Genomic DNA, 129,711 nt, shown 5'->3' with positions numbered 1-129,711 from the left:
GCTTAAAAAAAAAAAAAAAGAAGAATTTATTTTGGCATATTAAATTCTTAAACCAGCAGACGAAGCCACCAAATCCATGTAAAATCCACTTTAATATGTAGAATATTTACTTTTCTGAAAAAGAGATCGAAATCTCCTCCCCTAGGAAAGGGCCGGCCGGGTCAAAAGAAGTTGGGTTAGTTGGTAGGGTCAAAAGAAGGTAGGATTAATAAGTGGATCGGAATTGATCCACAGAAGCATATATTAATGCTCCCTCTTCCTTATATATATATTTACTCTCCGCCCAAGTTCTTCCTTCCTTCCTGAGCTTTTCTAGAAACTGCTTTTGGATTTTGGTAGACTTGTTGTTAGAGCATATCATTTAATTTTCTTCTCACTAATGATGTGGTTAATTAACAAGTTAATTATGATGACTATATATATGGCACATATGAGGAAGGGCCCCTAAAGCTCGATCATGCTGGGCTAGCTATGCTATATGGCAGCCTTTTGGACCTACTAATTACAGTAGTGTAGTCCATGTGTCAATTTTCAGTTTGTTTCCGCATGCAGCGATGTTTGCGGGTGGGAGACAACCGATCTCTATTGCCAAACTCATTTTAATTAATTAGGGAGAAGAAAATTAAGGACCTACAAGATCGAAGTTAAGTGCCACTTCTGATGAAAACTGTACGTGGATCAGATGAAGAGATTAGGGGCTAGCTAGAGGCCGGCCGGCCATTTATTTTTTCATATTCAATTTTACTTGTAGGAGGTCCACTTATATATACATATATATTCCCTTACCTAGGGTAAAAAGAATCAGAAAGATTTGAACTAGTTCATAGATATCCAACCCAACTCAATCATTACTCTAATCTCAATTAACCTGAAGGTTTTTTTTTTTTTTTTTTTTTTTTTTTTTTTTTTTTTGAATAAAGGAAAGAGGAGAGGGGGAATACATCAAAAGGAAACTTAATTATTTGGAGTCTTATGCGATTACCTAATTCGCCTAGGCATTTAGTTAGGGTTGACAGTTCATGTTTGCGTGCCAAGTTCAAATTGTGTCGAAGCATGAGTATAAGACTATATAGGTCAACCATAGTCCAATCAATTTAATTAAATGGGTCAAACCCCTCAACCCTAACACTTTAATTTTGTATTAGGATCGTATCGGGTTCGCAGGTTATGTCAAAAATTGTCTAGTATTATGTCGCATATCGGGTTTAAGTTATATCGAAACATAAGTATAAGAATGTATAAGTGAATCCTAAATCAACCCATTTAATTAAACGAGTCTGACTCTTCAACTCTAACCCTTTAATTTCGTGTTGGAATCGTATCAGCCTATCAGGTTTGCGAGTTAATTGTCAATTCTACATTCAGCCCTGCAAACAATTATCAATCATGGTATATGATGGGTTATTAGACAAAAAAGAAAAAAAAAAAGAAAAAAAAAAGAGCTACACTCTTGTGGAAGTTCCATTAATTAACTAAATTTCCAAAGGAAAAAAATATACATTAAGAGAAATGCTACGCTATACACCAATATCCCATTGCGGTCCAACCAGTCCTACGTGGACAATAGTTAATAAAAACAAACAAATAAAAATATTCTCTCAATCTCTTCTCGGTGGAAACGCTCTCTCTCGCCGAAAACTCTCTCAACAAAATGGTGCAAAAGATTACAATGTGTATATATTGGTATGACAAATAAATTATGATAGCCTAAACATCTATTTGAGTCCCTTCACAACCAGAAGAGTCAGTTACTCATTACCAATGTTTGCTAAAACATTTTGGCATCATTAATTGATGCCAAATTCAAGATAAAAGAGAAACTCTGTACCATTTTGAATCATTCTATATATGGATGTTTCATCTTAAGAAAAGACATCTAGAACACTATAGCAATTGCAAGTTAATCTGTATCTCTTCCTTCTCAAACATAAAGTTTAACCCAAGACCCAGCAGATCGACAGCTTGATCCTTCAACATTATGTGGGAATGGAAATGCTAGGGATATCAAATGTTTTACCAAGGTGATGTGAAACTTTTTCATTGGAAATGATCAAAACAATTAATAAAAAGAAGTGCTACAGGTACCAATGAATATGCTTCACATCATTTTGATACTCATCTTTTAGTAAAAGATTTAGTACTTCTAGCATTTCTCATATGGGAAACATGCTAGATCGATGTCAATGGGCCACAAAGTAGGGGCGCTTGGTATCTCATATTATATCATTTTGAATATTACAAGAACCATTCGCATAAGCTCTTTTTTTTATCATAGATGAGATTAATAGTGCTTTCATTTTCCGGTGAGATAGATCCCACGAGAGAGAGAGAGAGAGAGAGAGAATATTTGTTTCAGAGGATTTTCTACACTTTTTGTTTCAAAGGACCCATCTTCTACCCATTTTCGTTTCTTTGTTTTTTTAACAAATAAAAAATTAATCCCACATGGACCTGTTGGACAGCAGTAGGATCGTGGTGTATAGGGTAGCATTTCTCATACATTAAAATTTGTCATTTGCCAAAAAAAGTGATGTTGATTTTCTTGGTTTTTTAAATGCTACACGTTTAATTTGCATGAACAACTAGCCTCCCCTCAAAAGAAATCGATAATGGCTGAGAGGAAACGGGCCGGGGATTCGTCACCAAGACGGAAACTAGTGGGATGATGAATCTTGAAAGAGAAGATTATGAACATAATTATTACAAAAGTATGCTATGCATTTTGACTATCATTCAAACAAAAAAGACTAGTATTCTGATTCTCTGAAGCTGATATATATATATATATATATGAGTGTCAACCAGACAATATCATTCTCATGCCCTTTTCTTCTTTGGGTCTGAGATTCCACCATATTTCTATATATATTAGCCGACTTATTCAAGAGGACAGTTGTGACCTAATCCAGATCGAGTATACAGTATAGAGATATATATACGTACATTATGAAGAAAGGGCAGACAACGAGTGCCATATTTCTTTTATGACCTCCTAAATAAATGTTTATGATCATATCAAATTAACAACTTTTGACTTTAATGGAGCCTTTGTGCGTGGGGAATGGGGATCGATACATATCTAGCAGTACGCGTCATTAATTCTGAGGTGATTTTACACATATTTGAAACAGGAAAAGTAATTTAGGTTTTCTAATTATCATGTATATATATTTTATAACATCAAAAAATATGGTTGGTAGGGATAAAGTGGAGTGCACTTTCCGCTGTCAACGTGCTTTAATAATTTTATTTTTTTATTTTTAAAAAAAGTAAAGAGCTTTAATTTGAAGTATATATACACTATATATCGATCTTGTATGCCTTCATAAGACAGTGTATATATATACTGACAAATTAAACTACTACTCAGCAACCATGCCATTTATGTAAATTGTGCACCATATATAAGTGATTAATTATGATGATCCCAAATGTAGCCTAGCTTGTTTGCGAGTGCGTAGTGTGTGAGTGCGTCTGTCATTCTCTGTGAGACAGAGATCTAGCTCTCTTGATTATATATGCAAATTAATGCAAATAGTATTATAATGATCAAAACTTTGAGCAAAGACTAAAGAGTGTCACTTTTCCATTCTTAACCGCTCGTTTTAAATGGTAAAAATTAAATATATTTTCTTTCAAGTCTCCACATACTAAAGTCGGGTGCCTAGATAAGGGTGAAAAAAACATATAATAAAGTTGGGCGATAGACAAAAAGGCTTGATCATCATCTTGGCCATTCCTTCGAGATTTTGAATCGGTTAATTTATATATAATATATCCGGCCATTGTAATTTTTATTGATCGAGTGTAAGCAGTTGAAAGTATATCTGCAAAAATTATGTATTTTTAAGTATTTACTCTCTGATATAATAATAAAAATTATCTTTAAATTTTAGACAGATTAAGCTAGCACTTAGAAATACATATATCATTTTTCTTTCTGGTAATGGCCTCTTTTGTTTTGTTTTGTTTTTTTTTGTTTTTTTTTCTTTTTCTCAGGGCACCCGACTTTACGTTGGACTTAATTTATGGATAAGGAATGGCTATGAGAAAGTGGCATTCGCATACCTAGATAAGGACACTCAAACTGCCTCTAAAAAAGAAAGCTCTCTTTTCTATGCCATATATGATTTTTCTCATCTTGCTGTCTTCTGTGAGAGAGAGTTATGCAGATATTTGTGGCCTTGTGGGAGGTTGGGAGCTTGGGTTGGGTTGCGCTTAGCCGCTTAGGATTAGCATTACTCGAACCACAGAAAAAAAAAAAAAAAAAAAAAAAAAAAAAAAAAAAAAAAAAAAAAAAAAAAAAAAGCACAAAAAAGACAAGAAAAAAAAATTCAACTTGAGCGTCATAATCTTGATGACTACATGAATTATGAACTGAAGTGATGATAACAATCATGGGAAAATTTGAAGAACGTACAAAGAAGATGATAAGGTTGATGAAAGTCACAACTGATGTTGACTAGATAGGCTGCGCTAATCAATGGTAGTGCTTAGGAGATTTAAGGATCGATCTGCTTACTTCATGCTTTAACATGCAAGACATCGCATGCCTCGGTGGTGGTGATGTGTAGCAAACTACACATAGCCTTCTAGTACGTACGCCAAGTGATCATGCCATGCCAGACAAGAAAAAGGATTCACCATGATCGATGTATTTGAGCATTTGAGGCATATATATATATATATATATATATATATATATATATATATATGTTCAAATACCTTGTGAAATGCCAATTACTATTAATTATACGTGCTCGATTTCTCAAGCGCATGCATAATGAGATAATTTAAATAGGTAATTTAGGCCCCCCTTTCAAACAAAATGTTTGGAAATCGAAATAACTTCTCCTTAAGCTCTATCTTTGGCAGTTCCTTTGTAGCAACGATCGATCCAAAGTGGCTTTCAACTGAGAAGGGGGGTTGTCGTCCCATGCGGTGGGTAACGTAAGAAGACGCTTGCAAAATGACGTCAGATGCAGTTAACATATATATAGCTCAATTGTATTTTCGAAAAGTCTCGTCAAGGTAAGGTGCCACATTGGATGGGTAGATTGTGAATATTATATTGCATGAGTATTAAGTCTACATTAATTCTTTATTAAGTAAGAGTGAGGTTTATAAACGATTCTAAAAAGCTCAAATTGTGATTTTAAATAATTATTTTGGAGTAATAACGCAGATGTCACTAACTCTTCCTTGAATCGTGACAGAATTTTTCTTTGATCGTCACATCCGTGGACGTAGCCTTTTATACTAAACCACGCGTGTACGTATTATTTATCCTCGGTGTGACTGTTTGGTTTTCCTTTTTTACTATTCTCTACTAATTTGCTATTCAAAATCCTATTGTCACTACAAAGAATGTCATTAATTATATTTTTCCAAAGAATGTCATTATATTTTTCAAATAAAACATGTTTAACCAAAAGCAAAATCAAATTACTAAATCAAGCACAAGAGCCCACAGTAACCAAATTAGTTAAGGTGAGTCCCAACCCACTAAAAGCCAGGATTCATAATCTTTTGCCTGCAAACTGTGCTTCTAATTAATAGCTAACCTTGTCCCTAAGAGGTAGTTCAATCGGCTAGAGACCATGCCTCATGAAGTGGAGGTTACTAGTTCGAATCCTTCCTCCCCTCTTGTGTGGACACGTTAAATAAATAAATAAATTACTAGCTAACCTTTAGTCAACAGCCAAACATAAGTAATGTTACTCAACTTCCATTTCACTTCTATTTAGCTGGCCCTAAAAAGAAAAGGGCACTTAATTGTCGTTTGAATAGGTTTTTTTGGGTGAAAGAGCAGCACTATTCATTTAGCGCCGTTTGAATAGTGTCGCTTTTAAAAACGGCACTCATTTTGCGTCATTTACTGTTCAAACACCACTAATTAATACTCAGCAGTGTCGCAATGTCATTTTACTAGTCAAATAACACTACCCAAGTAGTGTTGTTTAAACAGTAAAACGGAGCTAGTATGAATAAAAAAAAATTAGGACCATCCTCTTCTTCTTTTTCTTCTTTTACTTCTTCTTTCTTGAACCAGCTGGAAGGGAAGCGCTCCTCCGCAAGCGCAGGAGCGCATGCAGGAAGGGATCCCTTCCTGTGCAGGAACTCTCTCCTGCGCAAGAGGCCAGGAGAGCTCTTCTCTTTCTTTCTCTCCCTAAAAAATGTTAAACTAAAATATATAAATCAATTTTTCATTACAAAAATTAGTGTTGTTTAAACAGTAAACGACGCAAAAAAAATAAATAAATTTAGTGTCGTTTATTGTTCAAACAGTGCCAACGCTAAGTTTAGCGTCGTTTGAATAGTAAACTGCGCTAAATTAAATGACACTAACATCCGTTTTTTTTTTTAGTGTGGGCTGATGTGGTAGTCCATCAGCCCTTGGATTAGGCTTTATTAATAATTGGGAAAAAAAAAATCTAAGAATTGATAGGCACTTGCATAGGGATGTAAATAAACTAGTCCATTCGACAACCCACTCGATTTAGCCCGATTTGAACTCAAGCTCGATACTGTAGAAACTCTCTCGCTTAGTACGTGATACATACCCGACTCGCTCGACAAAACTTGATAGGGACTCACGAGCTTAGCTTGTTTAAAGCTAGTCCGGTTCGTTATTCCAACTCGTTTGCTCGTTCATATCTCTTATATATTACTAAAAATGAGTTATATAAATTTAAACATGTATATTAGTAATTAAGTAATATATGTTACTTAATATTTATATGTGTATTAGTTAACATACTAACTAGTTAGTTCATAAACTAACATATTATCTAGTTTGTTAACATATACTAAGTAAATGTAATTAACTATATGTTACTCGATATTTTTTTTGTATATTATATTTATATATATAGTAATTAACTATAGTCTATAGGTCATTTTTTGATAAAATATATATACACACACTAAATAAGCATATACTATTCTAACTAAGTAAATATTGTATTACATATTAATTATAATATTTTGATAATAGTATTTAATATGTTAAACTAACATGTTAAGTTATTAATAATTAGTTTGGAGGTTGTTCACGAACTCGGGCTTGAAACTCCACTTTGATCACATATTGAAAAATTTAATAGCTTACCTCAAGTTTTAGTTGAGACGAGCTTATCGAGTAACTCAGATTGGCTTAGCTTGAATGTCATTCCCAACGAGCTCGAGTTCGAGCTCGTCTGAGTTTTAAACGAGTCAAGCTTGAACACCCATTTTATAGCTCAACTCGAATTCGAGCTCGACTCATAAATGAGCCAGTAACTTACACATCAACCAAAGAAAATAAAGGTGGAATGTGATGAATTGAGTATTTAGAATTACTCTTACTTTCTGCCATTAGTATTGATCCCTTCACCGGCTTAATCTTTACAGATTAACATACATACATGTTTTTAGTATAGTTTTCGGTATGGCGTGAAGACGGCTTTTCTTTCTAGATTCTTCAAACTTTTTCCAAGAATCCTGCAAAATTAGCAAACCTAAGAGACCATTCCGGGGGTCTGCTCTAATGCTTAAGTTAGCGTTTCCTAGGGAAAGAGTCTGCTTAATTCTCAAAAATTCAATCTAAGTTTATACTTGGGGTTGGGGCCTATTTATAGGCTGAGATCTATACCCTTGCTGCTAAGGTTTTAGGGTTTTCGGGGACTGGGCACGATCTCAAGAGATCATGCCCGTAACGTCCATCTTAGTTTGTAGAATTCTCCAAATTCTTTGGGATGTGGTTGATACTTGAGTTTTCGGGACAGACTTGTCTCAGCCCTTGGCAGGCTAGGGTGAATCTTGGTCCCAAGATGTCTGAATTTTCGAGACCCAATTTGACTATCCCTTATGCCTTGTATTCTCGAGAATAGCTGTCTAGTATCTATCTCTCGGGATAAGACTATTCATAGACTCCTGCTATCTTAGCTATTTAGTATTTGCCTCTCGGGGTAGGACTTTCGCAAGAGTTCTGCTGTTTCTCCTTCTTAGGCTGGTACTGATCCGAAACATGGTCTAGCTGGAATTATTCCCAATACATCCTCCATAACGCATCGATCGTCGGCATGTATATATCGAGTTTGGTGTGCCTGCTGATCGACTGGTGTCAGCTAGTAATGTTCCAGAGAGCTCAAACGATTGAGACTGCTGACTTGTAGAAACCTTTACATGTGCCTTTCTTAGCCCGATCGGTTTTGCCCACTAGACCCGAGATTCGCTCATACACATCAGTTGCCTAAACCTTTACGTGTTTCTTTGTTTAGAAGCATGCAAAGAAGCAAGAAACAGACATGCATCCAAAACCTAGAAAAAGGCAAAACGAACGTTATAAAAAGCTTCTGAAAGGCAGGAGAAAAGGCGCACACCAACGCCGCAACATAGCGTGGCTTTTGCTTGGCCGTTTCAAAATGGACAATATTTGCCTCTCTCCTCACTACCCTTATATTGCCCACCACCACCGGCGTTCATTTGCGTCTCCAAGGCATGTATGATCGTCATCCTTCTTTTCAATTGTTTTCCTTAATTTCTCCACTATCTGAAAAATAACAATGAAGGGGGATGTACAGAAAATGGTTACGATTTCCAATCAGAAGCTCTGGTTCACCACCACTATGGTGATGCTTATATTCCTGCAATGCTCCGATGGGGTAGCTGTCGGGTCACAGCGCGTTCCAGCTATGTTTGTGTTTGGAGATTCCTTGGTTGATGTTGGTAACAACAACTTCCTCAGCTCCTTAGCAAAATCGAATTACTTTCCTTATGGCTGCGACTTCAAAACTGGCACCCCTTCTGGGAGATTCTCCAATGGCGAAACCTTTTCTGATATGCTTGGTAACTTTACACAGCCTTTTATGCATATATATATGTCACTTGCATATCAACTTTAATCCACTTCTGAGACGTTCTGCATTGTTTTTAATTTATTTATAGGATTTTTTCCCCTTTTTCCTGTGTTTTTAAAATTCCACCTTTGGTGGATGAAATATGAACTCTTTTCTTGCATTTAGATTTTCACAAGACAAAGTCGGTTACTGACCTTATAATAGAACGATGGTTCTCGCAAGACTTTCAGATGCTTTTTTGGTACGTAGTTAATTTATTATAGATGAATTGGAGTTGCCACAGATTCCTTCACGGAGAACCAAATCACAAATAAGGTGGCCGGTACAACCTCTACGTGCTTGCGCAACCATGAGTTATATATATATTATATATCTCAGGCTGCCACCTTTCTTCTCTCCCACCTGAGTACATGATACATATATAACGCGAATCCCAAAGTGAGAGCAAGATTAAAAGATAGGGTTAAAAATAATAATAATAAGTAACAGAATAAATAAATAATTTAATAAAATTCAATTAGAGTTTAAAATATATAAATGTAACTTATAATTTATTTTTCAAGTTAATTTATTCAATTGTTTTCAACGAATTTCATATTTTAAAATTGTTGCATGATTTCTTCAATATTGACTGTCTTGAATATATCATTCTCAATATACATAACCAAACAATTATTTATTCACTAATCTCTCATTTGATTGCTCAATTGATTTTAACAATATTCATTGCTAAAAAAATTATTTCAACGGTACTTGTTACAACTAGCTGAATGAATGCCAATGTTAATAATGAATGAACTAATTAATGAATATAGTGGTAGATTCGCTAAGTCTTCCTTGGCACAAGATGGGGTTCAATAAAATCATTATTTTTCATAATCTATCTATATATATATTTGAAAACAATAATTTAAAAGTGCAATATAAATATAAAAATTACATAGATAATTTTATTACTTGATTTTAGGCGGACCAGGGAAAAAAATCTCCATTGTAATATTAGTCGGGCCAAGAATCATAAACGTTTAGGCCTTGCCGACCCTAGAAAAAATAAATAAATTTTCTTCATAATATATAATTAATATGTGGAAAATTTGCTAAGGTTTAGGGTTATTGATTTTAGTGAATATTGGCAAACTATTCATCAAATTTAAAGAAAATCTAGCTGACGCGATTGAGCAAGAGCAAGTAGCAAGCAAGCTCATTTCTGAATTTTTGGTTTGCAGGGAGGCTGTTGGGTATCCCATATCTTCCACCCTTTGCAGATCCCAACACAGTTGGAACCAGAATACTTCATGGAGTGAATTATGCTTCCGCAGCTGCTGGCATCCTCGATGAGACCGGCCAACACTACGTATGTACTAATTAATTTACTCAATTCAGGAAAAAAAGAAGAAGAAGAAATTAAGAAATTCATGCAAATGCATTAATATTGTGATGTACGTGGATGCAGGGTGAGCGGTACAGCCTGAGCCAGCAAGTGCTGAATTTTGAGGCCACTTTGAATCAACTAAGAACGATAATGAATGGGACGACCCTGAGCCAATACCTGGCGAAGTCGATAGCCATTTTGGTGTTTGGAAGCAATGATTACATCAACAACTACCTCTTGCCTTCCATCTATCCTTCTAGCTACAATTATACCCCTCCAGATTTTGCCAACCTTCTCCTCAACCGCTACGCCCGCCAAATTTTGGTATTTTAATTAATTTCGATCAGTGCCTTACCATTCTTAATTATTATGATTTAATTAATTTCTCCATATGCAATGGATTCATTTTTTTCTCCAGGCGCTGCATAGTGTAGGATTAAGAAAGATGGTGGTGGCCGGAGTTGGACCGCTCGGTTGCATCCCTAACCAGAGAGCCACTGGTCAAGCCCCACCGGGAAGGTGTGTGGACTATGTCAATCAGATTCTTGGTACCTTCAATGAGGGGCTCAAATCGCTCGTCGACCAGCTCAACAGCAACCACCCTGATGCAATTTTTGTGTATGGCAATACTTATGGGTGTTTTGGTGACATCCTCAACAACCCTGCCAGCTATGGTAACAAATGTTATTACGATTCCCATAATGATTGGTTTTATATATGAAGCTAACTAGCTTAACCCAAAAATAGTTTTCCAACAATGAAATTTCCAAATGATGGTCCATTGTGTTAAGTTTTTAGCGTCGGCAAATTCAGTATCAAAACATGTTAGGTTGTAAGTTTTAAGTATAAGATTAAGTCGGTCTAAATTAAATGTTGATCCAAAACTGTTTTAAATATTGGAAGTTGATAACTTTATTCATCTTTATTGTTATTGAGTTTGAGATATTCATTGTTTAGCAACTTGGGGTCTAAACTAGCGTTTTTCACATATATTAATGCAGGTTTCAGCGCTGTTGATAGGGCTTGCTGTGGAATTGGGCAGAACCATGGACAAATAACGTGCATGCCATTTCAAGTTCCCTGCCAAAACCGGAGCCAGTATGTCTTTTGGGATGCCTTTCATCCCACAGAAGTTGCTAATGCCATCATTGCCTGGCGAGCTTTCTCGGGTCCACCCTCAGATAGTTACCCAATCAACGTGCAACAAATGTCTCTCATCTAAGATATGATGTTTTCTTTTCTTTTTCCTTTTTTTTTTCTTTTTTTTTTTTTGTTCCTTGCGTGCAAAAAGTGTCAACTGATACCTTTGTGTGTGTATGTAAAATTATCGTGTTTGCCGACTCTTTTTTAAGTAACTCCATGCATGTCTAGAGGAATAAGAGATGTTTGTTATCTGATCATATATATATGTATCGATCACTTCCAATTCTCAAAAAGAGAGTTAATCAAAAATCATTCTTCTTGTTTTAAAAAATGTAAATTACTATAATTAAATATTTACAGATCACAAATAAGTGATCAAACCCCTAAAAAATGACCAATTATAATCAACGGTGTCTGCAATTTTTTTTTTTTTTTTGAAAGAAGTGATATCATAAATCAATGAGAAAAATCTTGTCCAACAAGGACAATACTTTGAATGGAGAAAGGATATTCCTCCAATCAAACATGGTCTAACAATTGCAATAATGCTAACTTGGCCATTCGATGGGCTACTTTATTAGCATCCCGTCGAGTGTGCCTAACATCATAAAGTTAGTAAACTGTGGATCTGTATCTTGGTGTCTTCAATCAACTGGCCGAAATTACTCCAACAAGGAGCTTCCTTGGGGTCTGCCCATTGTTATAGTTTATATGACACGAAATATGTAAAGTCATTGTAACAAAGAAAGGATTGAAAATTTTAATGGCAGTTCTATGTTTCAAGTGATTTATCAAGTGAGGGGAAAAAAGTTATATTTTAATGGGCCCATGGACCAGACCTGGGCTTGAAAATTTCCATGAGGGCCGGGTCCAGCGAGGCCCATGGACAGCCCATTTAGTGAATTTAGTGACACAATTGCCCTTAGGGAGCGCCGCAAAAGAGGGATTTCGAAATCTCTGTCCTTGACAGAAAAGGAAAAAAGAGAAAAAAGAAAATGGCATTTTCATCGACGAAATCCCTGGGAAAACCAGTCCTTTCCTTTGCTTCATCTTCTTCTGGCCCTTTGAAGTCAGCGCTGCTTCTCCTACAAACTCAAAGCCCGTACAAATACCGCTCCTTGTCGTCGTCTTCTATTTCTAATCAAGTGGCGGAAACAGAGGACGACGTCGCAGCAGCGAGCTCGGGAATCAGTCGGCCGCTCTCCGAAATCCTCAAAGAACTGAACAAGAAAGTCCCCGATTCCCTCATCAAAGTGCGCCTGGAAGATGGCTTCTCCATGAAATATATTCCCTGGTACCACTACCACTAGTCCGCCACTTTTCTTTTCCTTCTTTTTCCTCTTCTTCGCCTTTTCGATTTCGGGTGTTTGTTTTCGATTAATGCAGGCATCTTGTGAATCGGATTTTGAATTTACATGCTCCGGGTATGTTAATAAACTTACTTGATAGTTGATACCAACTTTATGTTTTTTTCTTGGTGAAAAATTAGTACCAAGTCTACAACGTCATTGTTTATAGTACTGGATTCAAAGTTCTTATTTTGTCGCCGCTGGTTGTAGAATGGTCGGGTGAGGTTCGAACCATTACCTATTCTGCTGACGGCAAGTCTGTGTCTGTCGTTTATCGGGTGACTCTCTATGGGACCGATGCTGAGGTATATATCATCCTCTCACACTCCATGGATGGCGTCGCATTCATGGCATTTATATCTGAAATAAATACTTCTATTTGGGTTCGGTTTATTTTTTGGATGACATTTTTGTTGGAGTATACCGGAGGGGTTAACTCTGGCAATTTTTTACAAATCCGTAAACTTGACACAAATCCTACACAAAATTAACGGGTTAAGGTTGTCTGAACGTTACATTAAATTGGTCAGGTTAGGATTAACCTATATAATCTTATACTCAAGCCTCACACGATCTCAACCCGACACAAATTTTGTACTAGCAAGTTTTAACACGATCCGCTAACCCGATACAAGCCTATTGGACTTGAATTATATTTAAACTTTTGGGTTAAAATGGTTGCTTAACATTTTATATCAAGACCTCATAGACTCCTGTAGGTGGTGTTCTCCCAATAAGTTTGGAATAGTAATGACAATCACAAACTGAAGATGCACATCTCATTCAAAGTAATTAGCTAGTTCGGTACTTGGATAATGACTGTAGTTGGAGAGACTATATAGGTCTAAGATGTTTAAAAAGTAGAGGAACTAGTAGAATATACTGTAAATGAGAGAGAACTTTAACTGCTGGGAAGTCCATGTTCTCACCCTACTTATATGTTTCTCTTGAAATTTCAAAGGTTTCATGAATTCAAGTAAGATTTCGATTTGAACCCAATTCGACTTATGAAAAGACTTGTGAGAGGCTGAAATCTACGATGCATTGTTAATGATGTTTATGGTACTTAATTGATTAAGATGTTGAGAAGAACGCTTGAAAGCTTTAATTGATTACTTCACCAATCACTGTTCCAAACTTCTCTATACTGAGGTTTTAGAAGCAATTTTGGGCACAAAGGCTCACCTTTCATTCACAAATCCACAATATTATCTGTGTAGCTATTTTTTACTGTTGTGAGATACTTTGGAAGAGTGTAGTGCAAAGCAACTTGGACATGGACTGAGAGAATGTTCATTGTGGTAAACGTATGAGACATTTGCTTCTAGGATTGAGGGGAGTCAATCACCAACGATTTAGAGTGTGAGCCAGTTTCTTGGTCAATGCAACTTTTTTTTTGTTTTTCCTAATTATGTTTTCCTTCATCTCACTGTATCTGTATTTTTTCTATATTGGCATCCTATGTTAATGTTTTGTTGTGTCCGGGAGGATTTTGTTGATAACATAGTTCTTGCTGGTAATCGTTATTTGGTATGACTGTATTTGCATTCAACATAAAGAGAATAGTGAGTTGGTTTACTTGTCTTAATTTTGGTGATGGGTTTGTGCTTTACGCAGATGTTCTCATAGCTTGAGGAAGTACTATGATGATTTTATTGAAAATATTGATAATATTTTAGCTGGTGCAACAGAGAAGCTGACTTTCTTTCTCTTTTTTTTCGCTTTCTTCCACAAGATATTTAGGGAATCAACGGGAACTGCTTCAGTAGATGACACAAGTTATGGGGATCCTGTCCAAAAGGCAGAATCAATGGCATTTCGTCGAGCTTGCGCGCGCTTTGGGCTTGGACTTCATCTTTACCATGAAGATATGTCATAGTAAGACACTTAGTTTGTGCTGTGCAAGTTTGCGTTTTGTCTTTCATCGTGTTGGGGAAAATCAAGCTTAATGCGGCTTCGTTCTTTTGGTTGTCGTGTAGTTTTGTATCAAGATAAACAGTTTCATGAAAACCTGAAGAAAAGCCCCCTTTTTTGTTCATTTTAATGTAGCAGACAATTGCTATTGAAGCATCAACCCCTGTATTTAAGCCAGTATTTTTTAGTAGTTCTTCGTGGGAATATTATCTTTTGGATATACCAGTTTGCTAAAACAGAGACGATCAAAATAAATTGAGAAGTAAAGATCAAGAAACAAAACTACCAAAATAGACACAAAGATTTAAGTGGGTCAGTCCCGACTTGGCCTACGTCCACTAGAAAAGATTGATCAAGATCTTTTACCATGAAAACAAGCGAGATACAAATAATGGTTCACACTTAAAGACCTAAGTACATCCAAAACAACACTTTCTACAAAGAGAATTCTCACCCTCTCGAATCGCTCACTTGAGCTTTGAATTTTATTTCTCTCGATTCTCTAGCTCACTTAGAATGGAATAATACACAAATGAGTTCTCATTCCTTTATATTGGCAAGCTTTACCAACTCTTCTTAAATGCTCATGAGTCTTTACAAGGCCGGCTCAATATATTTTGAGGCCTAAGGCGAGAATTTTAAACGAGTCATTTTTCTTTGCGCCGCACTCTCAATGATGGTTGTTTTTGTAGAATTATGACTTGTATTTCGACGAGTCTTTTTTTGTGGGCCCCACTTTCTTTATTTGCTTCCTTGTAATCTGCATAATTTTAGTTGAATTTCCTAATAAGAGAGAAAATGTACTCTTTTTTTTTTTTGTTGGTATTAATTGTTGTCTTCTTGGACATTTAACTATTTATTTCTCTATTGAAGTTAAAGAGTCTCTAAATAAGAGATCACGCTTCTTTTAATTTTTTCCAAACCATTTCAGATTATAATTGAGTTTTTTTAAAAAAAAAAAAAAAGAAAAGAAAAAAAAAAACATATTTTTGGGGGCCTTATTCCATTTGGAAGAAACCGTTTCAACTTATGATTAGGCTTTTTCTTTTTCTTTTTTTTTTTTAAAACAAACTTGTCTTTGGGGCCTTATTCCACTGGAAAAAACCGTTTCAGATTATGATTAGGCTTTTTTTCTTTCTTTCTTTCTTTCTTTTTTTTTTTTTTTTTCAAAAAACCTGTATTTGGGGTCCTTATTCCACTTGATGGCCTTAAACGACTGCCTAACTCGCCTTATGGTTGAGCCGGCCCTGAGTCTCTCAACTAACTATGTGCAATTAAGATGTCCAACTCTTCAACTATGAGATAACAAGACTAATTGATGGGTAATTCGGCATTATCATCCCCAAGATCCAATAATCTTGGCCCGCTTAAAGAGTGGAGTGTCAACAAGGTTTCAATTGGAAGCCCATGTAAAAGTTGAGATTGCATAGAATAAAAGCCTGTATTCGAAATTGAGAGGAATGCAAAGTTTTTTGTTTTTTGTTTTTTTTTTTTATTATTTTATTTTCTATTTTATAAAAGCCTAAAATCTCTCCATTTCCAACCTGCATCGACTTCAGAAGCTTCACCTTTTAACGGATATGAAGGCCACTGATATGTAAAGTCGTTTTCGACATGAACCAAAATCTGCAACTGTTCTGCACAGCTTATTTCGATTGTCCCACATAATAATGTATGAAGGTAAAACATGCATGTCGATGACGCGAATGGTCCCAAGATACTTCATGAATAACGAAATAACTTTCATGCCTAATCTATGTAAAAATGAGTAATGCTATTTAGTAGATTATTGTACGACGACTATCATTCAACTGCGATGATGCGGCAATGAAAATGAGTATTTGGATCAATAAGAGCTTGTAAAAAGAAAAATCTAAGGGCTCCTTTTTACTGTCAAGTTATTTCAATTGTATGACAGTCGTATAACGGTCTATTAAATATCACTTTTTTTATAAATATAACTATACCACAATGTAGTTTTATTTGAGAAATGGGGAGCACTAAGCCGCACTATGGCACTTAGACCACTAAATTTAAAATGAGACACTTATCTATAAAATAAATAAATAAATAAAATGAGACACTTAACTTTTTTCAATTACCACTTTGTTACAAGTTATACCTCCCTTAGCTTTTGACATTAAAGTGAATGAAAAATGTTGCGCTTATGTAACACATGAACTATTTTTACTCCTTTCTAAAATGTCCTTTAAATAAAAAAAATCAAAAAATCAAAAAAAAAAAAAACTGAATAGGTGGCCCCAGCACCTTTAAACCATGAGAGGGAGATTTGGCCACTCCTTTGACCAATTTGGGAGTGGGTAAACCACTTCTGCAATATCTCTAGATGATTCAGCTACTGCTATTTTATTTTTAAGGGTAAAAGAACTCTTACCCCCCTCTTCAACTAAGGAGGGTAGCCGAACAAACCCCATAATCTATGAAGGTTGTTTGGCAAACTCCTATTATATATTCAAGAGTGATAGACCATCTCCACAGCTTGTAGGGGCGGTTCGACCACCCTCGAATATGGAACAAGGGTAGCCAAACCTCTCCTGCAACCTGCGGGTGTGATTCTGCCACCTCGAAATAAATTATAAGGGTGGCTGAACCACCACCATAATATGTGGGGTGACCAAACTATCCTACAAGCTGTGGGAGTGGTGCACTCCCAACCAACCAGACAATGGATGGTCGAATCACTCCTCCCTTAACCATGAGTTGAAAGATGTATGTAACTTGTAACAAGATGATAGTTAGAAGATGTCAAATGTACATTTCAAAGTTTGGTGATTTAAGTAATAAGCGCCTTTAAGGCGGTAGTTTGGAGATTGTAAGTGTATTCTTCCCAAGTTAAATACCTAAAGTTTCATTCAAATGTCAATAAGTACTAGATGATTGCAGTAAAGTCTAGTAGGGGAAGGGTTCTAGAACCAAAAGCTTGAAGATGATGTAGGGTGTAGGGTGTCTGTGTCTAATAGTTGGCGCTAGGGAGACAAAAGGTTAGTGGTGATAAACAACTGGGTAGGTGAGCATTCATTTTAGAGGACATGTGTCAATCATGTGAAAGAGAATTGCCAAGCATGTGAAAAAAAAGAAGGAAAACGTACGGCAGAAGATCATGAGCAAGATGGATAACTAGCAAGATAAAAGAAGATCTGGAGGGCGTGTAATAAATAAGGTGTGGCCAAGAGCATGAAGGCATGCGTCAACTGTGTGGATAGTGTGTGGGAAGTAGAGGTATTCTGTTGAGTTGGAGATCCAATCAGCTTAATGAGATGAACCCAAATGTTAGGTTTTGAGTGTGAAAACATATTTGGCTCTAAGTTTTTAAGTTTGGGATCAATAGGAAGATTATGCTAAAAGAAGACATGCATATCAAATTTAAGTGTCCAATTGAAACAGTTAGAAAACGTGTTCGGACAGGACTTTCAAAAAGTATCAAAGCATTTGCATGTTCGGACTGCTTGTGAAGTTGTCCAAACAGGTTCTCTAGAGAGTTCCTAAGATACCTTGTGTGCGGATGGCTGGTAACCATGTCCAGACAAGTTTTTCAGAGAAGCTCCCAAAATCCCTCGTGTCCAGACAGCTAATAACTATGTCCAGGAAGGTTTTACAAAGAGTTCCCTTTTGTTGTTAGGTCCGGACAGTGCGGCTTCATGTCTGGACACGGTGCAAACAGAATCTCGCAACTCTAGTTGCGTCTGGACGCCACCGCCTAGCAATCATATTTTACAAAAACTAAGTTTTCTTAAAACCTATTTAAGGAGAGTTTTAGACAGGAATTACATTATAGTTTATATTGTTAGAAATTTAGAACTAAATGTGACCTTAATGATCACATGAAAAGTTTTATGAGTTATATGTGTACATCTCTCAAAGTTGTAGACAGATGGTGATGGTGGAGGTGAGTATAACACAAAACTCACTTCCACTCATTTCTTACCAAACATGGCATTCTTCATCGCAAATCATGCCCACATATTTCACGGCAAAATTAATGGATTGGTTGAGTGCAAATTCAGACATATCATTGAAACAGGTCTAAGTATTCTAGTCAAATCCTATCTGTCCAATTCATAAATATTGGGTTAATGCCTTTTACTACACTGTATTTATCATTAATAGATTACCAACACATGTGCTTCGTTACTCCACCCCTTACACAAAGCTATATAACAAATATCCTGACTATTCCATGTTAAGAATCTTTGACTGCAGGTGCTACCCTTTACCATTTTTTTAATTTTATTTTATTTTTATTTTTTATTTTTTATTTTTTATTTTTTATTTTTTATTTTTTATTTTTTATTTTTTATGAAAACTTGTTCCTTGCAATGGATTCTACTACTTCTCAATTGCATTCTAAGTTGTATACAGGTGTTGACACTCCTTTACTTCTACCTCATGATGTGAATTTTCTGTTGGCATCAGTTGCTTCCTCTAGGTCTGAGCCCCTGCCTCAAATAACCTTCATCCATAGAGCCTATCCTTTGAGTCCGAACCTGCACAGTGCACATTATTCTATTCAAGGCACCACTACTCCCTCTACACTTCTGAAAATATTAATGGACCTTCTTCTTATTCAAAAGTTGGCACTGATATTTTGCTGGAAGGAAGCTATGAAACAAGAAATTTGATGTTTTAATCTCTAATGGAACTTGGTATCTCTGTCCCAAACCTCCAAACCACAATGTGATTTCCAACAAGTGGGTTTATTGGATCAAGCAAAAATCAGATGGCATTATCGATTGATTTAAAGCTCAATTAGTAGCAACGGTTATTTAGCAACAATTTGGAATTGATGCTTTATGGATTAAAGCAAACCCCTTGTGCTTGGTTCAATTGTTTTTCATCTTTCTTGATATTGGTTTCAAGGCCTCATCGGTCGATTCCTCGTTATTTCTATTTCACAATAGTGTTGTTCATCTCTTTATGCTCATCTAGGCTGCTGGCATAGTTACAGGCACTCATGAAGATGTGATTCAATCCATGATAATGAAGCTGCAGCAAAAATACCCTCAAGGATCTCAGGCCCCCAACTTTTTTCTAGGGCATTCAAGTCTAACGAACTAATCAAAGGCTTCATCTATGTCAAGCCAAATACATCTCAGATTTACTTCATCGAGCTCGAATGTTGGGTGCAAAACCTTCAAAATCTTTATGTTCCTCTGGTTCTAAATTGTCAAAGTTTAATGGTGAATTACTTGTCGATCCCATTAAATACATTCAATAAACTGACTTTTTCAACATATGCAAGCACCAACTTCACCTCATTGGATTCCAGCCAAACGAGTATTGAGATATTTGAGGGGCTCCATTGATCATGGTTTAGTTTATGCCAAAGGCAATCTGCATCTTGTGGCTTACTGTGACTCAAATTGGGCTGGTAGCACTAATTAACGACAAGTTTTTCTTAAAATGCAAAGAAACAAGTAGTACTCGTTGCTAGGTCCAGCACTGAAGTTGTTTATAGCTCCATGGCTATAGCAACTGCTAAGCTATGAGCTTGCAGGGAGTGTCACTGTTAGTGAAGCTGCAGCAGTCCAAGAACCACATTCAGACAATTTAGTTAACAAGGATCATTAGCATTGACAGTAATGAAAACTCATTTTAATCGGGACATGTTAAACATTTATCTATTACCTATTTTCATACGACCGGCCGACAAAGTTTCAAATTTACCATTAAATTTAAGGCAGCCAACGTGGGCCATTCTAATCCGGACTATTTGAAAATGAGATGGCAAATATTAAGTTGAAGAAAACAATTTCTCCACGAGTTCTCTCAGTATCTTGTAAGATTCTTAGGCAAGTGGGTGTAAGCGAAACTGAGCTGGCAGTGGGGCACACAGAAGTGTGAAGGGAAAAAGCTGATGGACAGGCATGTGTATATGAGTCGGTCACACGCACAAAGACAGACACTGTTTCTCTCTGTTTACACACTCATCACAAAGAATGAATAGATTATAGAATAGAGAGAGAGAGAGAGTGAATGTATGGACGATTGTCGCTTTCTTTGGTCAAAGAAGTTGGAGACAGCTGCCCAACTGCCAGATAATACCCCACCTCTTCTTTTCTCTGCTCTTATTCCCTACTCCTCACGTGTACCTTCTTCCCTCATCACACCCCCTTGATCCTCCATTAATGTCCACCATCCAATGGCTTCAAGTGTTGGTATGAGCTTTGATTAATATCGTAATGTTCAAGGGATTTCTGGTTGGGCTGTCTCCAGGCGAAGGGGCCCTGAAGATTCAATATACTTTTTCTGGTTAATAAAATGCACTTGTTTTTTTCTCTTTATTTCCTTAATGCCATCCCGTTCCTTTACCAGCTTTTTTGTCGGAGGCACGTGGCTCGTATGCATTGGATCATTGGGGTCAGAATCACATCCCCCAAAACCTTAACGTCCTCGATGACCCGACCGCTTAATTAACATGAGTAAACATTGTTTCCTTTTATTTTTTCAATTTATTTATTTCTTTTTGGATAATAAGGAACCAACCTTAAATCTCCTAATCCTTGCAATATTCTATGTCTTACTATTCGGGTTATTCATGGGTATTCTCGTAACTTTACAGTAATATTTTTAATATATAATTATTTTTTTTTATTGATTTTTTTTTTTTTTTCCCATGCATATAGCATACTCTTATCCTAATGCATTATCTATTATTATTTTCATTGAAAACCAGCTCCTACCTGCAAAACTTTTTGTTTATTTTTCTGCCGCCAACATGCAAAAGTTGAAATTAATGGGCATTGAACAATTCATCTATTTCGGCTTACTTCATTCATTTTGACCTCTTGAGTCTTGACAGCTATGCATGCCTACCAACTTTTTTCTCAAGCAAAAGACATTAGTTATGGAGGGTAAAAAAAATAAAAATAAAAATAAAAATATCCTTTATTCTTCCTTTTCTTTTCTTAATTTGAAGAAATGGCCTAGCACTTGCCGGGCATTGAGTTTAATTACTCTATGCGACATTTATAGCATGTTTGGGTGAGAAATTTTTTTTAAATAATTTTTAAATATTATTTCTCAAATATCAAATTCTTCTAAGATTTATCTAACTTTTTTCTAATTTTCTTTTCAGGGTTTTTAAACCATCTAAACATAATTTCAAAAAACAATTTTTTCTAATATTTGTAATTTTTCAAAAAATCGAATACTCAAACAAGCCATAATATAGTTTCTAGTAATATTCCATACACCAATTTTATTTTATTTTTATCTCAAGTAGCTAGCATATATAAAGTAACAATATGTATTAAGAATTTAAAAAGGAAAATTGGTGATTTTTTCAAAAACTTCAACACTTCTATTTGCATGCTGCTAGATGCACTGCGGAGAAAAAAATATTTCTGCCATATAAGTAATCATAGTTTATAATTTGTTACATTTTTCGGCATATTTTCTGTAATTTTTTTTGCCCGGATTTTTAGTAATTCGGACCGGAGATAACACTTATAAAATTCACCCGTCAAAAACCTTCTCGAGCAGCCGGCCCTATAAAAAGTTTCTCACATTAATTTGCTACCCGGCCGGCATGTTAATTAAAGTTATATGGATATATATATACCTGTACGAGAAACAGTGTAAAACAGTTTTTACGAGGAGTAACAACCGGCAACATCATTGAGATGTAATCATCCAATCCCCATTGGGACAATACGGATAAATATTGTAGCAGGCCAGTGACCACATGCATGATCATGCTGTAAACTTACTGAAACGAAGGGGACAAAAGGAGGGGGATAGATGAATGAATACCCTACATGGGGAGGGAGGCTAGGGCCGGCCGGGATATCCCTGCATGCCTAGCTATTTCAATTACAAAATATATATAGTAACCGATCATTTTTTATCCTTGAGAGTTGAATCTTAACACCACCGGCCATTTTGCTGCTTAAGATCGAAGACAAGGTTCCTGTGACTTAATCATATTTACTGAAACTATTACAAATGGAGTACTGGATCAGGTTGTGTATATATTGCCAGAAATATTTCAATTCACAAGGTGATTAAAGAATCGATAAAGGGAAAACAGCATTTGAAAATAAAGGGAAAAATCATATTTGGCCCATAGGTTTTTATTTTATTTTAATTTAGTCCTTAGGTTTCTAATTTCAAGAAGATAGTCCTTAGATTTTGTCAATATTTGAAATAAGCCCCTCTATCACTTTTTCGTAAGAAATTAATGGTTTGTCATATGTTATGTGTGTCTCAATTAACATGTTAGCGTTCATATCAACATCTAATATCAATGTTATATTATTAGGCGCCAAATCATCCATAACAAAAACAAAAGACCCCAACTATTAAGATAGAACAAAAACTATCTTCTTTCTCACCTTAATTTTATATATTTATAGCGTTAGAGGAAAAATCATTAACCTTAACACTAAAATAGACCATGACGTGTCAAATGAGACACACATGACAAATAAAAAATAGTTAACTTTGACGGTAAAGTGATAAAGGGACTAATTTAAAACTTGAGTAAAACTTAAGGACCTTATTTTTAAAATTGAAAACCTAATGATTAAATTCAAATTAGATGAAAACTTATGGATTAAATATGATTTTTCCCGAAAATAAAATGCATATTGGATTTGAAATTAAATGCCAAAACTTATACATGTATTACATTTACAATTTGCTACAACTGTATTTCTAAAAGACTTATTTTTTATGAAAAATTTTACTTAACCCTATTGAACTTTCATTTTTTTTTTTTTTTTTTTTTTTGTGTGAGTCAGCCATTGGGACAGCCCGACAACAACTATTTTTCTTTTTTTTTTTTTTAAAAAAAAAAAAAAAAACACAGAGCAGAAAATCTTAATAGAGCGGTGACATTGCAAATTTTTTAAAGTTGAATACACAAAATTGTGAGTTTTTGAACTTTAAGGGATGATCGCAAAATCGATAAAAGTTTATAAGGATTAAGTAAAATACTTTTCCCTAAATTTTATATAGATTTATTTTAGTACACGTAAAAAGATTGTTGTACCATTGACATAGCAAGTGTTAAAGTATTAATTGAATGATTAAATTTATTGTTTTTTATCGGCTTTTTGGAATAATTGGTGTTAATATGATATTAGAACAAAATTCTGAATTCAAACTTTATTTCCGTCATTCATCCCATTTCAATTAAAATAGTTCAAAACTTTTATGCCTAAATCAGTTGAATTGATCTCCTATTCTTCGAAGAATATTAATTTATAAATCTCATGAAAGAGTGAGACACTTTCACTAGTGACTATTGTTATTGATCATCGTGCATGAACCGAAGAAGCCGCACATGCATACTCGTATAGATTGGCCTACATGCATGCTTCGATCAGTAGATTAGGGACCAGTTGTGACTACTAACAAAGGGGAATCACTAAAAGTTAGAACAACTTAAAGTACTTTTTTTAAACCTTTGCATGTGTATATAAATATATGTCAAGATGGAATTAAGATCTTCTATTTTCACATAATTAATATTGTTAATGTTACTACTATTTTCTCATAATACTGTTAATGCATTTTACAGCAAAATTCTACTATTGTTAATAATATATAGTAGTAGATCTCTTTGCCGTCATTTATATCTGTGTGTGTGGGGTCTTTAATTTGGAGGAACTTAGTCACCCTTCCCTACTTATTACAAATGTTTAAGACTCCCTTGACTCTTGAGGCTTTTCGTAATGCAAACTCTCTTCTGAAGACAAGGGCAGCAATGGATCATACTATATATATATATATATCTCTCATATAAGTGAAAATCCGGTTACTGTTAATAATTATTGGCTAAAATTAGTAACCGCATCCGGGATAGTCGGTTGGTCAAAATTTTCAACCAGCTTCGATAACCGGATAATCGGTTATTTAATAACCAGCAATTACTAGTTGGAAAAGGAAAAGAAAAAAGGGTCTTTTGGGCCTATTTTGGGTATTGGACTTTTTTTTTTCTTGCTTAATATAGATTTTTTTGCCATTTTTTTATAAAATAATAATAATAATAATAAAAATAAAAATAAAAAAATCAGCAATTTTTTGCCCAATATGCTGGTCTTTGTTATGGTTGTTCACCTTGCTCTGCTCTTTATGGTGAGGCTACTGCTACTCTTCTGGTTGCTCGTTTGGCAGTATCATTAAGGTTATCCTCATTTATCTTAGAAGGTGATTCTCTCAATGTCACAATGGCGCTTCAACAACCAGCAATTACTATTGATTGGCGTATTGCTTCCACGATCTCCATCATTCACTCCACCATCCCACTAACAGCTAGCTGAAAAGCTAGTCATGTAAACCGAAGTGCAAACTTCTATGTCCATCATGTGGCAAATTGGGCCGCAACCAGAATTCATTCTGGCTGCATTACCATCATTTAATTTCTCCTCTATCCACATCTTTTCCTCCATGTTTTGAAAAAGACTCCCCTCCACCTTCTGTATTCCATAAGTTTATTTTTATCTTTTGGTTTCTTTACACTGTACTCACAAAAAAAAAAAAAACAAAAAAACAAAAAAAAACGCAGAAAGACCAAACTCACCAAAGTCCATACTCCAAAGATCCAGAAAGTAAAGAAGTAAAGAGTAAATCTCTAAAGAGTAAAGAGAAAGAGAAAGAGATGGAAAACGGAAAGTAGAAACCTTATAATTTTATAATTTTATTTGTTTAAATAAATAAATACATTTAAATATATAAATTATATATATACTCAGTTATTGGTTTAAATATCTTGGGAAAAGTACACATATCCTCCTCAAACTACCACTTAATTGTTAATGTCCCCTCCTAATTAAACTACTAATTGTGTCAATGTTCCCCTTCAAATTACCAAAAAATGTCAATATCCCCTATAAGATTAACAAAAAGACAAAAATGACTCTAAATTTTTTTGAATAAGAAAAAAATATTCTTATAAATTTGAAAAAAAAAAAAAAAAAAACTAATACAAAATTATTTTTTTAAAAAGAAAAAAAAAAAAAAACGAAAAATTTAAAAAAAAAAAAAAAAAAAAAGAAAAAAAAAAAATAACTGAAAATTATAAAAACAATTTTTTTAAAAATAAAAAAAAACAAAAAAAAAAAAAAAGAAAAAGAAAAAGCAGAAAACAAAAAAGATTTTTTTTTTGAAAAAAGAAAAGGAAAAAATAACTGAAAATTAGAATATATATATATATATATATATATATATATATATATATATATATATATATATATATATATATATATATATATTTATATTTATAAAAAAAAACAAACGAAAAAAAAACCATGTTTTATATTTTTTGTTTTTTAATTTTTTGAATAAATTTTTGTTATTTTATATTTTTTGTATAAATTTTTTTAGTTTTTATTTTATTTTAATAATTTTATGAAGGGTATTTTTGTTATTAGGGAGACATCAACATTTTTTGGTAGTTTATGGGGGACATTGACACAAGTAGTAGTTTTGCGGAACATTGACAATAAAGTAGTAGTTTGAAAGGGTTATGTGTATTTTTCTCAAATATTTTCTAACAACAATAACTGCTCCGATCGAGCTGGTTACCGGTTATTTATAATCGATAACAGAAGTGAATCACTGAATTGAATTAGGGTCGGAGACAAACGACAAACAAGCTTTTGCTAAATATCAAAGAACGCTTGAATTTTTTCCCACTGCCCGGGTCGTACGTTGGTTGATATGTGGGATTTTTGGATCCAGACATTATATTGGCTGGTTTGAGGTTTGATTAATTGATTCTATGTGGAGATGGGGGGTTTCGGTGGGGTGGCTGAAAGGCTTTGATATATACCAAGTTGATCGATCGATGGATACCCAAGGTTGGGATGAGATTTGATTAACTCATTTCAATTAGGAGACAGATCACAAGTTAATCCAATAATTAGAGTTGGAAACAAACCAAAAACAAGCTTTTGCTTAATAATTCGATCTCTTCTGTTTCATTAACCACAATATGGATGACCTTTAAATAGGAGTAATTTTATACGTTATACTCATGTCCCTCTAAAAATGATATAACTTTTCAAATCACTATTTAATTTAAAGTAAAACAATACACATCAGTTTTTGAGGGACTTAAGAGGAATATATATGGATATGACGTCTATAATTACTCTTTAAATATATATAATAAAAATATAATGAAACTTAAATCGATAAGAACTCCTAAATAATCCTAATACTAAATATTTTATTCCTAAGTCAAGTAATATAATTAATTCTAACGAGTTGAAATTCTATTCCAACTCAATTACTAGTTTTAATCTTATCTCTATCATATATATATATATATATACACACCTGCTCTATTTTGATTCTAATATAATTATATGATGGCCGGCTAGGGTTGTTTATATACACCGGCCACTACAGGTCATCATGACATATTAGTTCAAAAGCTATATGTTCTAAATTGCTTAGATCTGCATGCATGTTTAATAATTTTTATTGATTAATTTAGGTGTGATAGTTAATCTTGAAATAACAAAGCTAACAAACTAATTAGAATAACGTTTACAAATAACAAAGTGAAGGGTGGAATGTCGTTTTACGCTTTTTGAATCCTTATCAAAACCATGACCAATTTTGTCAAGCTAAAATAATCAATGAATTATTATTAATTCCTCCCCTGAGATAGAACAAGCTGACCCTAATTATATAAAGACGAATAATTAGCACTAACTAGCTAGCTAGCTAGCTAGAAGATTATATATCCTTCGAATGAACTTGGTCTAAAATGTATGTCACAGATAGAACTTGGTCTAAATCTCCTTCCTATGTTATAAAGTTGCTATCAATGTGCATGTCACTATCCATTGATGGATAAGATGGCCGGTTAGGGCCATACATCATTTTTTATTTTTTTTTGTGATTCAGCCATACATCATAATAATTGGCTGCTTAATGGCAATAAATGTAGATTAATTCAACTAACTAATTAATGCCAAAAAAAAAAAAAAATCAACTAACTAAAAGCAAAAGTTTTTGTTTTATAGCATGGATGACAACTAGGGCGCGCAATGGATATATATATACATATATATACCAATCCTTCCTTTCATTTAAAATTGAATTCATCTATTTTATGATCAAAATTTTATTTTGTTATATATTAAATGGGGTATATAGTGTTATGCTAGCTATTTAAATTTTTTTTTTTGAAGTGATTTAAAATTTTAAAATGACTTGGCACTATGTACATCATGTAGTAACATGTACATTATGAATATAACCCTCGTTTCAATGAACTGATGTGGTAGTGCTATTAGCCTTTAGATTAGTCATTGTTAAAATTAAAAAATCTAAAAACAGATGGACATTACATGCACATCAGCCCAGTAGAATAAAGTATAGTACATAACATTTTTCATACACTATTAAATATATAAAATCTAATATGAACTATGAAATGGATGACTCATGACTCCACAATCCCCTTAATTAATTAGTCTAATAAAAATCGCTATAGATGATTGTTTAGGACTGTAATTTCCCATGATTGTGGTAATTAATTGCTCAGCTCATTTACAAGATTGAACCCAAAAAAAAAAAATTAAAAAAAATGTACTGTTTATATATGCATCTTCAAAATAAACACAATAAAGTTTTACCGTTTCATGAATTTCTCCATCTAGGGAGAGTATTGGTGTATAAGAACTTGTAGAGACCAAAAAGGATCCAACTGATGCATAAATTAAAGAGATACACTGAATCATTCACCCCCTTTCAATTTTGGGATAATTGCACCGTTGGTCCCTGTGGTATACCATAATTATTTTTTACTCCCTATGGTTTAAAAAGTTCATGGGAGGTCCTCGTGATATGCAATAATTACAAATCGATCCCTGGCGTCAAATTCTGTTAAAATTTTTAACAGATTCCGTCAAATGTCACGTCAGCGCCACGTGTCACCAATAAGATGGCGACACGTGTCTACCGTCATAAAAAAATATAAATTTATTAAAAAATAAATAAAAATACTTATTTTTTTATAAAAAAAATTCAAAAAAAAAAAACCAAAAAAAAAAAAGCTGAAGGGGTGGCCTGGCCGCCCCCAGCCACTGGGGGTGGCCGCGCACCACCCCCGGCCACTGGGGGTGGCGCGCGGCCACCCCATGGGCTGGGGGTGGCCTGGCCACCCCCTTTCCCCATTTTTGTTTTTTTCTTTTTTTTCTTTTTTTTTTTTTAAAAAAATAAGTATTTTTTATTTATTTTTTAATAAATTTATATTATTTTATTAAGATTAGACATGTCAGTGCCACGTGTCACCAATAAGATGACGACACGTGGCTCTGACGTGGCATTTGACAGAATCTGTTAAAAATTTTAACAGAATTTGACCCCAGAGATTGATTTGTAATTATTGCATATCAGAAGGACCTCCCATGAACTTTTTAAACCATAGGGAGTGAAAAATAATTATAGTATACCACAAAGACCAACGGTGCAATTATCCCTTCAATTTTCATACACAGTTGCAACTGGGCGGTTGACCGTTGACTTCCCCGTTAATTTTTCATTCCCTCCGTTTCCAAATTTCCCCGTCCCGTTTCTGCCACTACGCGCGCTACAGGTTCAGACTCTCTCAGAGCATGCAATTTCTCATGGGTGAGCTACGTAATTATCGTAAAAGTGGTGGGCTAATTAGTCACCCCGGTATTTCACTTAAAATAACATAAAGTACAGCGATGAAGGGACATAATAATACTAACAAAAACTACTCCCACGCTCATGATTGCGCGTGGATGTTTGCACTTTAGTGAATAATATAAGGTAATCATAATAGCGTGGTAAACAGACGTTATAATGGCGCGTGAGAGAGTGGATTTGGGCAAAATAATGTAAGGAGGTGGGGGCTGGTATGTATATAATTCATGTCCGTATTATGAGAGGGCCTTTCCTCTTTTTCCAACTTTTGCTTTCTCTTCCCTCCCATTTCTCTCTCTCTTTTTGATCTCTGACCTAATTTGTGTTTCTGATCAATATCAACACCACTACCGCCATCACCATCGCCACCAAATTCATCTCTAAATCTTGAAAAGATCCTTCTAGGTCTAGTGGGTCTTCCTCATCATCTAGATCGATCCATATCTTTGTGCCACGGTGCGCCATAGCTAGGACTCATTAACACAAGCACACACATACACAAGAAGTTTTGCAGACTTAGATTTGGAAGCAGGTAGAAGATCAGAAGGAAGAGGTTGGGAGAATTTTGAGAAGCTAGCTAGCTGTGAATTGAACGAGCAACAATGACTCCAGCTAATTTGGCAGGGCAGTTTGGCGATACCACTTACACCAAGGTGTTTGTTGGAGGATTGGCTTGGGAGACGCAGAAGGAGACCATGAAGAAATATTTTGAGCAGTTTGGTGAGATCTTGGAGGCTGTTGTCATCACTGACAAGGCCACTGGAAGATCCAAAGGCTATGGATTTGTATGCTTCTTATCCTCATCTCTTTTACTTTGCTCACATTTCCTTGCATAAGGATTGTGGGATCTCTCTTTGTCGGTAGATCTTGAAGCAAATGAAAGATCTAGTTCTGGGTTTCTCAGACAAATGGAATTACAGAGAAACAAGGAAAAGTATTATTTGATAAATTACTGTAATTCCCATTTCAGGTAACTTTTCGAGAAGCCGAAGCCGCCATGAGAGCTTGTGTTGATGCTGCTCCTGTGATAGATGGCAGGAGGGCTAATTGCAATCTTGCTTCTTTGGGTGTTCAGAGATCCAAACCTTCCACACCAAAGAACGGTATACTACTTTTTTCCTTAATTTTTCCTTCTTTTTGTTTTGTACAATTATATCGAACTATATGGGATTTATCTGAGTTTAGGTTTTTGGCTGATACCATATATCAGATCTGGAAAAAAGTTTCATGAAATCTTCAATTTTACATGTCAAAGATGTTCGTATCTCTTACCATGCACAATTATTCGAAGACGCTGCAAACAAGTTTAGTTGTTATATAACTCTTTACTAATTATTGGTATTAAATTAAAGGCTGTCATGTAATGTAAGATTTTGATCGGCCATTCGAAAATATTCTGTTTGAGCACACTTATATACATATAAACTGTAAAAGGCAGCATGAATATTCTTCCAACTGGAAAGTTCAACTCTCTGCCTTCCATGTGAGAATTCCTTTACATTCCACAAAAGTATATGGAAGAAGCTGTCTTTCACTACATGCAAACCACCCACCCAGTCCGGCCACTTTTTCAAAATGTCCTGTCACTTCTCAAATTTTATTCATCGAAATGATATTTGTCATGAACCATTTCTCATACAGTACTGTATACAAAACAACAATATTCATGCTAACACACACACACACACACATATATATATATATATACTACTTCACCATTATGCATTTTCTTTCTCTCTTTTTTCTTCTTCTTCTCCATCATGCATTTTCTTTTCTTTAATTTTTTCTTCTTCTTCTTCTTTAAGATCGAAATTAATTTTTATCATCAGGTGTGTATTAAGTATATTATAATGAATTGGACAGGAGGAGCAGGCAGGAACTTTAGGGTAATGGGCTCCTTTCAGACGGGGTTCGGAGGGGGAGTGGGAACAGCTTTTCCTTCAGCAGCATCCTTCCCTCATTATGCCATCCAACAAGGAGTACCTTACAATCTTTACGGGTATGAATGTGCCTTTTATTTATAACTCTTTATACATACATACATATGTACGTCTGTATGTATTATAACTCTTCTCTCTTGCATGTGCATATATATACATGGGAAAGGGCATGTGCGCGCATTGCCACCCAACCTCATTAAACTAGGCTTATGATCAAGCATGCTAGCTCATCCATCACGCTAGCTAGTACTCCTTCATAGACTCTCTCTCTCTCTCTCTCTCTCTCATAAACACACAAGAACGCACGCCTTCTGCTTGAACCAACTTTAACACGCTTTTACATATATATATATATATATATATATATAATGTTGTAGCTAGCAACGATAGCATGCATGCACATAAGCGACATGACATCCATTTGCTCGTTCATGCCAGCATCACACGTACGTACATATGCACATTAATGTAACAAAGAAACACGTAGAGAACAACATGCATGTGCGGCTGTACCTAGAACCCTAGACAGTCACATTATGAAATCTGTTTAAGCATGCGTACCTGCAAACATGCATGCGTGTTACTGATGATGATCATGCCCCGGCCATCTCGTTTGTAATTTTGCGTTACTTTTATTTCACGATCTTCAAATTCTAACGTTTTTCTTTTCTCATTTCTCTGATCTCTATTTCAGGTACTCTCCGTACTCGCCAGATTACAGTTACCCTACGGTTTGTACAAATTCACCTTTTTCTTTATTTATATACACAATACCTATTTCTTACTGCTTAGGATCCGTCTGGCAGGAAGCCTACTTTTCAGGAGACAAATAATTAATTACCTTTTGACTTCAAAGTGACACACACACACACAAATAACAAGGAATCTCCGTAATTTTCTTTATCAGAATAAAATATGGCATGCATACTAATATATATCTAAATTAAAAGAACCCTTTAACTATTTTTATGTCTCAAATCCTACTGGTGAAGTATAGCCAGACCATGTCTGATTTAAAAAGAAGGTTTTTTTAAAAAAATAATAATAATAATAATAATAATAATAATTTCATCTATAAAATCTATAACTAAATGAGTTGCTTAAAATTATAATTTATGATATCTGATTTAAAAAGAAGAAAGATGAACATTTTATTGGCTCAAACTGCTAATATATTAAAGGATTTTTTTTTTCCTTTTCTACAAGATCGTAGGATCATGTTATAAGATATATCTTCCTAGTGAGTAAATTAAAGTCTTCTGATCAAGTGGGGACATTTTGCCTGTCGACCAAGCAGGCCAAAATTGGTCAGACAGTTTTGGACCAAAAGGAAATAATTTCGGATGAATATTCTTTTCTTTTTCTTTTTCTGTTAATTTGTCATTTTATGGATTCATGCAGTTTATACATATAGTTAATGAGTCTTTTCGACGACATAAATTTCACAGAGCTATTTTTTATCTTTCAAGTTAATTGGTGACACTTAGGTTCAACATCAATTAATTCCAATCAATCCATCATTGCCCCAAGGTTTTAATTATTTTCCAACCACCATGTCCAGCCACAATGTTGAAGTTAATTTAAAACCATTACTATAACAACCGAGATGTAGCAACCAAAAGGGCCAAGGGACAAGCATACATACATACATACATATATATATATATTTAACATTTTTTTTTAACCTGATTTCTTATTTTTAGATATCTAAATTCATAATGTTCGATATATATATATATAGACTGTACACGATTAAGTTTTTTCTCCTTGGTTAAAATGCAACGAAGAATTAAAAAAAAAAATTAAAAATTAAAAAAATTAAAAAAAAAAAAAAAAAGAAAAAAAAAAAGAAAGAAAGTGAGAAAAATGTATAATTCCTACTTTTGCGTCCGTAAAGATTCTACCCAAGAGAGAAAGCTAGTGGGCATCGACTGAATGAATACTGAATAGTGTAATTTACGAAGTCGAAGAATGAAGGAGATGGTCAAAGCTAGCTAGCTAGCATTCTTGGCCAATTGTCTCTTCTGTCTTCTTTATACATTTTGAACAGCACATTTGGGGTCCACTCTCTCAGTAACACTTTCACGGTCTTCCAAAAATCCACTGACCACTGTACACCCAAAAATTTTTGTCCGTCAATGCTATGATTTGACTGGCATATAACGAAACACAACACCAGTGTTTTTTACTTCGTACGTTGCTACCAATCCGACATATATATATATATATATATATATATATATATATATATATATATATATATATATATATATATATATATATATATATATATATAATCTCTCAGGTGGTACAGTGTAAAGGAAAATAAATAAAGAAATAAATTCACGTACGTTTTTATACTTCGTACGTGCCATATACGTAACTCGATTTCGAACGTACACATGATTTTGTGCATGCAATTAATGACCCCTATTTGTTATGGCACAGAGCTACTATAGCGTGTATGGAGGTACATCAGCCCAATTTCCCATGTATGGAACGGGGCCAGGGGGGATGATGACCGGTGCGGCGGCGGCGGCGTCGTTCTACCCATATCTCCAGTTTGGGGAAGGGAGTGGTACCGGAACAGCCACCGGATATAGTTCTGGGCAGGGTTACGGTGTCAATTACCCACACCAGCTGTTTCAGTATCCGGCCATCAACTCAACCGGAGGGTACCCGCAGCACTATGGTGCACCCATGTCTCTTGCACCCACGCCTGCCTTGCAATCAGGTTTGTACATCATAAAACAGCTTCTGCTTCTTGGATTAGTATTAATTATTATTTTTCTCAAAATATATATATGATCTAGCATTATACATATTACGAAAAAGAAGTAGCAGAAATTAATTATGTCCATGATCGGGTTTAGCCTTTAGAGTTTCTGAATAGATCGAATTAATTTCAGTGTTCAAATGGCTTCTAAAAACTATTAACTTTTTGGTAAATGTGTGACTCACTAAGAACTAACACAAAGCTAGATTTCACAGTCTTGACGGCATGTAGTCAATTGTGATAACCTTTAATTTATGTTTACTAGAAAATGATTTTAAAAACATTTTTCCCCATTGCTAGAGCTTCCCGGAAGCAATGGCTAAATCTGAACCATTGAAAAAATTACAACTAATTTTAAATCCAAATCCCTGTCTAGCCAGCTCGGCAAAGATCCTATGGGTGACAATTAATTGCGACACCTTATCGATCGTGTATCATATGCCATGCTAGATGTTTAATTCCCCGATATTGACATTGTTAAATCATTACATATTTAAAAAGTTTAAGTGAAACTCTCGTTGATAATACTGATGTCTAACACGTAAAATATTTAGTTGAAATAAAGAGGTAAATGACCATGGTTCATTTAGTTTATATTCTAAAAAAGTTATAAAAGTTAAGTTAATTATTTCAAATTGATTTCGTTTTAATTGATTCAAAAGAGTTACTAATATCTTTGACAGTGTGTTTTGCTGTGCCTCAGGCGTGACCGTGGCTCTTCATGCACCAATTCCCCATCGCTAGAGATTCATCTCTCTCAATCTAGCTAGCTACATCAAGCTTCTCAGCTGCTTCTTGAAGTCTCTATTCAAAGTACCTTTGGCCCTAACCATGGTTCTCTCTGTCTCTCTCTCTCTCTCACTCTCTGTGTCTAACACGAGCCCATTCTTGTCATTTTGGATGGGCTTTTGCACACATCTCTATGGCCCCCAATAGGGGCCAAGAAATCACCTCCAGAAATATTGGAGGGTCATGCATTTTTCCCCCTTTGCATCTTTTTGAAAGAAGGGTTCCTTGAAAGAGAACCAAAGCATGTGTGTAACACACCAACTCAAAGCTATTGGGATTAGCTAAAAGTTGGGAAATAGTTTTTCGATTCTTGGCCATGCATGGAAAGGCCAAGCAAAAAAGAAACTACCTTTGTAACTTCAGCCCAGGAAAGGCTAAGCAACAAAAAAAAAAAAAAAACACATGGTTTGCAAAAAAATTGTACATTGAACAGCTCATGATCATGATACAGCGAGCCCCTCACTCTTGGAAATTAAGTTTTGGAATGGTTAATCCCTCCAACAATTCAGCTAATCACCTCTAGATGAATTAGAGGGAGTTTTAGCAAAATCAGGGGCATGGAAAATGCCCCCAACTTTTTTGTCTGTTAACATGTAGTCTTAGGATTTTAGGGCTAGGACCAGTCATGTCTTTAAAAATGTTTTTAATTACCAACTGCACTTCAACTTTCACATGGTGCATTTAATTAACCAACCATCTTCCCTTAGGGTAAGGGGAGGCAATCACTAATTACTCTTGTTTTTTTTTTTTAAATTTTGTAAATTCATTTTGTGGCTAAACATGGCAGTTTTGGCCCACATTTGACTAAACTTTAGGAGGGATAGTGTTTGTTTTTGAAAAAAAAACATGCATTTTTAGATTTTAATATAGTTCATCATCCTTTTGAGACTCCATCATGGATGTGGAGCTCAAAGCATCTGCATGTGACCCAAAGGGAGATATTTTGGTTCCCTTGGGTTCTTCTCCACTAACCCTGCACCAACCATGGTTAGGACTTAGGTCAACCTCGTCACTCTCTCCCTCCCTCTTTCATCATCATCATCACCACCATCCTCTCTCTCTCTCTCTCTCTCTCCCTCTCTCTCTCTCTCTCTCTCTCTCTCTCTCTCTCTCTCTCTCTCTCTCTACGACTTTTACTTGGAGATGGAACTTGATACTCTTTAATTAATTATATGTATAAGCTCCTATGGATTGGATTGTAATTAGAGATGCTACTTAGGACAACTAAGACTCATTCTCCATCCACGCATGCAGCTGGTTGAGAATGGGTGTGATGCTTAATTCTACTATGCTTTTAATTTGAGACTGTTATGCTTACTTCTACCACTCCTTAATTTCTCTAATGATAAACAAAATTTGATGTTCCTGAAGTTGAAATTTTTTTGACTAGTTGATGAGTTGGTATGCAAATATGTATGATCGAGAATTATTTTGAGCTCCTATTGATGCTTGCTGAACACAATTTAGCGTGTAAGTTTTTGGTCTTTTAGCCCCAACTCATTAAGCAGAACCGTTTATGCAAAATTAGCATCTTAGCATTTCCTACAAGCAGGAAAATTAGTATCTTTTTGCTAACGTGCCAATATATATATGCTTAAATAAGAGTGGATTTTTGCTACTACTATAACCCAACGTGACACCACTGGAGTGTTGGGAAAGGAGGTAGAAGAAATACACAAGAACAAATACAAAACAAACACACAAGAACCGCAAGTTTACATGCTTCGCCCAAACTAGGGTTACATCCACAGACTTGCTGCAGTTTTCACTATAAAATACAGATACCGAGAGGTTTACAACAAATATGTATGTGCCGTCCTGTTCATCTCTAACTAGCTAGGGTCACTAGGGCTATAGATCCAAAGGTCAAATATTGAAACTACAATTTTCTATAAAATTGCCGCAAACTCGCTCGAGCTAGTGTTGAGCAAGGATCATGCAAAGTTTTTTGCATGCTGCTCGCTCAACGGTTGAGCGAGATTTGAGCGAAGTTCCTATATTTTGCTTACTAGAGCGATGGTTGATCGAGCAAGTGTCGAGCAAAGTTTCTGTCTTCGCCCGTAGACCTCTCGCGAGCTCCACATAACCCAACATTAATCTCCCACTTGGAAACTGATCTCACCGCAGTACCAAACTCCACATATCCCCATAATATAACGAGCTAGCAATGCAGCAACTCTCTCCTTTGTCTTCAGACTCGAAGACCAACTGTAGCTGAACTAAGATTCAGCTTTTCAATGGTAAATGCATTGGTCAACATATCTGTAGGATTTGTCTCTTGGGTCAATCTTCTCCAAAGGGAAGTATCAATCTCGCAAGAGTGAGCGAGTGAAGTAGTACTTGATGTCAATGTGTTTGGTCCTCAAATGAAAGGCTAAGTTCTTGGCAAGATGGATTGCACTCTAGCTGTCACTGAATAGCCTGCAATGGTTTTGCTCTTACATGTTAAATCACCACTTATCCTAAAAGCTTAAGCTGATAGGAAGAGGTAAATTTAATCACTTAATCAATACTTTAACACTCTCCCTCACGTGTGGGCTCAGACTTTCTTTTGATAGATGAAGCCCAACACGTGGAATATTTAATTGAAACAAGAGGTAAATGATGGAGTCAATGTTCAAACTCAAGACCTTTGGCTTTGAACATTGACTCCGATACCATGTTAAATCACCACTTATCCTAAAAGCTTAAGCTGATAGAAAGAGGTAAATTTAATCACTTAATCAATACTTTAACATTACCCAACTCTTTCAAAGACCCTTTAACCATACTATATATTTCCTTGAACGCTTTTGTAGCCACAACATACTCTCTGCCTCTGTCATGGAGATGGTCACATTTTTTATTGAGACCCAACTTACCGCTACACTACCCAACGACAACATAAACACATATCTTGTAGTGCTCTTCCTACTTTCAATGTCTCCTGTCAAATCATAGGGTTTGTTTGGCAAATAATAGAACAAAACAGAGTAGTGAGTTGTTAGTTTTGGAATTAGCTAGTAAAAAGTGATGATGTGATATAAAATAAAAAGAATTTGTATAAAAAAGTGAAAAAGTTTTGTATTGTAGTAAATTTTTTTATTTGAATAATAATAAAAAATTATTGATGTGATATAAAAAATGAAAAAAGTGAGAATGTTTTGATATTGATTGTTATTGAAAAATGTAAAAATAAAATAAAATAAATATGAATAGTAACTTGCATTATTCTGTAATGTTTTGTAACTTAACAAACAAACCCATAGCTTCCCAATACTCCTTGCCTGAATTGCTCGTAAATTTGCTGACAACTCCCACTACATGAGCAATGTCAGACCTCGTACATATCATGGCATAAATTAAGTTGCCTACAGCTAACGCATATAGCACTCTAGTCATGTAGACACTCTTCCTCTGTTGATCCTTTGAACGTTTGAAGTGACTTGCTAGCTAGGGATGTGCTCTGGTTTAGCACCTTGCATTTGAACCTCCTTTGAACTTTGTCAACATACTAGGCCTATAATAACTTCAGCTTTCTGTTCACATTGTTCCGGTTGATCCGCATACTTAGGATTTGTTTTGTAGCCCCCTGTTGAGGGCTACTTCTTAGGACTCAAGAAGACCCACATTCAGTTTAAGATCAAGAGAGGGCCCAACGCAAAGGGGGTGCCTCAAGCACAAGTCAACGGGCCAACAAATAGGAGGCCTATCTCAAAAAAATAGACCATTAAGAAATTGTTTTCACATAGCCGCACAACAATAGAGCCCTTGGATGAATGCAATCCCATAGAAGAACAACATTGACGAAAGCCTAAGATCAATGTTGCACGGTCAAAAGACCATTGAACGACCACGATCCCGCCAAACGATGCAAGCAAAAGCCTATGGCCTGTAGGTGATCAAAGTGCAATTGCTGAGAACCCGTGATGCAGGTAACCTATTACGACTGAAAATCTGCGAATTTGGCTCCCAAAATACTATTCCCGATAATTTATGGCTTTCATTACATTGAGCAATTGGATAGTATATGGTTATAATCTACCCTACATCAGATTATATCAGGCAATCAGCCAATATATTGTCATGTATTATCAGAATCTAGAGATTCAGAAGTGAAATAAGGAAGAAAAGAAGAACTAGAGTAAAGAAGCTTTGAGATTGTAGAAATGAATATCTGGATTGATTAACTTGTGTTCGAATACAAAAGTCTTCTATATTTATACAAGAATGGAACTAATAATAAGATTACACGTGTATAACAAACAAGCTAACTAAACAAACTGCTTAACAATTTGCTTAACAGTTTAAACAGAAACTGTTTATTATCTAATAGGCCCCCTCAAGATGAATGGAATAAATCAAGAACATTCATCTTGGAAAGCAGCCCTTGAAAAACTGGTCGGTGAAGAGCTTTTGTCATGAGGTCTGCAAGTTGATGAGCAGATTTCACATGAAGGGTCCGAATGATGCCTTGGTCAATCTTTTCCCGAACAATATGACAGTCTAATTCAATGTGTTTCGTACACTCGTGATAGACGGGGTTGGCTGCAATGTGTATAGCAACCTGACTATCACAGAAAACTAAAGCTGCATCAGGATGAGGAAGCTGTAAATCCCGAAGAAGAGCAAGAAGCCAAGTGATCTCACATGTGACAGCAGCCATTGACCTATACTCAGCTTCAGCAGGTGAAACGGTGTGCTGCTTCTTAGACTTCCATGACACCAAAGAGTCTCCAAGAAACACACAAAATCCAGTAACCGAACGACGAGTGTCAGGACAACCCGCCCAGTCCGAATCACAAAAAGCTTTCAGCTTGAGATCAGAAGCAGATGGAAAGAAAATACCCTGTCCAGGAGAAGACTTTAAATATCTAAGTACCCGAGAAGCATCGTCCATATGTGGCTTACGGGGAGAGTCCATAAATTGACTCAACATCTGAACAGAAAAAGACAAATCAGGTCTAGTGATGGTTAAGTAAACTAGGCGACCAACCAATCGTCTATAGCTGGAAGGATCAGATAATAATTCACCATCAGACCTAGACAGTTTAATGTTAGGATCCATGGGAAAGAGAACTGGTTTAGCACCCAAAACACCAGAATCTTCCAGGATGTCCAGTGCATACTTGCGTTGTGAAACAACAATACCTTTATCACTGCGAGCAACCTCCAATCCAAGGAAATATTTGAGAGGACCAAGATCCTTAAGACTGAAAACACTATGAAGAAACACAGTAAAAGCTGAAACTGCAGAAATATCATTGCTTGCGATGACAATGTCATCAACATACACAAGCAAAGCTATGAAAGAAGAACCCTGTGATCTAGTAAATAAAGAGTAATCAGCCTTGGATTGAATAAATCCATGAGAAATCAAAGTAGAAGAAAACTTGGCAAACCATTTCCTAGATGCTTGCTTAAGCCCATACAAAGATTTCTGCAACTTACACACTTTGGTAGCACCCTTGCTGTCAAATCCGGGAGGAAGAGTCATATAAATATCTTCTTCCAAATCACCATGGAGAAAGGCATTATTGACGTCCAGCTGGTGTAAATGTCATTTCTTAGCTGCAGCAAGTGCTAAAAGACACCGAACAGTGGTAAGTTTTGCAACAGGAGAAAAAGTATCACTATAATCTAACCCTTCACATTGGGTGTATCCTTTTGCTACCAACCTAGCCTTATATCGTTCTACCTCACCATTAGCCTTAAGTTTTACCTTGTATACCCATTTACATCCAATAGGACGTTTGTTGGGAGGAAGATCAGTAAGGAGCCAAGTATGTTTGGCCTCAAGTTCAAGAATTTCAGCTGCCATTGCTTCACGCCAGTGAGAAAATTTCACAGCTTGATGAAAAAACTTAGGTTCAAAGTGGGTTGAAACAGAGAGACAAAAATGTTTATATGAATGAGAAAGAGAGTTATAATCAAGAACAGAGGAGAGATCATATTGTTTACCTGAAAATGATCTTGTAGAACGAGTTGGAATTTGAGTTTGAGCAGCAAGGTTACAATGATAATTCTGTAAGTATCCGGGTGGATGGCGAAGTCTAGTGGATTTTCTGATAGGAGGGAATGAACTTGAATGTGGAATAATGGATGTAGGAACAGAGTTAGAATTAGAAGAAATAAAAGACTCAGATGAATATCTAGCAGAATCAGAATTAGAAGAATCAGAAATTGGTTTTGGAAGAACAAGATAGCCATCAGAATTAAAAGTAGTAAGTGAAGAAGCAAAAGGAAAAACAGTCTCATGAAAAACAACATCACGAGATACAAAAACAGATTTGGTTACTAAATCGAACAGTTTGTAACCTTTTGAATTAGGAGGATATCCAATGAAAACACATGGTTTAGCACGGGCATTAAATTTTGACCGATTACGAGTAAGTGTGGAAGAATAACATAAACAACCAAACACTTTTAAATGATGATAAGAAGGAGGTTTAGAAAACAGTAAATGATAAGGAGATTTATTAAAAAGATTTGGAGTAGGGATCCTATTGATTATATGAGCTGCAGTTAACACACAATCACCCCAGAAATTTAAAGGTAAATGTGATTGGAATCTTAAGGCACGGGCAACATTAAGAAGATGTTGATGTTTTCTCTCCACAACAGAATTTTGTTGTGGAGTCTCAACACAACTTAGTTGATGAGAAATCCCTTTAGAAGAATAAAAATCAGTCATAGAAAATTCATGACCATGACCAGATCGTATGATTTTAATTCTGACTTGAAATTGAGTTTTGATGAGTTGATAAAAAGTTTGAAGCAAAGATCGAACTTGAGACTTAGAATGGAACAAATAAATCCAAGTAAAACGACTAAAGTCATCAACTATAGTAAGAAAATAAGAACTTCCATTTATTGAAGAAACCGAGAAGGGTCCCCAAATATCTACATGAATCATTTCAAAAATGGAAGCAGAAACAGAGGTACTTATTGGAAAGCTAAGTCGATGTTGTCGAGCCAACGGACAAACAGTACAAACATCATTGTTTTTACAGGGAATATCAGGAAGAAAATCATGAAGCAAAGACATACGTGATTGAGACAAATGTCCCAATCGAAAATGCCAAATATCTGAGGAAACATCTTTGACATTATTGGAAACTAAAGCAGAAATAAAAGGTGATACAGGAGTGGAAATTGAACCCTTGGATACTTGCAGATGAAATAATCCACCAAGCTCTCTACCGAGTCCAATCGTCCTCCAAGTGTGCAAGTTCTGTATAAAACAGAAACCAGCAAGAAATATAAGGCAACAATTTTCATTCTTGATCAATTTGCTAGCAGAGATGAGATTAAAAGAGAATGAAGGGACACAAAGAACATTTGTAAGAATTAAATGTTTAGAGATTCGAATAGTACCAATATGTGTAACCTCAGCAAAAGAACCATTTGGAAGTTTAACTCGAAGAGAAACAAGGGCAGTAATAGATGTAAAAAAAGAAACAGAGCATACCATGTGATCGGTAGCTCCTGTGTCTATGATCCAAGTATGACGAAAGGATTGAAGTTTAACATGTGCAGAACATGAAAAAACAGAATACTTCTTATCTAAAGGAAAAGAAGTATAAGAAGTATTTAGGTTACCTGCCATATTTGAAAAAATATGGTCCTGAGGAGGAGCTACTGTGGAAGAAGATGCACCAGCTGGAGCGGAAGTGGAAGATGAAATCTCATGCGGTTTGAGCAAGGCCAGCAACTGTTGACATTGTTCCTGAGTCACAGACAGCTGCACTGGATCAGAAGGCTGAATAGTACTCTGAACTTGATGAGCAGAGAAATGCGGAGTATTGTGAGCAGAACCAACAGGATGCGGTTTATTAAACTTGTAACAAGGCGGATAGCCATGGAGCTTGTAGCACTTATCAACCAAATGTCCTAGAAGACCACAGTGCGTACAAAGCGGCCTTTCTTTACGAAAAGTAGCCTGCTTAGGATGAGCTGATGCAGACGATTCGACCTTAGACAACATAGCAACCGAATCATGATTAAGTGAAGGAGCACACAATTCTCGTTGCCTTTCTTCTTGGATCACCAAAGAAAAAACCTTATTAATAGGAGGCAACGGATCAGCTAACAGAATCTGACCACGAACATTAGCAAAGGACTCATGTAATCCCATAAGGAAATGAAAAACGTACTCCTGGTGGTGATGATCAACCAAAACTTTCGAACCTCCACAAGTACAGTTAGAAATTGGGCGAAAACTCAATAGTTCGTCCCAAAGACCCTTGAGCTGAGTGTAATAAGCACTCACAGAATTACTTCCTTGTGTAAGAGATGAAATCCTCTTTTGCAATTGAAAAATCCGAGGACCATTACTTTGAGAAAATCTTTCTTGCAAATTAGACCACATAGCCGAAGCAAAATCAACAAAAATCACACTATTCGCAATTTCAGGAGAAACGGAATTCAAGATCCAAGACAATACCATTGTATTGCAGCGTGTCCAAATAAGAAATGATGAATCAGTAGAAGATGGTTTAGGAATAGTACCGTCAATGAATCCGAGCTTATTCTTGGCAGTTAGAGCCATTTCCATGGATCGCTGCCATGTGTTGTAGTTATCGCCATTTAGGGTTTGAGAAACCAGCACCGCACTAGGACTGTCGCCATGGTGAAGAAAGAAAGGGCTCGAGAAATTTTCATTGGAGAGAAAACCAGAGTTAGCAGAAGAATCACTCATTGTTGAGTGCTCTGATACCATATCAGAATCTAGAGATTCAGAAGTGAAATAAGGAAGAAAAGAAGAACTAGAGTAAAGAAGCTTTGAGATTGTAGAAATGAATATCTGGATTGATTAACTTGTGTTCGAATACAAAAGTCTTCTATATTTATACAAGAATTGAACTAATAATAAGATTACACGTGTATAACAAACAAGCTAACTAAACAAACTGCTTAACAATCTGCTTAACAGTTTAAACAGAAACTGTTTATTATCTAATATGTATCCCAATTTAGATTATATTAGGCAATTAATTGGACAATATATGGTCATGTACCTTGCATCACATTATATCAGGCAATTGGCCAATAAACGGTCCTTACCCAGATCAAATTATATTGGGCAATTAGTCTATATACGACCATGTACCCAAATAAGAGTATATTGGACAATTGGCAAGAATATGGCCATGTACCCCAGATCAAATTATGTTAAAAAAATTGGTCAGAATGCAGCCATAAACCCCAAATCAGATTCTATTGGACAATTGGCGGATAAATTGTCGTGTACGTCAAAGCACCCTTTGCTTGGGTAGCCAACCAAAGGAGATCGAACGGACAGCCAAAACAGGGCTCAAATGAAGAGTGCAAGCTAAGAGTTGTAAAACAGAAGTCCCTTCAACATTTAAGACAGTCACGTGATCACCTTCCCCAATAGACTAAGCCCTGTTTGAAATTTCACTCCCCCTCTCCTTCCCTTATTTTCATTTTCTCCAAAAAAAAAAAAAAAAACACAAACTTTAAAACATTATGAACTTTTTTCACTTTTTATTTGACTTCTAACACTTTTTTATTATTATTTAAATAAAAAAACCCACTACAATACAATTTTTTTTTTTTTACTTTTCCATATAAATTATTTCAACTTTATATTACATCAATCATATTTTACAATCATTCAAAAAATATTCATCCCTTAATATGAAGGGAGGGAGAATTTCAAACAGGGCCTAAAAATGCCTCATCGGACGAGAACAATAGGGTGGTGCCCTTTCACAGGAGTGAACAGGCTCAACAATCTATGTTCGGAATCAACAAGTGGTTATATATATATATATTTGCAAAGGATTCGAGCTCATTTAGAAATGGACGCTGGTATCAATTGAAGGAGCCCCTCTAAAAATAGTGGACATGAGAAACAACAATTACCGTGAATACGCTCTCAGTGTTCACCTTAGGACATACTACTAGGAAGTTTTTAAAAGCCCACAAATGCTTTTGCCTTCCATAATGCTACTAGCCAAATCGCGCCTCGTAACGTGAAGAAACACGAAATAATAGAAAACATAATATAGTTTTACAACGAAAAACACCTTCCAACATTTACCATTACCCAACTATAAAAGAGGATAAAAGCCCTTTACACAAGATATTTTCACTTGAAACCCTTAGTTTAAATGCCCATTCGAAGGTTACACGCACGGACAAGATATTTAACACCATTGACTAGTTTTTTTCCCAACAGCACAAAATCTACACAGAGAAACATAGCATTCTAAGCGCAGAATAATTGCTTAAACAGCATTTAACTAAACAGGGTGAGCCATCGTATATTAGCCTCCAAGCAAAATCCATGATTCTGTTTAAATAAGCCGAAATGATGGGGGTACAACTACAAAGTTTGTATTTGCTTCTAGTAGGGGCACTATTTTCTTTCCCATGTGTGTTTGGAGTGTGGGCGTGTGTGCACACATGTGGGAAGAGAGTGAAAGTCCCAGTCCAAATCATTACCTCTTAAAGCGTCCAAAGACGGGATTGAAAAGTTCCCAACCTGGATGATTTAGAAGGTCCTCGAGTATTTCCTAATTTCATACATGATTGAAGATATGGACACTAGATCCTTGTTCAGTGCAGATCCACCAACAATCCTCTTTATGCAATCCGAGAGCCTGGTATAATATAGCAACAGCTGAGTCAACGCAGCCCTCAAAATTTCCATACCACACAGTAAGCTGCTGAAAGAAGTAATGACATCTTTGTGCATCAACTCTATTGCAGCTTTCCATCTACTCGCAAAGTCCTTCACAAGTGGCTCCACTTCAGCAACAGTTATGGCCTTATCAGAACTCGAACTTGGGTCCTCCGCTGATAAACAACTTGCAAATGAGCCCATTTTCTTAAATAACATACAAAAATATTGAGACTTTGTCTAAATACTTACAGGCTCGGGTCTTTACAAACTTTATTATATCACTGAAATGCTCTAGTAGCAGTTCTTCCTGCAAGGAGAAGAAGAGAAACTAAAAAAAAATATATATGCAAAGAACCCAAAAAACATAAAAAGGCAAAAGTGCCCAAAGGGGTAATAGAAGAGCATTAAGGGACAGTAATTCAATCTTCAGAATAGGCCTTTGATTGTTTTCAAACTTTTTGTCAGTAGGTTTTGCTAAAACAATGTTCTCCTACCACATATTATCAACCTGTTCCCCATCAAGGATCTGTCTGAGGGAATTGCAGTTCTTGCCACTGGCGCAAAACATCCATTCTGTTTCTGTACTTCAACCAGTACAATCTTCTGAAAGGGATAGTTTGAAAATATCAATGTTCCGTGGAAACACGAATCAAGCCAAATGTTGCAAGGAGATGGTATATCCCCTTCAGTCATAGAATTTCCGCCAGTACAAGGATAGCCATCTCCACATTACAAACATGTTTAGTTTCCAAGAGCACTTAACCCTATCGCTTCCCCTTATTGTTTTCATTATAGTCTCGAGCCCGAAAACAAAAAAGATGTTTGGATAACAACCTTACGTGCAATTATTTAGTTTCAAGATCAACACTGATTTTCCTATTTGCATCTAAATGAGGTCTAAAAGCTACCGGTAGACAGTTACCACAAATAATGTTGTGTTGCTCTTCAGCAGTTCCTCAAAGTGCATTTGAATTTTCCCACCTTCTGGAGCAGCTTCCTGAAATCCAACTGACAAACATATTAAATATCACAGTGGCTGAAGGCCAGAGGACATTGCAAATTTATTGAGCAACAAATATCAGTGAATATGCTGCCCATCTAAAAGGCACTATAACTAAAGCATACTTGTCCAAGATTTCTTTTGGACAAAAAGGAACTTGCCCTAGAAAAAATTTCTTCCCCAACACCAAGTTGCACCTTCACATTGAAGTAGATTTCATTTTCCAGAGAAGAATCAGATACTATTTCTTACCTTTAGAACAGAAATTGTCATATCGTAGTTGTTTATCAGAAACACAATTTGTAGTTTTGCTTTTGGAAACATTTTTGCAAGCTTGATAAGCAAGTCATCAACAGCCATTCTCAGTCGTTCCAAATTCAATTCAAGCTGCAATATTGAGAAATTACATATTTTGAGAAACTGATCTCAATATGAAATCAAAAATAAAAGCATTTTATGGCCTTCAGATCCCTATGTCTAACCTGCCCATCTCCATATTCAACATTAAGGCGGATTAGTGAAGCTGTGAATTCAGCATACCGCCTCATTACGTAGTGAGGATGAACATCGTCTTCCCATAACGTCTTCACATTTGCATTTCGCATGCTGTTGAGATGCATATCAAATACCATCTTGAAACGAGGCCATAGGGAAATATTGACCTGCTCAAATTTAGTTAAGAATTAGTCTGCATTTTAAGGTGCAAAAATCCATGACACAGCTGCAGAAGAATTTAACAATAATATATTTCTTCCATCCCATTTTGCTGGTCCTCCTTTCATTTTCTGGATGTCCCATTATAGCTGTCCATTTTCAATTTTTTTTTTTTTTGGCAAGTCCATTTCTTCATATTAAGATTCTAAATTTTCTAGATAGCACTTCTACATATTGGAGAATAGTATGCACTAGCAACACAATGAAGACAAATTAGGTAAGTTATTAGTTATAGAGTAAAAATGATAGTCCCTTAGAGGTTGGAATCCCTGTTAAGGACCAGTAAATTGGGTTGGAGGAAGAACTTTGCAAAACAAAAGTCGTCATGTTGAATTAGAAACAAATTCTACAGTCATTCAACAATTGAGTTCCATCACTTTCAAACTCAATGTCTTTTTCTAAGCATGGCCAAGTAAAAAGGTACTATAAGTATTTTGTAAGGGTGACAACAACAGAACCAATTTCTGTCAATTCCATGAAGGAATCCATGTTTTGGCAGCTGAATTTTGGTGGCTGGAAAAATCTTAAATAAGCCATCAAGTCCACATGGCATAAATTTAACCACAAAAAAAAAAAGGTCCAATCAGGTGGCCTGGTGCACAGCCAAATGGTCTCTTAAAACAGATCTGTCGACTCCAGATAATGCCCGGCCCCAGAGTCTGAAAACAAGCTTCCTAGGCAATAAGGTGCTGCGTTTTGGTCTATCTGCAGAGTGTTAGAGCATTCACAGCAGCTTCTCAACTATTTTCCCTGAATATAGGGAACAAAATTACTTTTTTCTTCTCTATTAAAAAACACCCCACAACAGCTTCCCTTTATTTTTCCATATATCAATTAAATATTATTTCTTTACTTTTTCTTTATACTTTTTTATTCTTTTATTATTTTATCAATATTTTTCAAGTCTCACCCTCCTGGCTCACTCTCTCTGTCTCTCAAGTCTCCGGCGCCACTTGTTCTAGGCAGAGCAGTGGTGCTTGCAAATTGTCACCAAAACAAGTGACCTCGTTCTGTGAGTGAAGGTACCAAATGACAAACAAGGTCGGCTCCAATCGCCATGAGGGTTCTACCATAAGCACGCTCCATCGCCTCACATCAACTCCCAAACAATCACCAATTATCCCAACACACAAAACCCAATTATTTTTCACAACCTTCAATTCCTCAACCCAATCCCTTCCAAATTCTCCCAACAATCCCATTACAGGAAACAGATTTCCCTCGCCAATCTTCTCCAGGTACAGCTTCCCGTAATCTCAACTCCACAATTTCCTCGCAAAAAACAAATTTTTGTTGTATTCCAATTCGTGGGAGATTGAAAAGTCTCTAGGTATTCTCTTAAAACTCGAAATTCCACAGAAATCTTTGGTTTCGTTGATATGTGACTATCCTGGAGGGGGTTCCACCCTGCTGAATTCTGGAGGGAGATGTCGGCGCCGGCGAGCGCAAGGGCACGGGCAGAGACAGCGTCGTTGAGGTGCACTGTGAGGTGGAGCGAGGTCTCCCAAAAGGGCACATCGTGGTGGTCGAGGACAGAAGAGATTTGGTCGCTGAGTCACTCCTGAGCGAGGGAGTCGGACTCGGTGTGGATCCTATTCGGATCAGCGAGTTTGGGCATGGTGGAGACGAGTCCGGACAACGAGTTTGAAACGCTCATCCATGATTATTTGGATGATATCAGAGGAAGAAGAAAGGGAATGGGCGTTGGGAGATGTGAGAGGATATAATGAAATGAACAGTGCTTCCCAATGCAGGGAACATAAAATTTTAGGGAAGCTGCTGTAAATGGCTTTTTGTGACTTTCTTGAAATTTTCCATAAAATTTAGAGAACAAACTCCCTTTAGGGAAGCTGCTGGGAATGCTCTTAAAGACCAACAGGGAGAAGGCATGATCCAACATTGTCATTAGTGGGTAAAACTCTGATACCAGAAGCAATTCAATCTATGAACAAGTTTGTGTTTATCAAAAAGTGTTTTTTTTAATAGGAGTACATTTGCTGCAGGAGTCCTAGAGGTGAGTTGCTGAAGGAAGTAACCTCATTAGGTTACAAGAACATTTATGATTGGATGAAATAGAATTTTAACCTATTACCGCAATTAAGGTTTTTCCTATGAATAGATAAATGAACCTCTTTCAAAAGAGGAAAGAACAAGAAAGAAAAACATGCTGCTATGGAAAGGAGGGCTGTCTACCTTGTTTAGAAGCAATGCCAGAAGAAATACAGGTAGACAAGGAGGCAGAATTTTTTTATTATTATTTCTTTGGCTAGGTAAATTTCCACACGCACTCAATGAGTCATTAACCCACGAATTTAAGATGCTATTTGAACGAGATTTTCTTCCTCCTGTTTCAAGATAAGCTCTTCTTGTGTTCACAGGAGAATTTTATCTATTATGTAAAAATTATTTTCAAGGACCACAACAATGGATAAATTTACTGGAGAAGAAAAAAAAGTTTTCCTTTAATGTTTTGGTGTTTAATCTTTATATTGCTCCTTTTAGTATCAGAGGCAGTCTCTCCTTGCAACAACTGTAATTATTTATTTTTTAACTTTTTCCAGCAAAACATAGAAAATTACAGGAAAAATAAACACTTTGTTTCTAAAGAACAAAGGAGACTTGAAATTATAAATCTTGTACCAATTCATTTGTAGGGGAAATTTTATATCATCACCAGGCAACTAAAATGATAAACACAATATTAAATAATACAGACCTTGTCCAAATATAAATCCAAGCATGGAATTCGCCTCCGAGACATTATGAGCTGAAAAGGAAAACAATGCCGGCAACAGATTAACTACAACCAGTATCACTATTCAACACAGTTTGAGTGATCACAATGATAATTGTATTGGACACTTTGCAAAAAATCAAAACGCTACATCTAAGACCAGCTGAAATATTTTTCAAAAAAAAAAAATAATGTATGATAGGGTTATATTTTGCTTTCAAAATAACTCTTAAAATATATTTACCTCTTGAGTATTTGATTTCCGTCTTTCAGATCAACCATAATGCACACTTATTTGAAACATTCGTTTACCCAGCAAACATAACCTCCCCCCCCCCCCCCCCACCCCTAAAAAAAAAAAGAGAAAGAAAGAAAAAAATCATAACTGAAGCTCAATACATTACCTGGTGCTGATGTATTATCCCAATCATGAGCATTAGGCCAATAGCATCATAACAATTTGGAAGTATTGAATTGAAGTGTTCATCAATGACAGCAAATGGACCTGATAATCTCAAAGAGCACATGACGAATCACTGATCTATCCAATTGCTTTGGACAACAAAAATAAGACAAGACCTTCAATGCCATGTACTTTTCTAAGTACAGGTATTTGTTTTTTCGTTTACAGTGCTCATGAATTCATATGAAGCTTCAAAATGTATAGAGATAAATCAATTCTGAAGTACATGAGAAGCTTGTTTATTCAAAGTATGAATAATACAATCCCAGTAAAAATAGAGTGGCAATACGAACCCAACAAAAGTCATCCCATAGACTGCCAATTTTTTTTCTTTTCTGATAAGTTGAATGCCAAATAAAATTTGATAAGAAAAGTCGAAACCTTTGTATTTGACATCAGTTGTATTAGAAATACTTTATGCAAATGATGCAGGAATATCAATCAAAGTTACCTGCAAAAATTTCGTAAAATATGGATTCCTCACCAAAGAAATCATCACAGAAATTATACCTGCAGATGACAGAAAAAGGTAAAAATGCTTGTCACTATAGGATTACCAATCATCATTTAGAAAACAACATGAAGGGGCCAAGCAAACTCCACAGTACTCAGAAGTAGCAGTGTCCATAAGCAGCTTGTGCAAACTCCTGAAGAGGACCTCATAAGGATACTTGCTGGAGCTGGCTTCAGCTATATGCGGTATTAAAGCAGGTTCTTCAATTTCCTGATAATTTCCAACCATGGCATCAGCAAGCAATGAAATTACAATATCTAATCAAAACTATCGTAAATGAATTTATAAATTGAAAACAATAACAAATTAAATTATTATTTTACAAGTTCTGCACCTACTCGTCATCTTTTACAGATATTAATGTACCAAGTTGTAAAAAAAAATGGAAGTATGAGATAGGATAAGAAACATGTTCCAAAAATGCACAAAAAAAAAAATTATACATAATGTATATTGTTTCTCTTTTAGAACCAGAATTATGCCTTAAATGATTATTTTATTGAAACTGATAAAGAAATGCAGAGACTTAATATGTTGCAAACACGTGCATTTCCTTTCTCTTTTAAAATTTTTCACGCTATGACATTTTTAATTACCATGTTTAGGAAAAATGAAATTCATCATTTGATCACTGAAGTCAAAGAAACCAAAAGCTAAGGAGGGGAATATTTTGTCCAAAATAGCCCAATCTCCAACCAAACCCAAATACCTAAGATGCTTGAAGAAGAAATTAATAACATACACAAATCTTATAAGATTCAACTCAGATGATTATTTTGATGAAACCTTGTTAACACATCAAAGAACATGGGGGGAAAAATTGATGGCCCAGAAAGGAAGCTTCATGACAGTATAGCTAGCACTCGTAAGTATATAAAGCTTATCCCACGGTGTGGAAAATAGTGTCCACTTGCCTCTTTTGGTGCTTATGGAGGGAAAGAAATAACCGGAGCTTTGAGGACGTGGAGAAGACCTCTGAGGAGCTTTTATCCTCCTATCACACTTTGTATCTTTGGACTACGGCTTATGTGTTCCTCTTATCTTTTAGCTTTCTTGATTTTCTTACTTGTTTCTCTAGGCATTTCCTTTTGTATACTCCCAGTGTACTAAGGGGCGTCTCACACTTTTAATAAGATTGGCTTATCACTTATCAAAAAACAGTCTATTAGCAGACAACATTAACCTAACTCGGTCAACTTAACTAGTACATAATTCACCCAAAAAAAGAATTTAGTAAGATTGAAAATGACAAGTTCTCATGCACAACCCAAACAAATACATTATAACCTGATTAAACACAAATACACACAGAAACAGTGAGCACCAAACTGTAGAGAACATATACAGATTTGCAAGTAAAATCAAGTTTTACTAGGAACACAACAGAAGGATGTAACATAAAGTTAGCATGTCAAGCAACCCACACCCGAAGGTTCTTCTAGACAAGCTAACCTCAAAACATTTTGATAGGATAAAGGAAAGGCACAATGAATCTCCAAGTAAGGTCTCCATCATTAAATCTTCTCCATATCTACATAATATGTAAGGGCAACCCAGCTTGCAGGGAAACCTTTCCCCTTATAATTGCTTAACAGATAAGGCCATCTCCTTGAAATCAAATCAAATGAACAAAGCTCTCTCTCTCTCTCTCTCTCTCTCTCCCCCCCCCCCCCCCCCCTTCCTTTTTCTTTTAGATCCAGAATCCGTATATGACAAGTATACATATAAAAATACAACAGCCAAAAATTTATAATGAGTCTAGTGAAAAGAGCTTCACTTAAAACAGAACTTCTATTTAGAAGACAACGATGTTTATAAACTAAAATGTATAAACATACAAGAGATTACAGCACAAGAATCAACCATAGATACACTAGCACAGAACTGACTTCTCCACAAGCCATGTCAAAAATACAATACATTTGTCTTAAGCTTTTGAAAAAGTTATTAGAAACTATAAAATACTCAACAAAAGTTTGCAATTGAAATTTAACCAGATGATTGAGAAGATAGAGTACATGCATTACTTCCGCATGAATTTACCAAAGTAAACCATATTTCACAACTAGTAGGGAAATATTAAAAAAAAAAAAAAAAATACAAAAAACAAAAAACCTTCAAAATTTTTATCCTCTCCCCCAGAGCAAAAACAGCAGACCGATTCTTTAGTGGTTCTCTTCCTCTTAAAAAAAGACCACTGCTTCGTGTCTCCACACCAATCAAATCGCTAGATGTAGCTATATCCAATTGTAGTTTCTCCAGAGCCAGAATATAAGCACGGAAATGTGCACTTAAAACCTGCAAAACATGCAGCTGCACTTCAGTACTCTTCAAAAATATCCACACCAAGGTACTATAAGATAAAATATGGTGATTCCTTTAATATATGGAAAACTGAATTAGCTGTTAAAACTTGATACTCAAATTCACATAGCAATTGGAATAGCTAGGTTTTAACATATTTAGGATGACCTAAATTCAATCTCCAAAGCACATCCACCATTAGGAACTTCCATGAGCAACAGGAAACTAGGTGTAGCATTACAGGCATGTTGTCTACAGCAGTATATCAAAAGTGTTAATCATAGTACCTGCATAAAAATAATTCTTTGTAGATATCAGTCTACCACAGAGCTACCTATCACATCAAATGCTTTCAACACCTTAACTGTTAAAGTCATCCATAAGGGGATAAGTTAGAACAGAAAACCATTAGCCTTGACAAACTGAAGGGAGTCCAGCTTGACTTTGCTTGAGCATAATTAATCAGTGGATTATAGATTTGAGATTGATCAAAGCTTGCATAGCCTGCCAAATAAGTTTGTTCTCCAGATAATGATAGGCCTCACTCATGGCAAAAAAAACCTTACAGTGAGAATTAAACCCTAAAACCTTTAAGAAAAAGGACCTTCAGATATCCAAAGTAGTGGTGGGGCATGAACAAGCATACAGGTTGACAGTAATGTGGTGCTGCGTGAAAGCTCTTTGATACATCCATACATGTTAGATATGTAGTATGGACACTAGAGAACTCTTCACGATCCTTTATGTATTAAGTTTACATCCAAGCCAGATGTTCTGATATTGTACACTCTACAGAGAGTAATCAAGCACTAGTTGCCAATGTGCCACCAATATCAAATACAGAACTGTGATTTGCAATCACAGTAAGGAACAGCATAAAAGAGAGAGGATTTATAGTCTTCTTCAAATTTCTAGGACACAAGTTCAAGAATCAATATCCAGTGAGGGTGCAAATGAAGCAAGTGAAGAATAAAAGTTTCCCAATACACCAATCCTTATTTATGTCGAATATAATAGAGATACTTGTCACCGGCACCGGATTTGGGTTTTCCGGCGGATCCTGCTCCTTATTTGGCTTCTGTCTTTAAGTTCACTCCATTGGGGTCGCTTCAGATTCCTAAACCCTTTTCTGCCCCTCCATCTCTCGCTGGAGCAGCTATTTTGGGATAGAAGCTGCATTCTCCCCTCCCTGTGGTGGTTTCTAAGCCTTTTCAGTGTTACTACAAGAGGGCGAAAAAACTAAGGGAAGGGCATTCTCTGAAGTGGAATGATGTGCTGCTTTTTGATTCCCTGGAAGCCATGAAGATGTCCGTTGGCTACGTTGATAAGAGGGTTACGGGTGCAGAGCCGCCAGCTGAGAAGGCGGCAAAGCCTCCTGCAATGAAGAAGTCAGTGACGCCAGTGAATCAGGGCCTTTTTAGGAAGGGGTTTCTCAACCTTCCCCCAATAGTTTCAGTCCCTCCTGTGTCGCCTCATGAGGTCAACAATGACGGGGTGGTAGGTCCTTCCTCCCCTCCGAGTGGTTGCTTAAATGGTTCCTCCCAATCTCGAAATTGGCCAGTTGGTTTTAATCATAACAGGGAGATTGTGGCGTAGGAAGAGGAAGAAGATGATTATTGGGATGGTTTGCCCTTAGATTGGGCGATGGATGGGGATTTTGGGGAGGAGGCTATGGCTATTCAGGATGCCTTGGAAGAGGAGTTCCAGTTTTTTGCACGCCAGAAGTCTAAAGGAAAAAGGGAGCTTCTAAATTTGCATAGTTCCATCAATTATGGTGACGCAAACTATCCCTCTAGGCGTAGGAAAGGCAAGGCACACATGTTATAGGTTTGTTGTGCCTTGACAGGTACTGGGTAGTATTGTTCTTAGTTGGGTTCTTTTGTAGCTTGTTTTTGGTGTTGTGGGTTTTTGTGGGTTAGTGTTGGTTATTCCTGTATATATTTCCTGTGTATTTAGGGGCGCCTTACGCTTTCTTTAATAAAGTTCCTCTTAATTATCAAAAAAAAAATAGAGATACTTGTACTCCAGATAACTGTGAACTGCAAGCTTGCAACAGATACGTAAAAAGCTTTATGTTTCTTTGATGACTAAATTCTATCCAAAAGAGTCTATCACCATGATGAGGTATGAAGGGGTTTAGTCCCTGATCTCTGACTGAATTTCAGTTTTGGCAGGTTTTCTTTTCTTTTCTTTCTTTTTTGGGGTGGGTTTTTTTTTTTGGTGGGGCCCACATGCAACATTTGATGGGGGCATGGTCTGCGTGGCTTTTAAGATCAAACCACAAGGACTTGAGCGTGAACCAAAAAATGTATTTTATGTTGGTTCCTCGGCCTAAAAGTTTTTTGCTTTGTATGCAGAATTGCAGAACCACACGTTTCTTGAAGCTTCCAAGAATCTTAAGAGTGCTTTCTTGGGTTTTAAGATAGTTGGATTTATCAGGTAATTTTATTGTGGCAGACTGGAGTTTGATAAGGATTTAATGCGTTCATTTTATTTTAAGGAGCTTTTCACCTGTCAAGTTTTATAGTTTATAAGTATGAAGCAATGTACTCAAACAGGGATAGATTTAAACTATGGAAGTTGAGTGCCCTAAATATTTTGGCATGTCATCTTGTTTGTGTCTGCTCTCTCTCTCCTGTGCTCTTCCAAATGTTCTTTTCTAAATTTCTACCATGATTCACAGTTTTCTGGTTTACCACAATAATCATCCCCCCCCCCCCCCCCCCCCCCCCCCCCCCCCCCCCCCCCTCCCTCCCTCCCAACAACCCATGTCTATAGAGTTCACTCCTTCAAACTAGAATGAGAAAATAACCAAAAAGATATTGCAATGGACTACCTGATCTTTTAAACAACAGAAAATTGGAAGTGCAGGGAATGAAATTAAAGGTAACGGTTTAAAGAGTAAGTGACCACTCCCAAGTCATAAAAATAGAATCGCATAGATGAAAAAAATTTAGTCCTCGTCCTTAAAAAGTTATATTAAAAGATAAATAATCAAATCGACAGGATTCACCTTGTTCATTGTGTCAATATATGCTCCACGGACCTCAGTATATACTTCATTGCCATGTTCTTTGAGGAAGGAAACAACATACCTACATGTTCATGTTCCATATACTATATTACCATCCCACATTGAACTGAAAAGAGAAAAAGAAACCAAAAAAATTATATGAAAGAACGATAGAGAAGTAGATATGGGTGAAATTGCTCCATACTGTCTGATAGCATAAACAAAACACTTCCTATAGACAAAGAAATGCAGAATGATTGCCAAAAAAAAAAAATGTTTTGAGTTATTTTTACATTGCCATTATGCTAAAAAAAATAACTCAAACAATTCATGTCCATTGAACAAATAATACCGTCCTACTTGGATCAATAGCTCTCTTTTCCAACATGGACGCTAAACTGAATTGCACAAAAAAAAAAAAAAAAAAAAAAAAAAAAAAAAAAAAAACAGTTTTTGCAGTTTTAGCTAGTGTCATATACAGATACCTGAATGAATGTTGGGGATTTACAAAAAACTATGTAGCTACCAAGAACTTTCTTAGAACAGCACAACGAGCGGCTCAACAATGACCGTATTTGATCATCTCACAACCTCACGGTCAAGGCAAAAGTATACACACATATAGCTGGCTCTTACATATGTGAAGAAAAGTTTTTCTAATCGGAAACCCATTGGAAACAATCAAGATATGATGTAGTATTCGCAAACAAGGTTCAAAAAGGAAAAATATACAGATATATGTGCTAGAAGAATTCATATCTTGTGAATAGTTAATGGTCAATGGAAAAGAATGTGTCACAAGAAGCTTCCCAGCACAATCCTAAACAAGAACAAAAGTAAAGTCCTACTTGCAAGTTAGATATAATAAACAATAACTATTTAATTATTTTTTTTGATAAGTACAATAACTATTTAATTATGAAAGACTCATAAGCCAGATACTAAAAAGATATGACAGAAAGAACAAACACTACCCATTGCCATATCCTACAGAAATGAATAAATGAAAAAGATGCAATGGCATAACTGACAGGTTAGCCATATTAATGGAAACCCAGGGGGAAAGAACAAAAACAAACACAAAACCACAAAAAAAAAAAAAAAAGAAGAAGAAAGAATTAAGATGAATGCAAACTAATTATATGATAAATCCATATAAAATATCATGTGCCTTTAGAACTAAGAAAGTTATTCAGACACTACTTACTTGTACTTTAAAAGAACATTCTGTTGAAGGATCTGGATATTTGTTTTGGGTTTTCTCAGTGCATAAAGCTTCTGGACAATGAAATCAAACACCTGCAGAAAGACAAATATTGTTCGAAAGAATAGTACAGTAGAAATCAAGTTTAGAGAAATGTGTTACCATTAATGATCAATATACATAATTCACTACCCTAATTGATACTCACATCAAGATCATTATTGTAACAATAATAGTGATGTAGCACCAGTAAACAGAGGAAAAAAGAAAGCAATCAAGAGGAAGAAGGAGCAGAAATTAAGAAAGGGAGAAAGAAGAAACCGAAAGATAGAGAGAATAGAGAGGAAACAATAGCGACGCACGCTCAAATAATCATTATTCTTCAAAAACTATCTTTGTCTTCAGTTAACAGTGTTTAAATAGTAAATAGCAACCCTAATTAAACCCTAGAAGGGTTATGAGTGGGCTAAATAACTAAAACAAATAAAGGCTATAAGTGAAGCCCATTATTACAACCCAAATAAATAAATAACTAAATAAAATAACAAGATGTCCGCATCAAATAGTACTAACACTACTAATAAAAATACAATAGCGATAATGATCATAATTTCTTCTTTTTTTTTATAAGTATTGAAATGCATGTCAAAGAGCGCAGAGGGGCACAATCTTAGTAAACAGGAAGTATACAAGAGAACGCCTAAGTAGAAGAAGAAAAAAGTACCAAGAAAATCAATAAAATAATTGCACACTGAAAATAAGAACAACCACCACACTAAAAATAAGAACAACCGCGATAAAAATAATAATAACAATAGTGATAGTGATAGTGATAGTAGTAGTAATAATGATAGCAATAGTACCATGCCAAGATCCCAGCACAGAAAGTCTTCTCATAAAACCCTATAACTTCAAAGCAAGATAGTTGGCATCGGTCGCGTGCTCTAAAATGTGTTGTAACCACATTGACCCAGCACTTCAAACCTCAACATTCCTTAAAGTTCGTATTCAGCATATTATCGGTCAATACTCACAGGGAATTCTATTATTTCCTCAAGTCAATCCTGGGTCAATTAACTCCACAAAAGTTGAGATAAGACATAGGCTATATTGAGTTGACATGTATCACCTTTTCATGATTCCTATAGTTCTAAAAAGTTCTAAGTACAAAATGGCAATCATTAAAATTTGATTAATTGGATATTATGGCCTCAATATTTTACATTTCATATGTTGCATAGACTACTTACGGTTGAAACTAGTTAAGAGAAAAACGGTTGAAGAAAGTTATTATTCCTGTCCTCATGGAAATCTTTGGTTTTATCAAAATGACCTCAACTTCAACTTCTGCTCTAGAGGACAAAAGAGAAATACTTGTGATGCAGGAAGCAAGAAGCTAGTTTTACTTCAATTTAGTTTTATGTAATTTAGAAGTCAGGGTTTTTTAATTTCAGAATTAGCTGAAATGGGTTGTAATTTTTGTCCATTAGATATTATTCTGCTTTATTTAATTGGCTAGTAGTTTAAGTCCAAGAACCCAAGTCTTATTAGGATACTTTCAGATCTATTTCCCAGCTTTCCTCTAGTCCGAAAAGAGAGTTCCCTTTTTTTGGGTGTGCAACAGCCCTTCCTATCTGATAGAAAAGGATCCCATGATCATGCACCGATCTTACCTAGGAATTATTATCACTTAGCGCTTGTGCTATGATACCTATGATAGAAGTTATATACTCTATAACATAGGCCTTATCCACACAAGGAATGGAGAACATACAAAAGCTTTGGAATATTATTTTAGGGCACTAGAATGAAACCCGTTCTTATCCTATAGACGTGAAAAGAGATTTGTTTTGATAAGTTTTTTTTTTTTTTTGATAAGTACGTGAAAAGAGATTTGTGATCCCTAAATTTTAAATATTTAGCATGAAACCAACACTTTTGATGTTATTTGACGCACAATAATCTCTATATGTCGATTATGAATCTACACTCCTTGAGATCGATAAATTTTTTGGATCCGAACCATTTCTTCTGGCTCTTTTTCAAAGATTTGGTACCGCTCTCACGGCCCACACCGAAGGGGCCCCTGCTTTTTCAGGGTAAGAAGGGGTAGAGAAAATACATTGAGCCAATGTTCGAGTACCAGGCGCTACGGCGCTGGAGTAAGTCCTCGACCTACAATTGATAGAGGATGATTTATTCAATCACATAGTTGGGCTCCTAGAATATGTGCAAAGGCAAAAGGGAGCTTGACTCAAGAAGAAGAAAGAACTCCATTCACTATCTAAAAAGGATCTATCATATCCTTCTATTGAACCGATAACCATCTTTCAGCTAACCTAGCCTCCTCCGTCCCTCGAAGCCTCAAAGGGCGAATTGGGAATTTTTCTGATAAGGGATCAGAGTGGTTTTCCTAAGTGTGAATCTTAGAACTATCTTCTTCTTATTCTTATTTTCTCTTCAGTCCAGCAATTTGTTTTTATCAAATCCCAACAAATATTAGATCTAATTTAGAATCTATTATTTCACAAAATCCAACCCTAGAGAACCCCAAACCATCTATCCATCAAATGGCTCCCAAACAACCCCCAAAACACCAAAATATTATTATTGGGTTACCGTTCATGGTCCAGGAACAGCCACTCAAACCCAAATTTTTTCTCTTTTTTTTTTTCACCTCCAAATCACACCCTTCTATTAAACCATTAAAAGCTCTATATTCCCCAATATTTTCCAGCCTTTTACCACCAAAATCGTAGCCCTAGTTCATCCTAAAACCTAAAACAAGTTGTTGTCAGGAAGTTTCAACATCAGATTTAGTATCACAGCTCTTTATCCTACATCGACTTGATTACTAGCCAGTATAGATCAAAATATGGACTAAAACAATACTAAGTTTCATCGTTATTATGTTCAACACCAATAGCCAACACTTTTCAAGCTACAAATGTCAAATTGTAGTCCTTTCCAACATATATAATTGAAACAGATACAAGTATCAGCACCAACTCAACATGTCAACCATGCTCTGGGGTCACCAAGGAGTCTTAGCTTCAAATGTTTGCCACTATGGATGGCTATTTTTTTTTGTTTTTGTAAGTAATTCAGTCTTATTAAAGCTACGGATAGCAATTAATTCTATTTTTCTTCTATTGGAAATAACAAGACTGCTATTACTAATTGATACTAACCAGTCTACGAAAGCAATCATCCATATACAAATATCTCCATGAGCATTAACCGCACAGCAGTAGGGGATCAAAAAGTCACATTGATACTTTGGTAGATGTAAAATGTAAATTAACACAAGACACCGATTAATCATCATCAGCCAATGCATCTGGAAATTCTAGTCAATAACCTTTGAAACTGCTTTCTGCCGTAGTTTTTCTAGCTCAGGTTGAACATCTTTTAGAGCTTTTGAAGCTTTGACCATAGGATCAACGTCTACAAACTTCAGCTTCTTACTTAGAATCTCAAGGGTTCTCATGTATTCATCATTGACCTGGACAAAAATTCCACTGCAAGTATGTTAACAGCAATAGAAGAAAAGGATCACAAAAAAGTCCCAAATCACCAGGTTGACCAGAAAGCAACATGGGCTGTGCAGTTGTTGCGTGCAGTATGTACATTCAAGGACGTGTGATGTAGCACAATTCTGTTACAGATAAGGCCAACATACAATAGTTGACAAATCAACTCTAAGCTAGATAGTTGGAACAGCACTAAATCAAGTATATGAGCATAAAACATCTAGAAAGTGCCATTCTAATAACCAAAATATGTGTGTGTGCCGGTGTTTGTACTCAAACACACACACGTACACATAGAAGAAGTTGCTGCAACAACTAGAAAAATCCGGCCAACCATGTCAATAGTAAGGGTTAAAAAGATGGATAGAAAGTGAAGGGGATGCCTAGACATTTGCACAATCAAAAGCAACAATATCTCCTCCTGCAATGATTAAATTGTTACAAGAAGAAGGGAGGAGAGGGAACTACAAGCAACAATTGATCACTTCAACTACAATACATTTGATACATGCACATACACACACATACATATGTATAGAAGATGTTCAACAACTAGATATCAACTGGCCAGCCATGTCAATATTCTAGATTAAAAAGATGAATAGAAAATGAAGGGGACGCCCAAACCTTTCCAGTATCAAGCTACAATGTCCTACATACCATGATTATTCCGTCAAAACAGTATGGGGGAGGGGAGAGAAAAAACTATAAGCAACAATTAATCATTCAAACTAAAACGCGTTTCCCTCATATAAAGTTTTCACTCAAACCAATCTAGCAAGTCTTACAAGAACATGACAATGATATAGATCAAACTTAAAAGAGCTTAATCCAATTATGGCTTGACACGATTAGTATAATAATAAAAGTGTAAAGCTTTAGTAACAGGTTCAGAAAGGAGCTTTCCAATTAAGGCAACTGTAAAAAATGTACAAAACACACATATAGACTTCTCTCAAATTACCTGTATCAATATTTTTTATCATAATTCAAGCACCAGACATTAATAATATCAGGGCCCTGATAATCCTTTTGGCTAGGTGAATCAATGAAACTCTTTGATTTGTAAAAAAAAGGAAATATAAACAAGAGTAATTTTGGGATGAGACCACATGTGAGCAAGTTGCAAAACAAAGACAAACAAGTAGTAATATCAATTATAACATGAACACATAAAAAGTACATTATACAAAAACCAGGGATACCTCTCCATCAACAATTATGTCAACCATCCTTGGGGGGACAATAATGTCTTCAACAAATTTTGCCAATTTTGATTCTGCCACCTGTTTAAAGAACATAAACAATCATATATTGTACAGCACAAGATGATAAGCACTATTAACATCTAATAAGATCCACAAGCCCTGTTTGTGGTTCTCAAAATTTAAACTCAGACCAAACAATGAAGCATAGCTTCTGATAAAAACAATGATACCTTGCGATTCTTAAGCTTCAGACCCATATCCATAGACTTCTCCTGGAGGATTTTTATGTCTGAACTTATGGAACCAATTTCAGTCTGGAAATGTTAAAGAACAACTCCATTGAAATGTGTGAGAAAAAAAAAACTGCAAACAATTGGGTTTTACTAAAAGAAAACCAATGCAAGAAAAGAAAATAAAAGAAAAGGACAAGAAACAAAACATTAAAATAACAAATAACTGTGGAAGAATCAATGCCAAACAAGGTATGTAAACAGAGAAATATCATTTGAAATGCATCTATCGTTTGGGTTTCCAATCTTCTTAGCTGAAATGAAACCAGTATCATTATTCTCAAATGGCTGTAGGAAAACTATGAACACACTTTTAAAGACATCCTGAAAGTAATAGAAAAGTAAAGTTAGTTCCTACAATCAGTGCTCTGTTTTTCATACAGCTTATAGATCGGCCACTCGCAGAAAGCATCCACACTTTTTTAATGGATCTTTTATATATTCCACCACTTTAACAGATTAAGATTCCAGGCATATTGGACTGAAGTGGTGCTATATAATTAAAATGCCCAGAAATTGATTGTGGGAAGGAACCCAGAGAAAAAGCCAGCTCATGCCTATATCTGAATTTGGACTTTATAGACAGTATGATTCTAAAAAGATTTATGGCCTTATCCCCATCAACAAGACAATGGATTACTAGCTCTTTAAGTAAAGATCATCAAGATCAACCCCAACGGGCGTGTAGGAATATCATGAATTCTGATTGTTGTAAACTGACAGAATGATAATAAAGAATTTCAGGGTAGCAAACATTCTCTAGATTTTTTCTCTGATCACATGTTTTCAGTCAATATGTTGTTATTAGAGAGGAACTACTTGTGTATTCCCAACAAAAATACTTGGCAACCATTTCCATCGGTATAAAAAAAAAGAGTCTCATTGAAGAAGCTGCAAGCAAGTAAACACTTGCTTATTGCCAAGCAAGGGCAAACATACTTGAAATCCGCTGAGGAGAGTTTCCATCTGTGACAAGATGCTGTCACATTCACGAATTTGATCATGAAGAGACACTAAATTATCGCTTTCTTTTATGTAATCCTGCAATGTTGGAAAGTAGAAGTACCAAACGAATTAAAAACAGTGAACATTATAAATGAAAAAAAAAAAAAAAAAAAAAACAGTACTCAAAAAGGATTTTGAAGATTATCTCTACCAAAAAAAAATAACCAATGACTGAAAACAAATCACAAATTTCTTTTTAAGGGCTAATAATTTAAATCTAGTTTCTATAGTTTTAGATTAGCACTATAGAAGACCAACAGTGCAAGAATGATCAACAATATAACAGATCAAAAAAAGTCTTATCCTTCATTGGTGTGCATACAAATGCTTGTACAAACTTTCAAGCACCCATAATATGAGATAGTCTGCAACATCAATGGTGCCTCTCAAACTAAAACTTAGGAGATCTGAAAATGCAAGTGTAATGACCAAAGCTTCATTTATGGTAACTGAAGTTGACAACTAAAAATTTCAGGGCAAGTTTGGGTCAGTTTTAGAACCCGTAACAGAACACAATCTAACAATCAAAAAATTAACAATTTTAAATTGGTCAAAACCTCCAGAGCAAAACAACTTAAAATGTCTAACACATGTACTAAAAACCCTTCTAATGAATTAAAGGTATCTTAACTTATCAAAAAAAAACTGGTGCTATCCTCCTAACTTATCAACAATAATAGAAAGAGTATCAGAAAGTATAAGTTTTTAAAGCTATCCTCCTTAAAACTGTCATTAAACCTTGCCTTCATGGCCCATAGGGTCCAAGTGCTCAACCTAATGAATATCACCTTCCATTCAGGATACTTAAACTCTTCTTGTTTGCAGTGAGGAAGCCCAAGTATAGCAGAGTTACAAGATAGGCTTGTTAGGCCAATTCCAATGGGATGAAAGAAGTGTCTTATGTATAATGATAAAAAGATAATGGAGCGACGCAGTTCAGCTGGTAAAAGGGTGGGGAGGAATAGGATAATCCTGGATTGAAAATATTACCAATCAAAGAAAGTTGGTGCAGGAAAATAACGTTAATGGCATGAAACTCACAGGTTCATGACACTAATATAATAAAGTGCAGGATATTGCAATATTTACTTCCAGCTCCGATATTACAGCATCTCAAAACTTCACTCTTCAAAGATACAACTGAGACTGGGATACTCATAAACGACACAGCAACAATTGCTCAGTCTATTTGTCAATCTCCATTATGAGAAGACTAACTTTAACTTGGAAAATTAAAACTAACTAGCCGTCCAATAAGAAAGTAACACTATAGCAAAAAGCATGTCACTTAAGAAGAAAATTTATTCAGATATGCAATGGTATGACACTGTAGTCTTTGGCAATATGATATGATAAAGCAGTGAGAAACCAATCTATTTTGAAGAAGCAGACTTCCTAAAATAAAAGAGAAGACTCTTCACACCACATTTTGTATATGAAGAATTACTGGCTTTATTGCAACAAAGCATCAATCACTGTATGCTGTGAACACCATGGTAGTATGAGCTACATAAGTCAATTTTCGTGCTACCATAAATCAAGCAAAGCCTAGAAGAAGAAGAAAAAATTTGCAATCATAAATCAAGAAGCTATGAATTATAAAAACTATGGATTGCCCCAAAAAAAAAAATCTGCTTAGTAGACACAAACCTGAATCGAGTCCAATTCAACTTGCCGTAAATTGTTCTCAACCCCCTTCGTATACTCCCTTAATTTCGTACCTTTCGACAGTATGTTTGCAACTACCTACATCATAAAAGAGACCAGAGGGGTGGGAAGGGAATCATGAATATGTAAACCTCTAACAAGGACATAAGAAACCATTGTTCCAGTAAGCAACAAGAATAAATTTAAATAATGAAACATGGTGAGAAGGTACAATGAGAAAAGAATAAAGAAGCATTGATAAATATGGTAATTACATCATCATTTTTACATTCTTCCAGTTCTTGCTGCAGGCCTTCCAATGATATATCATCACTGTATAACATAGCAACCAAATGTATCTTCATAACAACAGAATGAAAATAATCTATTTATAAACAAATCAAATTGATCACTTACTCCGCGTAATGAACACATAGCACAAATCCATCCAACAACATAAAGAACAATCATACCTGCTCGCATCCTCCTCGACAGTCAAGTCCCCAACAAATGCTCCTAAATCAAACACATTTCTCTGAGCATCATTTGTCTCACTATAAGACCGACCCTGCACACATAGGAAACACAAATTAAATATGAGCAAGATTGGGATTATCACATCACTGTTCTCCCGATGACCTAATGGTGTTTTCAGCTGCTGGAGTTTCTTCGATTGAGACTGATAATCACATTAGCTTGAGAAGCAGCAAACAGACCTCCTTGGATCACACGACCATAAATTAGAATTACAAAGTCGATCGCTGAGAGCTTCGAGTTTGAAACTTACCACTTTGTTCGTCGCAACATCGGCCATATTGGTGAAGCCAACCAAAGGCCTCGAAGATTGAATGCACCTGAGAGAGCTTTTTGAGTAGCAAATGTTAAGATTGAACAGAATTTCAGATTCAGATCGGAAGAATTGTTCCTAATAGTAATAACTATTACATAAATGAATTCTTGACGATCGGATTCAAGCCCCTTGGTGGGTCGGGTCAGTTAGACCGTTCCACCACTTGAAAAGTTGGAAAACGAGCAAGCGTCGTGTGCAAGTGTGGCTTTCAAGCCCAACTGGTAAATGTCTGGGCTTAACATAGCAAGGCAGTTTTGCTTTTGCATTATATTTGACTTTTGGTCTATTTCTGTTTTCCAATCTGATTATCTTGATTTTTTTTTTAAGAAAGATTAATCTTCCTCATTACACTCATTTCATATTTTCATAGTGTATTTTAAATTCTTTTTTATATTAATAGCTTAACAAAACAAACATATTTAAAAAAGATCAGGGCTTGTTTGGTAAATAATTGTGTTGTAGAATATTTGTGTGTTGTATAGTAAGAAGTGATTGATGTAATATAAAATTTGAGAATGTTTTATAGAAAAGTAAAAAAATTTTGTTTTGTAGTGGGTTTTTTTATTTGAATAATAATTGTGATATAAAAAGTATAAAAAAAGTTAGAATGTTTTTGATTTAATATTTTTGAAATAAGTGAAATAAATAAAGGGAGAATGAAAATAGGTTGCCAAACTGGCCCTTATATTTTATGGACTCCACGTTTTTCAAATGTGTTCGGTAAAAATGAATAATACTAGGAATTATAGGTGAAAATGCATATGCATATGCATATGGGGATGCGAATATCCACATCTGCATAATACGGTTATTATTTTTAGGTATTTGTACATATGGAGTTATTACAGTTATTATCTGTTATCCGTATATGAGGTATGGTTGCTTCTAATTATTATCAAAATCTATATGCAAGCTAAAAATAATACAGTTATTACTATATGCAAGCTTAAATAAATTAATATTTCACTTGTTATACAATTTATGATTATCAATCATAGAAGATCACTGTCTCATAATGTACTCAGGATTTAGATTACTCAAATAAAATAAAATAAAAAATAAATGTAATGAAGTATGACTTTGATATGATAGTGAAAAAAAGCCTAACATAACTTAAAAGTCATAAACTTACAAAATAAAAAACGATGGTGTTTTAATGAATTTAATTAAATTTACATAATATATAAAGGGAATACATATGCGGTTAATAATTAAATCTGCATACCCTAAAACTGTTATCTGTATCTGCAATTGCAGATAGTAGTTTTTGCTAACCGCGTTCGCATCTACATTAGTGGATAACGAATGTATGCCGTTATTATTCGCATGCATTTTTACCCCTACTATAAACCATTTTTTTGTTATCTTTTTATTTTTTAAAAGTTTATATGACTTTTAAAATCATTGGATAATTACATTTTCCTTACATGAACTATTAGCAATTATCAATATGCCACCATGAACTAACACATCGACCATAAGAGAGCATTCAACTATCATTTTCGTACATTTACCCTCCTTTTGCCAATTAAATTTGTGACAATACTTAAATACCCTAACTTAAAATCAAAATTTACAAAAAATATCCTCAAAATTAAACAAATAATAATAATAAAAAAAAACCAACGAACCACCCCCATATGTGGCTCGCAGCCACCCCTTATGTCGCGGGGGGGGGGGCGCCACCTTTGGGGTGGCTAGCAAGTCACTCCCACTCCTCCAAGGAGATGGCTGCTTCTTCTTTGTTTTTTTTTTAAAAAAAAAAATATATATATATATATTAGGTTTAATAGTTTTTATTAATTTACTGTTTAAGGACATTTTTGTATTTAAACAAAATTTAACGTCTAAAAATCAAATATTCCGTTCGATTTACCGAGATTTCATGAAGAAAATAGGTAAAAGTACGAAAATGGTAATTAAATGTTCTCTTATGGTCGATGTGTCAATTTGTGGTGACATGTTGACAATGATTGGTAGTTCATAGGAAAAAATGTAATTACCCATAAAATTATAATTGGATCAAAATTTAATACTGATATATCTAAAAAACAATAGTGATTTTAAAAGTCACACAAACTTTAAAAAAAAAAGTTGAAGATAAAAAAAATAATAATAAAAAAAAACCCAAAAAATTGGTTGCAGCATTACTCGGTAAAAAAATACTTCTCAATTTTTACATTTTGTTTTTTAAAAAAAGAAAAAGCTTTTGAAAAATGAAAATGCAAAAACCCAAAAACAGATTTCAAAATTTTTACCCAAAACCCAAAAACAAGCGTATGTTAACGTGCGCCGAGAGACCTGGCCGTTTAAAAGACCGACGGATGCCTCACTTCCGAAATCACACACAAACACTCTATCCCACATTATCAAGATGATGAAGCTATCGCGCCTTTTGCCTTCCAGGTATCAACTGGTTTAATCTAAGACTATAGTAAGTGTTTTCTTTATCCGTTTGGCCACCGAGAAAGTAACAGGGGATGGAATTTGAAGTTTTGGTGGGTCTTACTTTGCGTTTAGCTCTAGTACACCTATTGGGCTTAGAATTATTATTATTTTGTTCTTAAAGCGATTTATTTTTTGTTTATTCATCTCCTTCATTTTGTTTCGTTTGGGTATTTGTTATTTTCTTTTCTTTTTCTTCTTGTATGAGATTTTACTTGTGCCATTATTAAGCAACTGAAATTGGAGAATTTGTGTGTTCTGCTGTCTGTTGCTCTCTTTTTGGTTGCCGAGAAAATTTGAGTTTAAAAGGAGAGTAAAGCTCTGATTTTTATTTTTATTTTGTTGTTCTTTTGCAATGCATAGGCGATTCGCTGTTTTGGTCATATTTATGCTTCTTACCATAATACATGTTTTGTATATTTGCATTGTGTATGTGCCTTCTGTAACAGGTATTTTGCATTGTGTGCATGCTGTCACTAATGCAAGAAAATGTTATTTTTCCTTGGGAAAAGTAGTTCTATTTAATTGTTCCATGGGATTTAAATCGCGTTATAATAATCATTTGATTTATCTTGAATCCAACCCCCCCCCCCCACACACAAAAAAAAAAAAAGGAAAAAGAAAAAATGATATTGCGATGAAAAATATGTTTTCCATCGAATATGTCTATTAAATGTCTTTCTACCCTAGTAAAAGATCACTAGCCTTGACATGTGCAAGCAGCATTCTCGAGTTAAACTGCACAACTTTTCCATTTTCTATTGTTTTGACCTGTGATCCTTTTGATAAATGATCTTTGCATTTACTGACTATTTGAACTTTGAACTGTTTCTTCCTTACTGTTTTTGAGTTTATTGCTGATTTTCTAGTTTCTTTGTCGAAAAAACAGGAAGCAGTTGTCTGAAAAACTGTTATATGGAAAAGTTGCTGATGCTAAAGATTCTTCATGTTTGTATACTTTTGCATTTCGGGCTGGGATATCAACTGTTAGAGAGAATTTTGCTGCTAAAGGTTTTGCATTCATCTCTACGGGCACTTTTCAGGATTTATCTTCCTTTTTGATTTGTTTTGCTTTCTATCAAATGATCAAGTACAATTGGACATCTGTGTCCTTTTGATTCTGAACCTCCAGGAGGTGCTGCAAGTCAAATATTTGCTCCTTATTCTATTTTCAAGGGCAAAGCTGCACTCACTGTGAAGCCTGTTCTCCCAACTTTCACCAAATTGGATGTATGAGTGATTTATTTTGTTGTTTTTACAATTATTCAAGTGCATTTATTTCTGTGGAGTTGAATAATGTTTCTCCTCATTTATCTCTTTCCTGTCACATAGTCTGGTAATCTTATAGTTGATCGCCGTGGTGTCATGATGTTGACGTTTTTACCTGCTATTGGTGAGCGCAAGTATGATTCTGAGAAGAGACAGGTAACTTTTCTTAGTTCCTTTCTCTTTAAAGTCTTAGTACACTTATGAATTACAACCGCAGCTCTGTAAATTGCACCTTTCACTTGGACAAACAGAATCCAGAATGCCTTACTGGCCAATTTTCATAAATCAGTACACAGGATTGTTTTTGAGCCTTTTAGCTCATAAGTTCTCTCCCTCCCTCCCTCCCTCCATACAGCTTAACTTACTGATTTACTGGATGTTCTGTAGTTGTTTGCTTTGTCGCCGACAGAAGTTGGGTCTTTGATAAGCTTGGGATCCAAAGATTCTTGTGAATTCTTCCATGATCCATCAATGCTAAAGAGGTTGATTTTTTCTGACATACTACTCTTGTGGAAGCATCTTTAATCTTGACTCAATTTTTTACTGCCAAGAAGCATATTTTGATTAAACCAAGTTGTTCAGATGGCATTATCCTATTGTTTTGTTATACAAGCATCCTTTTTTCTAGCCTTTATGCTATATGAAAAATGGTAAGTGCTTCACTATGATGAGTGCTGTATGTTACAGTAATTCCGGTCAAGTCAGGAAGACCTTATCAATTAAGGCTCATGCGGATGGTAGTGGCTATTTCATTTCTTTGAGTAAGAACTCTATCTGCTCATGCTTACTTTTTTCCTTGAGTGGCTTGGAATTGCTATTGCTTTGTCCTTCATTTGCTTTTTGCATGAATTGCTTTTACGTTTAGCTCAAATGGTACTTCCTCCCTTTGTAGCAAGGTGGAGCGTGAGGTTGTGAGCTCAAATCCCACCGGGTGTGTATGTAACTTATCAATAAATAAATAAATAAAGGGCTTCTACCCTTATTTCATTCAAGTGAGGTTAGGATTAAAACTCTACGATTCTGTCATTTTTATATCAGAAAACTTTTATTATTTAGCCATAGACCAATTTAAGGAAGAGTAAGTGGTTATAATTTCCATTGAATTTTTCACCACTGGGTCCTGATGGCTTTTCTATGGCCTTCTTCCAAGTTTGTTGGGATGTTTTGAGGTGGAACATTATGGAGATGCTTCGGGATTTTCATGATGGAGGTTTTTTTTTGAAAAGAGCCTCAATGCTTCGTTCATTTCACTTATTCTGAAAATTCCAGGTGCTATTGCTGTTAAAGATTTTCGGCCTATTAGTCTTGTAGGTGGAATTCTCAAAATCATTGCTAAAGTCATAGCAAATAGATTGAAGACGGTTTTGGAGAAGGTCATTTCCAAATCTCAAAGCGCCTTTGTCAAGGGGAGACAAATTCTTAATCCGATCCTTATTGCAAATGAATGTCTTGATAGTAGATTAAGATTTGGGAAGCCTGGCATCATGTGTAAAATGGATCTGGGAAAAGCTTATGATCATATAAATTGGGATTTTCTTTTATATGTGCCGAGGAGGTGTGGTTTTGGGGGAAAATGGTGCTTTTGGATAGCTCATTGTATCTTCTCTGTGAGATTCTCAGTGTTGGTAAATGGTTCTCCTAATGGTTTTTTCAATAGCTCTCGTGGGTTGAGGCAAGGGGATCCTCTCTAACACTTGTTGTTTGTTTTTGTGATGGAGGCTTTGAGTCGAATGATTTATGTTGTGGTCAGTGGGGGTCCTACTTTCTCTCATTTGCTGTTTTCCAATGATACTTTGATTTTTTGCAATGCTCATCCTTCTCAGTTGCACTATCTTAGAAGTCTCTTTCTTCTGTTTAAAGCTGCATCGAACTTACAGGTTAATTTGGCCAAGTCCAAATTAATTCTTGTGGGCGATGTAGATCAAGTGGAAAGTTTAGCCGATAACTTAGGGTGTGTGGTTGCCATTCTGTCGGTGAAGTATCTAGATCTTCCGTTGGGGGCTTCCTATAAATCTATTCATATTTGGGACAGTGTTATCGAGAAGATTGAACGTCGGTTGGCTAGCTGGAAAAGGTTATACCTTTCCAAGGGAGGTAGAGTCACCCTTATCAAGAGTACCCTTGCCAACTTACCCACGTATTTTTGGTCTCTTTTTCCTCTCTCGGCAAGTGTAGGTCCTCGCATTAAGAAGCTACAACAAGCCTTTTCGTGGGGAGGGATTGATGATGAGTTCAAATATCACTTGGTGAGTTGGTCTAAGGTTTGTAACCCAATTTCAGAAAGCGGGCTGGGTGTCAGAAATTTGGTGATGTTCAACCGGGCTCTGTTAGGCAAATGGTTGTGGCATTATGGGACTGAAAGAGAAGCTTGGTGGAGAATTGCGGTGGATTCCAAGTTTGGCAGTTTATGGGGAGATTAGTGCTCCTTAGAGCCTGCAAGTGCCTTTGGGGTGGGGTTGTGGAAGAATATCAGGAAAGGTTGGGAGAAATTAGGCCTTTCTATATTTGAGGTGGGGGATGGGGCTATGACCAAATTTTGACATGATATGTGGTGTAGGGATACAGTTCTTAAGGAAGCTTTTCCTATTTTATTTGGAATTGCTCGTGCGAAGGATGCTTCTGTTGCGGATAATTTGGAGCTCTTGGGTGGTTTTATTAAGTGGAGCGTGAGCTTTTCTAGAGAAGTGCATGACTGGGAAATGGATGTCTTTACTTTCTTTTTTTTCCAGGTGTTGCACTCTGTCAATGTGAGAAGAGGTAGTGAAGATAGGCTGTGGTGGGTCTCCTCCAAAAAAGGCTTGTTCAAGGTCGGTTCTTTCTTTAGCTCTCTGGCTTGCTATGTGGGGAATCACTTTCCTTGGAAGAGTGTGTGGCGGACTCAGGCTCCTACGCTTATTTTCTGTGGTCGGCGGCTCTAGGTAAGATCCTTACAATGGATAACCTCAGGAAGATGCATGTTATTTTGGTGGATAGATGTTGCATGTACAAGCAAAACGGGAAATCGGTGGATCACCTTCTTCTTCATTGCGATATGACTTACGCTCTGTGGAGTGCTCTCTTTACTCGTTTTGTTTTGTCTTGGGTTATGCGTAGGAGAGTTTTTGACTTGTTTGCTTGTTGGCGGACGTTTGGAAGACCGAGGAGTGCTGCGATTTGGAAGATGGTGTCGACATTCCTTCTTTGGTGTGTTTGGAATGACAGAAATAATAGATGTTTTCGAGAATTTGGAGAGGTCATTGAAGTATATTCTAACTACGTTTTTTCATTCTTTATATCTTTGGACGGTGGCTTTTGTACCCCCTTTGTCGCTTAGTTTTGGCGATTTTCTTGTTTGTTTTTTACTTTCTAGGTAGGTGCTTTCTCTTGTATACTTCTGGTGTACTTAGGGGCGCCTTACGCTTTTAATAAGACCAGCTTATTACTTATAAAAAAAAACTTTAAAAACTGGGATTTCATTAGGACATTCTTTTTCCATAAGTGTATGGGGTGGGTTCAGATGTACATTTGCCATGTACTTACCCTCCCCCTCACCACCACAACCCAGCAGAACCCCTGGGCATGAGTGGATATGTTAAAACATTAATATTTAAGGTAACCTGGTGACAGAAAACCACAATAATTCAGGATAAATTATTAAGTAGGGCATCTCTGAACTTTTTCTTATTTTATGTTAATTATCAAACTCCTTTCTCGTTCCTTCTACAACATTACAAGGCAGTTTTCGTCATTGCAATGTCTAGGGAGGTTAGGAGTGAGTTGAACAGGTGTGTACAAATAGCCAGAACAGCTTCATGCTTTTACATTGAGCTCAGATCTCTCTGCAAACGTTAAGTTGATTTTTCCTTACCTGCAGAAGTTTTGAGATAATAGTTTTGAAACAATGTTCGTCTGAGTTTATTGGTTCCATTATTGAATTCTTAACAATTGTTTCAATTATTTCTATGATTCTTTCTTTGGCAGATGTTGTCAACAATATTCTTAAAACCAAAGAATACCTCTCTGTTCCTGTCACAACTGCCGAAATTGCGGTGATAAAGACAGCTTGCAGTGTATGACGAAATTCTTAATAATGCATCATCATCAATTTTTTTTTTTTCTTAAAAAAAAATTCATGGATTCTGCAACACCTTTTGTATTGGCAAGAAAGTTATTCCATAATGTCAAATGGTATTTCCTTAGATCTGGATATAGCATAAAGTACATGATTTCCTTGATATAGGGCAAACTCACCTATAGCCATCATATCATCATAGGCACATCATACTGTCAAATTTCCCTCTTGAGCTCAATATTCACTTGTTATGTTTTGCAGTTTGCGTTGCCCCACATCTTGGGTTGGGACCGCTTAACTAATCAGCCGCAGCTGCCAAGACCCATAGAGGGGCACCCATCAAAAGTGGATCCAAAATTTGTGGAGTTAGAGTGGGATAAATGAAGTCATGTTGTCCAAGAATCAAATAGAACGTTCGCATTGTCTCTTAGTGATGCCACCTCTTCGGATTGTTTATCAATTTGAAAGAACTGTTTTTGTGGGCTTGCTAAACCGTGTGCTATTATTTTGTGTACTCTCTATATATCCTGTTTCTGTAACCAAACACTTCTTTTCCGCTTTCTACTGAAGTTCTTAGTCTTAAACCAAAAAAGAAAAAATATTTTCCTGAATGTCTTGCTAACATTGAGATTCCTATATGCACTCGTTAACCACCACCCTCCCAATAGAAAAAATTGTTCTAATTCCTATATGTGGCATGCCACTCTTGGCTTTCGCACCCTGTACCTCCTAAGTGGGCTGTGGCCGGTGCCGATTTCTGGTCCATTTGTTGGTGTCTCACCTGGAATATTTCTGCTGGTCAGCTCATTTGACATACTTCAGAGTGCAGGTTCTAGCACCATTGGCGGCACGTGAGGGTGCATCCTACTTGGTTTCTCTGCTGGTGTGTTGGTTCTCTTGTTTTAGCTTCTCTGGTGCTGGTCAGTTGCTTGGGTGGTATGGAATGAGGTTGTCGATGATGTCTGAAGTGGTTTTGAAAATATATATGCAAACTCCTTCAAAAGTAATTCTATTTCCGGCTTCTCTTTTTAACTCATCTCTACCACTCTACCTCGTGCTTCAATTACAGCAAGTATCTTAGTCGTTCCTTTTTGAAAATTCTCTCCATTCGGCGGCTGCTAACCGTTGTAACATGTCCTTTGTGCTTGCCTCAAAAAGTAACCCTCTGCCCATTCAATGTGAACTTCATAATTAATTTCAAGAAATTCTAGAGCATGTCTCCCAGTGTTCCAAGTCACTCAATACCCAACCCGACTTCATAATCACCCAGTGGTAACAAAAAAAAGATCGACTAGTAATCTCGATCTTGCACTAAAAGCTTTGCTCTCGAGCACTTGCTTAAACATCTTTAACAGTAGTAGCTATTTTAACTACTCAAAACACGCACACACACATATGGTTTTTTATTATTGTTCCGTTTGTTTTGGCGTAAAATGTTTTTTAAAAAATATTGACATTTTTCAGTGTTCGATGAGAGCGAAAATAATAATCAACTTGAAAATAATTTTCATTTCACCACTAAATTTTGAAAAATGATTTACGATTTTTAATTTCGTAAATCATTTTCCCCGACCCTAACTCACGCACTCGTCTTCTCCTTCACTCAAGACCGACTCTCTTGTCTTCTCCTTCACTCAAATGAGAACATCTCAACACAGAACTGCTGATCCTCTCTCTCTCTGGGTTGTACTTTCTATCAATCAACCCACAAAACCCAACCGGCCAGTAGCTAAAAATATATGCACTCAAAGTGCTTGTCAAAACCCAACCGGCCAGGTTTTTGCAATGTGAGTCTCAAGTGTACGTATGAACTGTTGAGTATCAAGTGTTTGGCATGCAGGATTTTGTTTCTTATTAGGCTTCTTCACGGGGGGTTTATGGGGATATGGCTATGTGTCCATGCGTTCTGGATAAATCATGCATTCGTGATTCATCCTGAGGAATGTTGGAAATGTTCTTTCCTTGGTTTGAAGTGATATTACTCCTTGGGTTTTGCATCCATCTTTAATATATAGATATATTTTCTAACGATGCCCATCTAAATTCAGTGGCGGACCCAGCCTTGTAAATATGAGAGGGCCAAATTGAAAGAAAAAAATTTTGAGGGGGCAAACTAAAAAAATAAACAAAATTTAAGGTAAAATTTAATATATATATATATATATATATATATATATATATATATGTAGATTTTTTTTTTTTTTTTGGGGGAAATTTTGGGGGTTGGGGGGGCCTTGGCCCCCCCTAGCCCCATATAGGTCCGCCAATGCATCTAATTGTAACTCATGAGTGAATTCATCGCAACTCATCGTCTCTTAAATGAGAATTTAATTCTTATTTAGTGCACGAATTTTAAAGTTTGACTTTATGAGATAAAATTAAAAAAAAGTTGAATAAAATATGATTTGTTTATAAAAAGTTGAATAAAATATAATTTATTTTTGAAAAAGTTGAATAAAATATAATTTATTTTTTGAAAAAGCAAACACCGTAGCAAAAAGTTGAATAGAATCAAAATTTCACTCTTGCATCCAGGGGCGGAGCTAGGGGGCGAGAGGGGGAAAGTGCCCCCCCTCACCTCCCAATTTTTTTTTTACTCCCTGTGATTTTATTTTTTTTAATATCCTTTGTAACCCCCTCAACCACTCATTAAGAGGCAAATTATTTTTCAGAAGTACTGAGATTTATGACTCAAGCCATTGAACCTTAGCCAACGATTCATGACGTTTTATTAAATTAGGTCGCTCACGTATACGTTCAGAAATCAGAATATTTCAAGGTTTAAGATGAACATTACATTTAATTGTAAAACGCAGTGTTTAAGCGTGTGGAAGGGTTTAATTATGATGTATTGATATTAAATTTATATTTTTTTAACTTGAGGTACGTTAATAGTGTGATTATTAAGAAGTGATTGATATTATTATGGTAAATTGTTGAAAGATTTTGAAGTATTAGGCTTAAATGTCCTACAATTTAATCAGGTGAATATAGAATTATTGTATGACTATGTGATGATTTATATAACATATTAAAAAATATAGATGCCCTAATTAATATATTAGATATTCTTAAAGGCATATATTTATGTAAAGAGAAATAATGTACCGCCTGTTTTGCACGCTCTCTGATTTGGCTTCACATCTTTCTCATTCATAGCTCAGAAAAACAGGTAATTGAGAGGGATAGCAAACACAAGCAATGAACAAGAGCACAGACTCGTGGGAAATCCTTCACATCCCAGACAAACCTCCAACACCGCCTGACCAACAACCCACCGGTTAGTTTTATCAAATCCCTACACAATTTTCTGAACTTTCAAAAATGTTTTGCCGTGTTTTGATTTGTTTTTGTCTTTCTGGTTATTTTTTGATGTACAGTGAATGCTTTTGCTTCAGTTATTGAGCCAAAGCTCGCCAACACTCTGGTAAGGTTAGCTTCGATTTCCTACTTTTCATTTCATTTTATTTCTAATTTGAACTTTAGTTAAAATGAAACATAATCTTTCTTTTTGTTATTCTCATCTGAATTTGGTGTTTGTAATCCAAATGTTACATGTATATGGACAACATGCTTGCAACCGTGCAGGATGGGTATAATATGGTTGTACACTATTTCAAATAAAAATTTGTTTGTTGTTATTAGGCGTTTAAATCAGATAGCGCCACTGGAGTCTCTCCGCCATGTGAAGCGTGTGCATAAGAAATATCTTGAAGGAGGTATGCATGAACATCTAGGATTCTTACGATATATGGTGTATCTCCAACACATTTTCTTTAACATATTCAGAATTTAACGGAGACTTCAAATTCTTTGATAGGGAAAACTCAGTTATCAGTGATTTTATGTCTAGCATGTGAAAATGACACTCAGTTGGACAGTATGCCGCATGGTGTACGGGAGCTAGTCAATTCCTACCAGTTGAGTCCTTTTATTACAAAAGTGGGTCTTCCTTTTGTTTTATCAATACATATGTTAATGCTTATCTAAAAGTGTTTTCAAGCATTCGGTGATGACATTAACATCGCTTAGCTATTATGATGGATCGAAGGCTTTTTTAGCAAAGAGTCAGCATGTAATCAATGTTTGTATAGACTTAGAGCTCTTAATTATTTTTGATTTCCCAACCTTTTTGGGCATTTTTCATTCTTTTCATTAGTTATCCTGAAGTTTTGATTTTGTGGAACTGCACAAGAAATAAATGTAGTTGTAATTCAGGGCTATTAAAAACACTAGAATGTATAATATTTAGCACTTCCTAGGGGTGAAGCATTTGGGTTTCATTGATCCAGGTTTCTGATGAGTTACAAAAAAGATTGGAAGGAATTCATGGTTCACTTCTTTGATCCATGTGCTCTATAAGTTTGAACTAATAGTTAGTCGATTGAGTTTAGCTTATTTTATGTGGCAGCAGTTAGAATGACATTTGGATGGCTGACCACTTTGACTATTTTTAGTGATACTTCAGTTTATGAATGCTGGATAGTTTATGCATGGCAAAACAGCTTCTGGTATTGTATGTTCTTTTTTGGGTTCACCAATAGTATTGTCATAGGAAGAATAAGGCATTTTTAGGTAGTTAGATGGGTGTTGGTCTTTGTTAAAAAAAAAAAGAAGCCTGTGCCCCCTCCCTAGCTCTCTCCTGAACCCCACCAGCCCCCCCCCCACACACACACTTTGCATCACTGGAACACCTCCGTGCTGCCACAACTGCTTTCCACCCCCTCTGTGCTGCTACCACCACCTCCCTCCCCTTCTTTTCATCCGCACCGCCACCACTACCTCCCTCCACCCTTCCTCTGTAATGGCACCACTAACACCTCCCTCTTCCCCCCTTCTGTACAACCCTCATCACCACCTCCCTCCTATCCTCCCCTCACTTCTCCACACCAGCACTACCACCACCACCAGAACATCAGTGGCTACTGATTTTTGTGGATTTTATTTTTTGGTTCTGACAGATTTTTGGTGCAATCAAACACTAGAAAATTATTTTCAAAATCTTATCTGAACAATAGAAAACAAATTATTTTCATTAAAAATATTTTCTATTGTTACGAAATGTTTTACATCGAAACAAACTGAATCTTAGTTATAATTCAATGTGATATTCCATAGCCTTGTGCTGTTATTAAAATACGGGGTTTTGCTTAGGTCACTATCAAGCTAGTTATGGTTATTGAAATGTTCATTCTATATTTTTTGTACTATTTCAAATATGGAAAAATAAGCTTAAAACTGGTGATACACTCTTTGTTCTCTCAAGGGAAAACTTTAGCCATCTCTCGTTGAAATTAAAATTTCTTATTGTCTATCTTACCAATAAAAAAAAAAACTTAAATAAATTTCTATTTAATCTTACATGTTCTGCTGTAGCACTAAGGATCTAGCTAAGAATGATGTGTTTTACTCTTGAAATTAATCTCTTAGGTTTGCAAATTTGATGCATCATCAAAGGAAGAGTGGGAAGAACAGTGCAAGCTTTGGCCAACATCATATCATCCACCAACTTAGTAAGCCCTTTGCCATCATTTTAAACTCATTGGTGTTTTCTTATATCATAATTGTCTCTTCATGGTTTTCTTTATCAAGTCTAATTAATTTACATGTAGTGAATGATTCATCAATTTTTTATTTTTTTTACTTGTAGTAAATCTTTAATTTATTAAATATGAGCAGGACGATTGATGTTTAGGGGTCTTACAGATGAAAATGATAAGTTATCCTTTGATGTTGGAAGAAAAAAAGAAAGAAAATAATCACATATTTATTACGTTCGCTAGTGAATGATTTATTTGGTTAAAGGAAATGAATACTTGGTTTGCCAACTATGACTCATGATATCCAGGCAGAATGGGAATATACACCTCTTGATGACTGAAGAACCTTCCAGGTTTACACATCCTTGAATCTGTATTGAATTTTTATGCCTTTTTTTTGTTTTGATAGTCTTCTTGAGTTTGTAAAAAACAAATATGCCTGCTTCTTTGACCTCTGCTTGGTCAAATTAAGTGAGCTTGAGCTCAGCTTGGTGATATTAAAGTTCCATCCAGGTATTTGTTGATGATTTTTAAAGACGATGTTTTATTAGGCACTGGTCAAATACCTAAGACAAACTGATATTTTGTCTTCGTTCATTATATTTCCCACCATTCAATGACATTTCCTACCACTCCACTGAATTCTCAAGCCTTTATGCTTGACTGAAGCTGTTCACACTAGGGCTTGTATCCAAACAAGCACCAAGACTCTGGTTCTGCTCATTTATATTTAAAACTAAATTGGGTTGAACACTAGCTGAATGTGGGTACCTGGTGAGTGATTTGGCTCATTGCATCCTTAGATTTAAATTAGTTCTTCCACTGTCTTACTTATCAAAAAAAAGTTCTTCCACTGTCCATGATTCTACTACAGAATGGCTAGGCTGGTTTTTGTTATGAGGGGAAGGTATTGTGTTGCATTGTATTTGTTGCAATATGCTTGGGGGATTCACACTGAGAGGAATAGAAGAATTTTGTCTTATGGGTGTTTCAAACTAGTTTAGTTAACATGCTTCTGAATGACATATTAAGAAATTTCTGTTAACATTTGTATAGCAAGGGCATGTCGGTTCAAATTGTCAGGAAAAATCAAAGTTTCCTTAAGTTTTCTTGCGATTTCAATTTAGTCATCGGGTTTCCAATTTCGACAATTAAGTCATTAAGTTTTACTCCAGTTTCAAATAGGTCCCTCCATCAACATGTCACCCAATTAATTGACATCATGCCATGTTAGATCACCAAGTCAAAGACATGTGGCTCGCGTTTGACAAGTTTTGTGTCAATTGTACGTTCCATATGACAAATTTACCTTAAATTACAAATATACCCTGAATAAAAGAATTTAAAAAATTAATAGTAAATAAAGGAATGCAGTTCCTTCATTTTTATGTGTCAATTGTACATTCATTATTGTTTGGAATGCAATTCCTTCCTCTTTATTGTGGTGCATTTGGAGAGAAAGGAACGCTCGAAGCTTCGATGATCAAGAGAGAACACGCTCAGATCTACGGACTTGTTTTCTTAAACCCTTATTTGAGTGGATCTCTGCATTCGCCTTACTCTGTGTCTCTAACTATGTAGATTTTTGTTCTCTTTTTTCTTATTATTGATTTGCTGAGTGTTTTCTCTTGTATACTTCTTGTGCATTTGGGTTGCGCCTCTTGTGCTTTTAAGGAATTTCTTTTACTTATGAAAAAAAAAAAAAAGATGGCATCTGTAAGGGCAGGCTCCACTCATAGCTGCCACCTTTTTTGTTTTATTTATTTATTCAGGATATATTCATAATTTAAGGTAAATTTGCCACGTGGAACGTACAACTGGCATTCAATGTGTTAGACGCGATCTGCGTGTCATTGACATAGTGGTCTGTATAGCACGCTGTTAGTTAATTAGACGACATGTTGATAGAAGGATCTATTCGAAATTGGGTAAAATCTGGGACCTGATTGTCAAAATTGAAAACCAAATGACTAAATTGAAATTACAAGAAAATCTAGGGACTTATTTTGATTTTTCCCAACTTTTATTTGATCTTCTACTTGATTATGTATTTTTTCTTTTCATGGTAGGAAACTTGATGAGATAGTTGAATATTTTTTTGCTAGTTTCATTGTCTGGTGTGGGCTTCATTCATCATTTTTATCTTCTTTTGGGTATAATCTTAAGATGTATTTGTCAAAACAATTCTTTGTCTCCTACCATCGTGACTTACTCGTGGTATTTGTTATTTTCTTTTAATTACAGCAATATTGATGGCATTACTGGATTTAGCGAAGAGGACTCACAATTCGTTTTCAGCTTCATGAGATTTGCTGTTGAGTTGGCAAAATCTGATCATGGTTTGGTACAATTACTTTTCTTTTCCTAAACTGGCTGTGTCTTTGGGATGATGCAACTTTACTAGATTGGGTTACTCTACCGAGGCCCATTCCCATCAGTGGAGTAATCTACTTATTGGACTACGTGACCAAGCTCTTCTATTCATGGAGCTCAAGTTAAAGGACTAATTTCTCATTTGGTTTTCTCTAGCTAAGTTGAAGCTGCATAGAATAATTTGTTTGGCTTAGGGCTATTTTTGTCAGTTAATCTAGAATAGGAGTTTAATGCTTACTTCTTTGTCAGCTGAGAAGCAAAATGTCACACATGCTTAGCATGTTTTGTTATTACACGTCTGAGGCTATGGCCAATTTTTTTTATTTTTACCTGCATATTCCCTTCTGCTTTGCAGGTAGTGAATGCTGCAGTGATTGTGGATCCTTCAGTTAAGCAAGTAATTGCTAGTGCATGTGATGAAAGTTGCTGTTGGAATACTCCCACTAACAAAACCAGCATTCGACCTTGCTCCTTGAAACAGCCAGAAGATTGTATTTCCCATCCTGATTCCAATATAGTAGTAACCCATGACAGCTTACTTCCAAATGATTCCCCCACTAAACTTGAACAATTATGTACTGGCGTTTCTTGTTTATACCCTTGGCAGTGGTCTGAAAAACAACCACATACACCAAATTCTTGTTATTGGCACCCTTTACGACATGCTGCACTTGTCGCCATTGAATCCTCTGCTGCTAGGGACAGGCAACTTTTCTCTGGTTTGGGAGACATTGAAGATAAATCTTCCGAGTTGGATCATACGCAGTCTTCTTTCACAAGCTCTCCAGCTAAAAGACAAAAAATCAATCTTAAAAATGTGAGTTACTTTTCTCTTTCCTTGGACTGGAGAACGTTGAATTGGGCAATTTTGGGATCTGCTGAATAAGGCTGATGCATATGAAAACATATACAGAGTACAGTTAGTATTAGTTGCTGCCTTCTATAGTTATAATACATATTCATGTTGGGTTCAAAAATATACGTGGTCTTTTGAATTTTTTTTTTTAAACGAAAGGAAATATTTTCAACTACGTCGAGTTTGAAAAGTACTGTGCTTTTGCAATTTTTTTGAAAACAAAGAGAAAACTCTTTGAATTGCTTCATCTCTTGTACGAAACAATTGATGCTATCTAATCAAGAATTTCATCTCCTGATTGAATTTTGCAGTTTTCTAAAAGGTTCTCCAATACCCATGCATTTATAAGACATCTATACCATTTCAGTATCAGGGCCTATTATTGTTAGAACTGTATTATTTGCTTTGACAGAAATATGGAGAATCTAAACAGTTCATTTGGCACATACAGTAAAACCATGGAAACAGAACTTCTGAGGCAATAATATTTCACTTGACTAACTTGTTGAATGAAAAAAAAAACATACCCCATGAATAAATTGTTTAAAGTTTCTCTTATAAGATTATAGTGTTGGAAGGTATATGTCAGCATTTTTTTTTATGCCATTCCAGGTTGAGGATGATGAGAAACTGGATACTCTTACTGAAGGGCATCATTCTGTAGTAGCCAGACCTTATCTATGTACTGGGTATGACATCTACCTTGTTTGGGAGCCATGTACAATGTAAGTTTGTCAGACAGAACAAACCTTTTATATTTTCTCACAGATAAGCTACCTTTTTGTAGCTTTTATTACTTTAAAACTGAACTAAGGTCAATGTGCTTTGGTCTAAAGGCAAAATAAGGCTAGGAAATGAAGTTGGGATTGCAATTTGCCTTAATTGTTGGTTGTTTTTATCAAGTATCAGCTGGTTGGATATGGATTCATGGGGAGTTCCTTTACCAACTTGTCTGTATCTTTTGTTGGTAAAAGGAATACTTATCTCTACTACTTGTGCTGTCTATTCATGATGTCAGAACTAGCAACTGCTTTGGCCGCCCAATATGAGAGATTGAAGTCGCTGACAGATTGTGTAGCACTGCTCTTGACAATCTTTTATGCTGCTTCTATGCATTGGGCGCTCAAGTTTATCCAACAGATAAAAATATAGGTTAACCATAATTACTTGAGTTTTCTACTTTCTGGATAGTGGTTTGGGTTGCTATCCATTTCCTTGTTTCTCCATCGATGTTGTGACACTTAGCTTTGCAGTCTGGCAGCCTAAGCATAATTGGGCCAGATTGACATCTGGAACTTTGTGACCGTTATTCTCCATCGTCTAACCAGCCTTGCTTGTACAAGCACAAGGTTGTAAGTGAGTTGAGCTGCTTGTGAGTCGTTCAGGCTTTGGTCAGTTTGTTCATTTAGACAGATTTAGTAAAAGAGCCAAGCAGGGGCACAAGTTCAGGCTCACTAAACAAGCTAAGCTTGAGCCGCATCAAATTCTGCTTGTGGGCTTGTGCACCTCCATGTGGTGGTTTAACACTCATGGTTAGACGTTTTCTCTGAGAAGCTCATTCTTGTTCCACCTAACCAACATCTGATCTAATAATTGCTTATTAGATTTGAATTTGCATGAGAAGTGTGTTGGAGATTTAACTTGATAAAATTTCATGGCTTGATTCAGCTCAAGGGAAGCTCGGTTTTTGGGTCTCCCTTGGGTTTAATCATTGGTCGTATAGCTGCTGAAACATATTTTCTTTTGGCTTCCCAAGAAATCAGTTTCTCAAAAAATTTAAAAAGAAAAGGAAAAAAGAGTTAATAATCTCACAGTACTATCAGTAAAATATGTTATACATTATGTTCCCTAGACCCTATAGAAAAGTGGTGGAAAGAATGTACCCCAAAATCTTTGAAAGAGGACTTTATTTAAATTGACACAGGACATTATGTGATTGAAAGTTCTAGCTGCCATGATTATTTTTCACTCGAGCAGAGCTTTTCTATCTTTTTATGTTTTCCTTGAGTTTTTTTTTTGGTAATGATATCTAATTTTCTGATATCTTGCTTCTTATTTCTGTTTTTAGGTGTGCAATGGCACTTGTTCATCAAAGAATTAGGCGCATATTTTATGCTTTTCCAAATCTCAATGCTGGTGCCTTGGGCAGTGTTCACAGATTACAGGGAGAGAAAAGCTTAAATCATCGCTTTGCTGTTTTCAGGGTCTTGTTGCCTGAAGAAGTGCTAGACCTGAAACTTTAACCAAACTTTTTACCGTTAATTCTTGAGAAAATGTTAGGGATGCATCAACTGATCAACATTCAGTTTCCTCTTGTCCTCATATATGACATCCGTGCAATGAGATTAATGTGATTTTTCACTTGTTTGCCTTTTGTTCTCCTTATGGGAAACCATTTTACAATTTTTTTTTTTTTTCTCTAATCCTTTCCTTTCCCTTTTTTATTTTTTATTTATTTTTAATTTTATAGATATGCGAAAAGGAAATTACATCAAATTAGGATTGGGTGACTCAAAAATAAACATTAAGAATGCAAGTAAGCGGAGGCAATACATCAAATTAAGACACGGGCCTATTGATTCTTGGCATGGATGTCAAGAACTCAAGCCACCAGTAAAGGTGGTTAAATGTGTATATAGATTCCAGATGACCAAAACACCAATTCTGTAACAATTACAGGGGACATAGAGAAGATACAGAAAACAAAATGCCCAGAAATATGAAAGTGGGAAAATAAAAACTACATAGCATGTGTAGGGAGGAGGCATTGGGGCTGGGAGTTGCCGGCGCGGGCGTGGGTGTGGGCGCATGGTCTCCATGCGCCAGTACTGGAATACCTTTCTTCAACAGCGAATGCTGCATGCTACCTTGAACCACCATCAACAGAGGCGGGGGGAGGCAGGGAGGAGAATCGTGGCCTTCATGCGCCGGTGGGTGAGAATCAATCGCTGGCGTGTGTAAGCCACGTTCCGGTGTGTGGGGGACGCAGTTGATGTCGGTGGAGGCGGAAGATGACAACGATCATGATGGAGAGGCACGTGTCGTGTTAAATCTAGAGGAGCGTACATCTAGGTTTGAAAACTTCGACCTTAGATCCAAACCAAACTCGACGGAAGACACGGTGGAGGAGGGATGAGACCATGAGAGCTGCGTTGATGTGTAGAAAAGCAGATAAAATGCCTCCAAAGAAGACATGGATAGGGTTAGAGTAAACTCTAGCAGAATATGAGCCTCCAAAGAGGAGGGGGAAGGAGGAGAGAACAGAGCATAATATCATGGAAGGTTTTTTTTATCCTTTCCTTTTTTATGATTGTGTTGATATTAGTTTCTTGATATACGGGTTTTAGATTCGTCAAATATATCAATATGAAGTTCAGAGACATTTTTTTAGATGCTTTTTCTTCTGTGCATCCAAGCATATGTTACCGTAGGTTGTTTGAGAAAAAAAAAAAATCAATAGGAACAAAGAATTGCATGGAACTGTGCATGACTAAATTTGACAGAGATTAATGATGCCAGCAATCCAATTTTAGTGTACCCTAGACAGGATGTTTCAGCAGGCGTGTGATTTTTTGTTTTTTATTTTTTGGTTTTGGGGGGGGGGGGGGGGGGGGGGGGGGGGGGGGGAATCACTATAACCACATGCACACGATGGAACATTGGCGCCGTTGATATTCTTGGTAACAGAGATGTCTCGGTAGCTGATGGGATTAATGCCTCTTTAATTTTTAATTTTTTAACAAAATGCCTCTTCAAAGTTTGGGGTCACGTGATGGAACAAACTTGCAGATGCAGTTGAGACAGATTGAACAACAAATTTACGACTACTTATATGATATATTTGTGCAGGTCTTCTGCATTTCAGGTAAAAATAGAGAGAATTTAGATTTCGTTTGTTTTGGCTACGTTGAATCACTCCTAGGCACGTGAGAATGGTTCGGCCATCAAACATGGATCTCTTATAATTTTAAAGAAATTATAAATTCTTAAATTATGCAATTTAGGCCTTTTAAGCATAGAAACATTTGAAAATTTTCACCTATTAAAAATGTGGCATGTTATCGAGGCAAAAAAAAAAACGAATTTTCCTTTTAACAAGTTTTTTCTTCACTTCTACAGAAACGTTTCTTCTTCATAATATCAAAAGATAGTTTTTTTAGCTAAAAAACTTTTTATTAACGTAAAGAGCAAAAAGCTGAAGAAAACATATTGAGTAGAATCTACGGTTTCAAGGAAATTGTAGAGAATCATAATCTCAAACATCCACTCAAACAAAATTTTGTCTTTGACATTATTGTCAAGATTTGGGCCGTTCATTTTAAAATGATTTTTCATACTCTGTATTGCATGAGATATCAATCCGTTTCATCCATAGCCTAGATTGACATTCCGAATCACACTCTTTACCTAGGACAAGGATTTTTATGAACCCCTTTTTCTTTTGGCTATGAAGTTTCTTCTAAATTTCTGTTAAAAAGAAAAACTCAAGACTTCTTTCGACGTCATCTTATGTTTTAAAAGTAATCCTCAACTTATGTTTTAAAAGTAATCCTATGTTTTAAAAGTAATCCTCAACTTATGTTTTAAAAGTAATCCTCAACGTCACCTCATGTCACTCCCAATAGATAATTATTGAATTTTTATCTAATAATGATTTTAAAAATCACATCAATTTTAGAAAGACACAAAAGAGATTAAGATGACCGTATGATCACATTCTAACATTCTTCTGAGTCATTTTACTGTGTAATACCCAAGTGTGAATCATGGCGTGTACCTTTAGGTTAGGATAAAACTTTTGAGTCACGGATCTAAACTAATATATTAACCACCCTTGACTGAGTTTAGGTTGATGTTCGTTTTTATTATTAGGTATTGGGAAAAAAGACTGATTCTTTAATAAACTTGAAATGTTTCCTGACATCAGTAACCCACATACAATATCGCCATCATCATGTGTTGGCATCTTTTGTGAGCCATTCTTGGCTCTCATTACTTCCCTCTTCTAGGGGACGTGGCATCTTTTGTGAGCCATTCTTGGCTCTCATTACTTCCCTCTTCTAGGGGAGGTCTTACATTGGATTTAATATTATATAAAAGGGGAGAATAATAATATTAGGTTCAAACTAGAAAAATTTTACTCATAGAAAGTTCAGAAAGGAAAGAGAGAAAGCTACTGCTTCCTCAGGTCCTATCTAAAAGAGCAATCGGTTCATCATTGATTAGAAACAAAATTCAATTTTCTAAATTACACTTGTTCACCAGACCACATCCCAAACAAAAATACAAAAGAAAATGCTTTGCTCTGGAACCTGCCTGATTTTAATGAAGCACACACTGTAACTAGGAATGAGGGGAGAAGTGGTTAGCAGGCACAACAGTGTACTACAAAGTCAGACACGTTACTATCTTAAACTGAGTTTGAATGCAGAGCTTGCTAATTGCACTCACTCCTCCTGCCTAATGATACAATGGTTTCTTAATTAATTGTCAATACAGATTAATACGCAGAGATTTAATTGGAAACACACAAGTTACGAATACTGGATATGAGGGATCAGAAAACAACATGCTGATTGAATAAAAGTAGTCGAAAAACCAGCAAGCATTAAGCAAAAGAAAAGTAGGATGCTTCAGTGCATGAAATTAATAAAAAGAATGTAACTGACAAAGCAAATTCTGAGATTACAAAACATCTCTTATATCCGCAATCACAATACAGAATCACTCAGAACCAAAAACTTGAAAATCTTATGGATATTTCATATACACATGCAAAAGCAATGACACTATACAGTGAGTTTCCTAGATCTGATCCCATTGAATTTTAGTTGTAAGGGGCATACCTTCAGATATACATTAAATCTCAAGGACAAATTGGTAACGTGGCTTTCGCTCATTCACTCCCTGGGGAACCTATTCTTCAAAGAACTTGGTTTGCAATCTTCCAAGTCATGATTCCAGCTTACATTTGGAAGCATACTTAAGTTCTGAAGTCTCACAGTCACAGAAAATGGCAAATCTTTCAACGAAGGCATGCAATACCATGGCAGATGCATAACCAGATCACGAACAGTATTACACAGATGGCTGCATCAATGGCAAGAACAATTCGTACTTGGCGACACCACTTCTTCCGAATACTTTGAGAGCCTGCTCTGATCCTCATCGAACCGAGATCCTTCTGTAATGAGACTGAGGAACTTACTCCACCTTGATTATTAGAATCCAGAGTATCCAAATCAGCCTTGACTCCTCTATCCGTAGATCTTCGGTGCTCGTCCAACTCAATGTCTCTCATTCCAATCACATGATCCTTTGCCTTCTTTTTATCTTGCTTGCTAGATTTGACCAACAAAGGGGCTTTTGTAGAACTAGCAGCTTCGATTTGTCCATTTGCATCACTTGGTGATGGAGACAGACCCGCATCAAGTGATGAGGGTGTTTCAGCTGTCCAATTGCTCCTGCTTTGAGAAACATTCTCCAACGAAGTGATCAAGCGGCAGATGACAGGCACTAATTGTTCTTGCATACCAATGGAGTTCATACTTGAAAAACTTCCCCTTGAACCTTTTCTAGCCACCTTCTTAAATTCATCTCTCACATGCTCCAGGAACTGAAGAACACCTGAGTTACCCAGACCCTCAACAACAATTGTGAAATAAACATAACCATCTTCCATCAAAAACCCAAAAGTCCTTTTACAAATTGTCTGAAAATACCACTTGTGGAATGGGGGAGCCCTTTCCAAGCACAAAGCAGCCAAATTCTCAATTTCATGGTCTCCGCCACTATACGTGTACAAAATCCTGTTACCCTTTGAAACGCAACAGTAATAAACTATATTCTGAATCGTATCCATTACAATGGTGATAAAAACTCCCTCAACTTTATTCTGCAGCCAATTCCACTTGAAAAAACAAAACTTAGAATAATAAAGCACACTCTGTATTATTCTTGTTTCTTTCTTCCAGGTTCCAGATCGTCAACACCCACTTGACTGTACCACACACCAAGCATTCTCATCACCATAAAAGCCTGAGATTAATTAAAACTGTTAATATAGGGATCTGTAATACCTTTACTTTTATTCCCTTTTCTATGTAGTAGGTAGGGTGCTGAAGAATCTAAGCAATCAGGATTTGGCAAAAGAAGAATCCAATAAACCCCTCAACCAAAGAGGCAATAACCAAACAAAATGCCAGTAATTCATCTGCTATAAAGTCAAAAGCCTCAAATAAATACCAAAAGAGTCCCTCAGCTAAGTATTCAAAAGCAAGAATGAAGTCTCTCATACCTGCCTAGCGATCTTCACAAATCACAAACAATCACATAAACACGAAAACACAACTTGCCATGGCATGCCCTCTGTAATCAACGAAACAAAAATGTACAGAAAATCAGAGGTACAATCTGAAAAATTTCAAACAAACCCAATTTAAAAATTGTAACCGAACAATGACAACCAGAGTTTTTCACAGCCCAGTAGATGTTCAAAATCCAACACCACCCACCACTGTAATCTATGAAATAACATGAAAACTAATTAACACAAGCTATTGCGGAAGTTAAATAGGAAAAAAAAAAAATAACATTTGAGGGAAACCCAATAAAGTTTCCAAAGATCTAAAGCCAATAACTAAAAAAAAATAAAGTCAACGACTTAAACCATCAACCCCTCTTTGGTCGCCCAGAAATAAGAAGAAAAAACAAGAACAAAAAAAGAAAAAAAGAAAAAAGACACAACTCAACTGTTAGTCCTGAGCAGCAATTTGGGTAAAGTTAGCAGACAAATACAATATATAAGATAATACTTTCAACAATTATCTGAGCTACCAGATAGATCATCGTCAAGGTTTCTCTAAGCATTTACCTTGTAAAGTCAAGTTCTAAAGAATCCTTCAAAAGACGTAGCTTCAGAAGCTCGGGAGAGAAATAATTGGAGAGAGAGAGAGAGTATGAGATCATTTCCAGAGGTAATGAAATAGGCGTTTACAGAGGGGTGGTAGTGGAATTAATTGTTTGACTTTTTGACTGCCCTCCTCTTCCTTTTTAGTCTTCGACTTCCGGTCTCGACTCTCGAGACCCCGTCATTTCTAATTTGGCAAAGTAAACTTCATTAATTTTTGGGAAAATATGTTTGAAAAAATAATTCATTTTTTTATTATTTGGTTGAAATCTTGAGAATTACATATATTTTGTAATTTGATTGGTACGATTTTTTTTATTTTTTTTTAATAGATGAAAAATATTTTCTTAATACAACTAGAAACCACTCAAAATTGTTGAACCACGTCAAATATCGTCGTTATTCGTTACCAATTATTAAAAAATAGAAAAGAAACTTTCATGATAACTCTCTAGGTTTTTGCATGATTTTAATTTTCTCTTCGAGGTTTTAAAATCACATTTTAACTCTTTAGGGTTTTCGCATTTTTTACGTAAGCAATTCCGCCATGTCACATATTAAAAAAATTATTTTTATTATATATAAAAACAAAAAAAATAAAAATAAAAGAGAAAGTTTTAGGCATACGAGAAGGTAGTTTATTTTGTAAGTATATGTTAGCCTAAAAAAAGATAGATGCACAATATCATACTAGGATAGAGTGCAACCACCACGGGATTATCCATCACTTAGTTTGCCAAGCTGAATGTACCTAAAAGTTAATCATTTGGCCAAATGGCACGTCCATGGTCACAAATAATGCCATGATTTAAAAAGGAGAATTGCACAAACCTAGCATACCAGGCGTAACAATATGCATATGCCATAGTAAGAGGAACAAAAGAAATTTTCTTAAATTCAATGTTATGAAGAATGAATCTTTAAGAGTTTTCCTATATTTTTAATTAAATATTTTTCTAGTAAATGTTTTAGAGGAAGTTGTTTTTACCCTTAGTATAAGATGAAGAAATGATTTTCTTTAGTCCATTTTATGAAGAAATTAATTTAGAGTTTCTCTTTTTATGTTGAATTAAATGTTTTTAAATACCATTTTTCAAAGAACGATTTAAAAATTTTGAATTAAGTGTTTTCAAAGAAAGAGTTTTGAAAGAAATATTTTTAACAAACCAGTTTTAAATTCATTGGAATATTACTTACTAAGTTTTTTTTCGCTCACTTGTTTTGGTTTTATATTTTCAGGTTAGGTTAAAATGCAGTAGGAAGTCGAATGCTATTTATGCTCTGTTTGTTTCAACGTAAAATGGTTTCCGTCGTAAAATATTTTTGACGAAATCATTTTTAAATGATTTCCTCAAAAATATTTTCCGGCGTTTGGCTCACACGAAAAAATTACGAAATGTGAAAATGCGATTGCTGCCGGAATCCGGCTAGCATGTTTGGTTGGATTCCTGCCAAGCCGTTGCCGGGTTTTGGCAAGCATGTTTAGTCGGATTCCTGCCTGACTCCTCAGGATCCGATCAGATCTGACCGAATCTCGGCCATTTTGGCCAGATTCGGCTAGATCAGTGCCCAAATCCGGCCGAATCCCCACCATTTTGGCCAAATTCAGTAGGATCTGGTCAAATTCGACCGAATTCTGGCCATTTTGACAAGATCCAGCCAGCTTCTAACCATGGTCGAATTCCAGCCAGTTTTGGCCGAAAATCTAGTCCTCTGGCATCCGGCGACGGTGGCCGGATGTTGCTGGATTCCGGCGCTATTTGGATTCTGACAACCGATCATAGCTGGATTCCGGCAATCGGATATCAAACGTGCATGCAAGGATGAAGAGTTTAATTTCGGAAAACGATTTACGGTTTTTAAAACCGTAAATCATTTTCCAAAAATTAAAGAAACTTTTACGGTCAAACTAAAAATGATTTTCGTTGACCATTATTTTCGCCTCTACCAAACACCGTAAAATACCAAAATCATTTTTCATAAATTATTTTACGCCGAAACAAACGGAGCATTAGATGGAGGAATTCATTTCAGTCCATGTCATGTTTTAAGTTACTTTATTTTCAATAAGTGCCTACGGGTACCAAAGAGAGAATTTTTCTGAACTCTTTTATTATGCTAAGTTTAGATCTTTACATTTTTCGTTTTCATGTTTAATATACATATATTTTTTTTTTTTACAAAAGATCTGAGTGTTTCATTGATCAAAGATCATGAACATAAGTTCTAAAATCACAAAGCATAAAGCTCTTAAAAATCATAACCACATATTATGAGGTTACAAAGTTATAGATACAAACAAAATTCTTACAATAAAGTACTATCTATAACTTTCATTTTCTGCTAACCCATGTAAAAAAATAGTTAAAGATCAGATCGGCTCCGAGCAGACTAAATCTAAGATAAGGGTAATAAGATATTTTAGAAAAATTTATTTAAACTGGCTATGAGAGATAACCCCTCACACTGAACTATCCAGGCCGTGAGGAATAATCCCTCACACCTGACTAACCTTCATTCCATAAATCGTCTATGAGGGCAGATATATGGAGAATAAAACTCTTATTCAAAACAAAAACACAACCAGCAAACAGCAGCAACGACCATGGATCGAGAAGATGAATGGCACAACATAGAAGTAGATAGACGGATGCATAGCGGAGATGCCAAAATTACTGATCTGGTCGGAGAGCACCTGAAAATAAAAGAAAATACCAGAACGGGAGGAGGAGGGTAGGAGCGGGGAGGGAGTTGAAAGAGAAAGTGAGTCTTCAAGGGGTAGCTCAATCAGCTAGGGATCACGCCTCATGAAGCGGGAGTCACTAGTTCGAATCTCATTCCCCCTCTTGTGTGGACGTGTAAAAAAAAAAAAAAAAAAAAAAAAAAAATAGAAAGGAAAATGGATAGGAGGAGGGAGCCGATCTCCCCCTCTCATATTTGTTTTCTCATTTAATAAGCGTTTTTAAATCCATGCATTTGATGTGTTATTAAGTGCACGATCTGTTGCTCCTATTTATGACCTTTGGGTCTATGAAATTTCTTAATTCACGAACCTAACCCTAAAAGATTGGAGGTGTTATATTACTTATGTCTTTCATAAAAAAAAAATAATAATATATATATATATATATTTAAAAAAAAAAACGCTTCTTGTCACTTTTTTTTTTTTTTTAAAACAATTTTTTTTTTTTTTTAAATACTAAATCTTGTTAAAAGAAAATATAGTATATGTTTCTTTAATATTTGAGAACCTAAAGCAATTTATTAAAAGACAATAAAAAAATAAAAAAATACTCTAATTTTTTTTATAGGGTGTTATAGGGGACGACCTATGGGCTGGATTAAAATACTGATAGGTGAGTAGAGCCGCCAAAAGAGAAATGACTACCATTAGGTCAGTATTAATAGAGTGGGCCGCCATAGATGTCGACTGCTGAAGTGTAGTAGTATGTTATGATCATTGTGTCCCACATGAGTTAAGCTCTTGTGTATCTTTTTCTTACGAGTCGGTTTTCAAGGATAAATTCTACCTAATATTTATATCACCTTTTCTGCCGCTGATGATTATCATTGGGTGTAGAAGGTGTAGGCTCCATAAGGATAAAATCGAAGTTGGTGCATACTTGCATCACCTCAAGAGGCATTTTCCATGAGCTGTAGTTCTAGACTTCTAGTCAATAAGAGGTTCATATCTGCAAAAAGAGATTTCACAAGATTTCACCAACTTCAAAAACTTTATTTCCTTGACTTGAGCTGAAACTTTATAAATCAAGCCTTTAATTCAAACTAGGTTATGGTTCAAATTGTTGAAATAAAACATGCATCATGTGCAAATGTACTTACTTCTTGGAGTGCCCTTTGAACCGTTGAGATTCAACTTTGACTTATATAAAAGGGCACATGCATACAATTCAACATAACATGCTTGTCCTAAATAGCACATGAAGCTTTGTTTCGAAATTAAGCATGAAGATCTATGCTTCAACCTAAAGCCACAATAACCAACTTTATAAAACATAAACTCTAACCTTAGGTCTCATGTTATAACTTACATAATTAGGGTCCAACGTCAACCATGCATATTCATTTATCATATAGTAATACTATATACTACATAAACATTCAATAAATATTTTACAAAGCTACGTGACAATGTTTAATAGCCTTTGGATCAACCATTGTTATATATATATAAATTCAATAGCTACTAAACTTTGCCACATCATCTTTATGAAATATTTGTGGATGTTTGTATAGTATGCAGTATTACTCGTTAAGATAATATGTATATCGTAAGCGAATAAGAGAGAAGTATGAAAAAGCTTGAAAAATATACATATTGATGAGAGAAATGCTAGGTTTCTCAAAAATTTGGTTCTCCAGTGATGTGTCAACATCCTATCACCATATGCTTCTATTTACTAAAACAATATATCACATGGGATGATTACACATCACACGGAAATTAAATTTTTGGAAAACCTAACATTTCTCTATGGATGATGTGTTAAGGAATGATCACACCATAACAAGTGCGGAGACCACACTTTATTGTCTTCATGAAAGTTATAGAAGTGTTCAACTCTTCATGAAGAGCTGCATATATAGATGCCTATAAACAGGCAAGGGGTTAGAGAATCTAACATAATTTTCTGCCCATCTTCTCTTTGTTTTCGTCCTGGATTTCCACCCTAACAGGAACAAATCCTTCCATAGTATTTTCACCAAATTTTACACAATGTTAATGAGTTTCATATCCTTAGTTACTTCCTCAACAAGTTGTCTCTCATGATATCAACACCGGCCCTCTCGAGAAATGTCATCATTTTCAACATCCAACACATACATGTGTGCAATAAAAGAACATGCACGAAACTTATACCAAACAATATGTTGGACATGTTTCTAGATGGCCCACAAACTGGTTTTATCCAATTATAGAATCGATTTTGGTTAAAAAAAGACCTAAAAACTATTGAAATGAGAACGTCCAAGAACCTAAAATAGACATTTGGGTCCCAAAAAAGGAACCTAAATGACCCAAAATGTCAATTAGGTCTAATTGATCCGATTTAGATCCATGACTTGGTTCGATTATTGGTTCAGTCAAGATACACGGACTTTTAGAGGGTCAGGCTTGAATATTAGCCAACTTAGCCATTGACCCATTTTTAGTCAACCAACCTAGTACCGATTATTAGGTTTTGAATCAATAAATCATAATTTGATCATGCAAAAATAAATCACGTACCTTGTATTTGCCAAAAAAAAAAAAAAAAAAAATTCTTGTTTCTCTTAGATACCCATGAACTTGAACACGATAGTAACGTCTTCCCCTACCCTTTTGCACACTGATGATACAATCACAAAGATGAAAGTCGTGCTAGGTAAGGGGACGTCCTTCTGTATGTTTAATGCCTGTTAAACCCTAACCCATTCAAGAAAACTATTGGCACATGGATGAGCACGAATTAGGACCTTTATAATTGGAGTGCTGAATGGCACTACAGTTTGGACTGCTCTGTCTGCTCACAAAGTAGCAGTAGTAGGGTTCACTTGTCCCACAGTCTGGAGTGTGGAGCGCATAGCCCACCTACTTGGAGCACGTGAACCCCACAGCTTTCCTCTTTGTGGGTTGCTTGAATCGTAATACAATTCAAGCACATCAATTGTAGGGGATGAATACACAATCTACGAGATTAAATGTCCTCAACGTAATTTCTAAAATTGCTACGTTGCTACTTGTCTTTTAAGCATTTGAGAAACATACTTTTTTAGTAATGCTATTAAAAAAACATATAAGAAGCACATGCTATTAAAAAAAACATGTGCTTCCTACTTGTTAAGGAACACGTAGCACTTTTAGAGACTGGGTTGAGTTTGGAGGAAATTTCTGTCATAACATTTAATCATCCATTATCCTACCATCTCTCCAAGAGCTTGTAACCAACCAAAACGTGTACCTTCAATTGAGGGCCACATTAACAAGAGATTCTCCATTCAGTTTCAAGTAAAAATCTCATTGGGGAGACCCATGTTCTTGAGGAAGGCGTATGAGCAATAAATCAACAATCTTTTGCTGTGGAAGGGAGCTAAGATTTATCACAGCTTCACCATACTCATTCACCACTACATCCCACCGAATGGCAAAATGTACCCTTTGTACCATCTGTCTCTCTCCTCACATCAAAGACGCTGTTGATTTAATGCACATTCTAGACAATATTTACGTTCAAAGAAAGAAGCAGGTGCATTAGAGCTCAAAGTTCTTCTTGAAACCATGGTTTCCCATGTACAACACATTGTAGCTCTTATCAAAGCTAATGTAGTTACAACTCTGATCGTTCGCCCATCGCTCTGATCTAGTTAGAGGCTTAGAGCTGCTCTTCATACACAAACATGAGAATCACGATCCCAATAAAAATTGGTTCCTGTTTTCTATCAGATAAGACTGCTGTGCACCCTGAATAAACTCAAATCAAAAGATCCAGGAATATTTTCACAAACGTTGTAAACTTCTCTTAGTTCCTAATCAATTGGCGATCATTTTGTTTAGTTTTTTCTTGCCTTCTAGTGGAAAACTGGTCTCATGAGACTTGGTTCTTGCTCTTTAACATCCCACTTGGAGAGCAGTACCCATGATGCAGCGTCTGATTCATGATGGCATTTTCAGCTGTCCTGGCTCAGTTCTTGAGATAGGTCAAGCTGTTCAAAAACAACCAAAATGGACATCATCAACTGAAATAAATCATACCATAACATTTTCGCATACATATATTTAGACATGCAAAAGAAAGAGCTTAGTAATTTGTGAGAAATGCAAATGAAATTATTTGTTATGAACCAGATTCTCTCTATCATGGTCTTTTGCAGACAAACAATATGCAGTTGTGGCCACTGCTGCTTTAAATAAGTATAAATGAAGGCGGAAACAGAATCACCCTTGATGGACACAGACAACTATTAATTATGTAATCTTTTCACCAGAAAGAGAGAATATTCAACATCTGTTTCATACATCAACATCATTGAATGGTATTGAATGATGTACTTCAAGGCACAGCCCATCATCAAAATGGGGAAGAAGGGCATAACCCGGGCAACACAATACTCGTTCACCAGAATCATAATGATATGTAGAGTAGAAATGTATATGAATCAAATGAGATTAACTACATGAGAAGTAATTCAATATGCAATGCATTTCTATGGCAAACCACAGCATTTTTCTTGAAAAAGAGGGGAAAAAGAATAAAATTAAAATTTAAAAGGTGTGACAAAGATAGATTAAGCTCGTGTGCAACAAACCAGAAAATCCATCATGAGGCTCATGTCGCTCAATGTCATATCTTGAACCCCTAAATTCTCTCTCATGATCAAAACAATCGGAGTTTCTTGCATCTTCTTTAGAATTGTTTTGGGGAAGTCTCGCATCTCCGTGGCTTGATTCAGATATTTGTATGGCTTGTATTTCTTCCCAAGCATGGGGCCTCTGTTGTATCGATGCATCATTACAATTCACAGTAACAGAATATTCTTGACTAGTTTCAACATGTATAAGTGGTAGTTCAGTTGAAGACTTAGAGGTAGGAAGGAGAGAGAGGCGGCAGAGTGGGCAGGTGCTGTGGGTAGTGAGCCAGTGATCAATGCAGTCCATATGAAATGTATGGCCACAGGCAGGTATCTGTTGAAGCCTATCCTCTGCCTGGTATTCCGCCAGGCATACTGAGCATCTGCAAAAATACAGAGGTTGCCTCATTATATGAAAGGAAAACTAAGAAATTACAGGTCGTAATTTCCAACACCTTAAATTTGTTTGACACTTCAATGCAGTAGCTTGTACATCTAAGAAAATATGTGGCCAAACTAGTACTCATTTTACCCTTTTAGACATAACACAACATCATTGAAAATCCCATAAACTCACTCATGGTCTTGATATAGCACGTGATGTGGATCTCATTTTAGGTTATTGAATGTACATCATACCAATTTTAATATTTCATGAGGTAAATACATTTCATTTTTCAACCACTCATCTGTATTTCCTTTTCTAGACATTCACACCCCTCCCCTAAAGGGAGAACGAAAAAAATACGAAAATAAGAAAATAACCTTACTTCCATTTTTTTTCAATAATGATTTCTGGAGCATTTGAAGAAAGAATTCATTCTCTGGTCATGACAAGTGATAATTTAAAGCTGAAACATCATTAAATTCCCAGATGCTCCCCCTTACACAACAAAGCTTACTGCATAGTATGATATTTTATCATCCTACAAATTAGACATTAGTCAACATGCTGACAGGTTTTAAACCTAGGCCTCTGGAACCATGCCAATGAGGCTTTACGCCCAAGGTAGGTTCCATATTCATTTCAATGGCATTTAAATGAAGTTACTCATTGACTTCTTCAGTTATGTTTGGTCGGCTTTGAATCTACTTGTGTATGGGTATCCAACCTCCAAATTCCTTTCTCCCCAAACAACTTCATATACTTTTTGACAAAGATACCAAATATCCATATGTTTGGATTTACACTATTTTACCTCTAGATTCAACTCAATTCAGTCACCTCACTCACCTCTAGATACAATTTTGATAGGGCTTTACCCAACTCTATCAATACCTCTATACTGGGTTCATTCAAAAGAAAACTGAATAATGTGAAACAGTCAGTCCAGTCCAATACATAGTAACTAGTGCACCCTTTCAAGGTGCATTTTCCGTTGAATTATTTTCCTCTTTTCATTATAGCAACATTAAACAGATATCTATATATTTCTAGAACAAATTAGACTAATCTCTAATAACCGATGAAGTATATCTAGAAAGTTAACAATCATCAGTGATAAATTGACTCAACTACGAAAGCTTAACAGTTGGACCGTTATCATCAAGTAACAGAAATCCTAATGAGAAAGGGTTCAATATATGGAGGTTAAGGAGAGATTGTAAGATTTTTTAAGAACAAAAAAAGTCGTTTCGTACAAAATGCTAAATACTAAACAAGAGTACCAACTTCGATAATATTATCACAAGCAAAATCAACCAAAAAAGGAAGTCCACTCACTGTGTATCTCTAATAGAGAAGCTCTCCTTGTACACAATTATGGGTAGCATCTCTCTTAGTTCTTTCTTCATGCCCAATTCAGACTGCACAAACCATAACCACAAAAGACATAGTTTACACTCGCATACAAAAGTATGCATGTAAATAACACAAATTGGTGAAAACCAAGAAAGGGGAATGATCTTACCCCGGAGATACCATTGTTGTTGTTGCCATAAGACGCTTGCATTCGTATAGACGACCAATCGGCCCTCTGGCGGCGAAGATAGCACAAGTAGAAGAAGAGGAGGACGATGAAAGCAGAGGAGACAGGAATAGAGATAATAAAAGCTTGGTACATCCTCTGTGCAGTTGAAGCTCTTGTTAAGGAACTACAAGGTGGATCTGAATGGCTATAAGACATCATTAATAATCTTCCGAACACCCCCAACAATATATAAACGTAAAGGAACAACTGTGAAAGACAATAATCATACGATGAAAACTCCGAGGAAGAACCAGATGAGAAATTGATTTAAAGATGGGGGGAAATAGTTCATCTTTGCAGACTGAACCCGATAAACCGGACAACCTGGCGGACTTGCCTGGGGGGACTTACTCACTCACATACTAGATAGACAGGGGTCCAGTCATGAATTAAGAAAAGAAAGCAAAGAAGAAAGATTGAATCTTTTCACAGGTACCCCGAATAGCCAGATCCAGATAAAGGGGGCCGTGTACGATAGTCATAAGCTGGACTTTGCAATCTGTCCTCGAGCCAGAGAGAGTAGACGACTTTCCACATAGAAGAAGTCAGTCGTGAAATTCCTCCTCAATGTCGGACAGGTCCCCCCGGTCCCCCCGGCCAGTCCTCTTGTCTTACCTTAAGTAACAATAATAAAATTTTGATATTGGTGTTAAAAGGAATTTTTAGGAAGTGACACAATATTTAGAGAAAAAAGTTGAACAATGTCAGTTTTGGAGAAGACCCAGATGAAAAAAAGTTTTGGAGAAGACCCAGATGAAAAAAAAAGAAAAAAAGAAAAAAAAAAACATAAAAAAAAAATTGATGAGACTTTTGAGATCGATTTGAATTCTAGTAGAAGATACCCAGATGAGAAAATCTAATATTTATTCAGAATCTGAAAGTGAAACAGAATGATCCAGAGAGAGAGACAGAGAGGCAATGCTGTGCTCGAAGTGTTCTTTAACTGCCAGAGATTACAAAAGTTGAGGCACGTACATTAGGGGAAAGTTTCAGATATATCTGACTGGTGAGAAAGGTAAGTCGCACACAATTTCTCAACAGAAGATTGACTTTCCTTAAGTTTGGATAAGATTTCCCAAAATCTCACTTCAATGGCTTCTCCATAATTTTTTTTTTTTACCATCCTCACACTGTCACACCCCTCAAAATGCGAGGGCGGCATCATTGCAACTCCATTATCTTTGAGAATTGGTGAGACAAGATCATGTACCCACATCATATCCTTAGCAATTAATTGGTCACTCAACACCGATTGAAGGAGGCCATCGAACCTACAACTACGTCGACGAGCTGGCAATCGAGCTCAGGCAACCGAGGCCAGTCATCCAGCCTCAATTACCATGCAAGGCTAACGGCTCTAGATTCGTATCTCACAAAATCTGATACATATCGTCTTCTTCTTCTTCTTATTTTTTTTATTTTCTGGCCAGATTTGTACCTAATTAGTGTTTGACAGCCCAATCTATGGGGCTTGCAATAATAACTTTCTCAATTTAAATTCAAATAATATGAAATTTGTCTTGAAATTATCCTTATTCAAAGCCTACAAAATACTTAAAAACCACGACAATTATTCATAATTGTTTGATACCTTAAGATTCCCAAGCAATATGCATTACTGTTTTGACATTTACACCTTAAAATTATAGGGATACGTTATTTACACAATTTTCACACAATAATTGCACAACAATGCTGATGTGTCTAATATTTTTTTAAAAAAAATAAAAAGAAAAATGTTCAAATTATAACAAGTGGCACAACACCAAGACACATTGGGGTGGTGCCCACACATAGTGCACTTGTAGTGAATGTACCATCTCCCAAATAAAAATGCTAGACACATCAACATTGTTATGCAAATGTTGTACAAAATCATAATTCTTCCCACTCGTGTCCAAAATTAAAATTAATTTCATAAATCAATTACAAATAATCAACTTACTTATGTCATTTTTTAAATAATTTTATGATAATTATGCACAAAACCAGTTGGAGCTCAACAAATGAAGAAGGCTCACATCGGCCCATTATAACAAGGGCCCAACCTTTGGGGGAGCCTGGTAGGAAGGCATCAAAGGAGAAAAGTCTCTGGGAAAGGCTCAACCAACCAAGAAAAAGAAATAGTCTTTTGTGTTCTCTCAATATCTTGTGCAGACTCAAGAGATTAAGCAAGGAACAATAAACCCTGACCACCCCTCACTACTCCCAGCTCTTTTTGGAAGTCGATATGGGGTTTAAACCTTACTTATCGATAGAAACTGTTCATTTGGAACATTGCTTGGGATATCATACCTACAAAGGATTGCCTTGGATTCTCTCTAAACTCCTCCGGCACTGATCTTACATGCCCCCTCTGCAAAGTTGCCCCCAATTCTCTCCAACTCATTTTGGTCATAGGACTTCTCAACGCTTAATTTTTCCAACATGGTGGACTAGATTAAATTAATTATCTCACTGAATGAATCTCTTAGCATCCCTCAGGTGGATCACCATAAATTTTAATTTTTGCTATTGTGGCTTGTGATCTCCTCTGGTTCCACATAAATAAAGCTTACCATGAAGACCCTTCCTTTGATGCTTGTTGGATTTCTTGGCTTGTCAACAGAATCTCCCTTGAACATTTTCAAGCTTGGAAGGCGAATCTTCACCCTCGACCCCCCACCCCCCCCTCCGGCTCAAGATCAATTTTTACATAGCAATAAGGGACTCATTCTCCGCCCAAGCAATCGCACTGAGCATATTATCAAAATGATTTCTCTTATTAGCCCCCCTTGCTTGCCTAATTATGGTGAAGCCTTAGTTGCTCTGCTTATCGTCTCTTTGGCTATGACTCTCAATCTAGATCGATTCATCATTGAAGGCAATTCACAAGTAATTATTTTAGCTCTCCAATACCCCAACTTATCTTAAGATTGACGTATCTCTCCTATCATCTCCATTCTCCGATATCATTGACTCTGTCCCAGCATCTTCCTCATGAAAAACTAGTAAAGCCAACAGAATTGTAAACTTTTGTGCTCACTATGCGGTACATTGGGCCGCAACCAGATCCCACTCTGGCCGCATTCTCATTACCCCCTGGGTTCCTATCATCGGTGGTAATTTACCCCCCCCCCCCCCCCCCCCTCCCCCGGTCCTCTGTTGTAGCTGTTTAATTTGTATTTGCTTCTAGCTTTGTATTAGGTCTTTTACCGATATAAATAAATAAATAATAATAATAAACACAAAACAAAAACCCTGGCCACAACCGCCCTCCCTGTCTCAATACCACTTTTTTGAGGCCTTAATTTGGACTATGGTATGATATCAACTGACCAGAAATGCAATAATGAGAATTTGTTAAAAGAAACCTATATAATAATATCATAGAAGTTCTAAATAACAAGCAGAGTTTGATATGTAAAACCCCAGTGATCCCAGAACCAGGCAGCTCCTCGGTCCTGTATCTATCAAGGCTATGATCCGTTCTAGTGTGTTTCAAAACACCATAACAATACATCCGATGATGCTGAGCAATAGAGAGGCTTTCATCCGTTTCCTGTCATAATTGTGAATAAACTTCATACTTCCATTATTTTTTATCCAAATGTTGCCTTGGCTACACTACTTGATACAACAAGCTCATCAAGCATGACACTGATACAAACGTCTTTGTGCACCTTGAGCATAATAGTGTTCTATGTACAAGTATTAGGTTAGAAACAAATGACCTCAGCTCCTGTTGATGGGATTAAAGACACAAATCTGTGCTTACAAGTTAGTCAGACATCCCTTACCTTGAGCTTGATATCCGAGTTTGCACGAAGTGGTTTCTTTGGGCTTAAAGGAACAGGGCTGAACTTGTGAACCAAGAACTTAAAACACGGCAAAAGTGTGACATATAGTATGGCCAAGATAAAGGGTGCTGCAACAAGCCATCCCAACAACTACAAAGATTGATAGAAACATTAGTTTGCAATTGTAATTTGTGGCTGTCATTAAAACATCAAGGGAAGCTGGGAAAAAGTAAATAAATAAAGGCAAGCGAAGACATCTTATGTCAGGACAGAAATGCTTAAGCTTTGATTTTTTTTTTTTTTTTTTTGGTGAGGTCAAGCTTTAAATTTCTAATTTATTTTTAATTTTTTATAATTAAAAGCTTTAAATTTTTAATACAATGATGAAGGTGCCAATTAACATATAACTACTCTCAAGTGTTACATATTGATCGCCCTATGAGCTCCCAAACGATAAATATTTGGTCATTTGGCACACAAAGTTTGTAGTCTGAAATCTCATTGGTGGCCGTGACTAGCTCTATGCACAGGGAACTAAGTTTGACAGGGAGACTAATCTAAGCAACCATAGTTAAAGCATCACTAACAATAGGTGCTGCTCCAGTCTGTGAACCTCTGCTCTTATTTTTCTTTTTCTTTCCTTTTTTGGGAGAGGTGGTGAAATTTATTGTTAACCAAATGAGAGATCAAAAACTGGTCAGTGCATGAATATAATATGGCTACCTTTTCTAACAGTAATGCATCATGTTATGTAGCACCTTGCTGACAGCAAATAGGTTAGTGCAAGTATAGGAGTGCTCAAAAGCATAAAAGAGCACTCAAACTACAAGCATTTTTCTTCTTCTTCTTTTTTTTTTTTAATTCCAAATTCTCTTATGCTATATAGCATGGACATGGACATAGAATATAAGATAGAAAAGGAAATGAACATGTTGTCACAGCAGAGTTACAGAGGGGGACAGTTGTAACGAATACAGAGCTATGAGTGCATGTGTCTATACTATGTATGTCATCCGGTTTTGATTAATATATCTAATTCTTTGTGGTTATTACTTGGTAACTGTTAAAACATCCATAATCCCAAAAGATTAAGTTGATAAGAAGATGTGAACTGAATTATTTAATTAATATTCTTAATACTCATCCTCGCATGTGGGCGCACACCACTCCCCTCCCTCAATAATTGGGTTCAATATGTGGAATATTTTACTAAACTGGAGGTTTAAAGTATAGTCCAAATCAAACACAAAACCACTGCTTTGATACCATGTATAAATCACTAATTGTCTCAAAATATTTAGTTGATAAAAAAAATTGAATTTAATCATTTAATTAATATTTTACAGTAACTTAATATAATCACACCCATAGTCCTAACATTATTCATCAAAAGTCAATAAATAAATAAGGAAGTACTTGAAAGAAGCAATAAGATAAAAGGACAAAACAAATCCATAAATCCATGCATGATAACCATTCAAAGTTGTGTAGGGATAAAAATAAAAATAAAAAAAAGGTAACTTCAGCGTGCATCTTATCTTTGAGTCAAAATTTATATGCGCATGCGAACAAAAGATTCAGGAATTATGGGGATGTATAGAATATGTCAAACATGTGTCTGAGAGGAGGCATCAGGGAAGCCTCAGTGGTCCAGGCAATAGAGATGGCTTCCTTGGTAGACGTGTCAATGCTACATAGTCTAACAATCGTTTATAACAACCAAATCACAACAAAATTAATACAAATCCAGTTTCATTTTAAACACTGTCACCATTCACTGATCTTGTATATCTGCAGGATAAGTTTAACCAGTTACCGGAGTAGCAAAAAAGTAAAAATATCCACTTCTATCATTATGCAGAGTTAAAGGACTGAATCCTTAGGTTAAAGTCCCAACTAATGAGACAACTTGGTCACTGAGTTTGCAGTATCCCAAGACTCATGCAACCATAACAAATTGTATTCGCGTATTTGTAGCGGAACAACAATGGACTCCATGGTTCACAGCCTTGTCCAAGCAGTTAAAATTATGGTTGTAAATTAACAGAGTTGCTCACGAACAAGTTCGGGCTTGGGATCGGTTCATTTATTAAATGAATTGAGCTTTAACAAAAATTTAGGCAAATTTAGGCTCATTTACTAAACAAACCGAACTCGTATGAACTCAACTCAGCTCATATAAACTCGTTCTTTATTTTATTTATTTTTATAATATTTATTTTAACTTTGTAATGAGAACATTTTAAGTATTAAAAAAGATAAAAAGAAATTTTCTTTGTAATGTAATAGATATTGTAATTGTAAGTTTTGATATAGATATATACGTGTACTTTTGTGTATGTGAGTGGGTTTATGTGTATGTATATATATGTGTGAGTTTTTGTGTGTATGTATGTAATTAATGTATATACATACTATAAGATAAACATATAAGAACGAGATTAGATTGTTTAAGATTAAAGTTAATTTATCTAATTACTCAAATAATTAAATAACTAATAATTAGTATGAATTTACAAATAAAAAATAAAAAAAGTTAAGCAATTACGACATTTACTTTATATATGGAATGAATAAGTTAATAGAGTAGCTTCCGAATAAGCTCGAGCTCGTTCGAAAAAATTAATGAACAAAGCTTGAACAAATCATCTAGCTTGGCGATAAGTTCGAGATCGGCTTGTATTTGAAAAAAAAAATTAAATGAACCAAGCTTAAATATTCAATACTCAGCTCGGATCGGCTAGATTACAATTCTAGTTAAAACAAAACATTAACATCACTATAGCCTGAACATGATACCAAACACTCCCAGAGACCCCATTATTAACACAATATCAACTGAAATTAATACACTTCAGATCATCCTAGCATCCACAGCGAGCAATTGAAGATAACTGCTCTATTATCAGAAACAAAAGGAATACCAGTGTACAGTGATCCAAAATCACAAGTAGCAATAACTAGAGGTCTGAATGAGCCCATAAAAAGTATGTGTGCGCGCATTAGAGAGAGAGAGAGAGTGTGTTAAAATTAAAGAATGTTAATTAAGCTACCTACCGCATGGGCTATACTTAGGAAGACTTCGCGCGAAGCTTGGCCAGTCAAAACCTTCTTCAGAGCATCAGATGACAATGGAAATTGAGGTCCACCAGAGATAATTTCACCAAGGCGCAAGAAGGGTACTAGCAGGCTGGAAAGCAAAACACATCAGCAATCAGAACATAAAGTGAGAACTGATCTCCATTACCAATGATGACAAGAAACGAATTTGATGGTATGAAAGCACACAAGCACCTCAACTCTATTGGAGTAGCAATAAAGTTTGCCAGCATTGCAGTTGGAGCATGGCAACGAGATTGAAGCAGTGCAATAGCCATCCCACATAGAAACACAGTGACGCCTGTTAATGAAACATTAGTTCACTTGAGGAATGCTTGCAGTACACTCAGTTGCTCACTATTAACGTAGACACACACACACACACAAAGCAAAACCAATGCACAAGGTGTATAAATAAAACTATGAATCATGCTTCAAAGATTAATTTAATAATACCGACCAATAAGCACAACTACTTAATTTCACCACATAATCATCTGCAAGACAAAAAGGAATAAAAAAAATATATATATAGAATTTCTAAATGCGATATACCACATATTGGAAATACTCCCAAGGTAATGCCAAGAGCAGCAGAGAATGCCAGTTGCTTCGGCTCAGCACCCCTGAGAAAAAGAAGAAAATTTAACATACTGAAAATGCTTTCTTGGAGGCTTATTGTTCTTACAAATATTTTTTTGATAAGTATATTTCAAAAAAATATAAATATAAAACAAATATAAATATTTTTTATATATACAAATATAAAACAAAATAACTCGGTTTTGATTTTTCTACTGTTTTAGACATTGAAGAAATAAATAAATGACCATCAAATAATAATACAAGGATTAACGGAGCTGATCTTTACAACCGAGGAATTTAAAGATTGGAACTAAAATCAAATCAACCGAGGTTTTCCAGATCTCTGAGTTGTTTCAATCCAGAACCCAATGCTTGTTGACAAACAAATTACCACAACCTAAGCATGGGAAACGCATAATAACAATTAAAGACCGAAAGCAATGAGCAATTGAGCACAAACCCAATAAGATCCCACCCAATTTCAATTCAATTACACCCAATAACCCACACCCACAAACAAAAAACAAAAAGAAGTAGGGCAAAGACAAAATCTTTTGAGAGTACCTGCGGAGGATTTGGATTAGAGGATCGACGATCTTCTTGTGGAACCAAGGGCCCAATCCAATGCTTGCCATTGACATCTCCTTCCAAATTATAAGACCAAACTGAAAAAAGGAATCAAATTTGGGATAAAAAAAACACCCTTTTTGTATTTATATGAGCTTTTATAAGACGCTGACAAAGTAATAAAACACGGATTCAGTGTCCATTAAATTCTGTTTCAGAAATGAGAGTCTTTTCTAGAATTCCCCAGATTTTGTTGTCTCATTTAATTTTATTTGTGCTTCAAATTCAATCCTTTGTGGTACTAATTACTAAAACGCTTTTATTATAGATTTTATTTCATACAAATCTTAACTTACAAGATAAGAGACAAGTAGTTGAAAGCTCTTTTAAGTTTTAACCAGAAGAGCAGATGGATGTGCCAGGCGCGGTCTGAATCTAGTACGGTAAAAAGCACGGTACCACCTTAGAGTTTAGGGTAACTACTCTGCCATCGCTCGTATATCCAGTGTGATCTGAACTAATTTCTCAATGTGGGCCCGCCAACTTGTAAGGATCGACTGGTGATAAGTTCAGTGCGCGGTAATTCAGACGATCTTGCCACTGCACAGACTCCAATGCATTCAGGAGTAGTAAGGTAAATTGAGAAGAGAGGAACGTGATTACTTACTTTTCCTTTACCTGAATTAAACACCGCTCTTTCTCGAGGGTTCCGTTGCCACATGAAAAGTCATTTGACGCACTTCATTCATTTTCTTTTTTTTCTTTTTCTTTTTTTATTTGAGAGAAAGCGACTTCATTCTTATTAGGAATAATTACATAATTCGTCTACGTTGTATCACTAGTATGTCATAATTATTTTTTATTTTTTATAATTTAAAAAATTTATGTGAAGTTCTTGTGATTTGTATAATTACAAATCAATCCCTGAAGCTAAATTCCATTAAAATTATTAACAGACTCCGTCAAATGTCACATCAGCGTCACGTGTCGCCATCTTAATGGCGATACGTGTCTATCTTAATAAAAAAAATATAAATTCATTAAAAAATAAATAAATATACTTATTTTATTTTATTTATTTTTTTTAAAAAGAAAAAGAAAAACAGGAAGCAAAGGGACCGGCCACCCCTTTGGGGGTGGCCGCATGCCACCCTCGGCGGCCACTGGCCAGCCACCCCTTTGCTTCCCATTTTTCATTTTTCATTTTTTTGTTTTTTTTTTAAAAATAAAAAATAAATAAATAAGTATATTTATTTATTTTTTAATAAATTTATATTTTTTTATTAAAATGGACACATGTCGCTATCTTATTGGCAACACGTGGCGCTAACATTTGACGAAATCTATTAAAAATTTTAACGGAATTTGACTCCAGGGTTTAATTTGTAATTATTGATAACCACAAGGATCTCCCATGAACTTTTTAATTATAGGGAGTGAAAAATAATTATGATATACCACAAGGACCAATGGTGCAATTATCCCTTCTTATTATAACGGGTAATGCTATAATTTTTTATTTTGTAAGTATTAAATAATTTTGATGTAACAGTTTTAATCATTTTTTGTTTTTTTTTTTTTAAATAATGTTATATATTACATTTTTATATCATAACAATCATATAATGTTGATTTTTTTTTTTTTTAAAATAATGTTATATATTACATTTTTATATCATAACAATCATATAATGTTGGTGTGATTTTTTTTTTTAAATTTTTTTGTGCTGTCTTAAGTTCCTTGTGCACACTAGGCTTAAAACTTCGAACTTTTCTTTTATAGTGAGAGAAGCTCCCGTTTCTAGTGAGAGTGAGAACCGTCAATTTGCTTTTGTGTTTGGGGGAGGGAGGCTTCCACACCTCCCTCCTCCCTAGTTTTGGCTAGTTGGTTTTTGTTGAAGTTTTGAGTCTCCCAACCGTTTGGGTTGTGGGTGTTTAGTTTCCCCGGTGTGAATCCGGTGGGAAGTTAGTTTTTATGTTTTTTAGTTTGTAAAGGCAGGAGAGTTCTCTGGTGAAGGTGCCGGCGGGAACTTGCCGTCCATGGCGTGTTGATGACGGAGATCGTGGTCGAGTTTGTTCACTGTCAAATTTTTGGAGGCAAGATCTACGAGTTTCCGTCATCTTCTGTTGGACACACGCCCTTCAGCCTTGCTCGCCGTCAGTCTCTGGTGCTCCAGTCGCTCCCCACGGTTGTGCGGTCTCTCGACGGTCGGCGCATGGTCTTCACGCGCCTGTGTGGTTTTCGGATTGGGGCTGCGCATGATGGCCACAACTCGGGCTTTTCGCCGTGGCTAGTGGTTCTGGTGGTGATCGAAGGTTTTTGGCGTTTGAGGGTTGATGGGTTTGTTTCTGGTGGCGGCGCGTGTGCTGCACACGCTGTCACAGGCGGTGGCTTTTCCGACAGACAGCTTCTCTGTTGAGCTTTTCCTGTGTTGTTGTTGATTGTGTTTCTTGGACAGTCTGCTTTGTGCGCATTTTAACTTAGTTTTTGGCAGTCGCCCAGAATGTGTGACCAACTCCCTGATCAAGTAAATGTGTATGTCAACGTAAAGGCATCATTCTGTTGGCTGGGTTATTTTAGTAGCAACTGTCAGTATTATTTTAAGATGTATGTACACCTTTAGGGTGTCTGATTATGTTCACCTTCGTGGTGTTTGATGTTGTACTGTTGGTTGTTTTAATGAAAAATTACCTTTCCATAAAAAAAAAAAAAAAAAAAGGTTCCTTGTGCACACTAGGATACTCTTTCCCTGCAATTTGGAAGCACTTCTACAACTTGGACACAGATCTGCCAGTTTAAGTCTTTGTTACACGAAACCAATTTAACGTTTCTTTGTAGGAAAAGGATTTATATCTTCTCCAATTGAAACCAACGGCAGATGAGCCGGTCTTTTATGAGTGAATGAAAAAATTTTCTTTTCACATTTTGTTTGATAATTTTGCCTTCTACTTATAAACGATCGGCTCCTCTCCGGTTGATTTCCGTCTCCACAGAAAAATGCTTTACTTTTTTTTTTTTTTTTCCACAAACGTGGTTTCCGAATGATGAGTTACCATTCTATGAGATGATGACACATTTTTCAAAATAGTAAATCACATCCATGATTAACATATCATTTAAGAATCAACTTTTGAAAAAAAAAAAATTGGCTGGACACGCAACATATAGCTACAAATTTTTTGTCCCGACTCATAAACTTAACACGAAATTAACAGATTATGATTAAAGAATCTAACCCGTTTAATTAAATGGGTCGAATTAAGATTGACCTATACAGTTTTATACCCATTCATGCCTTGACACGACTCGAATCCGACACGCAAACACAAGTAACCACCCCTAATACTAAGACTGTCATAGTGGGACTTCATCCGGACCAGATCGTTGGGGCCAACTCCAAGTTGGACTAGGTATCAATGGCAACCAATGCAGCACATCAACGACTAGAGCCCATAGATCAACGTACCAGTAGGAACAGTGTGCAATCCATTTTAAATCGGAGTAAGCAATCAAATTGGCTCAAAACAGTAGCTTAAAGTAGAAAAGCCTTACAGTAATACCATCTATCAAAAAAGGTCCATTGTCATCAACTACAAGTTGTGGATAAAGATGATTCACTCATGATTATAAATGCATGTGAACGTGTCAATACAATCATAGTCCGGGATAATATTCTAAATCCAGTAGTATAAGTAAATTCATGAAGGCTAAATGGTATTTCAAAATATTCTGACATTCACAGAAAAGGTTCTGTACTCGAAATGAATGAATGTCATTGTGACATGGAAAAACCTTCCTCAAGACATTGTGTTCTAGTATCTTGCATTAGACGTTGAAGTAGAGTAGGGTTGCTTGTAACAACAGCATCCACTCGCTCAAACAACATCTTTTGCATGGAATCCACATCATCAACAGTCCAGGCATAGACTTTTTTATTCCTCCTGCAAAGACCCAAATGTAAAACATGAAATCACACACACCACGCACATGCAGTTAACATTCAAATACTAATAAATCAATCCAATTTCATACCCATGCAGAATTTTCAAAAGCATTTCATCAATCAAAGGGTGATAGACACCAACGACTCCAGCACCTTTCATCCTCAATAAGTTGGTTCTAGCCCCAGTAGAAGGATCCTTCATGACAATGTAGCCCACCTGCAATGACATCTCACCCTTTTAGAATGCGAGGAGAACAAACTCAAAAACCAACATCACCAACTTCTGTACCAAAATATCTGGCTTCCTGTATCAGACCAGTTGAGTAATTCATATATATATATATATATATATATATATATATATATTAAGCAGAAGGAAAGAAAGAAAAACCTGCCAGACCAGTAAAATGAATTAAATCATGATAATTTTATGTATATAAATTCAAGGCAGCTGGTGACAAGATTATCAATCTCAAGCAGCACATCCTTTACTTTAAAATGCAGCTAAAAGACTATTAAAAAGTTGAGGAGGGGGGGGGGGGGGGGAAGAACCAAAAAGGCTTTTAAGGGAAGGAACCATATTTGCAATACCACCCCCACCCAAAAAAAAAAAAAAAAAAAAAAAAAAAACTTAAGAGCAAAGAAGACCTATAAATGAAGAATACGTGGTAAGATCCCCATATATACAGTCTAATGTGCAGGAAACATGACAATTTCAGGTTTCAAAGCAGCCAACAACTTCACCAAAATTTTCTCAAGTTGAAGATAGGAAGTGTTTATCTTCCCAACTGATCAGCACTAGAGAATTCAACAAACAGGACAAAGCAATTATCGCAAAATAAAAAATTGTACAGTAAAAGATCCTGAAGATTTAAAATCAGTTAACTGCTTCTTACCATAGTATGCGGTGATAGTTTAATTACATCCCTCGCCAAATTGTCACTTTTAGCCCATATGAGGCAATTTGAACACTTTGTTCTTTCAACCTGTTAAAAAAGGCACTGAAAATTATAAGGCTACAGGACTTGAAAGCATTTTTTGTGGGTAAAACTTGAAAACCATTTTAGCTTATAATAGTGTATTTGCAAATGGCGAAACCAAAAGATAACTTCATATTTGAAGTTAGTTGTCATTTAACATGGCAGATAGTTATTCAATGCATTATAAGCACATATGTAGAGTAAGAGTTAGAAAATATAAATAAAATAAAAATAAAAACAGGGGAAGGAGAAGGGGAACCAAATAGCAAACTTACAACAGAAAGAATATCCTTTGCAAGCCCTTTTTCGTATGATGGAGGCCCAACCTTAGCATCTAGAATCACTTGCCGAACTGAACTTGATATCAACTAAGAACATCAATTAAAAATGTCAGAGAAAACTCAACGACAAAGCTTTAATAGAATAAAAGAAAAAGAATTTGCAGATAGATGTCAATGAATAGTGTCATGAGGCACACCAAAAGGGTCAGTAAGATTGATGAAATATGTTTACCAAAACGCATAGTAAAATAGGGGAATAAACATTATTTCAGAAAGAGATAATTAATGGAAATCCTGGAGTATACCGTCAAAGCATCTTCAATGGTAGGAATTCTTTCATCATGAAACTTCTGTGCAGATTGATGAGCACTGCCTAGCTCTTTTATCTAGAGTCACAAACTAAAATACAATATCAGTCAACATTACTCATATATATCTATTGGTATAAATAATATATGCAGAGTTTGTGATAATACTAAAACCGAAACTATACTTTAACCACCTGTATGAAGTTCGAATTGCCAACTTCTGGTTTAAAGACTTACACTTTACCCACTTGGGGTAAAGATATTCGCTTATTTTACATTGTAATGAGGTTGCTATCATGATTTTTGGGCTTTATTTCGAGGTACTGGATTTACACACAAATTTTAACAATTCAAGGCTAGAAAAATATTAAAGGATGTGACTTCACAAGGGTAAAATGAAAATTTATACCTCATGAAGCATCAAGTCTAAGGTTTGACCCTCCTTTAGTGCAAACAATTCCTTAGGGGCATGCCCGTGGGCAAAAGCCCGAGTTTTACCTAACCCGTGTGGAGGGATGCTTTGCACAGTGTTTCGGGGATCTAGTCGGTTGAAAGCCTCGGATACCCCGGTTATTAAAAAAAAAGAATTGGCAATTTTTAAACCATAGGTTGGCATATCAAACTCGATTCCAACCCAGACCACAAGTGGGTAACGTACAATTAACCAAAATCATTAAATAATAATATTATCTTCTCCAAATTAAACCCAAAGAAAACTGAAAGTATTTGCTGTCCTAGAGATTAATATGACATGACAATTTGAAAATTTTGCAAGCTTCATATCAAACCAGATCATATGAAAAAGGTTCGTTGTATCCCTCCTATCAAAATTTTGAAGTCAAACTGAGGCTGCCAATAGAAAATGACACTTCCCTCCAAAAGGGATCACTGTGATTATGGTTCATCCTATTTCCCTTAAATGACCCAGAATGTTTAAGATTATAGAAGATACAGAGAAGAACAATTTATTGAAGGCAAAAGGCCATCAGTGTTAAATTTGTCCAAACACTCCTTACTTTTTATCAAGAATTCTGTTAACACCTGAAGCACTGATAATTTACAGTTGAGAACCCAACATTTAAACTAAGAGGAAAATATCCTAGATCACACCTTCTACACTTAACTTTAGGAAACCATGACCAACTATTTTATTAGAACAAAGGCTAGTACTTGAGCTGAATTAAGGGTCCTGACTAAGGAAGGGTCAAGTTTGCTGGTTTTCTCATATGTCATTTTTCCATGTGCATGTAGGCCACAATCACATTGATCCACTGGGACACATGAGTGATAATACCAACAACTGTTAAGATATCAAACTTGGCACAACTTGGCCTAGCTCAAACCAGGAATAAATCAATCTGTTCCCTTTCGGTTGGTTTGCACAGTATTAATCAAGATGCTTACTCAGTCCAGTCCAAGGTTAACGAAGATAGGTGGTTGCTTAGCATTGGATTGGTACCCCTGGTAACCGAACCTAACCAGCCAAATGAATGTTCATCTACAATTCCATGTGTATAAATTAACAGTTACAATTCCATAAGTGTGGCTGGCATTCATTAACTAGCAGATTGACAGTAAAAACTTGATTCATAATGAAAATATTTGAGGAGCTGCTTAACATTGTTGACAAGAAAGCCTAGTCACAAAAGTCTCACCTCTTTCATGCTCAAGTGCCCTACTTTAAAAGTACTGTTTCCAGATATCCGCTGCAAATCCCTGCCTGTCATGTGAGAATCAAATCTCCAAGTAGCTAATTCAATAGATAACAATCTGTCAATCTGGATAAATAATGCTTAACCATGAACATGTTCAACACTTTTAGACAAATACACCTTTGTTTATCAGGTATGAATGTTTTAGGATCGTATTTACTACTCCTATACTAGGGAATATTCTAAAAGATAGCAGAAGAGCACAAAAGTGCATGAATGATATTAAATGTGTTTAACCCACACGATTAACTGATTGTATTACTTAACATACGACTCTCATCATTTTGATACATCCAAGATATTCTGATTCCTCTCTACATCATTTTCCATATTTTAATTCAGATCATGTATAACGAGCTATACCAACCACAATACGTTGCCGTAATAAAACAACTTAAAAAAGAAGATTCGAATCTCAGACACACCCAGTTCCACCCGCATAACATCCTAGCTATCAAAGGTAGTTCCACGATTAATTGATTTGAGGTTGTTCATGTACAATGGCAGTAATTAAGATGATAAATCAGCAAAACTAGATGATAGTGGTGAAATTTTAAAGCAAAAACAAGGGAGCCCAGAAGTACCTATCGTGCAGCGCGAACAAAACCCCATCTGAGGAACGAGAAACATCAATCTCAATGCAGTCTACATGAGAACGAAGTGCGATACGATACGCAGCCATCTGTGAAGAAGAAAAAGTAGGACAACATTAGTAGTGGGACTTAAAGGTGAGTTTGGTAACATGGGGGAAGCTTACCGTGTTGGGGAAGGCCTTAGTTGAGTCACCTCCGTGAGCACATACAAGCGGAGGATCATTCAGCCAGCCGCACTTTCTTTGTTGCATCTGCGTGTGCAGACGTTGCAAAATGCAAATCATTCGTTCATTCATTCTCAGTAATCCAAATTCTATTTAAGGAAAGAGTAACAAAGATGGAAATCTTGAAGGGTTTGAGTTGATGAAGGAACTGAGAGACCTGGTGGAAGCCCCTGAGTCGGAAGTGGAAGAAAATGGGAGGCACGGTAGCGATGAAGGCTAGGCTTATGATAATCGTACGAAAGAGTCTTTGCGAGGAATATCTTAATCTGATGCGATGGAGGAATCCACCACCGTGCCCACCGAATTGCCTCTGTAGGAATCGCTCCCCTCGTTGTCTCCTTCCCGGTCTCATTGGGATCGCCATTTTTGTGCTCCCTCTTTCTCTCTCTCTCTCTCTCTCTCATACATACATACCTTTCATTTTTATTTTTATTTTTATTTTTATTTTTTCTCAGGGATACATAAAATACGATATTACACCAATTATTATGAAGGAAAAAAAGGCAAAATCGTTTGTTTCGAGTTGGTGCTGGCAATCCGGTTTGGTGGTTTGGGTTCCGGTCAATTTACTTGACTTTGCTAACCTATTAAAGATCAATTTGAATAGGACTCATTTAACTCAACTTTACCACGATTTACTTCACCCGTATATTAAACGAGTCGATCTGTTTAGACCCAAAAATAAACTACTTAACCCTTTTGACCTAACCCTACATGATCCGTTTCATCTATTTCGATCCAAACAAGAAACCCTTGACTTGTTTAACCCGTTTGAACCTGTATTATATATATATATATATATATAAAATTTAATAAACAAGTCAAGTGAGTCTTACCGTGATTGACCCGTTCATTTGAACTGTATGGAGGAGTGTCCCACTATATTAGATGCTCAAAAATTAAAATTAAAAGGAACAAAAATATTCATGCACTCGTTTATTTCGACAAATAGATCCCCAATCTCAAATAGTAGTCATATTTTCACTTTACTAACAAAAGTCAAGGCAACAACAAAAGATCATCAAACCGTCAATCACCATTGTAGCAATATGCAAATACATGTGATCAGCAAGCTCACCAAAAAAGTCATGCTGATCAATGATTGATTCTCAACACACGCATTTAAAGGGACAACTTCAAGAGGGCCTTTTGTTTTTTGCTTGCTTGCTTACATATAGAAATGTGTACCACAAGTAAACAAGGTTCTTTCTCCCATTAAGTATTTAAAGGAATGAATGAGGGACCAACAACGAGTAAATCCTTCACATTATCAGTCTGTCTCAGATGAGAGACAGACTGATAAATGTGAATTGTGAAGGATTTACCCGTTGTTATCCATCTTCCATTTTGTTGTGAAATAATTAGCCTCGAAGATACGTGGCCCCCTATTCAACTTGGGTTTCAAAACGTGTATCCGACCCAGGCCAACCTGATCCGACCTGACTGGTTCGGCTCAATCCAAACAATACTAGGTCACCTCGGTCGTATCACCTCAGTCATAACACCTGTCTGGGTACCTCGAATGTTTGTCAATCCTTATTATGGATAAAATCAATTCGATGCTTGAAACGCTTCGAACTATGGCATGACCTAATGAACTGGATACCTCAAAACTCAAGACCCCGCAGAGTGTGGAATACGCCGAGATCTCCTAGTCTGTATGGAGTCAACATGTCTCGGATGTTCTTACCTCGGAGTTGTGGTCAGTGCGAGCGCTATAAGATTATCCCCTTATCTTCAGCTAGTGAACATTTGTTAACTGTTAAGATTCTATGTCCAAGATTTGTGGAGGTTCTGTTGAAGTACTAAATCCCAAGATTTGGGGAATAGATCTGTATCCCAAGTTTAAAGGATAATAGATCCCTAGCAACGTGGAGTTCATTTGAAAAATGAAGAGTCCTACTCAATTCAAACTTATTAAAGATAAGGTAAAAATCTGCACGATCTATGGCACAAGACTCCAATTCCAGATATACTTCAGGGACTCCTATAAGTCTATAAATAAGGTGATCATAACTGGTATGAAGACACGCTCTCTCTCTCTAAGTTCTGAGATTGAAAGTTTCCCTGAAATATGCAAAGTTTGTACTGACTTAATCATCGGAGTGGGCGTAGTCGATGCCCCCGACTAGTAGTTTGTTATTTTTGTAGATCTCAAGGAAGGCAGGAAGCTCGAGGTGCTCTCTCAGCGAATCACAATGCGACACGTCAACATACCGAAAATTGTACCAACACATTCTTAGAGCCCGTTTTGCCTTATGTTCTTATTTTTATTGTGTCTCCCCCCCCCCCCCCCCCCCCCTCCTCAGATCTTAGTTTTATGCAAGATTTGGCATCTCAGTTTTGTTTCAGCCTCTAGGTTATGTGCGAATTTTGATCCAAGCTTTGATTTTTTTAAATAAAGCATTAAATGTTCTCCAGGTACCTTTGGTTTGGACTAAAATCAAATAGCCGCCTCAGTTTCAAAAATTGTCACAAATGGTACTTGTCTTTAATAAAAAAAAACTCGGCCAGTTAATACTTTCGTCAGGATTCCATCTATTTTTTTAAAGGCAATCCACATCACCCTGCTTAAAATACTAACATATATCTCGAATCCTACGTAGCGGTGTACGTATCACGGTTGATACTCATGCTTTTATTGTCACGTAGATGAAAAAATTATTAGAAAATTACATTTTTATTAAAGGCATGTACCATCTGTGACGCTTTTTGAAATCAAGACGACTATTTGATTTCGGTCCAAGCCACAAGTACCTATAGAGCATTGAACCATTTTATAAATTTGGTGTGGGTTTTGAATCTTTTTATACGAGTTTGTCTTTTTCAAGTTTTATTAATTCTAGTTTGAGAAAGCCTACGGCTTTGTTATACAAACTAGCATATAACCCACGTCATGTGCGGGTTTTTACGAATTAAAACTGTCTTGTGCTTATGTTTAAAATGTAATAGATAATGTATAAAGTAGTTTAAAAAAAAAAAGTTTTGAGTTATTCCATTAGAACGCTACATTTAATTTAAGAAACAAAAAAATAATAATAATAATAATGAAAATACGTAAACGTATTTTGTAAATTTTCTCGCTTATAGGCTCTCCTCCTATTGATTCCCCTTCCAATACAAATAAAAATTTTTGAACTTCCGAAAAAAATACATCGCAAAATTAAAGATTTATTTTTATTTTTATTTTTTTAGAATACAAAATATATCAAAATCTTTTACTCAACATTTAATGCCTAAAAATCCGAGTAAATTATACCAATTGGAAAAAAATCCCATAAAACATGTTAAAATCATTGTTTACATAGGTGTAGTTTTAAATTAAATAAATAGCAGGAATAAAACCTGGATTTTGATTATCAAAGTATTAGTAGACAATTAGTTTGAATGTTTGATATTGTTGGTGTGATACCTATTATATTTCAATATAAATAAAACTAATATAATTTTGAACATTAAAAAAATGCAAAGCAAAATAAGCAGAATATATATATATATATATATATATATATATATTATGGATACAAAACAAAATAAAATATTTCACTCAACATCTCTTTTGGTGTTTCCAAAGTATTTATGTTCATTTGCTGTATAATAATTCAATAAATTTTTTCCTTTTTCTTTTGCTTTTAAAAGTATAAAAAGTACTTACAAAAAATACGTACAAATTTGACAAATCACACAAATGAATAAAAAAAAAAGAAAAGAAAGAGAAAACATTCAAATAAATAACCCCCAACCAAATATTTCACAAACAAAACAAAGATAAATTCAGATCTCAACCCAAACCCAAATTTAGATAGATGTCTGGTTCAAAAAAACTTTCTCGATAAATAAACATTAAAGAAAAAAGAAAAGAAAAGAATTTATAGTCACAAAAAATGTATACATAAAAACATAAAGATACGTTAATGCAACCAAATTTTGGATTAAATAGAAACCCTAGACTGAATTAACGTTAAATTCAACCTCTATAGACCAAAAAAAAAAAAAAAAAAAAAAAAAACAACAAAGTACTTCACAAAAAAAAATAAAAAAATAAAATCTTTACTTCAACACTCTATTATTTTCTTGAGTGTCATTGCTCCCGAGTAGATTTAATAACATCATTGTATACATCCATGGGTGCAAATTTTAAAACTAACCTGTGATTTTGTACCTTAGGGGATTACATTATTCATGTAAAATTGTCAAAGGCCCTCTAAAACTATGTTATTTCACGTATAAAGACAGCACAAACATACAACATGTAGAGAGAAGAGGAAAGTTTGTTACCTCTTTGAGGGTAGTCCAACCAATAGTTTATCAAATGGTTTTAATGGGGAACCCTTTTGAATGCAAGTAGTGAATCCTAGTATGGTTAAAATCCTGTAGCAGGCTTAGCAGCGGTTTGCTTTTTTGCAATGTACGTATAGCAGCGGTTGTTTGTTTTTTCTCAATATATAGCAACGGTTTTTTTTTGGCAGGAAACTAACTAAAACGTTTCACTCATGGCACCAAAATAGAGTTCAGTTTTTTTCTTTTTTGAGAGAAAAATAGGGATTCATTTTTTATTTAGCATGCAAATAGAGATTGAGTTTACTTTCACGTTTTAACACAAACTTAAAATCACCGTTTAACTTAAAATGAACACTTGAAAGCATTTTAAGATGCCACTTGTCTGAATGTTATGCAATCTTCTTAGTGATTCCTCTATTATATATACTAGCTTATAACCCGCGTCATGCTCCGGTTGTTACTAATTATAATTGCATGACAAATTAGAATATTACATTTAATTTAAGAAATAAAATAAAAATTTAGGAATAAAAATGAAAGTCTGAAAATCGCAAACTCACCATTATCAAATAATGAATAATTAGCAATTTATAAACTACCAAACATTATGCCAAATATTGTCAATATTATAAATATTGTAGATTACAAATTACAAATAAAAAGATAAAACGATTCAAAACTTCTTTTTAGTAGTTTTGAATCGTTTGTAAAGGACATTGAGAGGTATTTTATCATCATCAGGCTCTGTGTCTTCTGTAGGTAGGGAAGAATGCAATGAAAAATCTTGACTGAACATTTGTTCATTTTCTATTGTCTGGCTAACAACGTTGTACTCCTTTTCTTGCTTGGAGCTAGATCCCCTAAGCTTTACAGTTGGAGTTTCCTATAATAAGAGATCGAGTTTCATTAGAAGTTGCATATAATTATGTAGCCAAATATTGTGTAGATTTTAAGAATTCAACATATAAAGTATTGCTACCTTTTGGTTGTTAGCTTCTTCTGCAACTTGCGCTTCAAAGATTCTATAAACAGTATAATTTTCCCAACCTTTTTTCAAATTATATTCATTAAGTTTCAATTGGAAGACATATTCTCTGGAAATTGCTGTGATTTCTCTTGGCACGATTTTGTCTTCCAATTTCTGTATAAATATAGCATATTGTTAAAAGAGGTTAGAACATGATATATATATATTATTGAATTGTTATGGTACTCTTAAAAATTCAAGATTTGTTACCTCATCTTGCAAATCTGCAAGTTCCTTTGCAGTTTTGCCTATAAGTTGTTCAGCGTCTTTGTCGAAGATAATGACTCTTGTTGAATCTGTTGTATCTGATACTTCAATTTGTATCCTATACCTGCTTTCATTTCTAAAATTGTTAGGAAGAGATATTTCTATATACATATGTGTGAATTAAATATCATTTGTTGTTTACCTTGGTACGCTGAATTTTGGTTCGATCCGCTTGACAACGTTCACACCAAAATTTCCTTCTTTAAACTTAACCTTCGTCTTGCATGTTATACAACCAATATAATACCAACCATACTTGTTGTCTATTCTTTCAACTTTGCATAAACATGTGTAGAATATCTCCTGTAATTTTTTTTAATAAAAAATTAAACAATTGATATTGTATTCATGATATTTTATAAATGTATTAAATAGTTATAATTTATTAATACCTTTGCTTCTGAGTTCTCTTCCATTTGTTTTATCTCTGCAATTGTCTTCCTATTGTGTAAGGCAAGTTCTCTATTTGGTATTATTGGTGGCTATTCAATCTTCATTTGATTCACTTCTATTATTGAGACGTTGTTTAACCTATTCATAAATAAATGTTGTTTTTTTATTAAAAATGAAAATTTTTTAAAAAATAAAGAATAATATAATGGAGTGTTCTTACTTGTCAATAACTGTATCAACTTCTGGAATATCAAGATTGATGTAAACTCTTGTTGCACTTGTTGATGAGAAGTTGTACTGACCTACAAAAATTTCAAAGAGAAATTCATTACCATTATTAGTAGAAAGTCATTTTATTTTTATTAAACATACCAAGATAAATAGTTACCTCTGTAAGTTCTCACAATTGTCGAAGTTACAATTGCAATGGCTGGTCTTGGAGTATTCTTATAAAAATCCTCATCTATTTGATATGCTTTAGACCCCCACAAAGTTATTTGCAAAACTTTGTTTCTGATATAGTACATAACTAAGTTAGAAATAATTTACTCAACTTTCACATTATTGTCTTTAACTTGGAATTCAAGTATTTCCTTACTCTTCCAATAGAAGATGGATTGTGCGTATTTTGGTTGGACGTCCTTTAGACTTTACTTCCTGAATTACTCCAACCGATTCCAATCTACTGATAACATTTGTATATTCATGAAAGATATATTAATAAGATAGTATTGATTTTTTATTTTGTATTAGTTATGGCGAAATTTTAAAACTAAATTTGGTAATAAATGTAAAGAAAGGATCGATACCTGTCAAATAAGTATTGTCATTGCAATGGCATGTTATTGTCTCATAGTCTGCAAGTTCAAACCTATATTGAGGTATGAAATGATTTATTTCATGGATTGTAGAGACTGAGGTCGTTAAAATAAAAAGAATTTTAAATTGGTGATGCACTGGACGGTATTGTACTCTATATTCTTCCACTATAAAATTCTTTATCTCATAAATGCATCCTTCGCTAAGAATAGGCCTAAAACGTCGTGTGAATTTGCTCCTAATACTTGAATGTATTAGCGTTCCCTGTAAAAAGGGAAATCCCAAAATTTAGAACTACATATTCAATTGATGATTTATATGGCCATCTAGTCAAGTTATATGCTAAATAAAGTAACTATAAAATTAATGTGAACTTACATTTTCATCGGACATGATCATGTCTAGGCTAATCAAGTCATTGCCTTCTGCAATGTTTACTGCATCCCACATCCTTATAATTCTAACTTTTATGATCCATGTATCATTGTCGGGTGAAATTTGACCAAGAGATGTGTAATTCATCTTGTTATGATTCAATAACACCTGAAAATGCAATAGAAATTAGTAGGATTTAATTATATTTGTAAGTATCATAATATATTGTTTAAAAACATTAATATCTATGCTAAATGTTACCTCTAGGTAAGTTGTTGAAGATTTCTTTATATACTATATTTTTTGTTTTGAATTCGTCACCATCATGTGTATCTACAATAAGTATTCTAAGGCCATTTCTACTTGTAACTCTGGAGATAGCTACATACAATTGGCCATGGCTGAAGACAGGTTTAGATAGGAAAAGGCCTACACGTTGCAATGACTGACCTTGACTTTTATTTATTGTCATAGCGAAGCAAACAGATACTGAAAATTGTCTTCTTTTTAGAATAAAAGACAATTTGGAATCGGAATGAGATAGTACTATTCGTGGAATGAATACTTTATCTCCAACATGAGTTCTTGAGATGATTTTTCCTTCTAAGAACCATTTTGACAACTGAGTGACTAAAAGTCTTGTACCGTTGCAAAGTCCAGCACTTTGATTTAAATTTCGAAGTAGCGTTATAGGGATTCCAACTTTGAGCCTGAGTTTGTGGTTAGGAATACCTGGTAACTTCAATGAATTCAAAAATTCTATTGGGTACATGATATCTTGGTTTTGATTGTTGCTCGCAGCTTTACATATTGAATCTGCACTGAGATACGTTTCATCATCAACGTTAATAAGATCAATTATGTAGTCATTTGTCTCTTGTACATCATCATTTGTTGGAGCTAAAATCACTCTGTCTTCTAAATATTTAGCATCAGTGTATTTAGACTGCAACTCAGGGTAGATATCATTCACAATGGCATTAATAGGATGGGTCTTAGGTTGAATTATCAAATCAAGTGGTATATCAATGAACGATCCACTTTCACCATCATTTAATTCTCCATCACCTATTTTCAAAATCCACTGTGCAAATTCTTTTGTAGCACTATCACCTTGATTTTGTTGAAGCCTCATATTCTTTGTCAAAGTAAAAATTTTACAGTTCTTCCATAATAAAGATCTGTTAATTGATGCCTCAACCATTTCTTCTCTTCTTCCTTTTGCTACAACTGGTATTTGTCGAAAATCACCACCAAGGACTACCGTTTTTCCTCCAAATGATTTTTCTCCACTTTGTGGATCGCTGAAGCGTAAAATATCTCTTAGTGAACGATCTAAAGCTTCAAAGCAATTTCGATGAGCCATAGGAGCTTCATCCCAAATTATAAGACTAGTTATTGTCACCAGTTCTGCAAGATGTGAACCTTGCTTGATCCCGCAAGTTGAGTTATCTGTTACATTAATCGGTATCTGAAATCTTGAATGAGCAGTTCTTCCGCCAGGTAACAAAAGTGCTGCAATTCCAAACGATGCAACTGCAATGACTATCTTTCCTTCGGACCGCAATCGACATATCAAGGTTCTCCATAAATAAGTCTTTCCACTTCCACCATGTCCATAAACGAAGAAAAAACAACCTTTGTTTTCTATAACAGATCTAATTATTGCATCATATATATATATATATATATATATATATATATATATATATATATATATATATATATATATATATATATATTTATTTATTTGTTCACAATTTAGACCACTAATAAGTTTTATATGCTCCTCTGCCAAAGAAATCCTGTTATAATCGGATTCTTCTTGTAGTAGTCTATTGTTACCTTCTTCGAGTAGTAACGTATCTGGATATGACATTGTTTCAAATTCTCTCAGTGACCTTCCATTTTTGTTCGTTTAATCTTTCAATGTCACATAGTGCATAGTTTTGTAATTGCGATTCTGTTCGATGTAGGTCCTCATATTGTAGAATTCTTCGTTCTTGATGCAATATATCTTCAGATAACACATTCCAATTCAACATCCATAATTTATTAGGATCGGCAACCTCACAAAAAATCAACATTGTGACAAAAAGTTCACGGAGTTGCTCCCTTGAAGCCCAATGCGATGCTTGGTTTAAACACTCATGCCATTCTTTGTCATCATCAAGCAAACCAAGAGCGTAGCATGCTGATTGGAAAGTCGGGTACAATACACCATTTGCAGTTCTTATTTCATCAAAAGATCGAGGACCTTTGACAATATTTAGTAACATTTGCAAATAAAATCGTTCGCCACTTCCAGGATGAGCGTAAAATATCCTCCCTACATATCTTCTTTTCTTCCTCAATTTCCATTCTTTCTCTTTATTATGCCAAACCCATTTGGAAGGGAAATCAGAATAAGTTGATTCTCTTGCTTCTTCATACAAAGCATTTGCTTTCATCCATTCTGTAAATTTAGTCTTTCTAATATTCGGCTGATTCAAAACATTGTCTAAATGATCAGAATCATCAAACATGACAGGTTGTTCATTTTCAAGATGGAAATTAAGTCTCTCAACTGGAGGTTCTCGATAATTAATTTCAAATTGGAAGATCCTCCAGCATGCCTCTATCGCCGACACATATTTGCAATCTAAATATGTTTTTATTTCGCCAGTATCTGTCACATGTTGTATTCCAGAAGAACCCTCAACATGTAAATTCTCTTCAAGCATCAACGTTGCACGATCAGGTCCTTTATTTATATATTTGAATAAATACTTGATAGACCTCGAACGATTGCACCACTCTACATTTATGCGTGATTGATACTTCACCAATAAGTCAATATTGTGAGGAACTATAAATCGATTGTCTACTTTGACACCATTCTTTTCAATGAATCTTCCGTTGTTCCTTCTTTCATATATTGGAAAGCCATCTTCATCAATTGTAGTTTCAGAGCAAAATCTCTTTGGAAAATGCTTGATGCAATTGTTGTTGATCATACAACTTGATTTTGGATTTATAGAGCCGCAAGGACCATGAACCATAAATTGTTTGACAACATCATAAGCTTGAGGATCTTTGTGCAAATCTAGAATTTCTGCAGAGATTATCTTATTGATTTCTGCTGGTGTTGGATGTTTGTTATCAGGATGTAAGAAAAGCAATATATGAGCATGAGGCAATCCTCTCTTTTAGTATTCAATTGTGTAGACAACTATAAACAGAATAGAAACTTAATTATATTATGTATAAAAATTAATATGTGAAAGATAAATATAAAGCGTAAGCAGTTTAGAATACCAGCAACTGTTCTTCCAAAGTGTTGGTTATGTTTGAGGTCATGTAATAGTTGATCAAGTTTGATCTTGAAAACTCTTCCAAGTATATCTGGCCGATCCTCAGGTTTCTGATCAGGATTCATTGAGAGGAAGATCTCAATTTCTGGCCATTTCGCATTACATGTGAAAGTAATAAATAAATCAGGATAACCTGCCCATCGACAAATCGCCATTGCGTCCTGATAATTCTCAATCATATATCTTGGACTTCCAGTGAAACTCGAAGGCAAAACAATTCTTTTTCCAACTGATGCAGGGGTTGTGTCTCCCCTCATAACTGCATCCCTCAATCCAGAATACAATTCAATCCTTAATGCACTTTGGTTACGTCTTACCCACATAAGTCGAATTGCTTCAATACATGTGTATGAGTCAACAACAAACTGTTGAAATAAGCGGCCGCCATATATTAATGTATGTCCCTCATCTTGTCTTGTTTGCAATCGATATGCGTAATATTCCCTCATTGTAACACAATTGTTTGTATTAGATCTAGTTCCATCAACACTTCTACGTAAAATACCAAGTCTATAGCCATCCTCACCATATGGAAATAAAAGAGGATACTGCAATGCCATGTATAATGGATGCAGTTCATTTATCCTTTGTAGTCCACCTTCTTTATAATCCAAAATGATATCACGATGTGTATTATCAAGACCAATATCACCAACGACAATTGCAGCTATTTCGGAACATGAAGGTAGATTTTGCACTCTTCCGTCAGTTGATCGTGAGCCAATAAGACGTAATCTTAAGTGGTGGGTATTACCTCCACTAAAACGGTCTCTAGCCATACGAAAGTTCTTGACCAATAGATTTGATTCATCTAGCATTCGGACCAGAGCATCAACAATAGATGAATCATGACTATTGTCCGATTGGTTCAAGGCATTAATTCTATTTGAAACTTCATTTTCAGTATCATAGAAGTATAATTGGGCAAAATTGGGACTTAGACCATCGGTTGGGAGTAGTGTTCCAATTCTATGGTGGTTTTGACTATTAAGTTTGAAAATATAAGGTCCTCTTCCATCATTAATTCTATGATCCACTTTTCCACCCATTGATGTCATAGCAAACATGGCATTATAACTTCTAATTTGTGCCTTAAAATTTGTTGAACGCTGGTCTCTAGTTAGATTTAGCAATTCTTGAAGAGTAGCAGGTGGTTTCTTAAGCAAAGGCAACTGCACCTCGCCATCCATACAACATAGGCTAAATTTATGATTAGCAGGCCTTCTAGATTTTATTATTCTCTCTTCATACCATACTATTGCACTACAATAGTTGCATACGTACGAAGGTGAGCCAAAATTCCAAGTTTCAGTAAATTTTCCCGTATCAAATAGGGAAAAGAAGGAAGTAGTTTTTTTATCAGTTTAGTTTAGTTTTATGGATTATTTTCTAATATTCTTTTAATAAATAACTGTAGTTAAGTAATTTACTTGGAATATCTTCATTTTCTGAGATGTTGATGGTTCCATCCTCTCTTGTAATTTCACCAGTTGAAGTTATTGTTTGAATGCTATCGTAATTACTCATACGTCCCCGTTTTCTTTTTTCATGCAAAAGCATCTATCTTTTACGTCGTGCGAGTCTTGTGTTTTCCATTTTTTCCCTACTGTAATATTTTCTACAGGAAAAAATGAAGTCACATTTTTTTTTTTAACAGAATATCATTTACTTCATAAAACTCAAGTAGAACATATAATATTATTTATTACTTAAGGGAATAATTAAAAAATGCAATGGTTAAGAGTATAATATAAGTATCTAAAAATTCAATTAATGAATTTCAATATTGATGTAGCAAGAAATATATAACATACTTCCGTGTGTATTGCAATTTATTTACAATGGCAAAATAATGCTACAAAACAAATCGAGAGAACTTACCTTAATTTGAGAAGGATAATAGGATGAGCTTAACGTATCTTGCAAACTATTTTGGGAGAGAATTGGAGAGATCACCTATATTTAGTATTTTTAAACATTAATTCAAAAGGCATTATAAATAATATGGTGAATTGACTAAAAATTAAGTACAGGAGAAGGAAGAAATAACAGTTTAACAAAAATTTAAAAATGTGACGACATTTATACCAATAGCATGTTCAATTAGAAGAGAAAGAAATAGAGTATTTAGACTCTTCCTTTGTGAAGTCAAATAAAATAGTTTGAAGAGGAACTTACTTTAATTTGAAGAAAGAGAATGTGACCAGCTTCACATTTCTTGCAAACTATTTTTAGAGAGAATTTGAGAGATCACCTATATTTAATAATTTTAAACATTAATTCAAAAGTCATCATACATAATATGGTGGTTTGTCTAAAAATGAATCACAGTAGAAAGGAAAAATAACAACTAAGTGAAAATTTTAAAATAAATGCTACAAATAAAAGTAATGGAACTTAAACTAACAATAAAGTAACATTTTTGTGCTATTTATTTTCAGTAAGATACATTTTGCAAAATTTAAGAGGCCATTTATTGTAATCTAAAAAAATAATAATATATATATTTTTATTTCTTCCTCTGTTTTCCTTTTCTCTCTAACGCACGTTGTTTTTTTTTTTTTTTTTTTTTTTTTTTTTTTTTTAAAAAAAAAGCAGAACAAAACGCAAAAATGGTATGCCTAATTCCTAAACAAATCAAAAGCAAAAAAATACAAAAGCAAAAATAAACAAAGAAATAGAAGGTACGTCTAGATTCTTCTTGAATTTGCCATGAAGTCAAACAAAGTAAAAGAACCAATTTTCTATCAATTGATTTAAAGGATAGTCCAGTAGTCAAATTACCTCGAAAAGCAAGACTTTTTTTTTATTCATATAAAAATAAATAACTGGGCGAGAGGCAGTGATAAGACCTCATCGTGCTAAGCTTTGAGTGTTTTCAAAAGTCGAGAATCGTAAGCCAAAATTTCATCCAACAAACGAATTCCAACGTCCTCTCTTACATGAGAGAAGGGCAAAATGGAAAATATGAATTTTACTCAATTTTTTTGATGGTGCATAGAGACGTTGGGCTGATTATCTGTTGTCTGCGTCACTGACATGCACACGTCTCAAGGCCAGAAATAAAATGATGAAAAGCAAATAAAAATAGAAAGACCAACAGTGCACATGGTATTGGCAGGAAGGAGAGAAAGCTGCATAGCTTGGCAGAGAGCCTAGTGGGAACCTCCATGAGAGGAGTACAGACAAAGAGGATCGGCTTCTCTTTTTATCTCATTGTTTGAACAACAACCAAAAGTGCCTGCAAAAGAGGAAAGATTCAGAGAGCTCTTTCTGTTACGGTTGGTTTTGAATTTCAGATCGACGGGAAGGCGAGGATTCTCTCCGATCTGTCGAAACAACGGCTGACCCGGCGACCTTCGTTGAGAAAATGGACTGAAACGACAGCAAGTGAGGATCATTGATTTTAGTCTTTTCTTCTTTTTCTTTTATTTTTTTTTTCGCGGTTGTAGATGCTTGTTTTTTTGTCGAGTA

The 129,711-nt window shown here is 35.5% G+C and overlaps 12 protein-coding genes and 1 long non-coding RNA gene across 20 annotated transcripts in view; 6 read left to right on the top strand and 7 right to left on the bottom strand.

Moving 5' to 3' along the window:
* Positions 1-8,609: 8,609 nt before the first annotated feature.
* Positions 8,610-11,434, top strand: LOC133859707 (GDSL esterase/lipase At1g71250). The gene is made up of 5 exons (XM_062295220.1): positions 8,610-8,829; positions 10,067-10,194; positions 10,294-10,536; positions 10,631-10,886; positions 11,214-11,434. Exons 1-5 carry the CDS (start codon positions 8,610-8,612, stop codon positions 11,432-11,434), a joined length of 1,068 nt encoding a protein of 355 aa, XP_062151204.1.
* Positions 11,435-12,292: 858 nt separating this feature from the next.
* On the top strand, positions 12,293-14,808 carry LOC133860906 (DNA repair RAD52-like protein 1, mitochondrial). Its single transcript, XM_062296567.1, has 4 exons — positions 12,293-12,649; positions 12,742-12,779; positions 12,915-13,009; positions 14,440-14,808. Exons 1-4 carry the CDS (start codon positions 12,351-12,353, stop codon positions 14,581-14,583), a joined length of 576 nt encoding a protein of 191 aa, XP_062152551.1. The 5' UTR covers positions 12,293-12,350; the 3' UTR covers positions 14,584-14,808.
* Positions 14,809-29,513: 14,705 nt separating this feature from the next.
* LOC133862073 (uncharacterized) lies at positions 29,514-36,101 on the top strand. Of its 2 annotated transcripts, none has more exons than XM_062297935.1 (6): positions 29,514-30,055; positions 30,241-30,373; positions 31,134-31,269; positions 31,905-31,941; positions 33,659-33,944; positions 34,690-36,101. In XM_062297935.1, exons 1-6 carry the CDS (start codon positions 29,873-29,875, stop codon positions 34,728-34,730), a joined length of 816 nt encoding a protein of 271 aa, XP_062153919.1. In that variant the 5' UTR covers positions 29,514-29,872; the 3' UTR covers positions 34,731-36,101. The 2 variants fall into 2 exon arrangements, with proteins under 2 accessions (XP_062153919.1, XP_062153920.1); XM_062297936.1 differs by having other exon boundaries at positions 34,670-36,101.
* A 2,995-nt stretch (positions 36,102-39,096) lies between these two features.
* LOC133860429 (uncharacterized mitochondrial protein AtMg00810-like) lies at positions 39,097-40,251 on the bottom strand. The gene has a single exon (XM_062296040.1). The coding sequence runs from the start codon at positions 40,249-40,251 to the stop codon at positions 39,097-39,099; it is 1,155 nt and encodes a 384-aa protein (XP_062152024.1).
* Positions 40,252-44,984: 4,733 nt separating this feature from the next.
* Positions 44,985-66,061, bottom strand: LOC133862071 (vacuolar protein sorting-associated protein 52 A). 2 transcript variants are annotated; one of them, XM_062297934.1, is made up of 21 exons: positions 65,825-66,061; positions 65,511-65,605; positions 65,313-65,370; positions 65,041-65,136; positions 63,325-63,426; positions 62,326-62,409; positions 62,093-62,173; positions 60,716-60,859; positions 57,358-57,449; positions 56,151-56,232; positions 52,949-53,131; positions 50,928-51,043; positions 50,771-50,829; positions 50,261-50,361; positions 49,839-49,889; positions 46,891-47,070; positions 46,661-46,795; positions 46,331-46,405; positions 45,903-46,011; positions 45,658-45,715; positions 45,440-45,581 (listed from the first exon to the last, which is right to left on the bottom strand). In XM_062297934.1, the coding sequence occupies exons 1-20, from the start codon at positions 65,849-65,851 to the stop codon at positions 45,687-45,689; spliced, it is 1,899 nt and encodes a 632-aa protein (XP_062153918.1). In that variant the 5' UTR covers positions 65,852-66,061; the 3' UTR covers positions 45,440-45,581; positions 45,658-45,686. The 2 variants fall into 2 exon arrangements, with proteins under 2 accessions (XP_062153917.1, XP_062153918.1); XM_062297933.1 differs by lacking the exon at positions 45,903-46,011 and having other exon boundaries at positions 44,985-45,581; positions 65,825-66,057.
* A 2,073-nt stretch (positions 66,062-68,134) lies between these two features.
* LOC133861007 (single-stranded DNA-binding protein WHY2, mitochondrial) lies at positions 68,135-74,263 on the top strand. Its single transcript, XM_062296697.1, has 8 exons — positions 68,135-68,293; positions 69,222-69,343; positions 69,465-69,562; positions 69,665-69,757; positions 69,989-70,083; positions 70,289-70,362; positions 73,562-73,650; positions 73,914-74,263. Exons 1-8 carry the CDS (start codon positions 68,262-68,264, stop codon positions 74,034-74,036), a joined length of 726 nt encoding a protein of 241 aa, XP_062152681.1. The 5' UTR covers positions 68,135-68,261; the 3' UTR covers positions 74,037-74,263.
* Positions 74,264-76,762: 2,499 nt separating this feature from the next.
* LOC133859248 (tRNA-specific adenosine deaminase TAD3) lies at positions 76,763-84,782 on the top strand. 4 transcript variants are annotated; one of them, XR_009898724.1, is made up of 11 exons: positions 76,763-76,932; positions 77,033-77,084; positions 77,298-77,371; positions 77,473-77,594; positions 79,083-79,165; positions 81,437-81,536; positions 81,921-82,382; positions 83,034-83,146; positions 83,440-83,573; positions 83,675-83,953; positions 84,490-84,625. XR_009898724.1 is itself a non-coding variant. In XM_062294582.1 (9 exons), exons 1-9 carry the CDS (start codon positions 76,854-76,856, stop codon positions 84,662-84,664), a joined length of 1,260 nt encoding a protein of 419 aa, XP_062150566.1. In that variant the 5' UTR covers positions 76,763-76,853; the 3' UTR covers positions 84,665-84,782. The 4 variants fall into 4 exon arrangements, 3 of the variants coding, with proteins under 3 accessions (XP_062150566.1, XP_062150568.1, XP_062150567.1); XM_062294582.1 differs by lacking the exons at positions 83,440-83,573; positions 83,675-83,953 and having other exon boundaries at positions 84,490-84,782; XM_062294583.1 differs by lacking the exons at positions 83,440-83,573; positions 83,675-83,953 and having other exon boundaries at positions 76,793-76,932; positions 77,033-77,079; positions 84,490-84,782.
* Positions 84,783-88,029: 3,247 nt separating this feature from the next.
* Positions 88,030-90,489, bottom strand: LOC133862070 (phytolongin Phyl1.1). 2 transcript variants are annotated; one of them, XM_062297932.1, is made up of 4 exons: positions 90,295-90,489; positions 89,719-89,789; positions 89,501-89,634; positions 88,030-89,421 (listed from the first exon to the last, which is right to left on the bottom strand). In XM_062297932.1, the coding sequence occupies exon 4, from the start codon at positions 89,281-89,283 to the stop codon at positions 88,447-88,449; it is 837 nt and encodes a 278-aa protein (XP_062153916.1). In that variant the 5' UTR covers positions 89,284-89,421; positions 89,501-89,634; positions 89,719-89,789; positions 90,295-90,489; the 3' UTR covers positions 88,030-88,446. The 2 variants fall into 2 exon arrangements, with proteins under 2 accessions (XP_062153916.1, XP_062153914.1); XM_062297930.1 differs by lacking the exon at positions 89,501-89,634 and having other exon boundaries at positions 88,030-89,459.
* Positions 90,490-96,555: 6,066 nt separating this feature from the next.
* Positions 96,556-100,272, bottom strand: LOC133862068 (RING-H2 finger protein ATL7-like). Its single transcript, XM_062297928.1, has 4 exons — positions 99,591-100,272; positions 99,404-99,486; positions 97,639-98,063; positions 96,556-97,035 (listed from the first exon to the last, which is right to left on the bottom strand). The coding sequence occupies exons 1-4, from the start codon at positions 99,807-99,809 to the stop codon at positions 97,031-97,033; spliced, it is 732 nt and encodes a 243-aa protein (XP_062153912.1). The 5' UTR covers positions 99,810-100,272; the 3' UTR covers positions 96,556-97,030.
* LOC133862067 (uncharacterized) lies at positions 99,651-108,289 on the bottom strand. 2 transcript variants are annotated; one of them, XM_062297926.1, is made up of 7 exons: positions 108,037-108,289; positions 107,678-107,778; positions 107,084-107,154; positions 106,724-106,829; positions 106,487-106,619; positions 103,430-103,579; positions 102,922-103,191 (listed from the first exon to the last, which is right to left on the bottom strand). In XM_062297926.1, exons 2-7 carry the CDS (start codon positions 107,752-107,754, stop codon positions 102,937-102,939), a joined length of 792 nt encoding a protein of 263 aa, XP_062153910.1. In that variant the 5' UTR covers positions 107,755-107,778; positions 108,037-108,289; the 3' UTR covers positions 102,922-102,936. The 2 variants fall into 2 exon arrangements, with proteins under 2 accessions (XP_062153911.1, XP_062153910.1); XM_062297927.1 differs by lacking the exons at positions 102,922-103,191; positions 108,037-108,289 and adding an exon at positions 99,651-99,787 and having other exon boundaries at positions 107,678-108,015.
* Positions 108,290-111,245: 2,956 nt separating this feature from the next.
* On the bottom strand, positions 111,246-116,110 carry LOC133860932 (glycerophosphodiester phosphodiesterase GDPD4). Its single transcript, XM_062296605.1, has 9 exons — positions 115,880-116,110; positions 115,663-115,749; positions 115,490-115,587; positions 114,849-114,909; positions 113,191-113,271; positions 112,880-112,972; positions 112,521-112,610; positions 111,714-111,841; positions 111,246-111,622 (listed from the first exon to the last, which is right to left on the bottom strand). The coding sequence occupies exons 1-9, from the start codon at positions 116,084-116,086 to the stop codon at positions 111,454-111,456; spliced, it is 1,014 nt and encodes a 337-aa protein (XP_062152589.1). The 5' UTR covers positions 116,087-116,110; the 3' UTR covers positions 111,246-111,453.
* Positions 116,111-120,676: 4,566 nt separating this feature from the next.
* LOC133860428 (uncharacterized) lies at positions 120,677-127,427 on the bottom strand. Its single transcript, XM_062296038.1, has 9 exons — positions 126,182-127,427; positions 124,786-126,002; positions 123,450-124,481; positions 122,888-123,052; positions 122,755-122,773; positions 121,911-121,992; positions 121,241-121,361; positions 120,983-121,144; positions 120,677-120,886 (listed from the first exon to the last, which is right to left on the bottom strand). The coding sequence occupies exons 1-9, from the start codon at positions 127,425-127,427 to the stop codon at positions 120,677-120,679; spliced, it is 4,254 nt and encodes a 1,417-aa protein (XP_062152022.1).
* Positions 127,428-129,593: 2,166 nt separating this feature from the next.
* The window catches only part of LOC133861386 (uncharacterized), a 3,186-nt gene continuing 3,068 nt past the window's right edge, over positions 129,594-129,711 (top strand). Inside the window, exon 1 of the long non-coding RNA XR_009899006.1 lies at positions 129,594-129,627. This is a non-coding gene — a long non-coding RNA (uncharacterized LOC133861386). The remainder of the gene's footprint in view (positions 129,628-129,711) is intronic.

Source organism: Alnus glutinosa, chromosome 2 (genome assembly GCF_958979055.1).
Source record: "Alnus glutinosa chromosome 2, dhAlnGlut1.1, whole genome shotgun sequence".
Taxonomy (NCBI): domain Eukaryota; kingdom Viridiplantae; phylum Streptophyta; class Magnoliopsida; order Fagales; family Betulaceae; genus Alnus; species Alnus glutinosa.
Note: the sequence above shows the minus strand (reverse complement) of the source record. Positions and strands in the feature narration are given on the sequence as shown.

Excerpts from the sequence above, each read along its gene's own strand:
- LOC133861007 (XM_062296697.1), top strand. The coding sequence starts at position 68,262 with ATGATGAAGCTATCGCGCCTTTTGCCTTCCAG. Across the intron at positions 69,344-69,464 it reads AGAGAATTTTGCTGCTAAAG|GAGGTGCTGCAAGTCAAATA; the intron begins GTTTTGCATTCA and ends CTGAACCTCCAG. Across the intron at positions 70,084-70,288 it reads GATCCATCAATGCTAAAGAG|TAATTCCGGTCAAGTCAGGA; the intron begins GTTGATTTTTTC and ends TGTATGTTACAG.
- LOC133862068 (XM_062297928.1), bottom strand. The coding sequence starts at position 99,809 with ATGATGTCTTATAGCCATTCAGATCCACCTTGTAGTTCCTTAACAAGA. Across the intron at positions 99,487-99,590 it reads ACAACAATGGTATCTCCGGG|TCTGAATTGGGCATGAAGAA; the intron begins GTAAGATCATTC and ends TGGTTTGTGCAG. Across the intron at positions 98,064-99,403 it reads TTCTCTATTAGAGATACACA|ATGCTCAGTATGCCTGGCGG; the intron begins GTGAGTGGACTT and ends GTATTTTTGCAG.
- LOC133862071 (XM_062297933.1), bottom strand. The coding sequence starts at position 65,851 with ATGGCCGATGTTGCGACGAACAAAGTG. Across the intron at positions 65,606-65,824 it reads ATGTTGCGACGAACAAAGTG|GGTCGGTCTTATAGTGAGAC; the intron begins GTAAGTTTCAAA and ends CTATGTGTGCAG. Across the intron at positions 65,137-65,312 it reads AAGAATGTAAAAATGATGAT|GTAGTTGCAAACATACTGTC; the intron begins GTAATTACCATA and ends TTTATGATGTAG.
- LOC133862070 (XM_062297932.1), bottom strand. The coding sequence starts at position 89,283 with ATGGATACGATTCAGAATATAGTTTATTACTGTTGCGTTTCAAAGGGT.
- LOC133860428 (XM_062296038.1), bottom strand. The coding sequence starts at position 127,427 with ATGGATGGCGAGGTGCAGTTGCCTTTGCTTAAGAAACCACCTGCTACT. Across the intron at positions 121,145-121,240 it reads TTGCAGATTTGCAAGATGAG|AAATTGGAAGACAAAATCGT; the intron begins GTAACAAATCTT and ends ATATTTATACAG. Across the intron at positions 120,887-120,982 it reads AAGAAGCTAACAACCAAAAG|GAAACTCCAACTGTAAAGCT; the intron begins GTAGCAATACTT and ends CTCTTATTATAG.
- LOC133862073 (XM_062297935.1), top strand. The coding sequence starts at position 29,873 with ATGACTCCAGCTAATTTGGCAGGGCAGTTTGGCGATACCACTTACACC. Across the intron at positions 31,270-31,904 it reads GTACCTTACAATCTTTACGG|GTACTCTCCGTACTCGCCAG; the intron begins GTATGAATGTGC and ends TCTCTATTTCAG. Across the intron at positions 31,942-33,658 it reads CAGATTACAGTTACCCTACG|AGCTACTATAGCGTGTATGG; the intron begins GTTTGTACAAAT and ends GTTATGGCACAG.
- LOC133859248 (XM_062294582.1), top strand. The coding sequence starts at position 76,854 with ATGAACAAGAGCACAGACTCGTGGGAAATCCTTCACATCCCAGACAAA. Across the intron at positions 77,372-77,472 it reads TAAGAAATATCTTGAAGGAG|GGAAAACTCAGTTATCAGTG; the intron begins GTATGCATGAAC and ends ATTCTTTGATAG. Across the intron at positions 77,595-79,082 it reads TGAGTCCTTTTATTACAAAA|GTTTGCAAATTTGATGCATC; the intron begins GTGGGTCTTCCT and ends TTAATCTCTTAG.
- LOC133860932 (XM_062296605.1), bottom strand. The coding sequence starts at position 116,086 with ATGGCGATCCCAATGAGACCGGGAAGGAGACAACGAGGGGAGCGATTC. Across the intron at positions 115,588-115,662 it reads CTAAGGCCTTCCCCAACACG|ATGGCTGCGTATCGTATCGC; the intron begins GTAAGCTTCCCC and ends TCTTCTTCACAG. Across the intron at positions 112,973-113,190 it reads CCATTGAAGATGCTTTGACG|TTGATATCAAGTTCAGTTCG; the intron begins GTATACTCCAGG and ends TGATGTTCTTAG.
- LOC133859707 (XM_062295220.1), top strand. The coding sequence starts at position 8,610 with ATGGTGATGCTTATATTCCTGCAATGCTCCGATGGGGTAGCTGTCGGG. Across the intron at positions 10,195-10,293 it reads ATGAGACCGGCCAACACTAC|GGTGAGCGGTACAGCCTGAG; the intron begins GTATGTACTAAT and ends ACGTGGATGCAG. Across the intron at positions 10,537-10,630 it reads GCTACGCCCGCCAAATTTTG|GCGCTGCATAGTGTAGGATT; the intron begins GTATTTTAATTA and ends TTTTTTCTCCAG.
- LOC133860429 (XM_062296040.1), bottom strand. The coding sequence starts at position 40,251 with ATGACTCTTCCTCCCGGATTTGACAGCAAGGGTGCTACCAAAGTGTGT.
- LOC133862067 (XM_062297926.1), bottom strand. The coding sequence starts at position 107,754 with ATGTCAATGGCAAGCATTGGATTGGGCCCTTGGTTCCACAAGAAGATC. Across the intron at positions 107,155-107,677 it reads CTAATCCAAATCCTCCGCAG|GGGTGCTGAGCCGAAGCAAC; the intron begins GTACTCTCAAAA and ends TCTTTTTCTCAG. Across the intron at positions 106,620-106,723 it reads GCTACTCCAATAGAGTTGAG|CCTGCTAGTACCCTTCTTGC; the intron begins GTGCTTGTGTGC and ends TTTGCTTTCCAG.
- LOC133860906 (XM_062296567.1), top strand. The coding sequence starts at position 12,351 with ATGGCATTTTCATCGACGAAATCCCTGGGAAAACCAGTCCTTTCCTTT. Across the intron at positions 12,650-12,741 it reads TCCATGAAATATATTCCCTG|GCATCTTGTGAATCGGATTT; the intron begins GTACCACTACCA and ends CGATTAATGCAG. Across the intron at positions 13,010-14,439 it reads TCTATGGGACCGATGCTGAG|ATATTTAGGGAATCAACGGG; the intron begins GTATATATCATC and ends TTCTTCCACAAG.